This window comes from Petromyzon marinus, unplaced genomic scaffold (assembly GCF_048934315.1).
Source record: "Petromyzon marinus isolate PM22_M1 ecotype Great Lakes invasive population unplaced genomic scaffold, UKy_Petmar_22M1.pri1.0 PM_Scaffold_25, whole genome shotgun sequence".
Lineage (NCBI taxonomy): Eukaryota > Metazoa > Chordata > Hyperoartia > Petromyzontiformes > Petromyzontidae > Petromyzon > Petromyzon marinus.
Window position 1 is genome coordinate 591348 of NW_027423224.1, and position 144179 is coordinate 735526.

A 144179-nucleotide genomic window follows, 5' to 3' on the forward strand; every position below is an offset into this window, starting at 1 on the left:
CGCTCTGCTGATGAGAGTCGCGCTCTGCTGATGAGAGTTGCTCTCTGCTCATAGCAGCAACAGCGGCTGTTGCTGCTTCTGCCTCTGCCTCTCCGATGAGAGGATCAGCTCCGACGACCTACTACCGTTTCAATGCTGTAGTGTCCTATTTTATGCCAAAATCCCTCCTCTTGGCTCCTCCCCACAAGGCGGAGCTTCTTTTTATTTAGCTGTGTGTCATGGTCGGGAGTGTGTGTCCGTATGTGCGTCCGTATGTGTGTCCGTCCGTATGTGGGTCCGTGTATGTGTCATTAACGGCATGGTTCGGTTGCCCTCCTCTTTCCGTAAGCCATAACAACAGGTGTTACTAATTGTCTCAAGGGCCTCTCTATGTCTTACACAATCTGGAGGGCGATGTGCGTCATGTATGACCTTCCCCGACGCCCAAAAGTTGGTTAAGGTTTTTAAGTTACATTTTATCCCACCATAGTTCATTCCATCATAGTCTTACAGTTATGATTCTGTATGTGATTCGAGGTCTGTTGTGTTAGTTTTCCATCGTGGTGTTTGATTTCATTTCAAGGGAAGGTGCTGTCTTGCACGTATGCATATTCTTATCATGTGCTACAGGAAGACAAAGGCGGCCGGGAGACTCTTTTTCTTTGGCCCCCGGTTTAACATCGCTCAAACATCATTTCGTTTTACGTCCATCAAGTTCAGTTTGTTGTAACTCTGTCCGCCCGACGCACCTCTCGGGTTATACCGAGATTCGCGTTGTTATGATGGAGGTATTATTTATTTAAAAATAATAATTTTTATCTTGAGTTATGAGGCAAGTTCCTCAATTCTGTGACATATCCCTTGGTTCTGTAATGTTATATAACGGAATATAGTTTACGGTGAATAACGTTAACATTGATGTTATGTATGAATTATGTATTGTGATTTCTTCAACTTAAAACCTGTTCGCCTGGTTTTGCTGACACACGTTGCGCACTCCAAGGCAATTCTCCCCACGCCCCCTCCCCTTTGCTTGCACGTGTGGTGTGTGTGTTGTTCATTAGGCTTTAGCTCTCCCTTGAACCCCGATAGCCGGTGATAATTCCTTGCCTTCTGGTGTTATCTTTTCTCCCTCACGCTGCGGGGAGACAAAGGCGCCTCTCGCCTCTCCGTTGCCCTTCGCTTACCATAACTCAATTATTCTTTGTTTATGTTCAACAAGGTGGTGATTCACCCCGCTATCCTGGCCCTTCTCCAGCCGTTATTAATTTCTGTGTGACTACGTCGTGCAATATCTTAAACTTAATTTGTCCGCTGAGGTCCGCTGATGCCCTCGCTCACAAGGAATCTCCCCCCACCCCCTCTCTGCCCGCGCGGGCATGGCGTGCCATTCGTCCAGCGGTGGTGGGGGGGGGTGTTTACGGAGTTGTATATATTGGTGTTGTGAAAATTGATGCAAAATAATAAAAAAAAATGAAAATTGTAATTTACATAATTAATCCGAAATTATGTTAATGTGTGCAATTATGCACATAAATTATGCTAAATCGATAGATAATCATATTAATTTATGCGAGTGGGTGTGGTTATGTTAATGATGGTCTTTATGATAATTAGGTCCCGGTTCGTTGTTTAGGGTTGTGTCATCAACAGAATTAATACAATTATTCTTATGCAGTTATGCTAGTGTGATGCTAGTACGCCAGATTGGTCAATTCGGCTTCATAGTTTATCTTCGTATTGTCGATCAGTATAATACAATTGTTCTTGCTTTAACGTTTACTGAGTGTGTATTAGAGTGTTTATGTAATAGGTCACCAAGTTCATATCTCAATCGCAGAACCAGTCTTATGCAGCAATTTAGAAAGAAATCACACAACTACTTCTGCGTTAATCAATTTTATTTTCTAACTAAACATTAACTTTATAAGTTATTAAAACATGCAAATGCTATGCTAAACAAAAGCTTACACATTATAATATGAACGATTATTATGCTTGAAATCGTCAGCACAGTATCACAGGCGATTGATTAAGATGCAACGATATTCATATAAACACACGATAAAAACAGTGATTATTTCCAAAGGCATAAATGTAACAACAGATCCACCGGACAGATTATAGGATTACCGAAATGGCTTAGAGTGAAGGTGTGTGGCGGGACGTGCTGTCTCACGGGAGATTAATTAATTCGTGAACAAGATTGTATCATCAGAAAACCGGTTTAGCACGATTTCTCCCCGGGAGCATAGCTCCGTGGCGACAGTGCCAAGGATTAATTTGTAGTGATGGATCGGTTGGTAATTTATGCGATTAGAAGTACAGCCAAAAACAAAATATTAAAGAAGAAAATTACGAATATACTTATAAACGGAGTGTTCACCCTTGTCCGCTGTGGTGCCCTCACGGCAACTGATGATCTACGAACTTGAATATTGGCTTTTTGGTCAAGGACCCATGTATGCGTAAGTGATATGAATTGTCTTGGGGCGTCAGTGTTCGGAATTAATTCTTTATGTTAATGCAGACCCCTGACTTGTCGTGTAGTGGGGGGCAATGTGCGTCATACGTATTCGTTGATTCTTTCAAGGTAGTCGGTTCGGTTTGGCCCACACACAGGTTGACAGGTTGACGAGTTGACAAGTTGACACAGGTTGAAAAGTTGACACGTTGTTGTAGTTGCGACTGGCCTTCGGTAGATGGCGAACACAGCACGCCCGTGGCGGCGCCGTGGTGTGCTGTGGCTTTGATGGCTCGCTGCTCTCTGGTGGCTGACGGCGCTCTGTGGCTGACGGCGCTCTGTGGCTGAAGGCTCTCTGGGGCTGATGAGCAGTTGAGCTGGCCCGCTGATAAGTCGAGCTGCTCTTAGCCCTTGCTGATGATGAGGTCGTAGCAGAGCCGACCCGCAGATCGTAGCTGGTGATGAGCCGAGTTGCTCTTAGCCGGCTGATGAGCTCGGTTGATGAGCCGAGCCGAGCTGGTAAACTCAGCTGATGAGCTGAGCTCCGCTGATGGTAGCTCAGCTGAGTTCCGGACAAACTCAGCTGAGTTCCTGACGAACTGAGTTTTCAATGTTGTAGCGTTCTCTTTTATGCCAAAATCCTTCCTGTTGGCTCCTCCCCACAAGGTGGGGCTTCTTTTGATTTAGCGGTGTGTCATGGTCTGGAACGTGTGTTCGTATGTGTGTTCGTCCATATGTGTGTCCTTGTGTGCACAATTTACGGCATAGTTCTGCACAACCTTCTTCTTCTATAAACCATAACAACAGGTGCACCAAATCGTCTCACAGGTATCTCTGTCTGTCTTACACAATATCTCCTTTGGCCTTCCCTTTCCATAAACCAAAAAAAACCACAGGCGTTACAAATCGTCTCAAGGCATCTTTCTGTGGCTCCCTCCTCTCAGCTTGCCCATGGCGGCGTGTTATCCTGGCTGCGGTGGCGGAGCATTATCTACGTTTTCCCATCCTTGTGAATGCAGGTGACTGGAATAATTGCTTGGCGCCTGTCCGCTCTCTCACACTACGATTTAGACAAAGGCCCTCTGCTTCTCTCCCCACGCCCTTGAGTCAACACTGTCCTAATATTCGCCTACGTCCTAAGGCTACAGAATTCATTTTGACTTTAGTAAAACTCTGTGTTTGTCATGCTCTTCGGTCAGGTTGTACAGAAACTTATTAAAGATTAATTAACATTCAGTATTGGATTAACAAATGGGCAATGGTTCATTTATGTAGCTCGTAACTTGGTCTCCAATTAGAGCGAGTGTGAGGATCGATAACTTTAGCCTACTCGTTGTTGAATTCCAACTTTTAACGTTACTGTAGTAGCATTGCAGGTCTATGGTTTTTAGCTGCTTCTATGTCTATCTGCTCTCTGCCTCTCTCCTCTCTGCCTGCACTTGGTTAAATTATTACTTGTTTTATGTTCAAGGTAGTTTACGGAGTCCTGGCTTTCTCGTGAGCGTAGGTGGCCGTCATTATTCTGTTTGGCTCTGGTTTCTATCATTTATTTATATATTTCAATTCAACGGCCCTTTCTCCATTTTACGTGTGGTGTGCGCGTCATTCATTATGCCCTATTTCTCCCCTGGATAAGGTTGCGAGTCCGTCATCCTGGCCCTCCTTCCGTTTTATTAATTCTCAACACCTGGTGTTTTGCGGGTACAGTTAGCTGCGTGTTTCCTTTATTAAAAAGACATATCTACCAGCAAATTTTATTAATTTTAATTTTGGTCACTATTATTAAAAATATATATGCAAATTAGATTATTGATATGAATTATGGAAAAAGGTACATATCCAACAGAGTCCTAGCCTTCCCTTGAACACAGATAGCCGGTGATAATTCCTTGCCTTCTGGTGTTATCTTTTCTCTCTCACGCTGCGGTAATCTCTCTTTCCCTCTGTTGCCCTTGAGCGCAGGTGGTTGCGATAATTGCTTGGCGTGGTTTCTGTCCTTGAGTCCACACTGCATCATTATTTGCTTAAGTCCTCTCTTCTGTCTGCTGTGAGTCTGGCGTACGTGTTTTCATTATTATTTCTTGTTAAAAATTATCGGCAAATATTATTAATTTTCATTTTGGAAAAAGGGGCATATACAACAAGGTCCTTTGCCAATGTCAATACTCTCTCGAGGACCAGTGAGTCGACTCCATTGTGGTCCATCTTCGGGAAGGCAGCCTTTGCTAGCGCCAATAGTGTGCTATGGAAGGTGAGGGGCATCTAGGCCTCCCCTCTCCTCCGCGCAGCAAACTTATGGCGAGCGTTTGATGGCGGTTCGTAGATTGCCACCATTTGAGCACAGGCTTGTTGTAGCGTGGCCCTCGCCGATGGCGGGATGGTGAGAAACGCCACTAGGGCATCGTTGTCAAGCACCGCGGGCAGCACTCTCAGCACCTCTGCCTCCATCCACCCCGCCAAGTCACAGTTTGTCTAGAACCGGCGCCTGGGGGATGAAATCTCAACAGGCGAACTCGATGCAGTCTCAGATTTTGCGGGCTCTCCGCCCCGCTCCACGAACAAAATGGCGGCCGAATACACGGGCTGCACCACGGAGCTTTCCCGCTGGCGGGAAATGGCAATGGGATGCTCGACCCCGCGGAGTCATGCGTCGGCGCGCTGTATCCCTTTAATTACGCACGAGACGGGGTTTCACTCCGCGGGCAGGCTCACCGCAGCACGTCCGCCCCTGAGCCCGCGTAGCGCGTCAAAAGCGTAAAGCGGTCAGTTCCACTAAGTGAATCATGAATATGCGGGGGGCAGCAGCAAAGTCGGGGGTACAGGGGAGCGAGGAATTGGGGGGCCGTAGCCCGCACCTGACAGAGCAGTCGGGAGCAGTAACTCGGTCACGATTGAGGAGTCGGGAGACAACGGCCCCGACAAGTGTGTGTGATGAGTGTGTTAATGTGTTTGAGTGGGTCAGAGGATGTGTCTGTGTGTGTGGGTGGGTTGCTGAGAAGATGGAGTCTGCCTCAATGGCCCGCGATCACAAATCCCTATTTAGCTCCATCAAAAAAGTAACCTGCAGTGCCACAATTATTACCATCATTAGGAGAAAGAACGATGATCCAATCTGCGACCCCCAGGAACAGGTTTGCAGATTTGCTGAGCATTTATGTGAGGTCCTGGGGGAGGGGAAATCCCTCAGCCTGGAAAACATCATGGGACAAAGTTGGTATGACCCTGCTGAGGCTGCGGTGCCTCAAATATTGGAAAAGGAAATCACCCCCTGTGAGTGGCTGGCTGAGGTGCTATCTGTTGAGGAAGAACTAAGGCCGATCCAGAGTCTGAGATCAGGAAAGGCACCGTACAGAGATGATCTCCGAAGAGAAATGCTGAGGGATGGTGGCGGTTGTGCACAGACTGCCCGACATGACATCATAACAAGAGTCTGGGCCACTGGACGGGTTCGGCAGGATTGGAAGGATGCCCTGGTAGTCCCCCTATTTAAGAAGGGGGACCGCACAGACTTTAACAACTACAGGGGCATATCACTCCTCAGTGTGCCTGGAAAGGTTCTGGCAAGGATTATTCAACATTGCCTTGCTAGGCACGCTGAGGAGAGGCTTGCGGAGCCCCAATGCGATTTCTGGAAAGGGCGGTCCTGCACAGATGCCATCTTTTCTGTCCGTCTGCTACAGCAGAGGTGTAGAAAATTCCAACAAGACCTACATCTCTGCTTCATTGACCTGGTCAAGGCCTATGATACCATCAGCAGGCCTGGGCTCTGGGTTGTTCTTCGTGCTTTCAGAGTCCCTGACCTTCTGCTCATGCTCATTAAGGACCTTCATGATGGTGAGCGGGCCCGGGTAAAACTACGTGGCCGGGAGTCAGAGCCATTCCCTGTACATCTTGGGGTGCGACAGGGATGTCCTCTGGCTCAAACATTATTTAACATCTATTTCGACCACGTAGCTCGTGAAACCTTCAGTAGCTGAACCGGAGGAATTTCCATCTGGTACAGATACAATGGGAGTCTGATCAATGCCCGGGTGTGGTAAAGGGATGGCTCCCTATTGGTCAATTACTTTATGTATGCCGACGACATGGTAATTGCGGCTATCTCAGAGGAGGACTTGGAGGCACTGCTGCTGAAACTGGAGTGTTCCACTAAGAGGTGGGGCCTTACCATGAGCCCTACCAAAAGGAAGCACCTGCCTGGGTATTTTGTACCATGGGCACTCCACCCCCACAACTCCCAATCGGTGATGGGGCAGTTGTGGAGAGAGTGGAGCGTTTCCTATACCTGCGCAGTGTGCTCATGACCAGCTCCGGTTTAACTGCAGAGGTCTCAATCCGAATCTGTCGAGTGGCATTATCTTTTAATTGTTTGCGTAATGCTGTGTGGAAGATACCTGGTCTGTCGCTCCGCACGAAGCCTCAGGTCTTCTCGGCCACGATCATTCCTTCCCGTCTCTACGCTTGCGAAACGTGGACCCCCCTAATGGAACATCTTCGCTGGTTGGAAACATTCAGGCTGGCCTGCCTACTATCCATCCTCGGTTTAAACAGGCTGGATTGTGTGAGGAGCTCACAAATCCTAGAAAGATCTGGACAAAGTCCCATCGGTGAGCACCTCCGGCAGGCAAGGCTGCGTTGGCTAGGTCATGTAACCCGCATGCCCAATCACAACATGCCTAAACAACTTTCGTTCGGCCGGATAGAGGGGGATAAACGGGCGTGACACGGGCTAGAGAAGAGATGAAGTGATGTGGTACAGGAGGACGTGAAGCTGAGTGGACTTGCCAATGACTGGTAACATAAGTGTCAAGATCGGCCTCTGTTGAGGAGGCTCGTGAAGGACACTTCTGGGCAGTTGGAGGGAGTCGCCCTCCAACAACAACAGAGGGCGGAGAAGCAACTCTCACAATGAGCGGAGCGCCGGCTTGCTAAAGCACAGCAATTTGGCACAGTAGGGGGCACAGGTGATGCATCAGCCAGTCATCTCAGTAAGTCGACCCGTGGCACCTGGGTCTGGGGAGCGGTAGTGTAGCGTTTAGCGCACTTTTCTATGAACCTCACGACTCGGGTTCGATTCCCGCTCACGGCCAACACCAGTAACGATTATTTGAATTGGTCTTGGGCCTCCCCTAGGTCGACTCAGCCTTAAATAAGTACCTGGTGCGGTGTGTAAACATCGCCACTTGGGAGACAAAGGCGGTCGGGCGTGGTGCTTGCTACCTACCTCCTCGTGTACCGTTCCGGCCTTCATAGGTGCTCGCTAACAGCACTTTCCCCTACAGTCTGTTAAGGCTATACGGGGGGGTCTTTGATCTTTGTGAGGGAGTTTGTGTTACTGTGTGTGATTGTGTTACTGTGTGAGTGTGTGTGTGAGTGGGTCAGTGGGTGTGTGGGTGAGGGAATGTATTGTGAGCGTGTGTGTGTGTTACTGTGTGTAAGTGGGTCAGTGGCTGTGTGTGAGTGTCAGTGTGTCAGTGTGTGTGTGTGGGTGAGGGAGTGTCTGTAAGTGCGTGAGTGTGTTACTGTGTGTGAGTGGGTCAGGGGCTGTGTGGGTGAGTGTGTGTCTTTGAGTGTGTGTGATGAGTGTTAATGTATATGTGAGTAGGTCAGTGGATGTGTGGATAAGTGTGGGGGTGAGGGATTGTGTATGAGTGTGTGAGTGTGTGTGTGAGTGGGTGAGTGAGTGTGCGTCAGTGTAAGTGCGTGATTGGGGAGAGGTAGTGAAGTGACAGGGTGCCATCTTTCGATTTAAAGCTTTCGTGACTGCAAGGATTCATCTTCTTTGGTTCTTTCTGTAAAGTCACGTAGAATGAGAATAAAATAATAAAATAAGACAATAAAATTTTCACGACGTTTCGGCCACAACACAAGTAGCCTTCTACAGGTGAAAGAACAGAACTGTCGGGACGACTGAGCTTCAAATAACGCTGCTAAGATTCGCAGCGTCTTTTAAGCTCGGTGAGAGGCGTGAAGAGCCTTGACAAAGGAGTTTACATATTAAAGCAGGAGAATTTAGCATTTAAAAAGCTGAGGGATTAGCTCAGGGGTGGTCAAATTTTTAGACTCGCGGGCCACAATGGGTTCTAAAATTTGACAGAGGGGCCGGGCCAGGAACAGATGGATGGAGTGTTTGTGTGAACTAATTAAAATGACATGTAAAAATCATTACATGAAAGGATTTGGCTTTTAACAGGTAGCAAAGCATTTATTTGCACGACAAATGGGGGCATTACAGGAGAAAGGTTAAATTTAATTTAATAATAATATTTGGACAAGTTCGGCGGGCCTGATAAAAAGCCCAACGGGCCATATACGTCCCGGGGGCCGTACTTTGCCCATGTCTGGATTAGCTTGTGACAGAAATAGCTGTGTTACAGTCAAAGTTTACAAATCCACAGAGGCATTTAGTATATGGACGATAAAGGCCTCCAACTACCAACTATCATAAAGTAAACAATAGCGTCTTTTAAGGTCGGTGAGAGGCGTGAAGAGCCTTGACAAAGGAGTTTACATATCAGAGCAGGAGAATTTAGCATTAAAATAGCAGAGGGATTAGCTTGTGACAGAATTAGCTGTATTAAAGTCAAAGTTTACATATCAACAGAGGCATTTAGTATATGGACGATAAAGGCCTCCAACTAACCAACTATCATAAAGTAAACCGATGTGAAAAAACTAAGTCTATATCATATCAATATAATAAATGTACTTAATATATTCTTCAATAAGCTGAGCTATTAATCATACAGTAACTGGTTATACATTACACTATATAATGAATACCATATAGTAAACCAATAAAAAACTAAAATATAAGCTCCTCAATGTTATCAATAAACTCTATATACTCTTCAATCAGCTGAGCAACTAACAATAAGTCGTTATATATCACAATGTTATACGGTAAAAATTGCGTTTTTTCTTCCACTCAACACCAGCACCACGGACAGCTACATTCAGGCGGACGAGTCATTCCATGCTCGGAAGGGAGGAGGGGGGAGAGAGAAACAGTCACAATGCCAGCGAAAGAGCTGCGGTCTGACGGTCACCGTAAAATACAATTAATTTAGAACCGAAATGGTTTAAAACATCTTTCCAATGGTTACTAAACCAGAATCCATCTTCTCGCGTGAAATTGTCTCTGTGCTTGTATATGTGGATGGCCTCATGAACGAATCTCTCATGGTAACCGGTTGGCTGGCAAAGAACCTCCGTCTTGGAGAAGTCAATGTCATGTGAACCCACTGAATTATTACAGTGATCTGCCACGGCAGAAGAGTTCGTCCTACCATGTTTCAAGTCTACTTTATGTTCGCAGATGCGGTCTGAGATATGTCGTTTGGTTTCCCCAATGTAGTTGCTACCACAGAGGCACTTTAGTTTATAAACACCCGGGTACTGTATGTCTGGAACAGCATCTTTTAAAGATGGAACCATATCACGGATTTTATGTACTGTGTTGAATTGGACCTGGATCTTGCGTTTATTCAGGATTTTGGAGATCTTTTTAGTGACCCCTGCAATGTAGGGTAAAGTGATGGTTTTGAATGGCTCCTCAAGAGGATCCTTCTTCATGACTGGAGTGATGGCTTTGCGGATTGGGTAGTTGGAGTAACCATTAGTTCTGAGAGCCTGGTGTACGTGTTTGAATTCACTGGTAATGTGTTCCTGGTCGGAAATGCATTGGGCTCTATGGTATAGAGTCTTGATGAGGGAGTTCTTCTGGGATGGATGGGGGTGGGAATCCGGTTTCAAGTAAGCATCTGTATGGGTAGCTTTTCTATAGACAGAGTGGCTCATTGAACCATCAAGTTTCCTTTTAATTAAGACATCCAAAAAGGGTAGCTTGCCATCTTTTTCGACCTCCATGATAAATCTGATGGATGGGTGCATGGAATTGATGTGGTCAAGAAATTGGTCTAGAGCAGGCTGGCCATGTGGCCAGATGACAAAAGTGTCATCCACGTACCTCTTCCATAAGGTTGGGCGTAGAGTGGCAGTCTGGATGGCCTCAGTCTCAAATTTCTCCATGAAAATGTTGGCTACAAACGGAGACAAGGGGGAGCCCATTGGGGTGCCCTCAGTCTGTTTGTAGAAAGTTCCATTCCAGGTGAATTATGTGTTGGTTAAGCAATGTCTCACCAGAGGGGGTACATCAGTATGCAGTCCTTGATGAACCAAGTCTTCAATGATTGCGATGGTATCAGGTACCGGAACTTTGGTGAATAAGGACACCACATCAAAACTGACAAGCAGGTCGTCTGGAGACAGAGAAATGCCTTTGATTGCCGATACCAGGTGAGCAGAATTTAGTACCGCAGAGGTGGTTTTTCCAGTAAAAGGTCGCAGTACATCAGCCAGAACACGTGCCAGTTTATAAGTGGGGGAGTTGATAGTAGAGACGATGGGACGAAGAGGTGTTTCTTCTTTGTGTATCTTTGGGAGGCCATATAATATTGGTGGTCTGGCAGCAGAGGGTTTCAACGAGAACTGTTTGGTCTGATCAATTGATGCTGTTGAATCAGAGATGATTTTGTTCGTTTTGGTAACCAGGCTGTTGGTGGGATCTCTTTTTATTATTGTATAGCTGCCATCGTTGAGTAGTTCTTGAATATTGTTGTTATATTCTGTTTGTCCATGATGACAGTGGCATTGCCCTTGTCGGCTGAGAGGACGACAATATCATCTCTCTTCTTTAATTGAGATAATTCAAAGCGTTCATCTTTGCTGATGTTGCTAGGTGGCATCTTAGCGTTTTTGAGGGTTGCAGCGATTTCAGATCTTGCTACGTCTGCAGCAATGTGACTCAGGCCGTTGAGTGCAACGACAACATGGGCAATGATATCATTAACTGGTATGTGTCTCGGTGTCACAGCAAAGTTTAGCCCTTTAGCTAAAACGGATTTCAGGCCATCAGAAATGGAACTGTTACTGCGATTAATTACGACTTTGTTAACGTCTATCTTTTCGGTGTGTGGATCCGATTTTTTGTAGGAGAGGCGATTCAAATTAGAAATCAAATTGTCCCTACATTTGGTCGACATAGTGGCAGCCAAGGTAGTCATATTGTCTATATGTTCCCAATCCGATGTAGACATCGTTGCTGTCAATGTTAAGTGTGATTTATAGAGTATCTTGTCTAACTGATCTAGTTCGTTGCGTGTAAGTCTGATTTTTTCGGAGCTAAAAGTTAAGCTGGATCTAGCTAGAATTCGTTTTGCATTAAAAGAAGTTGCAGCAGCAGAGGTTAGTGTAAATGCGGTTGGTATTACCTTAGAGTCGCGGAATCTCTTCAGAAAGATGAGAGACTCGATTAGTTGAGCTTTCTTGTCCTGGAGTCTGTTGAATGATCTTAAGAATGTGTGGAAACCCTCCCCGTAGAGGCGATTAAATTTCGATTTAAAGCTTTCGTGACTGCAAGGATATCATCTTCTTTGGTTCTTTCGGTAAAGTCACGTAGAATGAGAATAAAATAAAATAAGACAAGATAATTCTCACGACGTTTCGGCCACAACCCAAGTAGCCTTCTTCAGGTGAAAGAACAGAACTGTCGGGACGACAGAGCTTCAATTAACGCTGCAGAGGTCACCAAAAAGATCTCCAAAATCCTGAACAAACACAAGATCCAGGTCCGATTCAACACAGTACATAAAATCCGTGATCTGGTTCCATCTGTAAAAGATGCTGTTCCAGACATACAGTACCAAGGCGTTTACAAACTAAAGTGCCTCTGTGGTAGCAACTACATTGGGGAAACCAAACGACATATCTCAGACCGCATCCGCGAACATAAAGCAGACTTGAAACACGGTAGTACGAACTCTTCTGCCGTGGCAGATCACTGTTATAATTCAGTGGGTTCACATGACATTGACTTCTCCAAGACGGAGGTTCTTTGCAAGCCAACCAGCTACCATGAGAGATTCGTTCATGAGGCCATCCACATATACAAGCACAGAGGCAATTTCAACCGTGAAGATGGATTCTGGCTTAGTAACCATTGGAAAGATATTTTAAACAATTTCGGTTCTTAATTAATTGTATTTTACGGTGACCGTCAGACCGCAGCTCTTTCGCTGGCATTGTGACTGTTTCTCTCTCCCCCCTCCTCCCTTCCGAGCATGGATTGACTCGTCCGCCTGAATGTCGCTGTCCGTGGTGCTGGTGTTGAGTGGAAGAAAAAACGCATTTTTCACCATATAACATTGTGATATATAACGACGTATTGTTAGTTGCTCAGCTGATTGGAGAGTATATAGAGTTTAATGATAACATTGAGGAGCTTATATTTTAGTTTTTTATTGGTTTACTATATGGTATTCATTATATAGTGTAATTTATACCCAGTTACTGTATGATTAATAGCTCAGCTTATTGAAAAATATATTAAGTACATTTATTATATTGATGTGATATAGACTTAATTTTTTCACATCGGTTTACTTTATGATAGGTGGTTAGTTGGAGGCCTTTATCGTCCATATACTAAATGCCTCTGTTGATATGTAAACTTTGACTTTAACACAGCTATTTCTGTCACAAGCTAATCCCTCTGCTATTTCAATGCTAAATTCTCCTGCTCTGATATGTAAACTCCTTTGTCAAGGCTCTTCACGCCTCTCACCGAGCTTAAAAGACGCTATTGTTTACTTTATGATAGTTGGTAGTTGGAGGCCTTTATCGTCCATATACTAAATGCCTCTGTGGATTTGTAAACTTTGACTGTAACACAGCTATTTCTGTCACAAGCTAATCCAGACATGGGCAAAGTACGGCCCCCGGGCCGTATATGGCCCGTTGGGCTTTTCATCAGGCCCGCCGAACTTGTCCAAATATTATTATTAAATAAAATTTTACCTTTCTCCAGTAATGCCCCCATTAGATGGCGCACTTTAACCGGGAGTTTCGACATGTTTTTTTAATTGTTCATGTTCGTGCAATTTGTTAAATTGCCGTGCAAATAAATGCTTTGCTACCTGTTAAAGGCCAAATCCTTTCATGTAATGATTTTTACATGTCATTTTAATTAGTTCACACAAACACTCCATCCATCTGTTCCTGGCCCGGCCCCTCTGTCAAATTTTAGAACCCATTGTGGCCCGCGAGTCTCAAAATTTGCCGACCCCTGAGCTAATTCCCTCTGCTTTTTAAATGCTAAATTCTCCTGCTTTAATATGTAAACTCCTTTGTCAAGGCTCTTCACGCCTCTCACCGAGCTTAAAAGACGCTGGGAATCTTAGCAGCGTTAATTGAAGCTCTGTCGTCCCGACAGTTCTGTTCTTTCACCTGAAGAAGGCTACTTGTGTTATGGCCGAAACGTCGTGAGAATTGTATTATCTTATTTTATTTTATTATTTTATTCTCATTCTACGTGACTTTACAGAAAGAACCAAAGAAGATGAATCCTTGCAGTCACGAAAGCTTTAAATCGAAAGATGGCACCCTGTCACTTAACTTCCTCTCCCCACTCACGCACTTACACTGACGCACACTCACTCTCCCACTCACACACACATTCACACACTCAAACACACTCGCTCACCCACACACTCACCCACACAGCCACTGACCCACTCACACAGTAACACACTCACACACTCATACACAATCCCTCAACCCCACACTTATCCACACATCCACTGACCTACTCACATATACATTAACACTCTCATCACACACACTCAAACACACACACTCACCCACACAGCCTCTGACCCACTCACACACAGTAACACACTCACGCACTTACAGACACTCCCTCACCCACACACACACACTGATGCACTCACACTCACACACAGCCACTGACCCACTTACACACAGTAACACACACACACGCTCACAATACATTCCCTCACCCACACACCCACTGACCCACTCACACACACACTCACACAGTAACACACTCACACACAGTAACACACACTCCCTCAGAAAGATCAAAGACCCCCCGTATAGCCTTAACATACTGTAGGGGAAAGTGCTGTTAGCGAGCACCTATGAAGGCCGGAACGGTATACGAGGAGGTAGGTAGCCAGCACCACGCCCGACCGCCTTTGTCTCCCAAGTGGCGATGTTTACACACCGCACCAGGTACTCATTTAAGGCTGAGTCGACCTAAGGGAGGCCCAAGACCAGTTCAAATAATCGTTACTGGTGTTGGCCGTGAGCGGGAATCGAACCCGAGTCGTGAGGTTCATAGAAAAGTGCGCTAAACGCTACACTACCGCTCCCCAGACCCAGGTGCCACGGGTCGACTTACTGAGATGACTGGCTGATGCATCACCTGTGCCCCCTACTGTGCCAAATTGCTGTGCTTTAGCAACCCGGCGCTCCACTCATTGTGAGCGTTGCTCCTCCGCCCTCTGTTGTTGTTGGAGGTCGACTGCCTCCAACTGCCCAGAAGTGTCCTTCACAAGCCTCCTCAGCAGAGGCCGATCTTGACACCTATGTTACCAGTCATCGGCAAGTCCACTCAGCTCCACGTCCTCCTGTACCACATCACTTCATCTCTTCTCTAGCCCGTGTCACGCCCGTTTATCCTCCTCTATCCGGCCGAACAAAAGCTGTTTAGGCATGTTGTGATTGGGCATGCGGGTTACATGACCTAGCCAACGCAGCCTTGCCTGCCGGAGGTGCTCACCGATGGGACTTTGTCCAGATCTTTCTAGGATTTGTGAGCTCCTCACACAATCCAGCCTGTTTAAACCCAGGATTGATAGTAGGCAGGCCAGCTTGAATGTTTCCAACCAGCGAAGATGTTCCATTAGGGGGGTCAACGTTTCGCAAGCGTAGAGACGGGAAGGAATGATCGTGGCCGAGAAGACCTGAGGCTTCGTGCGGAGCGACAAACCAGGTATCTTCCACACAGCATTACGCAAACAATGAAAAGATAATGCCATTCGACTGATTCGGAGTGAGACCTCTGCTGTTAAACCGGAGCCAGTCATGAGCACACTGCACAGGTATAGGAAACGCTCCACTCTCTCCACAACTGCCCCATCACCGATTGGGAGTTGTGGGGGTGGAGTGCCCGATGGTACAAAATACCCAGGCAGGTGCTTCCTTTTGGTAGGGCTCATGGTAAGGCCCCACCTCTTAGTGGAACACTCCAGTTTCAACAGCAGTGCCTCCAAGTCCTCCTCTGAGATAGCCGCAATTACCATGTCGTCGGCATACGTGAAGTAATTGACCAATAGGGAGCCATCCCTTTACCACACCCGGGCATCGATCAGACTCCCATGGTATATGTACCTGATGGAAATTCCTCCGGTACAGCTATTGAAGGCTTCACGAACTACGTGGTCAAAATAGATGTTAAATAATGTTTGAGCCAGAGGACATCCCTGTCGCACCCCAAGGTGTACAGGGAATGTCTCTGACTCCCGGCCACGTAGTTTTACCCGGGCCCGCTCACCATCATGAAGGTCCTTAATGAGCGTGAGCAGAGGGTCAGGGACTCTGAAAGCACGAAGAACAACCCAGAGCCCAGGCCTGCTGATGGTATCATAGGCCTTGACCAGGTCAATGAAGCAGAGATGTAGGTCTTGTTGGAATTTCCTACACCTCTGCTGTAGCAGACGGACAGAAAAGATGGCATCTGTGCAGGACCGCCCTTTCCAGAAATTGCATTGGGGCTCCGCAAGCCTCTCCTCAGCGTGCCTAGCAAGGCGATGTTGAATAATCCTTGCCAGGACCTTTCCCGGCACACTGAGGAGTGATATGTCCCTGTAGTTGTTAAAGTCTGTGCGGTCCCCCTTCTTAAATAGGGGGACTACCAGGGCATCCTTCCAATCCTGCCGAACCCGTCCAGTGGCCCAGACTCTTGTTATGATGTCATGTCGGGCAGTCTGTGCACAACCGCCATCATCTCTCAGCATTTCTCTTCGGAGATCATCTCTTTACGGTGCCTTTCCTGATCTCAGACTCTGGATCGGCCTTAGTTCTTCCTCAACAGATAGCACCTCAGCCAGCCACTCACAGGGGGTGACTTCCTTTTCCAATATTTGAGGCACCGCAGCCTCAGCAGGGTCATCCCAAATTTGTTCCATGATGTTTTCCAGGCTGAGGGATTTCCCCTCCCCCAGGACCTCACATAAATGCTCAGCAAATCTGCAAACCTGTTCCTGGGGGTCGCAGATTGGATCACCGTTCTTTCCCCTAATGATGGTAATAATTGTGGCACTGCAGGTTACTTTTTTGATGGAGCTAAATAGGGATTTGTGATCGCGGGCCATTGAGGCAGACTCCATCTTCTCAGCAACCCAAACACAGACACATCCTCTGACCCGCTCAAACACATTAACACACTCATCACACACACTTGTCGGGGCCGTTGTCCCCCGACTCCTCCATCGTGACCGAGTTACTGCTCCCGACTGCTCTGTCGGGTGCGGGCTACCGCCCCCCAATTCCTCGCTCCCCTGTACCCCCGACTTTGCTGCTGCCCCCCGCATATTCATGATTCACTTAGTGGAACTGACCGCTTTACGCTTTTGACGCGCTACGCGGGCTCAGGGGCGGACGTGCTACGGTGAGCGTGCCCGCGGAGTGAAACCCCGTCTCGTGCATAATTAAAGGGATACAGCACGCCGACGCATGACTCCGCGGGGTCGAGCATCCCATCGCCATTTCCCGCCAGCGGGAAAGCTCCGTGGTGCAGCCCGTGTATTCGGCCGCCATTTTGTTCGTGGAGTGGGGCGGCGAGCCCGCAAAATCTGAGACTGCATCGAGTTCGCCTGTTGAGATTTCATCCCCCAGGCGCCGGTTCTAGACAAACTGTGACTTGGCGGGGTGGATGGAGGCAGAGGTGCTGAGAGTGCTGCCCGCAGTGCTTGACAACGATGCCCTAGTGGCGTTTCTCACCATCCCGCCATCGGAGAGGGCCACGTTACAACAAGCCTGTGCTCAAATGGTGGCAATCTACGAACCGCCATCAAACGCTCGCCATAACTTTGCTGCGCGGAGGAGAGGGAAGGCCTAGATGCCCCTCACCTTCCATAGCACACTATTGGCGCTAGCAAAGCCTGCCTTCCCGAAGATGGACCACAATGGAGTCAACTCACTGGTCCTCGAGAGAGTATTGACATTGGCAAAAGACCTTGTTGGATATGCCCCTTTTTCCAAAATGAAAATTAATATTTGCCGATAATTTTTAACAAGAAATAATAATGAAAACACGTACGCCAGACTCACAGCAGACAGAAGAGAGGACTTAAGCAAATAATGATGCAGTGTGGACTCAAGGACAGAAACCACGCCAAGCAATTATCGCAACCACCTGCGCTCAAGGGCAACAGAGGGAAAGAGAGATTACCGCAGCGTGAGAGAGAAAAGATAACATCAGAAGGCAAGGAATTATCACCGGCTATCTGTGTTCAAGGGAAGGCTGGGACTCTGTTGGATATGTACCTTCTTCCATAATTTATATCAATAATCATATTTGCATATATATTTTTAATAATCGTGACCAAAATTAAAATTAATAAAATTTGCTGGTAGATATGTCTTTTTAATAAAGAAAACACGCAGCTAACTGCACTCGCAAAACACCAGGTGTTGAGAATTAATACATCGGAAGGAGGGCCAGGATGACGGACTCGCAACCTTGTCCAGGGGAGAGATAGGGCCTAATGAATGACGCGCACACCACACGTAAAACGGAGAAAGGGCCGTTGAATTGAAATATATAAATAAATGATAGAAACCAGAGACAAACAGAATAATGATGGCCACCTACGCTCACGAGAAAGCCAGGACTCCGTAAACTACCTTGAACATAAAACAATTAATAATTTAACCAAGTGCAGGCAGAGAGGAGAGAGGCAGAGAGCAGATAGACATAGAAGCAGCTAAAAACCATAGACCTGCATTGCTACTGCAGTAACGTTAAAAGTTCGAATTCAACAACGAGTAGGCTAAAGTTATCGATCCTCACATTCGCTCCAATTGGAGACCAAGTTACGAGCTACATCAATGAACCATTGCCCATTTGTTAATCCAATACTGAATGTTAATTAATCTTTAATAAGTTTCTGTACAACCTGACCAAAGAGCATGACAAACACAGAGTTTTACTAAAGTCAAAATGAATTCTGTAGCTTTAGGACATAGACGAATATTAGGACAGTGTTGACTCAAGGGCGTGGGGAGAGAAGCAGAGGGCCTTTGTCTAAATCGTAGTGTGAGAGAGCGTACAGACGCCAAGCAATTATTCCAGTCACCTGCATTCACAAGGATGGGAAAACGTAGATAACGCTCCCCCACCACAGCCAGGATAACACGCCGCCATGGGCAAGCTGAGAGGAGGGAGCCACAGAAAGACGCCTTGAGACGATTTGTAACGTCTGTGGTTTTTTTGGTTTATGGAAAGGGAAGGCCAAAGGAGAGATTGTGTAAGACAGACAGAGATGCCTGTGTAACGATTTGGAACACCTGTTGTTATGGTTTATGGAAGAAGAAGGTTGTACAGAACTATGCCGTAAATGGCGCACACAAGGACACACATATGGACGAACACACATACGAACACACGTTCCAGACCATGACACACCGCTAAATCAAAAGAAGCCCCACCTTGTGGGGAGGAGCCAACAGGAAGGATTTTGGCATAAAAGAGAACGCTACTACATTGAAAACTCAGTTCGTCAGGAACTCGGCTGAGTTTGTCCGGAACTCAGCTGAGCTACCATCAGCGGAGCTCAGCTCATCAGCTGAGTTCACCAGCTCGGCTCGGCTCATCAACCGAGCTCATCAGCCGGCTAAGAGCAGCTCGGCTCATCACCAGCTACGATCTGCGGGTCGGCTCTGCTACGACCTCATCATCAGCAAGGGCTAAGAGCAGCTCGACTTATCAGCGGGCCAGCTCAACTGCTCATCAGCCCCAGAGAGCCTTCAGCCACAGAGCGCCGTCGGCCACAGAGCGCCGTCAGCCACCAGAGAGCAGCGAGCCATCAAAGCCACAGCACACCACGGCGCCGCCACGGGCATGCTATATGTGAGCCATCTACCGAAGGCCAGTCGCAACTACAACAACGTGTCAACTTTTCAACCTGTGTCAACTTGTCAACTCGTCAACCTGTCAACCTGTGTGTGGGCCGAACCGAACCGACTACCTTGAAAGAATCAACGAATACGTATGACGCACATTGCCCCCCACTACACGACAAGTCAGGGATCTGCATTAACATAAAGAATTAATTCCGAACACTGACGCGCCAAGACAATTCATATCACTTACGCATACATGGGTCCTTGACCAAAAATACAATTTTCAAGTTCGTAGATCATCAGTTGCCGTGAGGGCACCACAGCGGACAAGGGTGAACACTCCGTTTATAAGTATATTCGTAATTTTCTTCTTTAATATTTTGTTTTTGGCTGTACTTCTAATCGCATAAATTACCAACCGATCCATCACTACAAATTAATCCTTGGCACTGTCGCCACGGAGCTATGCTCCCGGGGAGGAATCGTGCTAAACCGGTTTTCTGATCATACAATCTTGTTCACGAATTAATTAATCTCCCGTGAGATAGCACGTCCCGCCACACACCCTCACTCTAAGCCATTTCGGTAATCCTATAATCTTTCCGGTGGATCTGTTGTTGTTGCTATGAGCAGAGAGCAACTCTCATCAGCAGAGTGCGACTCTCATCAGCAGGGTGCGACTCTTATCAGCAGAGCGCGACTCTCATCAGCAGAGCGCGACTCTCATCAGCGGAGCGACTCTCAGCAGTAGAGTGCAGCAGTAGCAGCCGCTGTTGTTGCTGGCAGAGCAGCTCATCGGCAAGCGGACAAGACCAGCTTACCAGCTCAACTCATCCCTGCAGAAGATCCACCACCACCGACGCAGAAGAAGTCTCTACCGCCCGCCAGAATGGCGGGACTCACTGTTTAGTGACGGGGCTACATGGTGCGAGTCGCACCATCAAAAGTAGCATCGCAACGAACGCGTATCGCCAGCGCCCGATAGTGCAACCAGTGGTCATCACGCCAACGACACCACCGTGCCAGCAGCCAGCAATCTACCGACGACCATCGCAACTACAATAACGTGTCAACTCGTCAACCTACGTCAGCCGAACCGGAACCGACTGCCGTGAAAGAAGAAATAAACGATACGTATGATGTACTCTGCCCCCCACCACACGACCAGTCTGGCGTCTGCTTGACGCAAAGAATTCGTTCCGAACACTGGCCTACTGTACACCATCCATATCACTAAAAACACACGAGTCATTGACAAAGGCCTAATTCTCAAGACGGGAACCATCAGTGGCCGTGAAGGTATCGTGACAGACCGAGTGATAACCATCCGTCGTTTATAAGTATAAGTAATCATTTTTCCATCTTAACTATTTTGTTTTGGATTGTACTTCTAATCGCATAAATTACCAACAGATCCATCAATCCAAATTAATTCCTGACATCTTCGCCACGGAGCTTCGCTCACGGGGAGAAATCGTATTAAACCGGTTTCCTTATACAATTCCGTCCACGAATTAATTAATCTCTCATGAGACAGCACGCACCCCACCACACAACCTCAATCCAAGCCATTTCTGTAATCATCTGATCTTGCCGATGGATCTATTGATATATTTGTGCCTTTGGGAATAATCACTGTTTTGATCGCCTTTTCGTATGAATTTCGTCATGTAATCTTTAAACACCTTCGTTAATGATCGCCGCATGTACTCGCGTACTCTACAGAATACTCAACTGTTCCATGACCCAATGTGCTAACAACGTGATAAGGGTTTCTTATGGATCTCTGAATGAATGCCGTACTGTGTGTGCAAATTCCAGTATAATCTTTCATAATAGAGTATCAAGGTTTGTTTTGTTTAGATGTTTAACGACTCTCTCTCTCTCTCACCAACTGAGCTCGCGTTATGCAGCGGAATTAACCACAGGTGCTGTTGTCAAAGTGAAACAACGCAGTCGTAATGGTTACTGTGATGATACTGTGTTGAAATTCCAAGTTCGAGAGTTCGAATATTATATTAGAATTAAAGTTTAGTTAGAAAATGAAATTGATTAACGCATAAGTGATTGTTTGATTCTTTCCTGAAATCTATGCATAAGAACTGGTTCTGCGTTGAGATATGAACTTGGTGACCTTACATAAACACTCTAATCCATACTCAGTAAATGTTAAAGCAAGAATAATTGTATTATACTGATCGATAATAAGAAGTTAAACAACGAAGCTGAGTTGACTCTGGCATACTCGCATCACACTAGCACGGTGGTTCTTAACCTGGGTTCGATCGAACCCCAGGGGTTCGGTGAGTCGATCTCAGGGGTTCGGCAGAGCCCCCGCCACAGAGGTCCGGACACACTTGAATTATTGTGTAAATTTGTGATGACACACACGGCCCGCTTGGCCATCACTGGCTGCAGATGATCATGCTACACTGCTTGGCCAATCAGCGCTGCGGGGAATTTAGTGCGTACTCAGTAGTCAACGTGTGACTGTTGTTGTCGTACGTCGTGTGATTTCTTTAATATTTTATCCATACTAACTATGTCGGGCAAAAGAAGAAAGTGGTCGGACGAATATGTACAACATGGATTCTCATGTATCACGGAACGTGATGGGAGTGAGCGTCCTATCTGCATGATTTGCAACGCCAAGTTGAGCAACTCTAGTCTTGCACCGGCAAAACTAAAGGAACACTTCTTGAAGCTGCATGGAGACGGGGAATACAAGAACACAACACTTGCTGAATTCAGGGTGAAGAGAGCCAGATTCGATGAAAGGGCCACTCTGCCTGCTCTTGGATTTGTACCTGTTAACAAACCGATCCTGACAGCATCGTACGAAGTTGCTTACCTGATCGCAAAGCAGGGCAAGCCACACACCATTGGTGAAACACTTGTGAAACCAGCTGCATTAAAGATGGCGAATCTGATACTCGGAACAGCGGCCGAAGGTAAATTATCCCAAATTCCCCTTTCAAATGACACCGTCAGTGACAGAATAGAAGACATGAGTAAAGACATCTTGGCTCAAGTAGTCGCGGATCTGATTTCAAGCCCGGCAAAATTCAGCCTTCAACTCGACGAAACCACAGACGTTTCTGATCTAAGCCAGCTTGCTGTTTTTGTACGCTATGTGAAAGACGACATGATAAAAGAAGAGTTTTTATTTTGTAAGCCTCTTACAACAACAACGAAGGCAGCCGATGTGAAGAAGCTTGTGGATGACTTCTTCAGAGACAACAATCTTTCATGGGATATGGTTTCTGCAGTTTGTACGGACGGAGCTCCAGTCATGCTGGGAAGAAAGTCTGGTTTTGGTGCGCTAGTAAAGGCCGATGCACCACACATCATTGTGACGCATTGTATTCTGCACAGGCATGCGTTGGCAACAAAAACCTTACCTCCAAAAATGGCAGAAGTATTAAAAACTGTGGTGGAATGTGTGAACTATGTGCGAAAAAGTGCTCTGAGGCACCGCATCTTCAGTGAGCTCTGTAAAGAAATGGGCTCTGAATTTGAGGTACTTCTGCTCCATTCTAATATTCGGTGGTTATCCCGGGGACAGGTGCTGAATTGTGTTTTTGCCATGCGTGTGGAATTAGCCCTGTTTTTGCAAGAGCACCAACACTGCCATGCAGATTGCTTCAAAAATCCTGAGTTAATTCTCATTTTAGCGTACATGGCTGATATATTCGCAGCTCTCAATCATCTCAATCAGCAGATGCAGGGTGGTGGAGTCAATATCATGGAAGCGGAAGAACACCTGAAGGCTTTTCAAAAAAACCTACCGTTATGGAAACGACGAACAGAGAACAATAACTTCGCAAACTTCCCGCTTCTGGACGACTGTGCAAGTAAGATCGAAGATGTGTCTGGAATCGGAGATATTACTGTATCCACGGAACTGAAGCAAACAATTGCCACGCACTTAGATGAGCTTGCAAAGTCTCTCGACGGATATTTCCCTACAAGAGAGTCATATCCAGCATGGGTGAGACAGCCGTTCACGTTTGCTGTTGAAACAGCAGATGTCAATGATGAATTCCTCGACGAAATCATTGAAATTCAGCAGAGCCAGGTTCAACATCAACTCTTCAGAACAACAACGCTCTCAACGTTTTGGTGTCGACAAATGAACAAGTATCCAGTTATTGCTAAGAAAGCCCTGGATTTTTTTTATACCATTTGTTACAACATATCTTTGTGAGCAATCCTTTTCGAGGATGCTGGGCATAAAAACGAAGAAAAGGAACAGACTTTGCTGTGAAAATGACATGAGAGTGGCACTTGCCAAGGTGAAGCCACGCATATCTGAACTGATCTCTCAAAGGCAACAGCAGAAGTCACATTGATTTCCAGGTATGTAATTTGTTGTGAGTTATGCATTGTGTTGGTTTTATTCTTTGAACAAGGTAATGTTCATGCACGGCTCATTTTGTGTACCAATAAAAAAACATATCTATGTCTTGAATTTGAAAAAAATCACATTTTATTTTTCACTAAAGAGGGGTTCGGTGAATGCGCATATGAAACTGGTGGGGTTCGGTACCTCCAAAAAGGTTAAGAACCACTGCACTAGCATAACTGCATACGATTAATTATATTATCCCGATTGATAACCAACCCTCGTCAACGAGGCGGGGCCTGATTATCATAAAGGGTGTCATTAACATAACCACACCCACTCGCATAAATTAATACGATTTAAAGCTTTCGTGACTGCAATGATTCATCTTCTTTGGTTCTTTCGGTAAAGTCACGTAGAATGATAATAAAATAATAAATTGATAAAATAAAATAACACAATAATATTCTCACGACGTTTCGGCCACAACACAAGCGGCCTTCATCAGGTGAAGGGGGCGAGACTGTCTGGTAGGACAGCGCTGGAGTGAAAGAGCCACGTTCAGATACGGCCTTTAAGCTGTGTGAGAGGAACAAAGCGCCTTGACAAAGGAATTAGCATATAATTTAGCATTGAAATGGCTGAATGATTAGCTTGTGACTGGTCACAGAAATAGCTATGTTAAAAGTTAAAGCATACACACCCGCAGAGGCACCCATTGTTAAAGGGATTAGCATAGAATATAGCATTGAAATAGCTAAGTTAAGGCATACACATCTTGACAATGGAATTAGCATAAAATTTAGCATTGAGATAGCTGAGTGATTAGCTTGTACCTGCTGCAGAAATAGAGCTTGTACCTGCTGCAGAAATAGCTACGTTAAAGTCAGAGCATACACATTCACCGAGGCCCTTAGTACAAATCAAACAGAAGAATTTAGCATTGAAATAACTAGGCGAATCCAGCATTGAAACAACTGAGTGATTAGCTAGTGACTGGTCACAGAAATGACTACACATCTGAGCTATTCACAGTACTATATAGTGAACCAATAAAAACTAAAATATAAATTACCTTCATGTTATCAATAAACTCTATATTCTCCAATCAGCTAAGCTACCAACAATAAGTCGTTATATATCACAATGCTATATGGCGAAAAAATGGGTGGATTCTTACCCTCAAATTTCAGCACCACGGATAGCTACGGGCCCCGTTCAGACGGACGAGTTCGTCCATGGTCGGAACAGAGGAGGGGGAGAGAGACAGCTGCGAGGCCCTAGTATGCTCCATATTGTAAAACTATACCATTAACCGTGGTGTGAGAGGTATTAAGAGGCAATGCTGGCGAAAGAGCTGCGGTCTGAAGGTCATCGTAAAAATACAATTAATTAAGAACAGAAATGATTTAAAACATCTTTCCAGTGGTTACTAAGCCTGAATCCATCTTCTCGGTTGAAATTGTCTCTGTGCTTGTATATGTGAATGGCCTCATGAACGAATCTCTCATGGTAGCCGGTTGGTTTGCAAAGAACCTCCGTCTTGGAGAAGTCAATGTCATGTGAGCCCACTGAATTATAACAGTGATCTGCCACGGCAGAGGAGTTCGTCCTACCGTGTTTCAAGTCTGCTTTGTGTTCGCGGATGCGGTCCGAGATATGTCTTTTGGTTTCTCCAATGCAGCTACTACCACAGAGGCACTTTAGTTTGTAAACGCCCGGGTACTGTATGTCTGGAACAGCATCTTTTACAGATGGAACTAAATCACGGATTTTATGTACTGTGTTGAATCGGACCTGGATCTTGTGTTTGTTCAGGATTTTGGAGATCTTTTTAGTGACCCCTGCAATGTAGGGTAAGGTGATGGTTTTGAGTGGCTCCACAAGAGGATCCTTCTTCATGACTGGAGTGATGGCTTTGCGGATTGTGTAGTCGGAGTAGCCATTAGCCCTGAGAGCCTGGTGTACGTGCTTGAGTTCACTGGTAATGTGTTCCTGGTCGGAAATGCATTGGGCTCTATGGTATAGAGTCTTGATGAGGGAGTTCTTCTGGGATGGATGGTGGTGGGAATCCGGTTTCAAGTAAGCATCTGTATGGGTAGCTTTCCTGTAGACAGAGTGGCTCATTGAACCATCATGTCTTCTTTTAATTAAGACATCCAAAAAGGGTAGTTTGCCATCTTTTTCGACCTCCAAGGTAAATCTGATGGCTGGGTGTATGGAATTGATGTGGTCGCGGAATTGGTCTAGAGCAGGCTGGCCATGTGGCCAGATGACAAAGGTGTCATCAACGTACCTCTTCCATAAGGTCGGGCGTAGAGTGGCAGTCTGGATGGCGTTAGTTTCAAATGTGTCCATGAATACGTTGGCTACAACCGGAGATAAGGGGGAGCCCATTGGGGTGCCCTCAGTTTGTTTGTAGAAAGTTCCATTCTAGGTGAAGTAAGTGTTGGTTAAGCAATGTCTCACCAGGGGGGGTACATCAGTATGCAGTCCTTGATGAACCAGGTCTTCAATGATAGCGATGGTGTCAGGTACCGGGACTTTGGTGAACAAGGACACCACATCAAAACTGACAAGCAGGTCGTTTGGGGACAGGGAAATGCCTTTGATTGTCGATACCAGGTGAGTAGAATTTAGTACCGCAGAGGTGGTTTTTCCAGTGAAAGGTCGCAGTATATCAGCAAGAAAACGTGCCAGTTTGTAGGTGGGGGAGCTGATAGTAGAGACGATGGGACGAAGGGGTGTATCTTCTTTGTGTATCTTTGGAAGGCCATATAATCTTGGTGGTCTGGCAGCAGAGGGCTTCAACGAGAACTGTTTGATCTCATCAATTAATGCTGTTGAATCAGAGATTATTTTGTTCGTTTTGGTGACCAGGCTGTTGGTGGGATCTCTTTTTATTTTTGTGTAGCTGCCATCGTTGAGTAGTTCTTGAATTTTGTTGTTATATTCTGTTTTGTCCATGATGACAGTGGCATTGCCTTTGTCGGCTGAGAGGACGACAATATCATCCCTATTTTTTAATTGAGATAATTCAAAACGTTCGTCTTTGCTGATGTTGCTGGGTGGCAACTTAGCGTTTTTGAGGGTTGCAGCGATTTCAGATCTTGCTACGTCTGCAGAGATGTGACTCAAGCCCTTGAGTGCAACGTCGACATGGGCAATGATATCATTAACCGGTAAGTGTCTCGGTGTGACAGCAAAGTTTAGACCTTTAGCTAAAACGGATTTCAGACCATCAGAAATGGAACTGTTACTGCGATTAATTACGACTTTGTTGACGTCTATCTTTTCGGTGTGTGGATCCGATTTTTTGCTGGAGAGGTGATTGAATTTGGAAATCAAATTGTCCCTACATTTGTTCGACATAGTGGCAGCCGAAGAGGTAGTCATATTGTCTACATGTTCCCAATCCGATGTAGACATTGTTGCTGTCAATTTTAAGTGTGATTTGTAGAGTGTCTTGTCTAACTGATCGAGTTCGGTGCGTGTAAGTCTGATTTTTTCCGAGATAAGAGCGAAGCTAGTTCTAGCTAGAATTCGTTTTGCATTGAGAGAAGTTGCAACAGCAGAGGTTAGTGTAAATGCGGTTGGTATTACCTTAGAGTCGCGGCATCTCTTCAGAAAGGTGAGAGACTCGATTAGTTGAGCCTTCTTATCCCGAAGTCTGTTGAATGATCTTAAGGATGTGTGGAATCCCTCCCCGTAGAGTGGGTTAAATTTCGATTTAAAGCTTTCGTGACTGCAATGATTCATCTTCTTTGGTTCTTTCGGTAAAGTCACGTAGAATGATAATAAAATAATAAATTGATAAAATAAAATAACACAATAATATTCTCACGACGTTTCGGCCACAACACAAGCGGCCTTCATCAGGTGAAGGGGGCGAGACTGTCTGGTAGGACAGCGCTGGAGTGAAAGAGCCACGTTCAGATACGGCCTTTAAGCTGTGTGAGAGGAACAAAGCGCCTTGACAAAGGAATTAGCATATAATTTAGCATTGAAATGGCTGAATGATTAGCTTGTGACTGGTCACAGAAATAGCTATGTTAAAAGTTAAAGCATACACACCCGCAGAGGCACCCATTGTTAAAGGGATTAGCATAGAATATAGCATTGAAATAGCTAAGTTAAGGCATACACATCTTGACAATGGAATTAGCATAAAATTTAGCATTGAGATAGCTGAGTGATTAGCTTGTACCTGCTGCAGAAATAGAGCTTGTACCTGCTGCAGAAATAGCTACGTTAAAGTCAGAGCATACACATTCACCGAGGCCCTTAGTACAAATCAAACAGAAGAATTTAGCATTGAAATAACTAGGCGAATCCAGCATTGAAACAACTGAGTGATTAGCTAGTGACTGGTCACAGAAATGACTACACATCTGAGCTATTCACAGTACTATATAGTGAACCAATAAAAACTAAAATATAAATTACCTTCATGTTATCAATAAACTCTATATTCTCCAATCAGCTAAGCTACCAACAATAAGTCGTTATATATCACAATGCTATATGGCGAAAAAATGGGTGGATTCTTACCCTCAAATTTCAGCACCACGGATAGCTACGGGCCCCGTTCAGACGGACGAGTTCGTCCATGGTCGGAACAGAGGAGGGGGAGAGAGACAGCTGCGAGGCCCTAGTATGCTCCATATTGTAAAACTATACCATTAACCGTGGTGTGAGAGGTATTAAGAGGCAATGCTGGCGAAAGAGCTGCGGTCTGAAGGTCATCGTAAAAATACAATTTATTAAGAACAGAAATGATTTAAAACATCTTTCCAGTGGTTACTAAGCCTGAATCCATCTTCTCGGTTGAAATTGTCTCTGTGCTTGTATATGTGAATGGCCTCATGAACGAATCTCTCATGGTAGCCGGTTGGTTTGCAAAGAACCTCCGTCTTGGAGAAGTCAATGTCATGTGAGCCCACTGAATTATAACAGTGATCTGCCACGGCAGAGGAGTTCGTCCTACCGTGTTTCAAGTCTGCTTTGTGTTCGCGGATGCGGTCCGAGATATGTCTTTTGGTTTCTCCAATGCAGCTACTACCACAGAGGCACTTTAGTTTGTAAACGCCCGGGTACTGTATGTCTGGAACAGCATCTTTTACAGATGGAACTAAATCACGGATTTTATGTACTGTGTTGAATCGGACCTGGATCTTGTGTTTGTTCAGGATTTTGGAGATCTTTTTAGTGACCCCTGCAATGTAGGGTAAGGTGATGGTTTTGAGTGGCTCCACAAGAGGATCCTTCTTCATGACTGGAGTGATGGCTTTGCGGATTGTGTAGTCGGAGTAGCCATTAGCCCTGAGAGCCTGGTGTACGTGCTTGAGTTCACTGGTAATGTGTTCCTGGTCGGAAATGCATTGGGCTCTATGGTATAGAGTCTTGATGAGGGAGTTCTTCTGGGATGGATGGTGGTGGGAATCCGGTTTCAAGTAAGCATCTGTATGGGTAGCTTTCCTGTAGACAGAGTGGCTCATTGAACCATCATGTCTTCTTTTAATTAAGACATCCAAAAAGGGTAGTTTGCCATCTTTTTCGACCTCCAAGGTAAATCTGATGGCTGGGTGTATGGAATTGATGTGGTCGCGGAATTGGTCTAGAGCAGGCTGGCCATGTGGCCAGATGACAAAGGTGTCATCAACGTACCTCTTCCATAAGGTCGGGCGTAGAGTGGCAGTCTGGATGGCGTTAGTTTCAAATTTGTCCATGAATACGTTGGCTACAACCGGAGATAAGGGGGAGCCCATTGGGGTGCCCTCAGTTTGTTTGTAGAAAGTTCCATTCTAGGTGAAGTAAGTGTTGGTTAAGCAATGTCTCACCAGGGGGGGTACATCAGTATGCAGTCCTTGATGAACCAGGTCTTCAATGATAGCGATGGTGTCAGGTACCGGGACTTTGGTGAACAAGGACACCACATCAAAACTGACAAGCAGGTCGTTTGGGGACAGGGAAATGCCTTTGATTGTCGATACCAGGTGAGTAGAATTTAGTACCGCAGAGGTGGTTTTTCCAGTGAAAGGTCGCAGTATATCAGCAAGAAAACGTGCCAGTTTGTAGGTGGGGGAGCTGATAGTAGAGACGATGGGACGAAGGGGTGTATCTTCTTTGTGTATCTTTGGAAGGCCATATAATCTTGGTGGTCTGGCAGCAGAGGGCTTCAACGAGAACTGTTTGATCTCATCAATTAATGCTGTTGAATCAGAGATTATTTTGTTCGTTTTGGTGACCAGGCTGTTGGTGGGATCTCTTTTTATTTTTGTGTAGCTGCCATCGTTGAGTAGTTCTTGAATTTTGTTGTTATATTCTGTTTTGTCCATGATGACAGTGGCATTGCCTTTGTCGGCTGAGAGGACGACAATATCATCCCTATTTTTTAATTGAGATAATTCAAAACGTTCGTCTTTGCTGATGTTGCTGGGTGGCAACTTAGCGTTTTTGAGGGTTGCAGCGATTTCAGATCTTGCTACGTCTGCAGAGATGTGACTCAAGCCCTTGAGTGCAACGTCGACATGGGCAATGATATCATTAACCGGTAAGTGTCTCGGTGTGACAGCAAAGTTTAGACCTTTAGCTAAAACGGATTTCAGACCATCAGAAATGGAACTGTTACTGCGATTAATTACGACTTTGTTGACGTCTATCTTTTCGGTGTGTGGATCCGATTTTTTGCTGGAGAGGTGATTGAATTTGGAAATCAAATTGTCCCTACATTTGTTCGACATAGTGGCAGCCGAAGAGGTAGTCATATTGTCTACATGTTCCCAATCCGATGTAGACATTGTTGCTGTCAATTTTAAGTGTGATTTGTAGAGTGTCTTGTCTAACTGATCGAGTTCGGTGCGTGTAAGTCTGATTTTTTCCGAGATAAGAGCGAAGCTAGTTCTAGCTAGAATTCGTTTTGCATTGAGAGAAGTTGCAACAGCAGAGGTTAGTGTAAATGCGGTTGGTATTACCTTAGAGTCGCGGCATCTCTTCAGAAAGGTGAGAGACTCGATTAGTTGAGCCTTCTTATCCCGAAGTCTGTTGAATGATCTTAAGGATGTGTGGAATCCCTCCCCGTAGAGTGGGTTAAATTTCGATTTAAAGCTTTCGTGACTGCAATGATTCATCTTCTTTGGTTCTTTCGGTAAAGTCACGTAGAATGATAATAAAATAATAAATTGATAAAATAAAATAACACAATAATATTCTCACGACGTTTCGGCCACAACACAAGCGGCCTTCATCAGGTGAAGGGGGCGAGACTGTCTGGTAGGACAGCGCTGGAGTGAAAGAGCCACGTTCAGATACGGCCTTTAAGCTGTGTGAGAGGAACAAAGCGCCTTGACAAAGGAATTAGCATATAATTTAGCATTGAAATGGCTGAATGATTAGCTTGTGACTGGTCACAGAAATAGCTATGTTAAAAGTAAAAGCATACACACCCGCAGAGGCACCCATTGTTAAAGGGATTAGCATAGAATATAGCATTGAAATAGCTAAGTTAAGGCATACACATCTTGACAATGGAATTAGCATAAAATTTAGCATTGAGATAGCTGAGTGATTAGCTTGTACCTGCTGCAGAAATAGAGCTTGTACCTGCTGCAGAAATAGCTACGTTAAAGTCAGAGCATACACATTCACCGAGGCCCTTAGTACAAATCAAACAGAAGAATTTAGCATTGAAATAACTAGGCGAATCCAGCATTGAAACAACTGAGTGATTAGCTAGTGACTGGTCACAGAAATGACTTCACATCTGAGCTATTCACAGTACTATATAGTGAACCAATAAAAACTAAAATATAAATTACCTTCATGTTATCAATAAACTCTATATTCTCCAATCAGCTAAGCTACCAACAATAAGTCGTTATATATCACAATGCTATATGGCGAAAAAATGGGTGGATTCTTACCATCAAATTTCAGCACCACGGATAGCTACGGGCCCCGTTCAGACGGACGAGTTCGTCCATGGTCGGAACAGAGGAGGGGGAGAGAGACAGCTGCGAGGCCCTAGTATGCTCCATATTGTAAAACTATACCATTAACCGTGGTGTGAGAGGTATTAAGAGGCAATGCTGGCGAAAGAGCTGCGGTCTGAAGGTCATCGTAAAAATACAATTAATTAAGAACAGAAATGATTTAAAACATCTTTCCAGTGGTTACTAAGCCTGAATCCATCTTCTTGGTTGAAATTGTCTCTGTGCTTGTATATGTGAATGGCCTCATGAACGAATCTCTCATGGTAGCCGGTTGGTTTGCAAAGAACCTCCGTCTTGGAGAAGTCAATGTCATGTGAGCCCACTGAATTATAACAGTGATCTGCCACGGCAGAGGAGTTCGTCCTACCGTGTTTCAAGTCTGCTTTGTGTTCGCGGATGCGGTCCGAGATATGTCTTTTGGTTTCTCCAATGTAGCTACTACCACAGAGGCACTTTAGTTTGTAAACGCCCGGGTACTGTATGTCTGGAACAGCATCTTTTACAGATGGAACTAAATCACGGATTTTATGTACTGTGTTGAATCGGACCTGGATCTTGTGTTTGTTCAGGATTTTGGAGATCTTTTTAGTGACCCCTGCAATGTAGGGTAAGGTGATGGTTTTGAGTGGCTCCACAAGAGGATCCTTCTTCATGACTGGAGTGATGGCTTTGCGGATTGTGTAGTCGGAGTAGCCATTAGCCCTGAGAGCCTGGTGTACATGCTTGAGTTCACTGGTAATGTGTTCCTGGTCGGAAATGCATTGGGCTCTATGGTATAGAGTCTTGATGAGGGAGTTCTTCTGGGATGGATGGTGGTGGGAATCCGGTTTCAAGTAAGCATCTGTATGGGTAGCTTTCCTGTAGACAGAGTGGCTCATTGAACCATCATGTCTTCTTTTAATTAAGACATCCAAAAAGGGTAGTTTGCCATCTTTTTTGACCTGCATGGTAAATCTGATGGCTGGGTGTATGGAATTGATGTGGTCGCGGAATTGGTCTAGAGCAGGCTGGCCATGTGGCCAGATGACAAAGGTGTCATCAACGTACCTCTTCCATAAGGTCGGGCGTAGAGTGGCAGTCTGGATGGCGTCAGTTTCAAATTTTTCCATGAATACGTTGGCTACAACCGGAGATAAGGGGGAGCCCATTGGGGTGCCCTCAGTTTGTTTGTAGAAAGTTCCATTCCAGGTGAAGTAAGTGTTGGTTAAGCAATGTCTCACCAGGGGGGGTACATCAGTATGCAGTCCTTGATGAACCAGGTCTTCAATGATAGCGATGGTGTCAGGTACCGGGACTTTGGTGAACAAGGACACCACATCAAAACTGGCAAGCAGGTCGTTTGGGGACAGGGAAATGCCTTTGATTGTCGATACCAGGTGAGTAGAATTTAGTACAGCAGAGGTGGTTTTTCCAGTGAAAGGTCGCAGTATATCAGCAAGAAAACGTGCCAGTTTGTAGGTGGGGGAGCTGATAGTAGAGACGATGGGACGAAGGGGTGTATCTGGAGCTATCAGCTCCAGCGCTGTCCTACCAGACAGTCTCGCCCCCTTCACCTGATGAAGGCCGCTTGTGTTGTGGCCGAAACGTCGTGAGAATATTATTGTGTTATTTTATTTTATCAATTTATTATTTTATTATCATTCTACGTGACTTTACCGAAAGAACCAAAGAAGATGAATCATTGCAGTCACGAAAGCTTTAAATCGAAATTTAACCCACTCTACGGGGAGGGATTCCACACATCCTTAAGATCATTCAACAGACTTCGGGATAAGAAGGCTCAACTAATCGAGTCTCTCACCTTTCTGAAGAGATGCCGCGACTCTAAGGTAATACCAACCGCATTTACACTAACCTCTGCTGTTGCAACTTCTCTCAATGCAAAACGAATTCTAGCTAGAACTAGCTTCGCTCTTATCTCGGAAAAAAATCAGACTTACACGCACCGAACTCGATCAGTTAGACAAGACACTCTACAAATCACACTTAAAATTGACAGCAACAATGTCTACATCGGATTGGGAACATGTAGACAATATGACTACCTCTTCGGCTGCCACTATGTCGAACAAATGTAGGGACAATTTGATTTCCAAATTCAATCACCTCTCCAGCAAAAAATCGGATCCACACACCGAAAAGATAGACGTCAACAAAGTCGTAATTAATCGCAGTAACAGTTCCATTTCTGATGGTCTGAAATCCGTTTTAGTTAAAGGTCTAAACTTTGCTGTCACACCGAGACACTTACCGGTTAATGATATCATTGCCCATGTCGACGTTGCACTCAAGGGCTTGAGTCACATCTCTGCAGACGTAGCAAGATCTGAAATCGCTGCAACCCTCAAAAACGCTAAGTTGCCACCCAGCAACATCAGCAAAGACGAACGTTTTGAATTATCTCAATTAAAAAATAGGGATGATATTGTCGTCCTTTCAGCCGACAAAGGCAATGCCACTGTCATCATGGACAAAACAGAATATAACAACAAAATTCAAGAACTACTCAACGATGGCAGCTACACAAAAATAAAAAGAGATCCCACCAACAGCCTGGTCACCAAAACGAACAAAATAATCTCTGATTCAACAGCATTAATTGATGAGATCAAACAGTTCTCGTTGAAGCCCTCTGCTGCCAGACCACCAAGATTATATGGCCTTCCAAAGATACACAAAGAAGATACACCCCTTCGTCCCATCGTCTCTTCTATCAGCTCCCCCACCTACAAACTGGCACGTTTTCTTGCTGATATACTGCGACCTTTCACTGGAAAAAAACACCTCTGCGGTACTAAATTCTACTCACCTGGTATCGACAATCAAAGGCATTTCCCTGTCCCCAAACGACCTGCTTGTCAGTTTTGATGTGGTGTCCTTGTTCACCAAAGTCCCGGTACCTGACACCATCGCTATCATTGAAGACCTGGTCCATCAAGGACTGCATACTGATGTACCCCCCATGGTGAGACATTGCTTAACCAACACTTACTTCACCTGGAATGGAACTTTCTACAAACAAACTGAGGGCACCCCAATGGGCTCCCCCTTATCTCCGGTTGTAGCCAACGTATTCATGGAAAAATTTGAAACTGACGCCATCCAGACTGCCACTCTACGCCCGACCTTATGGAAGAGGTACGTTGATGACACCTTTGTCATCTGGCCACATGGCCAGCCTGCTCTAGACCAATTCCGCGACCACATCAATTCCATACACCCAGCCATCAGATTTACCATGGAGGTCGAAAAAGATGGCAAACTACCCTTTTTGGATGTCTTAATTAAAAGAAGACATGATGGTTCAATGAGCCACTCTGTCTACAGGAAAGCTACCCATACAGATGCTTACTTGAAACCGGATTCCCACCACCATCCATCCCAGAAGAACTCCCTCATCAAGACTCTATACCATAGAGCCCAATGCATTTCCGACCAGGAACACATTACCAGTGAACTCAAGCACGTACACCAGGCTCTCAGGGCTAATGGCTACTCCGACTACACAATCCGCAAAGCCATCACTCCAGTCATGAAGAAGGATCCTCTTGTGGAGCCACTCAAAACCATCACTTTACCCTACATTGCAGGGGTCACTAAAAAGATCTCCAAAATCCTGAACAAACACAAGATCCAGGTCCGATTCAACACAGTACATAAATCCGTGATTTAGTTCCATCTGTGAAAGATGCTGTTCCAGACATACAGTACCCGGGCGTTTACAAACTAAAGTGCCTCTGTGGTAGTAGCTGCATTGGAGAAACCAAAAGACATATCTCGGACCGCATCCGCGAACACAAAGCAGACTTGAAACACGGTAGGACGAACTCCTCTGCCGTGGCAGATCACTGTTATAATTCAGTGGGCTCACATGACATTGACTTCTCCAAGACGGAGGTTCTTTGCAAACCAACCGGCTACCATGAGAGATTCGTTCATGAGGCCATTCACATATACAAGCACAGAGACAATTTCAACCGAGAAGATGGATTCAGGCTTAGTAACCACTGGAAAGATGTTTTAAATCATTTCTGTTCTTAATTAATTGTATTTTTACGATGACCTTCAGACCGCAGCTCTTTCGCCAGCATTGCCTCTTAATACCTCTCACACCACGGTTAATGGTATAGTTTTACAATATGGAGCATACTAGGGCCTCGCAGCTGTCTCTCTCCCCCTCCTCTGTTCCGACCATGGACGAACTCGTCCGTCTGAACGGGGCCCGTAGCTATCCGTGGTGCTGAAATTTGAGGGTAAGAATCCACCCATTTTTTCGCCATATAGCATTGTGATATATAACGACTTATTGTTGGTAGCTTAGCTGATTGGAGAATATAGAGTTTATTGATAACATGAAGGTAATTTATATTTTAGTTTTTATTGGTTCACTATATAGTACTGTGAATAGCTCAGATGTGTAATCATTTCTGTGACCAGTCACTAGCTAATCACTCAGTTGTTTCAATGCTGGATTCGCCTAGTTATTTCAATGCTAAATTATCCTGTTTGATTTGTACTAAGGGCCTCGGTGAATGTGTATGCTCTGACTTTAACGTAGCTATTTCTGCAGCAGGTACAAGCTCTATTTCTGCAGCAGGTACAAGCTAATCACTCAGCTATCTCAATGCTAAATTCTATGCTAATTCCATTGTCAAGATGTGTATGCCTTAACTTAGCTATTTCAATGCTACATTCTATGCTAATCCCTTTAACAATGGGTGCCTCTGCGGGTGTGTATGCTTTAACTTTTAACATAGCTATTTCTGTGACCAGTCACAAGCTAATCATTCAGCCATTTCAATGCTAAATTATATGCTAATTCCTTTGTCAAGGCGCTTTGTTCCTCTCACACAGCTTAAAGGCCGTATCTGAACGTGGCTCTTTCACTCCAGCGCTGTCCTACCAGACAGTCTCGCCCCCTTCACCTGATGAAGGCCGCTTGTGTTGTGGCCGAAACGTCGTGAGAATATTATTGTGTTATTTTATTTTATCAATTTATTATTTTATTATCATTCTACGTGACTTTACCGAAAGAACCAAAGAAGATGAATCATTGCAGTCACGAAAGCTTTAAATCGAAATTTAACCGCCTCTACGGGGAGGGATTCCACACATCCTTAAGATCATTCAACAGACTTCGGGATAAGAAGGCTCAACTAATCGAGTCTCTCACCTTTCTGAAGAGATGCCGCGACTCTAAGGTAATACCAACCGCATTTACACTAACCTCTGTTGTTGCAACTTCTCTCAATGCAAAACGAATTCTAGCTAGAACTAGCTTCGCTCTTATCTCGGAAAAAATCAGACTTACACGCACCGAACTCGATCAGTTAGACAAGACACTCTACAAATCACACTTAAAATTGACAGCAACAATGTCTACATCGGATTGGGAACATGTAGACAATATGACTACCTCTTCGGCTGCCACTATGTCGAACAAATGTAGGGACAATTTGATTTCCAAATTCAATCACCTCTCCAGCAAAAAATCGGATCCACACACCGAAAAGATAGACGTCAACAAAGTCGTAATTAATCGCAGTAACAGTTCCATTTCTGATGGTCTGAAATCCGTTTTAGCTAAAGGTCTAAACTTTGCTGTCACACCGAGACACTTACCGGTTAATGATATCATTGCCCATGTCGACGTTGCACTCAAGGGCTTGAGTCACATCTCTGCAGACGTAGCAAAATCTGAAATCGCTGCAACCCTCAAAAACGCTAAGTTGCCACCCAGCAACATCAGCAAAGACGAACGTTTTGAATTATCTCAATTAAAAAATAGGGATGATATTGTCGTCCTCTCAGCCGACAAAGGCAATGCCACTGTCATCATGGACAAAACAGAATATAACAACAAAATTCAAGAACTACTCAACGATGGCAGCTACACAAAAATAAAAAGAGATCCCACCAACAGCCTGGTCACCAAAACGAACAAAATAATCTCTGATTCAACAGCATTAATTGATGAGATCAAACAGTTCTCGTTGAAGCCCTCTGCTGCTAGACCACCAAGATTATATGGCCTTCCAAAGATACACAAAGAAGATACACCCCTTCGTCCCATCGTCTCTACTATCAGCTCCCCCACCTACAAACTGGCACGTTTTCTTGCTGATATACTGCGACCTTTCACTGGAAAAACCACCTCTGCGGTACTAAATTCTACTCACCTGGTATCGACAATCAAAGGCATTTCCCTGTCCCCTAACGACCTGCTTGTCAGTTTTGATGTGGTGTCCTTGTTCACCAAAGTCCCGGTACCTGACACCATCGCTATCATTGAAGACCTGGTTCATCAAGGACTGCATACTGATGTACCCCCCCTGGTGAGACATTGCTTAACCAACACTTACTTCACCTGGAATGGAACTTTCTACAAACAAACTGAGGGCACCCCAATGGGCTCCCCCTTATCTCCGGTTGTAGCCAACGTATTCATGGAAAAATTTGATACTGACGCCATCCAGACTGCCACTCTACGCCCGACCTTATGGAAGAGGTACGTTGATGACACCTTTGTCATCTGGCCACATGGCCAGCCTGCTCTAGACCAATTCCGCGACCACATCAATTCCATACACCCAGCCATCAGATTTACCATGGAGGTCGAAAAAGATGGCAAACTACCCTTTTTGGATGTCTTAATTAAAAGAAGACATGATGGTTCAATGAGCCACTCTGTCTACAGGAAAGCTACCCATACAGATGCTTACTTGAAACCGGATTCCCACCACCATCCATCCCAGAAGAACTCCCTCATCAAGACTCTATACCATAGAGCCCAATGCATTTCCGACCAGGAACACATTACCAGTGAACTCAAGCACGTACACCAGGCTCTCAGGGCTAATGGCTACTCCGACTACACAATCCGCAAAGCCATCACTCCAGTCATGAAGAAGGATCCTCTTGTGGAGCCACTCAAAACCATCACCTTACCCTACATTGCAGGGGTCACTAAAAAGATCTCCAAAATCCTGAACAAACACAAGATCCAGGTCCGATTCAACACAGTACATAAAATCCGTGATTTAGTTCCATCTGTAAAAGATGCTGTTCCAGACATACAGTACCCGGGCGTTTACAAACTAAAGTGCCTCTGTGGTAGTAGCTACATTGGAGAAACCAAAAGACATATCTCGGACCGCATCCGCGAACACAAAGCAGACTTGAAACACGGTAGGACGAACTCCTCTGCCGTGGCAGATCACTGTTATAATTCAGTGGGCTCACATGACATTGACTTCTCCAAGACGGAGGTTCTTTGCAAACCAACCGGCTACCATGAGAGATTCGTTCATGAGGCCATTCACATATACAAGCACAGAGACAATTTCAACCGAGAAGATGGATTCAGGCTTAGTAACCACTGGAAAGATGTTTTAAATCATTTCTGTTCTTAATTAATTGTATTTTTACGATGACCTTCAGACCGCAGCTCTTTCGCCAGCATTGCCTCTTAAAACCTCTCACACCACGGTTAATGGTATAGTTTTACAATATGGAGCATACTAGGGCCTCGCAGCTGTCTCTCTCCCCCTCCTCTGTTCCGACCATGGACGAACTCGTCCGTCTGAACGGGGCCCGTAGCTATCCGTGGTGCTGAAATTTGAGGGTAAGAATCCACCCATTTTTTCGCCATATAGCATTGTGATATATAACGACTTATTGTTGGTAGCTTAGCTGATTGGAGAATATAGAGTTTATTGATAACATGAAGGTAATTTATATTTTAGTTTTTATTGGTTCACTATATAGTACTGTGAATAGCTCAGATGTGTAGTCATTTCTGTGACCAGTCACTAGCTAATCACTCAGTTGTTTCAATGCTGGATTCGCCTAGTTATTTCAATGCTAAATTCTCCTGTTTGATTTGTACTAAGGGCCTCGGTGAATGTGTATGCTCTGACTTTAACGTAGCTATTTCTGCAACAGGTACAAGCTCTATTTCTGCAGCAGGTACAAGCTAATCACTCAGCTATCTCAATGCTAAATTCTATGATAATTCCATTGTCAAGATGTGTATGCCTTAACTTAGCTATTTCAATGCTACATTCTATGCTAATCCCTTTAACAATGGGTGCCTCTGCGGGTGTGTATGCTTTAACTTTTAACATAGCTATTTCTGTGACCAGTCACAAGCTAATCATTCAGCCATTTCAATGCTAAATTATATGCTAATTCCTTTGTCAAGGCGCTTTGTTCCTCTCACACAGCTTAAAGGCCGTATCTGAACGTGGCTCTTTCACTCCAGCGCTGTCCTACCAGACAGTCTCGCCCCCTTCACCTGATGAAGGCCGCTTGTGTTGTGGCCGAAACGTCGTGAGAATATTATTGTGTTATTTTATTTTATCAATTTATTATTTTATTATCATTCTACGTGACTTTACCGAAAGAACCAAAGAAGAGAAATTAATACGACATTAGCATAATGTATACGCATGATTACCCAAATTAACATAATTGCAGATAAATTATGCACATTTCTAACTTCATTTAATGGTAATATTTTCATCAAATTTTCATAACCCACATATACAACAACCTCCACATCGTCCTGCCATCTGTCGACAAAGACGACTTGTCTTCTCTCAAAGTTGCAATATGCATCCAGGCGCACCTGCTCTTGCAACGACATGAGGGGTTGGCGGTGTATACTGCGCCTAGTGAGATGCATGATACACCCGAAGATGTGGAGCCCATCCAAGCCTGTGCTTCAACCCAAGGCGGAGGCTGGCGGGGGGGATGGCATGGTGTGACAGGATGAACAACTTCGACGGCAAGATACCTCTCCTCATCCTGAGAGCGGGCACCACAGTCATCCGCCTGACTGTCCACCACTCCACTGCACCCGAAGGCGAGTCGCCTTCGGCTCCCGAATCCACCTCACTCATCACGTTCGGTCGGTTTTCATTCCCGTCGTGTGTCGGTGAATGAGGGTTCAGATTTTGCTCAGGCTGACTGGCCGCTCCAACCGGGTCGGTGATCGGAGTTGGTCCATAGAGCGATTGCTGTGACCGCAGGTTCATCCGCTGTTATCGGATTGATAGAGGGGGTTGAAATCAGAATGTTCGTCGATACTGGTGCATCCGCGACTATCATTTCCAAGTTGATTTTTAACATTCTGCCCCCTAAATGTCGTACCCTATGTCCCGTCAGGGTTGCTCATTGGGCCTCACTGGGAAAATAACAGCGGAGGTGTGTATCGGAGATATCAAATTGACGGGGCCAGTTCTTGTATCAACGTCCCTTGCTGTTCCTTGCTTGCTCAGGACTGACTTCTTGAGGAAGATGCCCCTGAAAATGTTGATTGATCAAGGTTCCCTTGAGTTACCATTGGGCCATCGAATGGCCTTTTGACTTCTCCCACTCGATTGTTCTTTGCCAACGCTACTGTACAAGCGCTTGCGAGTAAGACCGTAAAGATTCCCCCCAGCACACAAATGTTGGTTCCTTTACGATTGCGCAAGCCGCTAGACCAGGAGGCGACTGAGGGGGGAATTCTTCTAGGATCCTCAAACAAAGACATTCGTGGTTTGCCGTTGGTGGGGGCCCAAACTATCATATCCAATCACCAGGAACCGCTCATTCAAGTCCTGAATGCAGGGTTGGACATGTTTGTCATTCAGGAGGGCACCGTGCTAGCTCATGTGTCGTCCATGCTTCACGAGGGAAACATCATTGGCGGTGTGGGGGTCACGTTGAATACGAAGCCGCAACAGGTTTCTTATGAAAAGTGGATGGATACGCTTTGTTCTGAAAATTCGGAATTGTATGAGTCCCAGAGTCACCACATCGATATGGGCGACGCCGCTCCCATCCAGCAGAACCCCTACCGGCTGAGCCCTAAGGAAAAAGAACACGTACAGCTGGCAGTTGATGAAACGTTGGCCGCCAATATTATCTCACAGTCCACCAGCCCGTGGGGAGCCCCGATTGCTCTTGTTAAAAAGCAGGATGGTAGTTTGCACTTCTGTGTTGACTTCCGTAAGCTTAATAAGATCTCTGTAGCTGACCCGTACCCTCTTCCTCGGATGGACGATTCCCTGGACGCTCTCGCAGGGGCATATTATTTTTTGACTATTGACCTATCTTGATTTTCGCAGTTGCCCTTGAATGAATCCTCTAAACCTAAGACAGCTTTTTGCACATCACAAGGCTTAATTGAATTAAATCAGCTTCCGATGGGTCTTCACTCCACTCGGCTACGTTCCAACGATTGACGGAACTAGTTCTGGCAGGCCTTCAGTGGGACTCATGCCTAATATATCTGGATGATGTTATCGTTTTTAGCCGTACGTTTAAAAAACATCTGGAATGGTTACATGCTGTCTTTCTTAACATGCCTGCGGCGAATCTCAAATTTAAACTGCAGAAGTGTCAACCTGCTCTAAAACTGGGTTCGGTATCTTGGCCACATAGTCAGTAAATCAGGGATAGCGATGGACCTGAACAAAACCACATGTGTCCGTACTTGGCTGACCCCCACGTCGGTGGGGAAGGAGGTGCAGAGTTTCATTGGATTTGCATCCTATTACCGCTGTTTTGTCACCGGGTTTGCCATGATCGCCAAACCTCTCCACGCCCTGACGGCAAAAGGTCAGAAGTTCCATTGAGGGGAGTAGGAGGAGGGCACATTTGTTGTGCTCTGGGATGGCTTGGTGAACGCCCCTCCCCTCCACTACCCCGACTTTTCCTTGCCGTTCATCCTTGATACGTATGCTAGCAACACCGGAATTGGCGCTGTTCTGTCTCAAGTCGTTATGGCATGGAAAGTGTTGTAGTATATGGCAGCAGAGTGATGTCTCCGGCGGAACTTTTGGCAACTGTTTTTTTTATGCAACAGTATCGCGCCTATCTTTATGGCAGACGCTTTGAGATGCTCTCTGGCAATGCAGCGCTACAGTACGCGCTGCATATTGAGCAACCATCTGACCAATTTTCATGTTGGTTGGAAGTCCTCCAGGACTATTCCTTTACTGTTTCCTTTTGTAAAGGTACCCAACACACGAACGCGGATGCCCTGTCGCGATTACCAACGAGCGACGGGTGAACGTGTTTCTCGGGCCGGGGCGCTGTAAGGCACCTGCTGAGGACTCGCCTCGTCCCCTTCCGGCATTGGCTGAGGTTGACATCTCTGAGGAAAGCCGACGGTCCTGTGGCGCATGACGCCGTTATTGGCATGAACCATGCAGACTTCGGACGCCTTCAGGTGGAAGACGCTTCCCTGTTCAAGTTACAACGCCATGTCAAGGAGGTGGACGGGGGTGGGAATCGATGGGGTGTAGCCTCTGTCATCCTCAGAGGCAGATTGCTCATGCATTGGAATAGAGGGTTGACACGTTACAACATTGTCGTGCCTACTGCCCTACGGAGTAAAGTCATCTGGGCTGTGCATGAGCGACTGTTGCACCTTGGGGTGCATAAGATGCTAGCCACACTTAAGCTCGACTTTTTCTGGCCTGGCATGGTGGAAGATGTCGCTATTGTATTCAAGGGGTGTGTGCAGTGTGCACGGCGGAAACCCCCGTCCAAACTCTGCTGTCCACCATTGCAATCCATTCAGGTTTCCCGCATAAATGAGCTGGTCGCTCTTGTTATCCTTGGTCCATTTCCTACCACCCCTCGTGGCAATAAGTATTTACTGGTGGGCGTCGAATATTTTGGCCAATGGCTTGGCCGCCGCCCAACCAATCGGATGTGGCCATCACCGAGGCATTCCTTGATTGCTATGTGATGGACAAGGAAAACCCTGAGCATCTTCTGACCGATCAGGGCAAGGAATTTTCTTCAAAATTGCTGCGGGAGGTGTACGACTTGTTGGGAACAAATAAAATACGAACGTCACCATACCACCCTCAGACGGATGGAATGGTGGAGCGGCTGCAGAGGACTCTGACCTCCATGTTGAGCCATCAGGTCAGCGAGTCCCAGCTTGACTGGGACTTGCATGTTACCGGGGTCCTGGCTGCCTATAGAATGGCCCCTCACCCATCCACCGGCTTCTCACCATTTTTTTAATGTATGGAAGAGAACACGACCCCCAGATTGATGTCCAATTATGTGCCGAGCTAAACAAGGCTAAATCTTAAATTTCGGAGTCCATGCGCTTTACTCTTCAGAGGCTTTCAGAAGCACGCGAGGCTTCCAGAGAAAATTCCAATTCGTACCAATTATCAAATGAGCAGCTGAGGGGTCTCCAACTTTCCAGACATGAGTGGGCTTCAGGCGACAGAGCCTGGCTGCACTGTCCCCACATACTGGTGGGTACATCACCGAAATTGTTTAAACCCTGGAGGGGGCCGTTTGGCGTGATTTGGGTCGTTTGGCTCCAGTGTGAAAAAAATTTGCTTGGGTCGGCGGAGTTGGTTTGTACATCCCTCTCGCCTCAAGCCTTTCATCACGCTGCGTGAATTCATCCCATCTACACTACACAGGGGCCAAGTGTCAGATGTGTCTGGCGAGCTGAGGTGTGTACCCACTGAGGTTGGTCCTCAGGGGAGTCATGTCATCCCATCCTCAAATGCCGCACGTTTAACATCCCCCAAGCCGCCACCTGCGCCGTCTTAACAAGCTTCGGGAGCGGAAGGCTCGTCTGCCCGGCGACTGCTTTTTGCTCGATGGGACATTTTGAAATTCCCCCTGCGACCCGCGAGGAGAGTACGCCCACCTCTCCTGGTAGCCTGGCCACAAGGACTCGATCAAAGACTCATCGGTTTTGTATATATTGTATATATTGTATAGATGGGTTGAAGTATTTATTTGTTGGTGCACACTAACGGGTTGTTTGTTTTGTTCTTTTATTGAAGGGGGAGTTGACAAAGGGGCCCCAAGTGAGGGCTAGGGGGGTCACGTGGTTGGGATCCAGATCCTGCTCGAGGATTCTGTAAGGTGGTCGTGACCAAGGGTGGAGCCAGCCACGCCGCAGAGAATATAAGCCGGGTCCCGAGAGGGACCAGGGTTGTTGTTGTTGTTGTTCATCCTGGAAGAAACATTCGTCGACGGTCTACGTTCTATGATCTACGTTCTCCATTCAACGAGTCTCCAACACGTGTACCTGGACCCGAGCTGTTGGTCCCGGTCTGTAGTAGCTAGTTACGTTGTAATTAGTGTAGTTAGCCTGCTGGTCACCACCATAGGTTGTTATTCTAAGGGGAAGTTACCCTGTGTGTTGGAGTTAAATAAATGTGTTGCCTCCAAGTCTACGTCTGCGACTCAGTTGAACTCACTACACATTTACAACTTAGAGCATTATTACTACAGCTATCAGTCAGCCCTGATGGTTTCCACCTTATCACTCCACAATTAGTTTGTCCCAATCTCGTCCACCTTGTTCTTTGTGCATCCCCGGGCAAGTGCGGAGATCGCGGGCCTTGCTCCCCTAATATACCCCCTTGGCCCCGCCCCTATCAGACAGTGCCCCCACTCCACTGTGGCAAGTGTATTGTTTATTGGATAATTTATTATCATCAATACAGTACCTTTCGGCCACCTGTTTCTAATTATCTCAAAGTGTACGCTCTAGAACTTTCTCTTTACAGTCCCCTACACAAATACAATGTCACTGCTTATAGTCAACACATCTTCTATCCTCTCACATATATTCCTTCTGCATTCTCCAATCCGTACTCACCAACAACGTGAATTATGATGAAAAAGCAACAATCGACAACTCACTTGGCATTGAAAAACCCTCTCCCAGCCTTGTTGTGATCAATTATTTTCCTGATCCTGTTCAGGTAATGCTATGAACAATTGTATATTTCTCTGTGCACTTGCACCATCCTGGATCCATGGTACCACCGTCAAATAATCATTGCAAATTCATCACCTTAATACAGCAGTAACATTTTTCCTACGGTGTTGAAGTAGACAGTGCCTCCAACTGATGAAGCAATTACATTTTGAGCATTCCCTATGTTGGCTCTACAGATATCCATAGATTTACAGACGTTCGGATTACGGAATTTCGCGTTCATGCAATTGACAAGTTATGGACATTTTTCTATTTACGAAATCGAATTTCCATGTTAACGAAATTTTACACGGCACACGCAATGAAAGCATCAAAGAAGAAGCACCCAGGAGGATGCGTCATCCATCCGCGACACTGTCACAGTATATCCCTACAGCTCACCAGTAACGCCTCACATCGCCTTTCTAGGCATTCCAACATGCAGATCGTTTGGTGAGTTCCCTTAAAAGTATGGATCCTTGCAGTCGCGAAAGCTTGAAATCTAGAATTAATTATTCGTCTTAAATTAGTTATTTTTCAATCTTCTTAACATTTATGTACTTTCTTATTATATCTGATTTGTCAATATGTGAACAATTTTTGGTTAGGAGTGGGGTGGAATGATTGCCTGAAACTCATCCCTAATTTTTTGTATTGAATATAATGGGAAAAGATTTTCTGATCACGAAATTTTGATTAAAAAATTGTGTTTGACTCAAGAACTCATCCATTTCTTAATTCGACGGATGCCAGTATTATGCATGGTGTTCTCAGGCTCATGTCTAATCTGACATTATCATGTTGGAGGACTTCTGACATCCGACTGACGACGTTCATGATGGTCATGGCCTTTCTTTTAGTGAACAGAAAAACACTTTGTATCAGTTCAATACTGTAAAATACAGTAATTGAGAAAAAAAGGCAATCGGAGGGGTAACTATCTCGTAAATATTAAAAATTAAATATCTTTGTTTAAAAGAGCCTGCGGCAGTGGCACCAGGTCAATGGCAATTATGAATGCCTATCATAGTTGGCACTTTCCAAGGAATAGCTCATGTTAATGTCCCACAAAGAGGTACTCATCAACTCCAGAGGGATGAAAGGATGATTCAGTACCTTATCGAGATATTATCTTATGATCTTTAATGCTAGCTTTCTGTCTTATTGGACCCCTCACCCTCCAAAAACTATTGACAATGGCCATCAAAATCATTTGGAACAATATGACATGGTTCAAACGAATAACTGCCCACTGGAAGCATTTCTGAAGACAACAGATGAATAATTTAGAGAATGCAGAAATCTCTTGTCAACCTTAATTCACTGTGTTCCACTAAATCTTCTCATCTCAACTAATTTTTTTCATCTGCTTCCTTTTTCCCTTCCATAATTTGGCCACCATTGCATTGTTAATGTTGACCTTACATCTGATGTGCTAGATAATCACCTGCTAACTCTAGTTGGCAGGTGATTATATAGTTAGTTTTGTATATTGGATTTTTTACGGAAAAAACTTTTTTTGCCGTTGGTCAGTTCCATTCTTTGTCCAATTTTAGCTCAAAAGAGAATGCGTCTTGCCTTGAATCTCGTTGAACATTTCACTCACAACGAGGCTGCTACAGAGAGCAATGCACATTATACTATCGGCAAGCCAATGTTTTATTCGTATATGTGACATTTAGTAAGATGAAGTGCAGATGCAAATGTAATTTCATTATTGTGCAGTCATTGATGACCTGGCTGAGGCCATGAAATATCTGCACTAGAAAAGTCGCTCAATAACAGGAAGCTGTCTTGATTCAGATGAAGGATATTGGCAGTACCAGCATCGCGCTCTGCCCTTGGAGCTGCCTGGCTACTGTTTTCATGCCTTCTTGACTGATAGCATGACTGAAATATTAATGGGGATGATATAACGCTCTAACGTTGTTCACGTCTCACAGCCGAAATACTGCCGACTGCTTCGCTCCTGACAAAGCGCTGATACACCGCTGGATCGAGTAGGATGGTCCTTGTGGCGAGGCTCTCAAAGTGGAAGATACCAAATCAGCTTCAACCCAATGGTGGTGTTTAGGAGAGCATTTATCTATGAGTATATATAGGCTGGCTGACAGATATGAAGTTATTCCTTCGGTGGTAATAAACAAGGACAATAATAATTGTTACCCTTTGTCATACCACTTATGGGTGAAGTCTTTCCATACTGGATAAGTCGTGGAGATTGTTTGACCATACTCCATCATGCTTGTCAACGTGGGTTGAATGACGAGAAGGCTCAAAGGCCAGTTTGCTTGATGGTAACTATGACTGAGAATCAAACTAAAGTGGTCTGATTCATATTGCAATGGCCAACCATTGTGCCACCGTTACACTCGTATGCATAAGTTAACAGGGAAAAAAAACTATACCATTTTTGTTACTGTGAATAAAATGACAAAATAACATTGCCACTTTGGTCAACTCGTCGTCTTGAAATTACGGAATGTACAAATCTAAAGTCTTAGGTATAATTGAGAGAAGGGTTTTGCTAGTTGGGCGATCTCAGAATGGGTAGCAGGTGGCAATCCTAATCAAATGCCATTTTTCATATTTCGTGTGTTTAGGTCTGTTGTAGACAAAAAACGGCCTGCGATGAAACATGTCCTCTATTCCGACATGTGTAAAGAAGCTCATTCGCAGGCTACATTTTCATGATGATTTATTTCACGATAACATATTTACAGGCGAGAGTACGACTCACACGTTTCACAAGGCTATAAATACCGCAGTCCTGGTGGTTTCTAATAGAGTAATATCGAAGTCTATATTGATGGTTTCCACCATGTAGATCTCCAACAGTCGGCCCCGATGTCGTCCACCTGCAGTTGTTCTTCAGTCCCCAAGGAATCAACCCATTTGCGGGCCTCGCTCCCCCTTATATACCCCTACGGCCACGCCCTGGTAACTCCCAGCACTTGCCCCCGGTAGATTCTATCAGCAAACTCTATCGTCATCTACTTCCCTTCTCTTCGATGGCAAAGCTTATAGTGGTGTCAGTGTTGATGGGTGGAGACAGGTACAGGGTACTTTACAGGGGAAGGTTCGTAAAAGTCGTATTCCTGCGTTGTAAATACTTTATCGTGAAATAAATCATCAAGAAATTGGAACCTGCAAAGGAGCTTCTTTACACATGTGATTGTAAGCCTGAGTACAATCTCACGTGTTGTTGCTGTAGAGTATTTTCATTTTACCAGTGGGTCAATGAGATAAGGGGATGGTGATTAAGGTACTGAGTGATAGGATGGGTGGGTCATTCTTGAGAGCATGAAAAAGTGCGTGAGTGAGGTTGACACAGTGAATGATCAGATGATTGTGTGAATGATCAGGTAAATATATGACTCATGAGGAGGGAGAGGGAGCATTTATGTAAGTCATAGAGTAAGGGAAGTGGGTGAGTTCATAATGGAGTGAGTGAGTACCAGTTTATTGAGTTGAACAAGGCGAGAACTAAAGCGACCAGGATGAGTCTCATTTGCAAGAGAGACCTGGATCACCCAAATGACCAAAGTTAAATAAAAACACAGAGTTACAGTAATGAAAGCAAATATAAATAATGCAAAACAACTGATACATCACATGGGAAATCGACGTAATGGAGTTAAGGGATGATAGAATATGTGAGTAAGGTGCGACACGGATGTCCTCTGGCCCTTTCACGACTTAACATTTTTTTTGACTACGTAGTTTGAGACGATTTCCATGGATGTACCAGTAGAATTTATATCTGGTATAGATATAATGGGAGGCTGATCGATGCCCCAGTCCGGTCATGGTATGGTTCTCTATTGTTAAACCATATTATGAATGCGGATGATCTGGTGATTACTTCCCACTCTAAGGAGAAGTTGGAGACACTACAGCTAAACATGGAGCATGCTCCTAAATTATGGGCCGTTACCATCAGCATCACAAAAACAAATCACCTCCCTGGGTATTTGACATCATCAAAATGCTCCCCTCCCTCAATTCCCCATGTATTTTGGGGCAGTTGTGGAGAGAGTGGAGATATTTCTGTACTTGGGCAGTGTGCTGATGACCAACTTTGTTTCAGTAGCCGAGGTCTCACTTCGAATCATTCGAGCGGCATTATATTTTCATCAGCTGCTGAACACTGTGTGGAAGCTACCTGGCATGTCACTCCATACAAACCTTCATGTCTTCTGGACCGCAGTTATGCCCTCCCGTATCTCTCTCGAAAGGAACATCTGCGCTGGTTTGAAACATTTTGGTTAGCCCACGATCTATCCAGGGTTTAACCAGACTGGAATCTGTGAGGAGCTCAGATTCCTGGAATATCTGGACAAATGCCCATCTGTGGGGCTCCTCCAGCAAGCGAGGCTGCGTTGGTTGTTTCATGCAGTCCGTATGCACAGCCACGGCATCCCCTACAGCTTCAATTTGGCTGGATAGATGGTGCTAAATGGGCGTGGTACGGGCTAGAGAAGAGATGGACTGATGTGGTACAGAAGGATGTGGAGCTGATTGGACTCATTGATGACTGGTATCAGCAGTGTCACGATCGGCTTCTGTGGAGGAGGTTCATGAAAAGCGCTGCTGGGGAGGTGGAGGCAGTTGCCCTCCAGCTACAGCATAGGGCAGAGGAGCGAGGCTCAAAACAACGAGCAGAGCGCCAAACAACTGACACAAATAAAGTTGGCACAGTGGGGAGCACGGCTGTTGCATCTGCCCATCATTTTCCTAAGTCAATCCATGGCACCTGCGTCTATTACATGACCTCCTGCCAGCCAGCCTTCGACACTTCACGTGGCCTCAAAATGCACCGAGCATGGCACAAGTGCTGTGGTGACACTCTTTAGTTCTATTGGATAAAGTCACGTAGGTAAAAAATAAAATAACAAAAATCACGACGTTTCGGCCACAACACAAGCGGCCTTCATCAGGTGAAGGAACGAGACTGTCTGGAGGACAGCGAAAGCTTTAAATCTGCTGTGGTGATGTCACCGCCACTTAGGGGTGAACGACGGTTGTTGCGTTGTTGTTGTGCGTGTGTGCACGGACGCATGTACGCCTGTGAGTCTCGTGTATGGAGAGAGAGAGGCAGCCGTGCGTTGTGCTGGCCCGTGTGCCATTCTGAGCTTCATAGGCGCTGCTCGCTAACAGCGCTTGCCCCAACATTCTGGTAAGGCTATACGGCGAATGATTGTCGCTGTTGTGTGTGTGTGTATGGACGTTCACCCCCCTCCCACCGCCCCCATGTGTGCAGTTTTAGGGACTCATTACGCCCCCTCCCGACAAGCAGACCAGCATCCGGACTAAAGGTAAGTGACAATAAAAACAGATTTTTTTTTTTCCATTTAAGTAACTTTATGTTTTGCTCACAATACAGTATTTATTACAGTGTTGCATGCAAATGTACGATATTTTGTCTTACATATGACTTTGACAATGTTTCCATCTTTTGCTGAACCGTGGTAACATCTTAAAAAACTTACAGTATGTGGATTTAAATACAGTACACTATTGTATTCAGACTTATGAACCATTCGACTTACGGACAGTTCTCAGGAATGGAACCGCTAAGTTGTACTATTCGCTAACAGCACCTTCCATTGGTATGGTTGACTACATACAATGCAAAGAAAGTTAAATATAGATACATATATATTGTACAGCACTTTCCCCAATAGTATGTTCATGTTCTATGGGGTATGTTTGTCTTGCTGAGTAATGTTTTAATTGGGGCAGTGTCATTTTCATAATTTCCCCAATGTTTTTACATGGCCGACTTGCGCGTCAGCAATTTTCGCACCCAATGGATAAATCTCTTCCTCTTCTTGGGCCTGGTGGCGGTGGTGGCAGAAGCGGCGGTGGAAGGGGCATCGGTGGCATCATGGTACATTTGAGACACGGCGCATTTCAATTCTTTCAGCTGGCTACTGAGATGAAGGTTCTCTTCATGCAGCCTCTTTTCCCCATGCCACATGTCCTCGTGACGCACCAGCTTCCCGCGTAGCCTAAACTGTTCCTGGCCTCTCTGCGGATCCAGGAAGTTCAACTCCGTCAGGTGGGCGTGCAGCGACCTCCGGAGATCTTTGTTTTCACAGCGCAGTGACATTTGCCGCTGTGCTGCATTGCAGTCTCGGAGAAAATTCGCATGGAGAGACTTGCTCTCCCTGCAAGGCACTCTCGTGGATTCCAGCTCCAACTGGCACTCTTTAAGCTGTTGAACCAGGCTCCTGTTCTCTCTCTGGAGAGTCTCTCGGTTCTCCATCAACTCCTCCTGCTGCTGCTGTAGCTCCAGACAGAGCATCTTGTTCTTCTGACAGAGCTCCACATTCTGTTGGCTCATCCTCTCCGTTTGCAGCGTCATGGTCTCGCGGTAAAAGTCTGAGATGGAAAGCGTAAAACGACGATAAATGAAGATCTCCATCCCAAGCATGGCCAAGACCAGAACGCCAACGATCAGCAGCACCATGCTCAGCTCGTGTTGACGGCACGCGGGACGGAAGGAAGTGTGAGAAACGTCACGAAGGGGCGTGATATTTATACCAACGTCAATACCGGATGTGACGTACGCTATGACGTACCAGCCATCCCTGCCCACTTATTGTCAATCATTGCTCACCACGTGACTCCACGGCCCCGCCCCTAACCGTGCAGCTCCTCCCCCATACACTTCTTCCGCCTTTCCCACGTGACGCGAAGCGAGCCAATCAGGCGAGAGGCGGCGCGCGGTCGGCCCCGCGACCGCTTTCCGCCATTCTTGCAATGGGCGGCGGGGCCGCGCAGGGTGGTAGGGGGCGGAGGGAGGCGGGGGGGAGGGGCCAGGATGGACGAGGGGGAGGGGCCAGGAGGGACGAGGGGGAGGGGCCAGGAGGGACGAGGGGGAGGAGCCAGGAGGGACGATGGGGAGGGGCCAGGAGCGGGAGGGGGGGAGCCGTGGCGCCGCTCTTGGGCCGCGAGGCCTCCCCCTGGGCCCGCGGCGCCACGCGGAGACCGCGACAGCAGCAGCAGCAGGAGGTGGTGGTGGTGGTGTTTGTGGTTGTAGGCACGGGAGAGGTGGTGGTGTTTGTGGTTGTAGGCACGGGAGAGGTGGTGGTGGTGTTTGTGGTTGTAGGCACGGGAGAGGTGGTGGTGGTGTTTGTGGTTGTAGGCACGGGAGAGGTGGTCACGGACAGGCGGTGAGTGCCGGGTGATGGAGGTGGGGTGAGGGAGTGGATTGCAGGGTGAGTGAGTTAATGAGGAGAATTAATAGGTGAGGAGGGTGAGTGAGTTGAAGGGTGAGGTGAGTGAGTGGGTGAGTGGTGAGTTCACGACAGGGAGATTGGGGCTGAGTGAGTGAACGCAGCGCACGGTAAAGATCCCCTGAGAGCATTCGCAAGAGTTGGACATTGAGTGCCGCTGTCAGGGTCCACACGCAAATTGCTCACTTGGCATGATATACAAATTAACCATTGTAAACGATAACTTTAAAAAGTCCGCTATTTGTCAGAACTAATGCGATGTGCGTTCAGGATATTTGTAGCACGTTATAACCAACGTCAACATCGTCATTTAGAGTAACCATTAGTCCATACGTGTCACTTGCTAATAGTGCCCGGGTCAATCACAACTTTGCCGTGCGTGCAGGCTTTGTCTCTGGCTGCTCGCTAGGGCTGCGATGCCTTTCCATGCCACAAGATGACCTTCATTGCTCCTTCCACACCGCGACAATATTTACTGCAGTGTTCTATAACGCGGTAGTTGCGTTGCTGAAGAACACCGCGTTGTGTAAACTCCCTCGTTACAATGACTAATACAGGGTAAAGCACAGTCCGTGATAACAGCGTGAGATGCGTGTGTCGGCTGAACAAAGACCGAGGCGCGTGGGGAGCATCAGGAAGCATCCAGCAGCATCCCAATGCCTCGTGTGACGCTGTGCCCAGGCAGCCGTACAACCGCACATTCCTACTCGCGCGACGTGGTTCTGTTGACTCAATCGCGTTATATCCACTTAGCATCCGTGTCATAAAACGTGTTCCCTAATACATCCATCGTGCTATATCCAATTGGCGTTATGAAAACACGCGTTGAGGCAGAACGAACTCTATAAACTATTTTTTATTTTACCAGGTGAGACCCACTGAGCTATGTGGCTGTTTTCCAGAAGCGACCTGTCCACAAATGATAGATCAGCTAAATGGCTAATCACGTTAGAAATGTGTAGCACCAGCCACAAATACTCTAGACATGGGATCCCCTTTGACAGGGTCAGTGTCTACTTAGATTCACTCACTCCGCCTATTGTCATGTGGTGTGTGCAGCTGCGTCGTGACACTTGGTAGAGTGCTGTCTTTGAGGCAGAGAGCTTTAAAACCGTGTGCAGTGGTTAATTTGCTTAACAGCTCTACACCGAACCCCTTGCTTGTGGTAAAACATGTTTGCGACTTTGCTGATCGATAACTATGCAGATTTAGGTTCATAGTAACATGTACTTGGTGTGAGATGAACTTCCAAATAATTTCCTTTGCTCAACATCTTGCAATTAATGTCTTTTTAAATGGTCAGCTTAAGTGATTCCGTGATGTTTATGTAACTTTACCATTAAGATAACCTATGGAGCACAATTATTTCAGTATTTTTTGTCACAAGTAAACTTTAAACTGAACCCATATGTGATATTATATTGCCTGATTGTTTTAATTTTTAATGTAGTCTACATGCTCTGCTCGGGATATTACCCCACATTTACCATTCATTGATGTTCCCTTTGACATTGGTAATTGGCATTGTCACACCATAGTAATTAATGGGCAATTATGTAATTCTCTGTGTCTATCTCTCTCTGCATCTACCTGTGTGGGTGTCTCTCACTGCCGGTGTGTTTTTCTCTATATGCGTCTCTCGTGTGTCTCTTCGTTTGTGCCTCTCTCTGTGTGTGGATGTCTCTCGGTGTCTGTATCTCTCTTTCCTTTTCCACGATGTGGTGTTGTATTTACATGCAAATTCTACCTCTAGCCCCACCCACTTACCCTTGGGCTGAGCTTATCTCAAGCCAATATAACTTCGTGTTTCAGCAGTTTTCTCGCTATATTTTTTCACCTGATGATGGTTGCTTGTGTTGCGATCGAAACGTCGTGATCTATTATTTTTTCTACCTACGTGACTTTACAGAAAGAACCAAAGAGTATTGTGATTGTAATTTTGATTGTGATCGTTGTGGTGGAGGTGGTGATATTGATGGTGGTGTTAACGATAGCGGTGATTTTGGTGGTTGTAATGGTGGTATTGATGGTGGTAATGGTGGTTGACTATTACCCCTCTCGTGTCCTTCCACCACCAGGTTTAAGAATCTGCTGGTGTCTGTGCTGGAGGTGGACGTCGGATATCTGTGCGGTCTGGAGCGGTGGACAATAGACTTCTGCAGCTCAACCAGGTGGACGCACTGGGCAGGGGGCAAGATGGTGGTGGCCTTAGAGACCTACTTACTCCCACAGAGAGCCATAGACTCACTCACAGAGTACACTCACACAGAGAGCCAAAGTCTCACTGACACAGAGCCATAGGCTCACTCACATGGAGACACATAGACTCACTCACACAGAGAACCATTGATTAACTCATTGGTTTTTTCGGTAAAGTCACGTATGTAGATATACCATAAAATTATATTAAAATAAATCAAGCACGACGTTTCGACCGCAACACAAGCGATCTTCATCAGGTGTAAAAACAAATAGCAAATAGGGTGACATCAACGCAAACACATAGAGAGCGTTAAACTGCACGGAGGTAAATACAACAAGAAGATGAGAGACGAGAATTCAAAAAACCTAAGAAAAATTTACGTGATGCAAAACCAGTCGGCCAACGACACAGTTAGACACTTGCCTGGCAGACCACGAATTTCAGAAGAGTGCTAAGTTTCGTGTTCATCCTCTGGGTTGAACATACCAGCATAGAGTGAACAAATACGAGGTATAAGATAGCAGAAATACATATACAGGGACACAAGAGGTAAGAAGAGGAAAGAGGGACAGAGAAGCAAGAAAAAAGGGGCCGGAGGGATGAACAGACAGAGGCTTAAAATAAGTAGCAGAGGTGGGGGGAGGGTCCGAAGAAAGCAAGGGGCACGGCAGCAGCAGAAGAGGGGGGAGGGGCAGGAAAATGTAAGGGGGCGCAATTAGTTTAGTACAGAATTGTAAAGGTAACTTCCCCGTAGAAGTGTGTTAATAAAGAATTAAAGCTTTCGTGACTGCATAAATTACTCATTGCTTTTTTTCAGTAAAGTCACGTATGTAGAAATACCATAAAATTATATTAAAATAAATCAATCACGACGTTTCTACCGCAACACAAGCGATCTTGTGTTGCAGGATCTTTACGTAGGTAAAACAAATTTAAATAAAATGAACAATTAAAACACGACGTTTCGGAGGCAACGCAAGCTTCCGTCTTCAGTTGGGACCAGTCACAGCCAAAATCGCTGCACCAAGTGGCGAGGCTCTGGGAACCTAGCGCTTAAATACAGGTTAAGGTAGGGGGGGGGGTGTGGGAGGGGCCATGTAGGGGGACTTTAGTGGGGTGCGGAGCTCAGTTAATCCGTCTTTTGTTGTGTAGAGGGTGCGGGGGATGGGTCACTGTGTGTGTGCAATATAAACAGAAAGAGGCTCTCCCAGGCTGTGCTGTAAGGCGAGGCAGTAGATAAAAGGAAAATCGAAAAGTTCGGAAATAATATGTTTAGTATACCACTGCTTGAAATTGCTGTTAGAAATTAGTTAGCGTTTGGTATGATTTAAAACGTTTCTTCAGTGGTTGCTTAATTTGAAACCATCCTCTCAGTTGAAGTAATGCCTGTGTTTGTATTTGTTGTGTAGAGGGTGCGAGGGATGGGTGACTGTGTGTGTGCAGGACTGAGTTAATCCGTCTTTTGTTGTGTAGAGGGAGCGGGGGATGGGTCGCTGTGTGTGTGCGGGGATGAGTTAATCCGTCTTTTGTTGTGTGGAGGGTGTGGGAGATGGGTCACTGTGTGTGTGCAATATAAACGGAAAGAGTATCGGCCAGGATGTGCTGTAAGGGAGCAGTAGAAAAAAGGAAAATAGAAAAGTTCGGAAAGAATATGTTTGGTATACCACTGCTTGAAATTGTTGTTAGAAATTAGTTAGCGTTTGGTATGATTCAAAACATCTTTCCAGTGGTTGTTTAATTTTAAACCATCCTCTCGGTTGAAATTATTCCTGTGTTTGTATATCTGCATGACTTCGTGGACAAATCTTTGGTGATAACCTGTAGGTTTACAAAGAACCTTGGTATCGGAAAAGACAATCTCATGATCACCCATAGCGTTGTAACAGTGATCAGCCACAGCAGATGAATTCGTTCTGCCGTGTTTCAAATCTGATTTATGCTCACGAATTCGGTCAGAGATATGTCGTTTCGTCAACAATAACAATCACCACAGGTACAGCTAAATTTGTAAACTCCGGGGTACTGTAAGTCAGGGTTGACATCCTCTCATCAAAACGTTACACCATAGGGCTCATTGCATTTCAGACCAACACCACTTGACCAGTGAATTAAAATTGGTACGGCTGGCCCTTAGGAGGAACGGATACTCTGACCGTACCATCCGCCAAGCTGTTTCTCCTACCATACAGAAACAACCACCTGATACTCCGATCAAAACCATCACACTACCTTACATAGCAGGCGTTACTAAAAAGATTTCCAAAATTCTAAACAAACATAAGATCCAAGTCCGATTCAATACAGTACACAAAATACGTGATCTGATCCCATCCGTAAAGGATGTCATCCCTGACTTACAGTACCCCGGAGTTTACAAATTGAGCTGTACCTGTGGTGATTGTTATATCGGGGAGACGAAACGACATATCTCTGACCGAATTCGCGAGCATAAATCAGATTTGAAACACGGCAGAAAGAATGCATCTGCTGTAGCTGATCACTGTTACAACGCTATGGGTGATCATGAGATTGTCTTTTCCGATACCAAGGTTCTTTGTAAACCTACAGGTTATCACCAAAGATTTGTCCACAAAGCCATTCAGATATACAAACACGGGCATAATTTCAACCAAGAGGATGGTTTAAAATGAAGCAACCACTGGAAAGACGTTTTGAATCATACCAAACACTAACTAATTTCTAACAGCAATTTCAAGCAGTGGTATACCAAACATTCTTTCCAAACTTTTCTATTTTCCTTTTTTCTACTGCTCCCTTACAGCACATCCTGGCCGATACTCTTTCCGTTTATATTGCACACACACAGTGACCCATCTCCCGCACCCTCCACACAACAAAAGACGGATTAACTCATCCCCGCACACACACAGCGACCCATCCCCCGCACCCTCTACACAACAAATACAAACACAGGCATTACTTCAACCGAGAGGATGGTTTCAAATTAAGCAACCACTGAAGAGACGTTTTAAATCATACCAAACGCTAACTTATTTCTAACAGCAATTTCAAGCAGTGGTATACTAACCATTATTTCCGAACTTTTCGATTTTCCTTTTTTCTACTGCCTCCCCTTACAGCACAGCCTGGCAGAGCCTCTTTCCGTTTATATTGCACACACACAGTGACCCATCCCCCGCACCCTCTACACAACAAAAGACGGATTTACTCAGCTCCGCACCCCACTAAAGTCCCCCTACATGGCCCCTCCCACACCCCCCCCCCCCCACCTTAACCTGTATTTAAGCGCTAGGTTCCCAGAGCCTCGCCACTTGGTGCAGCGATTTTGGCTGTGACTGATCCCACCTGAAGACGGAAGCTTGCGTTGCCTCCAAAACGTCGTGTTTTAATTGTTTATTTTATTTAATTTTAATTTGTTTTACCTACGTGACTTTTCCGAATAAAACCAAAGAGTATGAATCCTTGCAGTCACGAAAGCTTCAAATCTAGAATCATCGTTATCCCATTGACTCCCATGCTAAAAGCTGAGCTACGTTTCAGCCCCAACATGTTCCAATCTTTACCAACTTTATTACGGTGAAAGATACACTTACCACACATAAAGAACCACAGTGCTTGCAGGTGCCACAGCTCCCCACACCAACCTCTCTCCCACCCCTCCCCTTTCTGCTGCTGTTGGAGGAGACTTCTTGATGCCACTGCTGGCGTCAGGGCCTGAGGCTGAGGGAACAGCAGAGTAGGTGACACGGGGAGCCGGGCCGCGTCTGCACATGTCAGGGGCGAGAGACGCTGGCGGCTCGACACTTCACAACGTGGGTGAGTGTGGGGAATTTGTGGCGTGTGGGGGACGGTGGGTGGTGTGGTCTAGAATATAAACCGCCTGTGTAGGCTACATGGCAGATTTTTTTTAATTGGTGCTTAAATGTCTGTGTATGTGTAAGATGGTGTAGTGAGTGTGTGTGCGGTGGGGGTACGGAGGTCAATGTGTGTGTAACGCAAATGAGTATCTGGGGCGGTGTGTAAACATCACACATTGGGGAGACAAAGGCGGTCCGGCGTGGTTCTGACCACTTACCATTTCGTGTACTATGCCGGCCTTCATAGGAGCTCAATAACAGCACTTGCCCCACCAGTCTGTGGAGCTCCATGGGGGATGTTTGTGTCAGAGCTCGTGCTGTAGGCATAGACGACGCGCGACCGTGGATCCTCTGTAGGTAGCGCGCGTCTGCTGTGGGTCGCATGGAGCTGCACGAGCGGACACCACCGCAGCGATTCCCATACCGAGTCACAAGATAGGCGCTGGGAAACAATTGCGCTGAAGTGTGTTGCTGGGTGGATGAAGCGAGCACCACCATGGTGTGCTTGCCTTGTTTGGTCAGTCGTGTGACTGATTATTATAATATATTAATTCACACCTGTGCACCGTGTCATGGCAGTTTCCCTGTTTTTCCTTCATTGCATTTTTATTTCAGAAATATTTCACCTGCAAAATAGATTGAGTTTGAATATCTCATGCGAAAGGGTGCCCAGAGCATGTGGGGTCGTCCAATTGCACAGTGCTTAACGCACATCACTACACACCCATGGACTAAATCCAGAGGCGAGTGACAAATGAATCAGTTCTGCCCCCCTCGCTTCACCAATCCGCACTAGTCAGCGTGGTGAAATATGGTAAAAAATCAACACGACCGACAGGGCATAGGGTGCCCATTATCCAGAAGGGCTTTACTTTATTATCACATCCACATGTAATTGTGGATTTGGTTATTTTTCTTTAGTTATTTTTGTTGCATAAATACAACTTGACAAGATGTGTACTGCTTCATTCTGGTACATTTACTGTTTTTCAGTGCATTTCAGCACTGGGTGTGTTTGTTGGATTTATTGTTTGTCACGTGAGGTTAAACACTAAAAAACTATTTTATGAACCAGGCAAAGTCCACTAAGCTATTCGATTTTTCATTGAACTGACAGATGCTGTAACCTGGTCCCTTGGGTACCCAGGCCTTCCTATAGTATAACTCCAGGAATCGGCAGATTTTTTTATTTTATTGTACCAAGTAAGGTCCACTGATCTATATAGCTGTTTTTCAAAAGCAACCTGGCCACAAATCATAGCTCAACGAAGTGGCTTATCACGTGGAAATTTGTAGCAGCTAAATACTGTAAACGCATATTTCTAAATGTGGAGGGAAAAAAACTCGAGGATCCAGAGAAAAACCCACGCCACCACGGGGAGAATATGCAAACTCCAAATATCCAGGCGTCGGGGTTGGAATCGAACCCACGACCTCCTGCATTCCAGGCGAAGGGGATAACTTGTTGCCACCACTGAGCCCGTTGTTAATCTGATGTGGTATACTGGTACAGCCCCTGGTGGCCTCGGTCACTTTACTGACCTTTGCACCATTGTGTAGTCGGTTCAATTGAGTCGCAGACACTCTTTGGAGGCAACAAATTTATTTATACCAACACGAAGGGGTAACTTCCCTTTTACCAGATAACAACCTATGGTGGTGGACCACCAGGCTATCTGCGCTAACACTCTGGGATAGCTACAACGAGCAGGACTCCAGCTTGAGTCCTGCCCATGTGTTGGTGACTCTTCACGGACGTTGAATGTAGATCTTTCAGAAGACAACAGCAAAGCTGAACCCCGGTCCCTCTGGGGACCTGGTTTATATGCTTACCAGTCGTGGCCGGCTCCGCCCTTGGCCACGACTACCTTCTCGATTCCTATTGCAAGATCTCGCCCTGACACGTGACTACCCACTAGCCCCAACTTGGGGCCCCTGTGTAGACTTTACCCGTCATGTACCTTCCAGGGTCAACCAGAGTGCAATGGCCCACATTAACCTCATTCATGGCTGACACTTTCACACCCCTCCTATAGAGGACAGCACTGCACGCCACGCGTGGTGCCACTCAGCGCCATGACCCAGCGCTCACCAAGCCCCACTAGGGCTGGTACTACACCCACATATATGGGGTGTCGGTGATGTAATTACATCGCACGCCGTGCCTCTCAGGCCGGCACTACACAGTGGCATTCCCGATGTTACTACATTACCCCCCCCCATTCGTAGCATTCAGCCGTCCTGGCTGTCAACCCCCCCTTAAAACTAACCAAGTGAATAAGTTCTAGATTTGAAGCTTTCGTGACTGCAAGGATCCATACTCTTTGGTTCTATTCGGTAAAGTCACGTAGGTAAAAAATAAAACAACTAAAATCATGACGTTTCGGCCACAACACAAGTGGCCTTCATCAGGTGAAGGGGACCATACTGTCATGAGGACAGCGTTGGAGTGAAGACAGTCCAGCCCAGGTCGTGTCCTTTTAAGCTGTGTGGGAGGAAACAAAATGCTTTGACAAAGGAATTAGCATAAAATGACCGTAACGCACAAGAGGACCGGCACGGAGGGGGGGAGCGGGTGTGAAGTGGAACGTAGAGGACCGGCACGGGGCGGGGGGGGGAGTTTACAAATGTAGGTGTGAAGTGAAATAAGCTTCTATGAAAGTTTGGTATATCACTATTTGGATAAATACCATTGAAAATTAGTTTAATGTTTGGTATGATTTAGAACATCTTTCCAATGGTTGCTTAAGTGAATAAGGTGATAAAAAGCGAGTAAAAGTGACTAAACGCTATGTGTGCCTCAATAATTAACAATAACAAATAGCATATAAATACCCAAGCCCACCTATACAATATATACACTAGCTACAAATGTACAGAACAACACGAGAAAATATAAAACGCGAATTCACGGAATCCCCTCCATCACCAACAACTCCCATCCTCACCGTGTAACAATACCCATAAGCACAACAAAGGCTAGGTTCAGCCAATAACCGATATGGCCTACTGAGTGTGACAAGCAACTGATGGTGTGGGAGTGTGTGTGCATGGGTGTCACAAAATCCGAAGAGTTTTTGAGCGAGTCCTCGTGGCTGGGCCTCCAGTGGAGGTGGGCTCACTCTCCCTGGAGGTCCCAGGGGGAATATGCAACTGTCCAGTCGAATCCGGCTCCTCACGAAGAGCAGTAGGCCGGGTCGACGGGTTCTCCTCTCCCGAATCAAGTGAAGACAGCGCAGGCGGCGGCTCGGGGGACATCAGGCGCGCGGCACCTGAGGGAGGAAGCACACGACTCCACTGAGGACCAACCTCAATGGGCACACATGCCAGCTCGCCGGACACATCTGTCCCTCGGCGCCCACAGTGTGGAGATGGAACAAACTCACAGGGAGCAATAAAGGGCTTAGGGCAAGAGGAGTGTTTGTTTCTGTTGCCTGGTTTTTAATTGGTAAAGCTGTGATCGTGTTTGATCCCTCCACTGGTATCCGATTAATTTCTGCATCAAGCACAATATCCCCTTTGCTGTCTTCAAGTTCCACCATGGACACGCTCCTGCTTGCCTCTCCCATCATCTCATTCCCCTCCCAATGTTCTCCTATATCGTCCCTACCATCTCGCTTTACTCCCCTTCACTCATTCTCCGCCCAGCAACCAAGGCTTCCTGTTGGAACTTCTAATCAACCTTTACTCATTCGGAGGTCACTCATTCCCTTTTCTTTTGATGCAATTATTTGGGCCTGTCACTTACCATCCACAGATTTCTCCTGTGATCATCACTGTATGTTCTCTCTTTAGAAATGTAGGCTGAATGTACACCTCCTTGTTCCCAATGATGATTGTATCTCACTGATGTGCACATCACCTTGACAGAGGCTCTTTTTAAAGGCACTCTAATTGATTATTTCTCATTTCACAGCCTCCACTACACTACTCAGCAGATTATACCCCACTTTGTTCGTCAAGACTTGCTTGAGGCAAATATAAGTATGGTCCAACAACTTCTATGACTGACACGGCACGAGTAAGACTGCCTGCAGTCCAACCAAAAAGGCTGCATCATTGAAAGCTGGTTTCAAGCCTGCCCTCCACGTGTGTTAAAAGATCTTCCTCACCCATGTGATGATAGTTGAGCCTCTGGGTGTCAGCATTTCTGCTCTGATATTGCAAGTGTTGGATACTAGTGATTTCTTTCATTTTTCTTAGGGTACCTCTCACTTTATACTCAAATGGCTCAATGCAGAAGGTGTAGGGTCTTTGGTTACTGTGGCTTGCATGAGCTCTTCAAAGGGATATGACGAAGAGCGATTCTGCATTTGGGAGCATAATTACTTCTAGCATGCTAGTTTCTGCCTTCAACTGCTGAGGAGCTTGCCACTGGCATTTGTAATTGCGCAGGAAATATTGAAGTAGGCTCCCCTGAGCTGACTGAAGTTTGCAAAGTCATCCTTTATTTGACTGAGAGTTATTATTCAACTGCTGCAGCTTTTCCATCAGGCACCCTCTGTTCATGCCAGATCTGAGTTTTGCATTGCCTTCTTAGGCCCTTGTAGCAGTTTTTACGTTCTTTTTTCAATTAAACACCACGTTTAATCACTAATCCATTCATTTCCAATATTGCAACAGGTTGTTGGGCTGGTCTTGGCGGCGTTGTTTACATAATCTTGAAATTGTCCCAAACTGTTGGTTCCTCATTAGACAGGAGCGTGCATTACCACTGCCCACCTCCACATTACAACCATCCCCACCATAAGAATTATATCCAGTATGAGCTGGAGAAGCTTTTGTTGACCTTCGAGAGCACTGCTAAGAAATGGGGTTTATGTGCATCCCCACATAAAACAAAGCACCTGCCTGGGTATTCTGTGTCATCGTATTCTCCCATCCCTCCACTCCCCATGAGCAGTGGGGCAGTTTTGGACAGAGCAGAACAATTTTCCATACCTGGAAACGGTGCATGTGACTAGCTCCAGTTTGGCAGCAGAGGTCATGCTCCGAATCGGTTGAACATAATTATCTCAGCTGCGTAACACACTGTGAATGCTGCATTGCCTGTCGCTCCATGTAAAGCTTTGGTTCTTCTCAGCCAGATATCCCCTCCCTTCTCTACATTTGAGAAATTTGGATCCCTTTTAAAGAAACATCCACACTGGTTTTGCATATTCAAGTTGTCTACGATCCACCGTGGGCTTAACAAACTAGATTATGTGAGCAGCTTAGATCCTTGAATGATCTGGACAAATGCCCATCAGTGAGATACTAAGGCAGGTGAGGCAGCATTGGCTGGGTCATGTAGCCCAAATGCCCAGTCACTGTGTACCCAAACAGCTTCTGTTTGTCCAGATATAAGGGGCTTATCGCTATAGGCAAGAGTTTGACTGCTGTGTAACAGAAGGATGGTGGAGCTGTTTGGGCTTGCCAACAGCTCGACCAGTGGTTTCAAGATCAGCGTCTCTGGAGGAGTTTTGTGAAGGATGTCCGCCTCCAGCAATAACGGAGGGCGGAGGAGTGATGCTCACAACAACGAGCGGAGTGCAGAATGAGTAAAATGCAGCAAGGTGGAACAGTAGGGAGCACAGGTGGTAGATCTGCCAGTCATCCCTGTCACTCAACCCATGACACCTTTATCTATCCTGTAACCTACTGCCCATGAGCCTTCGACAGTCCACATGACCTCAATGTGCACTTAGCCTGGCAGAAACACTTTGTTGACGTCACCAATTTTGACTGGCGAATGGCTTTTATTGTTATTGTGTTTATGTACCCACCCCTTCATGTGCCGTACTGGCCTTCTTAGGTGCTCGCTAGCAGAACTAATCCCAATAATGTAAAAAACGATATGGGAGATTTTTCTCATTTGTATCTTGTATGTTTGTGTACATCGCCTATGTGTGTTTGTGGCGAGCCATGCTGCACAACAAACTCAGCCACAGTTATCAATAGCACGTGATATCTACACTGGTTTTGGGTCCTCTCGGTTGTGTCTGCATTAAATGAGTGCCTGGTACAATGGGTAATCAGTATAACCTATGAGACAAACGTGGCCAGGTGTGGTGCTGGCCATTTCTACCCCACTTTGCGTGCAGGTCTTCAAAGGGGCTCACTAACAGCACTTGACCCACCAGTCTGTGGAGCTACATGGGGGATGTTTGTGTTGAAGCTCGTGCTGTCGGCGTAGAAGACGCTCGACAGTTTATCCTCTGTAGGGAGCACGCATCTGCTGTGTGTAGCGTGGAGCTGTACGATAGTGAAACCAATAGAGTTGTTGCGCCTTGGGCGTAAACATCAATGTATGTCCATTTGCCAGGTGTTATTTTTTTCATTTCCTGTGGAGATGTGTTCTGTATGAGAGAAAAAGCGACTGAGCCCACGCCCTCACCCCCTTCTCCCTATTGCATTATCTCCTCCTACTATTTGACTACTCATAAAATCATACGTATATAGTGACACCCCAGGGATAAATTAATATTGCTTGTTATAGCACATTCTTGTAGAAAGAACGCTGGTTAAGTCAGACCGGCCTGTATATGTACAGTATAGATATTTAGTTTGCAGCAATGTAATACACACAGCTCAATGCACAAAGAGTTAAATGTATAAATATCTCATACTAAAGAATGGATTACTTGGGTTTACAAACATGATGTACAAAACTCGTTATAGTCTCATGCTCTGCATGCTGTTGTAAATGCACGTGGTGCATACTCACTGACCAGATGCTTCATTATTATTTATACTAATAAAAAATGTTAAATTAAGAATTTTTTTCATTAATTTCTCATGTTAAACAAATATAGGGCGTTCATCCAGCGGTAGAGAGACAATGGCTGCTGATGATGTAACGTGCCGCTCATTTTGAAGGATTCCTAAGAGACAGTGCAAGTGGAGATTCAAAGGCATAGGAAGGTGGTTGCACAGACACCTGGACCACTGCTGTCCTGTATAAGTGATTTATTTAACATAATGAACATTACAGTAACATTGACGCTGCCTCATGTGTGTACTTTAAGTTTTGGCTTCCCCACACAAACACACTACCTCCACAAAAGGTCATGTTTACTCATTTCTGTGAAGCGTATTCAAGTTTAATTTATTAGGTATAGCCCTGTGAGCCATGCCGCTCTTAAGTCGGGTGCAACCGCAACAAACAAAATATGAATCTACATTGCAGAAAACTATTAAACCACAACCAGACCAAAATAAAGCTACAAAAACAATGTAACAGCAGTAATCATAGGAACTGTGATTTTAAAATTAAGAATAAACATAACATGTACGACAAAACCTGCAGCCATAGCTGGCAACACGACACTCCCAGTGTATGATGTGTGAGTGAGTCAGCAGCAGCGTGAGTGAGTGTATGATGTGCGAGTCAACGTATGATGTGCGAGTCAGCGTATGATGATTGAGTCAGTATTAGGTTGAGTGAGTATATGATGTGTGAGTCAGCGCACGATGTGTTAGTCAGCGCATGATGAGTGAGTCAGTGTATGATGTGTGAGCGAGTCAGCGGCAGAGTGAGTGTATGATGTGCGAGTGAGCCAGCACACGATGAGTGAACCTGTGTATGATGAGTGAATGGGTCAGTGGTTGTGCGAGTGTATGATGTGTGAGTGAGTAAGCACATGATGAGCGAGTCAGTGCATGATGTGTGAGCGAGTCAGTGCATGATGTGTGAGTGAGTCAGTGCATGATGTGTGAGTGAGTCAGTGCATGGTGTGAGTGAGTCAGTGTATGATGTATGAGAAAGTCAGTGTCGGCTCCCTCTGCTCGCACTGTCGCCCCCTCCTCCCCCCGGCTCCGTCGCCCCCCCCACCCCCGGCTCCCCCGTCCCGTCGGCCCCCTGGCTCCATCGGCTCCCTCCGTCGGCTCCCCCGGCCCCCTCACAAACGGCCCCGCCAGCCGCTGCTGGGAGCGCGGTATGTGACGTCATAACACTGCTAGACAATCTCAGAGTACCCTCTACCCATACATTGAGAGCATGGGAGTGCCCACTACATAGGGACTACCCAAGATCAAACCTGGCTCCCACCCTCTAATCGTCACTCAACTAGAGGTGACGCTATCCCGATCTTTACACATTACAACGCAATTTGCCGTCTGCGTGGCATCACGATGGTCGAGGCAGTGAGCACGTGGTGTCACGCAGCTGCTTAATCTGCTAAAACTGTGTGGCGTTTTGAATTAGGTTCACATTTTACTTTTTTTATCGTTGTGTTGTGTTGATGTGAATATTCCAATAACAATTTTAAGCTTTCATTACAATTTAAATAAGTCAATGTATTCACAATCAAATACCTAAAGTCACAATTGTACCTAACCGAGACCTCTAAGATTTTAGTAGCAACATTTTCTTTTTTTAGAATTATTCTTCCCTGTACCTGGATAAAATTACACGACTATGCTTACAGGTGACACGTGGTTTGTTTTCATTTTCTTCAGGTGACTCGATGCATTTGTCGTGATGGCATCAAAAGATCCTGCATATGAGATCATTAAAACCAACGAAGTGAATCTGCAGAAATACCTCCAGGCGAAGTCTTCAGAAGTGCTTGACCATTCCTATCAAACAGGGATAGTCCTGGACAGTGAATACACGTCTCTTAACAGCGAGAATGACCCCGTTGTGCAAACACGGCGTCTGGTTAACCTGGTGCTCATAAAGGGAGAACAAGTCTGCATGATATTTCTTGAAGATGTGCTCGTGCGACTGAGATCCGAGATCCCTCTCTTGGATCAGTGGATCTCACAGCATGAGCAGCAGCTCAACGCGATCGGTGTCGATCTGAGCAGAACTGCGGGTAAAGCCATCCCTAGAGCAGCTTCTCGTGAGTGATGCTAAACTTCACATAGCCATTCACATGTCTCTGGCAAGTTTAGGTGAAGGAATTGCTTTGAACTGAGATTGTCATTTAATATTAGCAAACTGCACCACCCTTGCATGACAACATTCCTCTCAGAAGGAGGACATTTATATTCCATTCCATAGCAGGGAAACTACAATTTATCAGCAATTGGGAGGAAAGGATAGATGGATAATGAAAATGTGTGTAAATATCAAAAACTTACATCCACACTGGACCCCAACATTCATTAATTCGTCATATTCCACACCTCCCTTTCCTTGGAAAAGACGTAAACATGGTGATTTTCTACCTCCTCTTCAGACACAGACATGGTATTTAAGCTGTAATAATGTAATGACCTATGAAGCTCTCTTTCAAGTGTCAAGCCCAAGATGTTTGGCAATGGCAGCAAACCCATCTGCTGCCATGGTCTCCATGACTTGGTACAATCTGGATTTCACCAAGGCCATGTCATTGAAACTATTCCCCTATGCAGGGCAAATGACCATTTCTGTTAAACTATGGATGCTGCTTCTAGTTGTTGACCTTTGGGCTGCTTTTGACACCACTCCATCCTCTTGAATCTTCATGGCGATGCAGGTGTTGTCTGACAAACTTATGTCCTGGTTCTGCTTCATGCACAAAGCTGTCCCTGCCAGACTGCGCTGCCCTCTCCTGGATCTTGATGCATCGAGAAGAACCTATGGAGACACTCAACCTGTGGGGCTGCGGCATCGGCACCGAGGAAATGAAGAGACTCCAGCGTGGACTGCACAGATGTAAAGAGCTAGTGTAAGACTGACACACCTCGCATTCACTACTTCACAAATTGTGCACGCATATGTATGTGTGGGTGTGTGTGATATTAACTCGTCTTCAAATGAGTAGCAGGTGCGTTGTGTAAAACATTGCTACTCGGGAGACAACGGCGGCCGGGCACGATGCTGGTCACCGACGCCATCATATGCCATACTCATGTAAACACTCGGTCTTGCGTAGCCCATGCATGAATACAACTTGTGACGAAATTATTCCCCTTGCCACTGCCATCATTGTCCTCACTCCTCACTTCACTCCTCTCCCCGCACTCCACGCTCACCCATTTCCTTATACCTCCCATTAACCCCCCCAATTTGCTCCTGCCTTCACTTTTCCCATAACCCCACCCGTCCCTTGCCCATCTCTTCACTCTGCCCCCATACTCACGCCCACTCATCCATAGAGGGATAATGTTTGGTGAGTGAATGCGTGCCTGCTTGAGTTGGTGGGTGACTTGGGGGATGGATCGATGAGTGAGTATGTTGAGTTAGGTGATGATGTGAGTGAGTAGGTGGGTCAGTGCTGTGTGAGTGGTTTGGTAAATGAGATAATTAATGTGAGTGGGTGAGTAAATGTATACTGAGTAGGTGGGTCCACAGTGAATGCTGCACTCACTGTACATTAAAGTACAGAAGGAAGAAAAGTTATGCATATGGGTGGCTGCTGTAACGCTTTCCATCATCTTCAGCAACATTTAATTCGCAATAATTATAGCCCTCACACTAGGCGCAGGAAGTGAGGTGACCGTAGGCCACATTTAGAAAATGGAGCCCTGATAGCGACTCTGCGGTGGAGAGTGAGGGTAACGGTTTGATTCACGTGGCCGATTCAAGTCCCTTGTTTACAGTGGACCATGGTCAGTTATGGTTGCCCCCACTACAGAGACAGCTGATATGTAATGGGTGTCATTCTTAGTTGTAAAGCATTAAAGAGACAGATATCCCCCAAGTACCCCATACAAACTGTTGGGGAAAGTGAAGCCCGTGACAGAGAACAAGCACACACAACTACACTGCACTTTAGAGCACAAAGACAATCTCCCCGTGGAGCCTGCATACACTTTTGAGGCAAGTGCTGATCACACTTCCCTGACTAGCACCGTCCTTGGCTGTCTTTCTCTCCCCATTGCTGATGTTTACACACCATACCAGGTACTCATTTAAGGCTCAGGCACCATAGAGGACTTCCAGGACCAGATTTTTTTTTATCACTCACCACTGATGCTGTTACCAGATATTGAACCCAGGTCACTTAGTAATGGAATGGTGCCAAGGACTTCCCCACAATTTCCATAACCACATTCAAATACGCAATGAAAGACACTCGTATATACACACACAGACATGTACACAGTGTACATATAAACTCACACACTCCTACACATGTACAAGTAAAGCCTTTGGTCACTCCACTGCTGGATAAAGCACTCCCACACCATGCAGGTCTTGGGGGTTATTTGACCATACATCACCACTCAAGTCAGTGTGGGTTGGTGTAGAGCATAGAGATGAATGTTGTTCCATTACCATAACGCAGCTCCGCAGGCTACAATAACTGTTGTTATGCATGTTAGTCACGGGTAGAAGTAGAAGCACCATCCAGGCTCGATACTTTATAGATTTTCAGATTTATTAGATCTTACATGTACACTAATATACACACTTTCATATATGAATACACACACTCACATGTACATAAACACTAATATCCATATACACGTATATTTGCACATTGCTACACACTCACACACACACTTATACACACCCCTGTTTGAGTCTGCAGTTTTAATGTGACAGTATTTTTTTACGTTAAAATAAATGCAAGCAATCTTCATATAATAAGGATTAGCATTCATAAGGCTCAATTCGTCCAGTGATCTGATTGCGCCATTGACAAAATTAGTTAATATACGCATGTATGTGCAGGCAGTCCCAGGTTTATAGAAATCCGAATTTACGGAAATGCAACCATAAATAATGTAAAAAAACTCAACGTGTGGAAATGTTAGCGTTAGTTACATAAGTGCAACTAGTGCAGCGCGTTGAGGTTGGATATTAATACTGCGGAGCGAGGCTTAAGCCCCGCTGCAACCAAAATGTCGCCTTCACCGAGCCCGAGCTTCACGAGGATTAAGGTATTTTTTTAATATTGTATTATATAATTATTTTCCTTTTGTAGCATTACGTATTTGCTTGTTTTCTATGCTGAGAACTATATATTCCCATGTTTTTATTGCTGGTTTTCATTTTAAGTTCATTTCTTGAGTTATTTACTTTAATTACTGTGTGTGTATGTAGGTGTGTAGACGAGGTAAAACAACCCCCTACCTCCGCGTGGTGTCGGACGGGCAACGCTGTCATGGACAGTGCTGTGGGGGGGAGGGCCAATTCCGATTGGCCTTTCCTCTCTTGGTGTCAGTGACCACCACAGCGGCTAAATGGGGGGGCTGGACAGGTGTGAGGGGCTGGTAACCCCTCCACCTTCATTTAACCACTAAACTACGACCAAAATTTTTTACGAACAAGCTTGTGCCGGAGTCCCCGGGGGGACAGGCGTCTATGACGTCTCCTGGCCAAACCCCATTTGGCGGAGCCAGGAGATTGAATCTTTACCCTCGGGGCTCCTCCAGAAACAAAAAATGCCACTATGGATGGCCACATGGAATGTTCGAATGCTCACTGCTAAGGAGAGGCTGCCACTCCTTTGTCGGGAGCTGGACCAGTACTGCCTGGATCTCTGTGGTATTCAGGAGGTCCGGTGAACCGGCTCTGGTTTCTGTCACCATGAGGGGTGGGCAGTCCTATACTCGGGGCAGGAGACTGCCAACCAACAGGGAGTGGCTCTTCTTCCGGACAAAAGAATTAAGGGGGCGTGGGAGCGTGGTGGTGAGGGGTGGGATGCTGTAAGCCCCAGGCTATTTTGGGCTCGCCTTCCCATCAACCGGAGGCGAGGAGTGGTGGTCGTGGTTACTTATGCCCCCACTGAAGACGAACATCCGTGGAGGGATGCAGGCAAGGCTGATGAGTCAGATGCCTTCTATGACCTCCTGTCACAGGTGCTAGCTAAGTGACCCCTTGGGATGGAGTCATCTTGTTAGGTGACTTTAATGCCCGAGTTGGTCATGATGCTGGCACCTGGTCTGGAGCAATTGGAAGGCATGGGCCAGATCAGCTCAGTAACAACGGTAGGAGGCTGCTAGATTTTTGTAAAGCCCATGGGCTTGTAATTACCAACACGCTGTTCCGGTATCGGCACATCCATACAACATCATGGATGCATGCCGAGTCCAAGCAAGAACATCTGCTGGACTACGTAGTGACAGAACAGTGGATGCGGGCCCATGTCCTTGACACCAGGACCTACCGTGGAGCTGATCTACCCTCTGACCATCGACTAGTCATCTGTACGATGCGCCTTCCATTATTCCACTCCGGTGGTGGGTGTACACCCAGGACCCCATTCCAATCTAAGGTGGCCTGGTCTCAGCTAGCTGATGAAAGTTGCATCGCTTGTGGCAGGGGTTGGCATCATCCCCCATTCCTGCAGATGTCGAGGGTAAATAGGTGAGATTTAGGACTGTGACTCAGGCAGCTGCAATGGCTGCTTTGGATACATGGTCCAGACCTCCCCAGAGACCCTGGCTGACAGAGGAGGTGTTCAAGCTGGCTGAGAAAAAGCCACAGGCCCACTCTCATTGGCTACAGCATCCCACGTCGGAGAATGAGGAGGCTTACCGCAGCCTTCGCTCGGAGGTTCGGAGAGCTGTGAGGCGCTGCAAGGATGGGTGGTGGTCGCGGGTTGCTGAGGAGAAGTAATCTGCCTCAATGGCCCATGATCACAAATCCATATTTAATTCCATCAAAAAAGTAACCTGCAGCGCCACACTTATTACCAACATTAGGGGAAAAAACAGTGATCCAATCTCCGACCACCAGGAACAGGTTTTCAGATTTGCCGAGCATTTCTGTGAAGTCCTGGGGGAGGGGAAATCCCTCCACCAGGAAAACATCGTGGGACAAAGTGGGGATGACCCTGTTGAGGCTGCGGTGCCTCAAATATTGGAAGAGGAAGTCACCCCCTGTCAGTGGCTGTCTGAGGTGCCATCTGTTGAGGAAGTACTGAAGGCGATCCAGAGTCCGAGACAAGGAAAGGCACCGGGCAGAGATGATCTCCCCAGCAAAATGCTGAGGGAGGGCGGCGTTTGTGCACAGACTGCCCTACATGACATCATAACAACAGTCTGGACCACTGGACGGGTTCCCCAGGACTGGAAGGATGCCCTGGTGGTCCCCATCTTTAAGAAGGAAGACCGCACAGACTGTAACAACTACAGGGGCATCTCACTCCTCAGTGTACCAGGAAAGGTCCTGGCAAGGATTATTCAGGAACGGGCGGTCCTACACAGATGCCATATTTTCTGTCCGTCTGCTACAGCAAACAAGACCTACATCTCTGCTTTATTGACCTGGTCAAGGCCCATGATACCATCAGTAGGCCTGGGATCTGGGTTGTTCTTTGTGCTTTCGGAGTCCCTGACACGCTGCTCACGATCATTAAGGACCTTCATGATGGTGAGCGGGCCCGGGTATAACTACGTGGCCGGGAGTCGGAAACCATTCCCTGTTAACATTGGGGTGTGACAGGGATGTCCTCTGGCTCCAACATTATTTAACATCTATTTCGACCACGTAATTCGTGAAGCCTTCAGTAGTTGTACCGGAGGAATTTCCATCTGGTACAGATACAATGGGAGGCTGATCGATGCCCGGGTGCGGTCAAAGGATGGCTCCCTATTGGTCAACCACGTTGTGTATGCCGATGACCTGGTCATTTCGGCTCACTCAGAGGAGGAGTTGGAGGCGCTGCTGCTGAAACTGTGTGCCATTTAGAGGTCGGGCCTTACCATCAGCCCCACCAAAACGAAGCACCTGCCTGGGTATTTTGTACCATCGGGCACTCCACCCCCACAACTCCCAATCGGTTATGGGGCAGTTGTGGAGAGAGTCGAGAGATTCCCATACCTGGGCAGTGTGCTCATGACCGGCTCCGGTTTAACAGCAGAGGTCTCACTCTGAATCAGTCGAACGGCATTATCTTTTCATTGGTTGCGTAATGCTGTGTGGAAGCTACCTGGTCTGTCGCTCCGCAAGAAGCTTCAGGTCTTCTCGGCCACAGTCATTACCTCCCTTCTCTATGCTTGTGAAATGTGGACCCCCCTAATGAAACATTTTCGCCGGTTAGAAACATTTAGGCTGGCCTGCCTATGATCAATCTTGGGTTTAACCAGGCTGGATTGTGTGAGGAGCTCACAAATCCCTGAAAGATCTGGACAAAGTCCAATCGGTGAGCTCCTCCAGCAGGCAAGGCTGAGTTGGCTGGGCCATGTAGCCCGCATGTCCAATCACCGCATGCCCAAACAGCTTAGGTTTGGCCGGATCAAGGGGGCTAAATGGGGGTGGCACGGGCTAGAGAAGAGATGGAGTGATGTGGTACAGGAGGATGTGCAGCTGAGTGGACTTGCCGATGACTGGTACCAGTGGTGTCAAGATCGGCCTCTGTGGAGGAGGCTCGTGAAGGATGCTACTGGGCAGTTGGAGGCAGTCGCCCACCAACAACAACGGAGGGTGGAGGAGCGACGCTCACAACAACGAGCAGAGCGCCGGGTGGCTAAACCACAGCAAGTTGGCACTGTAGGGGGCACAGGTGGTGCATCAGCCAGTCATCTGAGTCAGTCGACCCGGTGCACCTGGGTCTGCCCCGTGACCTGCCAGCGGGCGTTCGACACTTCACGTGGCCTCAAGGTGCACATAGTCTGGAACAAGCGTCGTGGTGACGTCACCACCACTTAGTGGCGAATGGCGGTTGTTGTTGTAGACGACAAGCGGTAGTGTCGTGATTAGCGCTACGCTGCGCTATGAACCCGGTGTCCCGAGTTCGATTCCTGCTCACGGCCAACACCAGTGACGATTATCTGAACAGGACTTGGACTTCCCCTAGGTCGATTCAGCCTCAAATGAGCACCTGGTGCGATGTGTAAACATCACCACTGGGTAGACAAAGACGGTCGGGCGTGTTGCAGGCCACTCACCTCGTGTGCCGTTCCGGCCTTCATAGGTATTTACTAACAACACTTTCCACTACAGTCTGTTAAGGCTATAAGGGGGATCTTTGTATTTTTTTGGAGACGAGGTCTTGCAAAACAATACCCTTATAAACACAAACACGTTTCAGATTATAAAGGTACAGTGCAGTATAAATGAATGGATAATTGTGAGTAAACTGATATTTGTTAATGCCACAAATATCATATGCTTCTGTGTTATATATGAAACAATGAGCAGCTTTGCTCATGAACGTTTGTGCTGTGATCACGTGCACCGCCATTGTGAGTGTCCCTCACTCAACGCGTGTTTGACTCCGCGGTTCCCGTGGGCTCAGTGAGTCAGCGCTGTCCCTTCTCCCGTCCACCCGGGTTTAGGCTGAGTGAGAACGAGATCAGAGACAGCGGACTCCGACTTTTAGCCGACGGGATGTTGGAGAGAGAAGGGAGTTTGGAGACGTTAGAGTGAGTAATGTCCTGATGCACACACACTTATATAAGTACTGTACAACTATACAAATATATATACATACAGACACAAAACACAAAGATACTCAGTATAGCATAATAATGTTGTATTTTAACGTCGTTTATAACTACATTTTTATGCACTCATCAATTAAGTTATTAGCCACACTTTTTACAGCACTTTTAACCACTATTAAATAACACTACAAATAAATCTTGACTTAAAGCTTTCGTGACTGCAGGAATTCATACTCTTTAGGTCTTTTGGTCAAGGCACGTAGATAGAAAATAATATTTTATTATTTTTATATCTACGTGACTTTACCGAAAGACCCAAAGAATAACAATACAATTACCATTGTCACATTACCTACTATAACTAATGATATTATTTTAAACTATGTCATGTTAATACAGTAGATCGTCGATTATCCAGCGGCTTGGGAGGGAAGGGGTTACTGAATTTTGAAAAACAGATAATCGCATAATTATTTAAAATAGCTTGTTTTTGCACAATCTTGAATAAGATTATGTTTTTAGGTGGTCTGTATATATATTGACTGTTTTAAATAGTTTACAATATAAAAATCGCTTAACTAAATATACAAAGACATAATAAATATCTTGCTGTATACTGACTATTTACTGTACCGCACTCACCACTCCAATCTCGAAGACTCTGCATGGGGTGATGTGCGTACTACGCTCTTGTTCAACAACTTGTGTTAGACATCGACTTGTGTTTGACAACAACAACTTGTGTTTGACTACAACAACTTGTGTTTGACAACAACAACTTGTGTTTGACAACAACAACTTGTGTTTGACAAGAACTTGTGTTTGACAACAACAACTTGTGTTTGACAACAACAACTTGTGTTTGACAACAACAACTTGTGTTTGACAACAACAACTTGTGTTTGACAAGAACTTGTGTTTGACAACAACAACTTGTGTTTGACAACAACAACTTGTGTTTGACAACAACAACTTGTGTTTGACAACAACAACTTGTGTTTGACAAGAACTTGTGTTTGACAACAACAACTTGTGTTTGACAACAACAACAACTTGTGTTTGACGACAACTTGTGTTTGACAACAACAACTTGTGTTTGACAACAACAACTTGTGTTTGACAACTTGTGTTTGACAACTTGTGTTTGACAACAACTTGTGTTAGACAACAGCAACTTGTGTTTGACAACAACAACTTATGTTTGACAACAACAACTTGTGTTTGACAATCGTCGGACTGATGCAGCCTTCAGATCGGTGCTCTGGCAAACGCCGAATTGCACGGAATTTTTGCCGGATTGCACTGCATATTTACTATTTCTATGACTAGTTATTAGTCATGAAAAATGTATTTACGTGCAGTATTGTAATTGTTTAAGTTGTTGTATGTAGTGTATAATGTAATGTAAATATAATTTGACGAGGAAATTGGAGGATGTTCAGAGGAAATTAGGAATGAGAGGATATGGGAAGAGTTGTAGTGGAAATGCCGATATGCAGGCCAGGTGCTAAGTTACCTTGTGCTCAGACAGTTGTCACTGGGGGATTCCTTTCAATTACATTGTGATGAGATGTTCAATGAAATGCTTTCAGATGTGACCGCTTATAGGATGATGCAATATCGAAAATAAATCATGATTATTTGATCTATATATACATACACAGAGATTCTACAAATAGCCTTTAGCAGACTTTTGGTCATATACTGTTAGGGAACACCTAATGAAGACCAGAACGGCACATGAGGGGTTGGGAGGCCAGCACCACACTCAGACAACTAATGTTTACTTACTACACCAGGTACTAATTAAGGCTGAGTCGACCTAGGTGAGGCCCACGGCCGTTTTAGATATTTATCAATGAAGTTATCCGTGAGCAGCAATCGAACCAGGTTTGTGGCTCACTGTGCTAACCACTGCACCACTACTTACCTCGTGCATGCACACATACATGCATACACTAAGACACACATGTACAAAGATGCATAGAGATGGACAAATGTTAATGCACACGTAGTAGACATTCACACACATCACATTAAACCCAAAAACAAAAACCTAAGCAGCAGTTGCTATTTGCAAGCTCCTATTAAAGTTGCCACGAGGTTCATTTGTGCACAATCTCCACAAGCACGACCCTCAACCACTGTCCCATCAACCACCACCTCACCTCACCACCCCTCACCATCTCCCACTCTCTGCCCAGACCCTCCACCCATCCTCTCTGCCCCCACTAATCGTCTCTTCTCTCCCTGTAGGCTGTATCGGTGCTTACTGATGGACAAGTCGGGTTCCTCTCTCAGTGTCATCCTCAAGGCCAACAAAGGTTTGAAGAATCTTGGGTAAGCTCTGCTGTTCGTTTCTCACTTGTGCTCTGTACACGAACTGTGCTAATTGTTGGTGCAACGCTTCGTGAAGTAAACATTGAAATGTAAACCCAGCAATCTTGCTGTCTCTACATGGCAAGGCTGAGCAATATCTTTGTGTACGCCCAAATCACGCAGAATGCACCAAACTGAATCAGAATTGAGCCTGGATAGAGCCTGGATGGGAGGCCACCATGCATTAGTAGGTGCTATGGGTTACAGGAAAACTTTGTGGGCAGTAGAGGGCAGGGAAGAAAAATCTAGAGACATCTCACATTTCCTACACTTAATAACCATAACATTCTTATAATATATTTAAACATTTACGGGAGGCTGGTTTCACAAAAATGCCTGCTTAATCGAGTTCATTTTATAAATATTTTACTGTAACCTCAACACATTTGTTAAATTTAACACGTAGGCTAAACCAATATTCATATTCACAACATATTGTTAGCAGATACATTGATTGTAAACATCTCCCTGTGTTCCTCGATTAAAATGTACTACACTTGTGTGTGATCCTCTGTTGCAACTGTGTTTATATAAACGCAAACACTTTTCATATTATAAAGGTACAGTGCAGTATAATTGAATGGATGATTGTGAGTAAACTGATATTTGTGAATGTCACCTGTTATATATATAAAATGTATAACACAGAAGCATTAAACAATGAGCAGCTTTGCTCATGAACGTGTGCGCTCTGGTCATGTTCACCACCATTGTGAGTGTCCCTCACTCACCGCGTGTTTGACTCCGTGGTTCCCGTGGGCTCAGTGAGTCAGCGCTGTCCCTTCTCCCGTCCACTCGGGTTTAGGCTGACTCTCAACGAGATCGGAGACAGCGGCCTCCGACTTTTAGCGGACGGGATGTTGGAGAGAGAAGGGAGTTTGGAGACGTTAGAGTGAGTAATGTCCTGATGCACACACACTTATATAAGTACACCTAAACAAATATATACAAAAACAAAGATGGCATAATAATGTTGTATTTTAATGTCTGTTATAACTTAATTTTTATGCACTCATCAATTAAGTTATTAAACACACTTATTGCAGAACTTTTAACCACTATTAAATAACAATACAATTACAAATGTCACATTACCTACTCTAACCTATGATATTGTTTGAAACTATATTATGGTAATACAGTAGATAAATTAAATTATCCAGTGGCTTTGGAGGGAAGGGGTTACTGGGTTTTCAAAAACACCAGATAATCGCGTCATTATTTAAAATAGCTTATTTTTGCACATTCTTCAATAAGATCATGTTTATAGGTGCTCTGTATATATAATATTTTAAATAGTTAACGATATGATAATCGCTTAAATAAATATACAAATAAACTAAATAAATATCCTGTAAAACATGACAGTATTTTACTGTACCGCACTCACCATTCCAAAATCGAAGACTCTGCATGGGGTGATGTGTGTACTACGCTCTTGTTCAACAACTTGTGTTTGACAACAACTTGTGTTTGACAACAACAACTTGTGTTTGACAACAACAACTTGTGTTTGACAACAACTTGTGTTTGACAACAACAACTTGTGTTTGACAACAACTTGTGTTTGACAACAACTTGTGTTAGACAACAACAAATTGTGTTTGACAACAACAACTTGTGTTTGACAAGAACTTGTGTTTGACAACAACAACTTGTGTTTGACAACAACAACTTGTGTTTGACAACAACAACTTGTGTTTGACAACAACAACTTGTGTTTGACAAGAACTTGTGTTTGACAACAACAACTTGTGTTTGACAACAACAACAACTTGTGTTTGACAAAAGCTTGTGTTACACAACAACAACTTGTGTTTGACAACAACAACTTGTGTTTGACAACAACTTGTGTTTGACAAATTGTGTTTGACAACAACTTGTGTTTGACAACAACTTGTGTTTGGCGACAACATGTGTTTGACAACAACTTGTGTTTGGCAACAACTAATGCACTCATCAATTAAGTTATTAAACACACTTATTGCAGAACTTTTAACCACTATTAAATAACAATACAATTACAAATGTCACATTACCTACTCTAACCTATGATATTGTTTGAAACTATATTATGGTAATACAGTAGATAAATTAAATTATCCAGTGGCTTCGGAGGGAAGGGGTTACTGGGTTTTCAAAAACACCAGATAATCGCGTCATTATTTAAAATAGCTTATGTTTGCACATTCTTCAATAAGATCATGTTTATAGGTGCTCTTTATATATATAATATTTTAAATAGTTAACGATATGATAATCGCTTAAATAAATATACAAATAAACTAAATAAATATCCTGTAAAACATGACAGTATTTTACTGTACCGCACTCACCATTCCAAAATCGAAGACTCTGCATGGGGTGATGTGTGTACTACGCTCTTGTTCAACAACTTGTGTTTGACAACAACTTGTGTTTGACAACAACAACTTGTGTTTGACAACAACAACTTGTGTTTGACAACAACTTGTGTTAGACAACAACAACTTGTGTTAGACAACAACAACTTGTGTTAGACAACAAAAACTTGTGTTTGACAACAACAACTTGTGTTTGACAACAACTTGTGTTTGACAACAACTTGTGTTAGACAACAACAACTTGTGTTAGACAACAACAACTTGTGTTTGACAACAACAACTTGTGTTTGACAATAACAACTTATGTTTGACAACAATAACTTGTGTTTGACAACAACTTGTGTTTGACAACAACTTGTGTTTGTTTGACAACAACTTCTGTTTGACAAAAGCTTGTGTTACACAACAACAACTTGTGTTTGACAACAACAACTTGTGTTTGACAACAACTTGTGTTTGACAAATTGTGTTTGACAACAACTTGTGTTTGACAACAACTTGTGTTTGGCGACAACATGTGTTTGACAACAACTTGTGTTTGGCAACAACTAATGTTTAGGTTTGACACTCGTCAGACTGATGCAGGCGTCAGATCGGTGCTCTCGCGAACGCCGAATTGCAATGCAATTTTCGCCGGATCGCGCTGTATATTCACTTTTCTATTACTGCAGTTATTAGTTATGAAAAATGTATATAAGTGCAGTATTTTCATTGTTTAATTTGTTGTATGTACAGTAAAACCTTGGATTGCGAGTAACTTGGTCTGCGAGTGTTTTGCAAGACGAGCAAACATTTTAAATATGTATTAATTTGATAAACGAGCAAGGTCTTGCAATACGAGCAGTACGTACAGTATACGCTTTGTCTGCTGAGCGTCACGTGATCACAACTGAGCCAATGGTTCTTCTCGCTCTCTCGCTGCGGGATTGTGGGTAATCGTCTCCCACGCTCGGTCTCAGTCGGCGTGCCTCACTCGTACAGTCAACATCCGTGCGAGTGTATACAGTACTGTTTACTATAGTGTTGTGACCACGTGTGTGTGGGGGGGATGCTGCCCTCCATCTCCCCGCTCCCTGGGGATCCGAGGCTCTCCTCTTCGTTACTCGGGGGAGGGTTACTTCCCTCCGGCTCTCCTACCCTTACCTCTGCTGCTCGAGGCATGGTCCGCGGCTGGCGCTTAGCCACCGGGGTCAGTCCACACACACTCTTAAGTACCCAGGCACCAAGAAACCCGACACCGCTACCTGCCCGGCGCCGCACACCAATCGCATGCGCGGGACTCGGGGTCGGGGGTCAGAGGGCAGGGGCGTCCCCCGCGCGCGTGCGCGCACAGCTAATTGGAGGAGATACCCCGGAGCCGATTTAAAGGCCGTGTAAACAACCGCGCGTGCGCGCAAACACAGGGCACTCCACCAAACAGTTGGGTGTAAATACAGTGCACCCCAGCGATCCGACTCACGACACCCCACCCCACCCTCCTCTTCGCACTCATAGAGACCACACGACACGGTTTATCCTCTACTGACGATTTATTCCCTGCGAATAAACAAACTAAACTACGCGTGTCAATGTGGGTCAGCAGGGCAGGTATAGCCTATCCCCCGGTGGTCTGGGACTCAGTATCTCTTGCCTCTCGCTCCACTTACTCTCCCCTAGTTATCAAGCCCAAACTCACCTCTCTCTTACGTACTTGCGGCTCTACTCTGATGTGCAGGAAGCCATGGAAGGGCGATGCTGCACGTAACCTTCGTGGGGAACGGGGCCTGGCTGTGTTGGGACTTGTCTCACGGACGATCCAATGGCTGGCGCGATCACTCCTCTGATCTTGACCCCTTGAAGAACACGACTGCCCTCACTCCCTGGTTCACCCCCTTTTATTGTCCTCACATCAAAGGCAACGCGCTGCCCGATCACCTGGTCTCCCATCCAATCAGGGCCCCCGGATTTCCCGCTCTTTTGATAATCGGATTCGTGCTCTCTCTGACGTCCGCTTTTTGCCCCTTTGAACAAGCGCACACGTCCTACACGGAGAGGAGGGCCCCATATCTTCCCTGCCGTTCGTTACTCTGCCCCACCCTCGACCTGCCTGCTGACCCGTGTTGAGTGTGGATGTTTTCTATCTGCGGTGGCTCAGCAGCCCCTGTCGTGACCATGTAATTACAATCCAGGTCACGGCGCCGCGGTGCACCTTAGCCTCGGGGTAGGTCGCCCAATTCCCTGGTCGCAGGAAACCGTGAAGCTTGATCCCATGAGGGGCTTCTGGGTGAAAACCTGCCGGCCAGGTGACCTCTCCTCGGGGCTCTACGTGGGGGGTATGCGTGTGTTCAGGTGGGAGTTGGTGAGGGACGAGCAGTGTCGGCCCCGTCGCTCGGAGGTGGCGGCGTCGCGGCCACTGGGTCCGCAGAACGGCTTTGCTGCTGCGGCATCCCAGTGGCGGGCCCGGCCTCGGCGGAGCGGCTTCGCGGCCGTGGCACCACATGTGTGCGTAAAACATTTTTTTATTTTGTGTCCAAGTTTAGTGACTGTTCTTTAGTAACTGTACTGCAATAATGGCCCCAATGAAATCCTCAAAAGGAGGCAAAAGCAAGCGTCATTGGATAGGTTCCTTGTTAAAGTCGCACAATAAGAAAAATATTCTAGTGAGCCAACAAATAGCAGTGATTCCGTTAGTGACAGTGAAAGTCGTCCTACACAATAACCCTCCTCCTCCTCTCCTCTCTCTCGTCTCCCTCACACCAGCCACGATTAAATTTAATTAATAAATTTGATTACTTTATATTAAATTTAAAGAAAAATATGTAAAGGTACAGTATTTTGTATTAATCATGTTTATATGAATATTTTTGGGTTGTGGAACGAATTATCTGAGTTTCCATTATTTTTTGTGGGGAATTTCGCTATAAAATAGAGTGCTTTGGATTACAAGCACGTTTCCGGAACGAATTATGCTCACAATCCAAGGTTTTACTGTAGTGTATGATGTACTGTATATATTATTTGACGCGGAAATGCGAGGAAGTTCTGAGGAAATTACGAATGAGAGGATATGGGAAGAGTTGTAGTGGAAATGCCGATATGCAGGCCAGGTGCAAAGTTACCTTGTGCTCAGACAGTTGTCACTGGGGGTTTCCTTTCAATTACATTGTGTTGAAATGTTAAATGAAACGCTTTCAAATGTGACCGCTTATAGGATGATGCAATATCGAAGAGAAATCATGATTATTTGATCTATATATACATGCACAGAGATTCTACAGAGAGCTTTTAGCAGACTTTTGGCCGTATACTGTTCGGGAACACCTAATGAAGGCCAGAACGGCACATGAGGGGTTGGGAGGCCAGCACCACACTCAGCCAACTGATGTTTACTTACTACACCAGGTAGTAATTAAGGCCGAGTCGACCTAGGTGAGGTCCATGGCCGTTTTAGATATTCATCAATGAAGTTAGCCGTGAGCGGCAATCGAACCAGGTTTGTGGCGCAGTGTGCTAACCACTGCACCACTACTTCCCACGTGCATGCACACAAATATGCAGATGTAGGGGTGTTGCGGGAAGGGAACACACAGTCACATCATGGTGGCTACAACAACGTCCGCTATAGCCCCGCCCCTCAGTGGTGTATGGGTATAAAGGGCAGGGAGCTAGAGAGTTTGGGGCAGTGTGTTGGAGCCAAGAGTGAAGAACCAGTGAAGAAGGAAGGCCGGCTAGATAGACCCTGGGACTCCCCTGACCGCTGTCCTTTTGAGGGCCGGCAGGGTAAGCCAGTGGTGCGGCCCCAGAGCCTCAGAGCCGGAGCCCTTTTAAGGGTCGGTCTGGTTGGTGGGGTGCCGTGACCTGTGCCATGACCAGGGCCAGGTCAGATAGCCTCCTCTAGCACCTGTAGCGGAGGAACTGGGAGGACAGGAATTAGGCCAGATAGCCTAGGGGGTGTCCCAGCGTGTATACGGGTGAAGGGGCCATTACCCCTTCCAGTGTAACCCTTGCCAAGCTTGAATAAACAGTGCTGCCTCTACTCCACCATTTCCGTGTCCCGTGAACCCACTACACATACACTAAGATACACAAGCACAAACACGCATAGAGATGGACAAACGCAAATATACACAAAGTAAACATTCACACATCACATTCAACCCAAAAACCGAAACTGCAGTTGCTATTTGCAAGCTCCTATTAAAGTTGACATGAGGTTCATTTGTGCACCGTGTCCACAAACACGACCCTCAACCACTGTCCCATCAACCACCACCACCCCTCACCATCTCCCACTCTCTGCCCAGACCCTCCACCTATCCCCTCTACCCCCACGAACAGTCTCTTCTCTCCCTGCAGCCTGCGTCGCTGTCCACTGACAGACAAGTCGGGTTCCTCTCTCAGTGTCATCCTCAACACAGGTTTGAAGATTCTCAGGTAAGCTCTGCTGTTCGTTTCTCACTTGTGCTCTGTGCCCTAACTGTGCTAATTGTTGGTGCAACGCGTCGTGAAGAAAACATTTAAATGTCAATATACAATCTTGCTGTCTCTACATGGCAAGGCTGAGCAATATCTTTGTCTACGCCAAAATCATGCAGAATGCACCAAACTGAATCAGAATTCAGCCTGGATAGAGCCTGTATGAGAGTCCACCATGAACTGTAGGCAGTAGAGGGCAGGGAAGCAAAATATAGAGACATCTCAAATTTATCTTCTTTGGTTCTTTCGGTAAAGTCACGTAGAATTATAATAAAATAATAAATTGATAAAATAAAATAACACAATAATATTCTCACGACGTTTCGGCCACAACACAAGCGGCCTTCATCAGGTGAAGGGGGCGAGACTGTCTGGTAGGACAGCGCTGGAGTGAAAGAGCCACGTTCAGATACGGCCTTTAAGCTGTGTGAGAGGAACAAAGCGCCTTGACAAAGGAATTAGCATATAATTTAGCATTGAAATGGCTGAATGATTAGCTTGTGACTGGTCACAGAAATAGCTATGTTAAAAGTTAAAGCATACACACCCGCAGAGGCACCCATTGTTAAAGGGATTAGCATAGAATTTAGCATTGAAATAGCTAAGTTAAGGCATACACATCTTGACAATGGAATTAGCATAGAATTTAGCATTGTGATAGGTGAGTGATTAGCTTGTACCTGCTGCAGAAATAGAGCTTGTACCTGCTGCAGAAATAGCTACGTTAAAGTCAGAGCATACACATTCATCGAGGCCCTTAGTACAAATCAAACAGGAGAATTTAGCATTGAAATAACTAGGCGAATCCAGCATTGAAACAACTGAGTGATTAGCTAGTGACTGGTCACAGAAATGACTACACATCTGAGCTATTCACAGTACTATATAGTGAACCAATAAAAACTAAAATATAAATTATCTTCATGTTATCAATAAACTATATTCTCCAATCAGCTAAGCTACCAACAATAAGTCGTTATATATCACAATGCTATATGGCGAAAAAATGGGTGGATTCTTACCCTCAAATTTCAGCACCACGGATAGCTACGGGCCCCGTTCAGACGGACGAGTTCGTCCATGGTCGGAACAGAGGAGGGGGAGAGAGACAGCTGCGAGGCCCTAGTATGCTCCATATTGTAAAACTATACCATTAACCGTGGTGTGAGAGGTATTAAGAGGCAATGCTGGCGAAAGAGCTGCGGTCTGAAGGTCATCGTAAAAATACAATTAATTAAGAACAGAAATGATTTAAAACATCTTTCCAAATCAAAATTAAATCTTTCCAGTGGTTACTAAGCCTGAATCCATCTTCTCGGTTGAAATTGTCTCTGTGCTTGTATATGTGAATGGCCTCATGAACGAATCTCTCATGGTAGCCGGTTGGTTTGCAAAGAACCTCCGTCTTGGAGAAGTCAATGTCATGTGAGCCCACTGAATTATAACAGTGATCTGCCACGGCAGAGGAGTTCGTCCTACCGTGTTTCAAGTCTGCTTTGTGTTCGCGGATGCGGTCCGAGATATGTCTTTTGGTTTCTCCAATGTAGCTACTACCACAGAGGCACTTTAGTTTGTAAACGCCCGGGTACTCTATGTCTGGAACAGCATCTTTTACAGATGGAACTAAATCACGGATTTTATGTACTGTGTTGAATCGGACCTGGATCTTGTGTTTGTTCAGGATTTTGGAGATCTTTTTAGTGACCCCTGCAATGTAGGGTAAGGTGATGGTTTTGAGTGGCTCCACAAGAGGATCCTTCTTCATGACTGGAGTGATGGCTTTGCAGATTGTGTAGTCGGAGTAGCCATTAACCCTGAGAGCCTGGTGTGCGTGCTTGAGTTCACTGGTAATGTGTTCCTGGTCGGAAATGCATTGGGCTCTATGGTATAGAGTCTTGATGAGGGAGTTCTTCTGGGATGGATGGTGGTGGGAATCCGGTTTCAATTCCGCGACCACATCAATTCCATACACCCAGCCATCAGATTTACCATGGAGGTCGAAAAAGATGGCAAACTACCCTTTTTGGATGTCTTAATTAAAAGAAGACATGATGGTTCAACGAGCCACTCTGTCTACAGGAAAGCTACCCATACAGATGCTTACTTAATCCCTTTAACAATGGGTGCCTCTGCGGGTGTGTATGCTTTAACTTTTAACATAGCTATTTCTGTGACCAGTCACAAGCTAATCATTCAGCCATTTCAATGCTAAATTATATGCTAATTCCTTTGTCAAGGCGCTTTGTTCCTCTCACACAGCTTAAAGGCCGTATCTGAACGTGGCTCTTTCACTCCAGCGCTGTCCTACCAGACAGTCTCGCCCCCTTCACCTGATGAAGGCCGCTTGTGTTGTGGCCGAAACGTCGTGAGAATATTATTGTGTTATTTTATCAATTTATTATTTTATTATCATTCTACGTGACTTTACCGAAAGAACCAAAGAAGATGAATCATTGCAGTCACGAAAGCTTTAAATCGAAATCTCAAATTTAATTACCATAAATGATTATTTCATGTTAAACCATTTACAGGAGGCGGGCTTACCCAAATGTCCTGCTTAATCGAGTCCACTTTAAAAGTGTTTTACTGTAACCTTAAACACATTTCTTTAATTTAACACATAGGCTAAAGCAATATTCATTTTCACAACATATTGTATCAGATATATTAATTGTAAACATCTCCCTGTGTTCTGCGATGAAAATGTACTTCACTTGTGTGTGATCCTCTGTTGCAACTTTGTGTTTATATAAATGCAAACATTTTTCATATTATAAAGGTACAGTGTAGTATAATTGAATGGATGATTGTGAGTAAACTGATATTTGTGAATGTCACCTATTATATATAAAATGTCTAACACAGAAGCATTAAACAATGAGCATCTTTGCTGTGTGTGCTCTGGTCACGTGCACCGCCATTGTGAGTGTCCCTCACTCACCGCGTGTTTGACTCCGCGGTTCCCGTGGGCTCAGTGAGTCAGCGCTGTCCCTTCTCCCGTCCACCCGGGTTTAGGCTGAGTTACAACAAGATCGGAGACAGCGGACTCCAGCTTATAGCGGACGGGATGTTTAGGAGAGAAGGGAGTTTGGAGACGTTATTGTGAGTAATGTCCTGATGCACACATATTTATATAAGTACACCTAAACAAATATATATACACACACATATACGGACACAAAACACAGTATTACTACTATAATAGCCCAGAAATGTGCGTAACGCGCGTGACGTCACTCCGCGTGCCGCACCCCCCCCCCCCCCCCCGTCATTAATAATAAAATGATCATGAGCAGGTGGATTTTTACACTCACGCAGGTCGAGCGGAATTTTTTTTAACGCAGATTCGCTTTAAATTTGACGTTTCTTTATTGAAAGTTAACCAAATAAATAACTCTACGCAGACGTTTCTTTACAGAAAGTGACGGGGGGGGGGGAGCTCCATGTGGAGTGACGTCATCCGCTCATGATTATTGAGGGAGTAGGGGCGGGGTCCACATGAGTGACGTCATCCACTCATGATTATTGATGGTGGGGAGCTCCATGTAGAATGACGTCATCCGCTCTTGATTATTAACGAGGGAGTGGGGGGGCGTGGTCCACATGAGTGACATCATCACCTCATGATTATTGATGAGGGGGGAAGCTCCATGTGGAGTGACGTCATCCGCTCATGATTATTGATGAGGGAGTTGCGTCGTGCGCGTGACTTCACTCCACATGCCGCACCCCCCGTCATTTAGAAGGTCGAGCGGAAATATATATATTTTTCGCAAATTCACTTTAAATTAGACGTTTCTTTTTTTAAAGTGAATTTTATGATAAATTATACGCAGCTCAAAGTGGATTTGGGGTCTTTATTTTTTTCTTCAGCACTTTAAACAAAAGGTAAGTCTAATTTATGCTTCTACATTTTGGTTAAATAGACATTTCTCGGTGATTTTCCAGATATTGTACTGCAATCCAATTTATTGGAACCCCAGCAACCGAAAGCAAAAGAGAGCAGTGAATTAGAACCAATTTAAGGTCAGTTATATACAGTGCTACAGTGAAATGCAGTGAAGTGTTACTGGTAGGAACCTCTGGTTACACCAGCCAACAGGGGATTATTGTTTCCGTCTGTCCGTCGTGCATCCAAAAATGGGAGGGGTGGGGCTGGGTGGAGAGGGGAGGGTGGTGAGGGGCTGAGTGGGGAAGGGCTGGGTGGGGCTGGGCTGGGCGGGGAGGGTGGGGCTGGGCTGGGCGGGGAGGGTGGGGCTGGGCGGGGAGGGTGGGGCTGGGCGGGGAGGGTGGGGCTGGGCGGGGAGGGTGGGGCTGGGCGGGGAGGGTGGGGCTGGGCGGGGAGGGTGGGGCTGGGCGGGGAGGGTGGGGCTGGGCGGGGAGGGTGGGGCTGGGCGGGGAGGGTGGGGCTGGGCGGGGAGGGTGGGGCTGGGCCGGGAGGGTGGGGCTGGGCCGGGAGGGTGGGGCTGGGCCGGGAGGGTGGGGCTGGGCCGGGAGGGTGGGGCTGGGCCGGGAGGGTGGGGCTGGGCCGGGAGGGTGGGGCTGGGCCGGGAGGGTGGGGCTGGGCCGGGAGGGTGGGGCTGGGCCGGGAGGGTGGGGCTGGGCCGGGAGGGTGGGGCTGGGCCGGGAGGGTGGGGCTGGGCCGGGAGGGTGGGGCTGGGCCGGGAGGGTGGGGCTGGGCGGGGAGGGTGGGGCTGGGCGGGGAGGGTGGGGCTGGGCGGGGAGGGTGGGGCTGGGCGGGGAGGGTGGGGCTGGGCGGGGAGGGTGGGGCTGGGCGGGGAGGGTGGGGCTGGGCGGGGAGGGTGGGGCTGGGCGGGGAGGGTGGGGCTGGGCGGGGAGGGTGGGGCTGGGCGGGGAGGGTGGGGCTGGGCGGGGAGGGTGGGGTTTGGCGGGGAGGGTGGGGCTGGGCGGGGAGGGTGGGGCTGGGCGGGGAGGGTGGGGCTGGGCGGGGAGGGTGGGGCTGGGCGGGGAGGGTGGGGCTGGGCGGGGAGGGTGGGGCTGGGCGGGGAGGGTGGGGCTGGGCGGGGAGGGTGGGGCTGGGCGGGGAGGGTGGGGCTGGGCGGGGAGGGTGGGGCTGGGCGGGGAGGGTGGGGCTGGGCGGGGAGGGTGGGGCTCGGCGGGGAGGGTGGGGCTGGGCGGGGAGGGTGGGGCTGGGCGGGGAGGGTGGGGCGAGAGACGTGTTTCACCCGAAGCTCCTGGCCTTACCTCTAAAACTTTATTTTTCTCACCTTTTTTTGGGATGTAATTTCATCAACAGTAAGTGTCTCGCTTTATACACAATTTGTGATCAGATTGTTTGTTTGTTTAGACTTCCTTCGTCCTTCTTTCTTTGTTCTTTTCTGTTTTCACTGTTCAGGGCGCGGCTGCGCTCTCTGCAGTGTACAGGTGTCTTTGTTATCCGCACAATCCTCCTTTTATTTAATAGTTGATTTCATACTCACGCTTTTCTTTGTTTTTATTTCGATTTTGAGTTCCTTTGTTCCTCAAGCAATTTTAGAATTTTGTGGTTTTTCGTGTTTTTTTCCGTTCCTTTGTCTCGTGTGCTTCCACGTGTTACACACACCACGTGTTGGCACTGTACCACACCGGCCGGTGTGAGTGCAGTGCTAACATCCCCTTTAGACCCCTCTTGTTTTGTGCTACGAGCGTGTTTACATTTATTTTTATTGGTGTGCTTAAGTAATTTTACCCTCTCCAGGGGAGCTTTGGGTGGACAGCAGTAATAGTAATTAAGAGAAGGTGGTCATAACACAGGTTTGACCATCTTTATATACATTTTTATATACATTTTTTCGTTTCTTGTTGTTATTTTGTTAATTTTTTTCTTGGCTTTAGAAAATAGAGAGGTTTGCTTTAGTGGTTGTGTGTGACATCTCACACGAGTGAAGATGTCCACTCGACCCGCAACATCGTACGCGAAAGCTACCGCGCCTACGCAAGGCCGGTCTCTGGGGCCTGCAAAGCGCCCACAGCAGCCGCAGCTGAAGCCTCCACGCGAGGCTGGGATCCGCTGCCCGGCTTCCACCGATGTCCCGCTCGAAGTCTACGTGGAAGCGCTGAGCGCCATCGTGCCTGGAGGCTCGATAAAGTATGCCTCCAAGGTGAGCGGAAGGATGGTTTTCTTCATGGAGTCCGAAAAGGTGGCAAATGCCGCCATGGAGAAGGGGCTGACGGTTGACAATTGGCACCTCACCTTAGAGCCACTGTCATCGCCATCAGTACGTGTAATCGTATCCAACGCCCCCCCCCCTCCCCCTACATTCCCGATAAAGACATCCAAGATAACCTGGCTAAGTTGGGCACGCTGACTTCCAACCTACAGCGTGTGCCTTTGGGCCTCAAAAATCCTTCCTCGTGGCATGTCTTGTCTTTTAGAAGACAGGTCTACATGCTGGTGCCCAATGGGCAGCTTGAGGAGGGCTCCTTTGTGGTCATGCATGGAGGAAGGGCCCATAGGCTGTTTTACTGCAGGGACGTGCTAAAATGCAACCTATGCAAAGCAGAGGGGTATATTAAAAACACTGCCCAAAGACAGCAAATGCCCAATCCAACAGTGAGGCAACGGTGGAAAATGGTGCTAAAGAAGCACACCCAACAAGTGACTCAGGAGAGGGTCCCTCACCACGGAGATCACCCGAGATGGCGGTAGACCCCACTCCAACAGCAGCTACTTCCGTGGAGACTGAAGCTCAGCCAGCCACCCAGCCATCATTGACAGCCGGACCTCTGAAGAGGAAATTTATGGAGGATTCAGCTTCGTTGTCTCCAGAGCCAAGTGGGGATGAGGTCAGTCCCTTTAAAGATCTCCCAGGGTTGGAGTCTGACATCGCACCAACGCCTGGGGGAGATGCGGAGAGCACTGGTGGCAAGGACGGGGTCTTCACCATCCCAGATGCCCCTAGAGGTGGGACACGCACAGGGAAGAAGCCCCATGCAGGAACCAAGCTCAAGCGCAGGACGCCTGAAGAAAATCTGGAGCCTGAAATAGAAGCGGGGGAAAACGCAATCTGTGCAGTGACGGAGGAAACAAGTGAAGAGGGCCACACTTCAGACCTCGACGACGCGCCCAGTGAGGCGGCCGAGGGCTGCCAGGAAACGCGAGCGGCCAAGAGCACGGAGGAGCCCAAACAGGACCCAACTGCCCAAACTACGCGGGGTGACCAGGACGAGGATGATGGAGGGCCAATCAGTGGAGGGGCAAGTGGCATCACCCAATAAAGCATCGACGAAGGATACCACGACGACTGAAAATCCTCAAAGCCTGGGGGCTCAGGGGGGAAGCCAAGAAGAGGAATTTGAAGAAACCCTCAGCACAGGGAGTTCAGTGAACCTGACATCTGCTGAGCTGACTGAAGGGGCACCAATATTCTCACAGTCAGAGCTATGGACCTTTTTAGATGAAGTCCATGGCTCAGAAGAACGAGTGACTGCAGCTCTGTCAAGGTGGCGAAATGTGGAGGCAATTATAGCCTCCCTATTCCATGTTGAACAGGATTTCAAGAGACAGGGAAAGTCATCATCTGGGAAGGAAAGGAAGAGGATCAGGTATTTCCTGAGGCAAATAACTACGTGGACACTTAATGCTGCGGATAGCTGCAATTAATATAAATGGGTGTAGAGGTCCACTCAAGAGACACTTTGCGCGTTTTCTCGCAAAAGAACACAAGGCATCAGTGCTCTTTGTGCAGGAGACGCATCTTACAACCAGCGAGGATGATAAATGGGAAACAGAATGGAAAGGTGATTTGTTTTTCAGTCACCTTACTCATTATTCTTCAGGAGTTGCAACGTTATTTGCACCAGGGTTTACACCCACTATAGTTAACCAGGTTGAGGTGGTACCAGGAAGAGCCCTCGACGTAACGATCAAACTTGATGACATTTCTGTCCACCTCATAAACATCTATACCCCCATCAATGATGCGGAAAAACTTATTTTTTTCAATGAGTTACAGGACCATCTCAAAAACATCCCGAATGACGACTGTGATTTTGGGAGGAGATTTCAACTGTACACTCGATGTCCTCGACCGCACTGGCACCGAGCTGTGTAAAAGCGGTGTCCTGAATACCTTGCGGCATGTGTCCACATGTACAGTCTTGTAGATGTGTGGCGGACGCAACATCCAAAGCAGCGAGGTTTCACCTTTACGAGAACCCGAGCTGACAGAACACTGTCACATCTCAAAAGACCTTGAAAATAGTAAAGTGTCGTCCAGTATTCAGGCGGCACCACTGGCCGATCATCGCCTAATACTACTTGAAATGAAAATACGAGGGGTCCCAAGGGGATCGGCATACTGGCATTTCAATAATGCCCTTTTGCAAGACACCCACCTTCACTGGTCTTTTTGGGGTCTTCTGGGTACAGTGGCAGAGAAATAAAGATCGGTTTAATAGCTTAGCACAATGGTGGAACATAGGGAAAGTACACATCAAAAAACTGTGTCAGTTGTACGCCTGGGGAAACACAACAAATATTGACCGATAAATTTGTGAGCTGGAGAACAGGGTCCATATTTTAGAGCAAAGGCGGAAGATTGGGGACGATCCAGGCCTGCTGCAGGAATATGTGGAAACCCTAGAATGTCTAAAAGGGTTGCAGAAAGAAAAGGCAAAAGGGGCATTTGAACGCTCTCGTTTTAAAGATACCCTTGATATAGACTCCAGCTCGACACTTTTCTTCTCATTGGGGAAGCAGAATGGTAGACGCAAAGCCATGGAGCATTTATTTGATGACAAGGGGGTCCTTGTTTCAAACAATAATCAGATAGCTACAACAATAGCACAGTGCTATGAAAATCTCTTCTCTCCAGAGCATATATCCACAGTGGCCCAGAATGAAATCTGGAAGGACCTGCCTACTTTGAGTGAAGAAGACAGGGACCTTCTAGAAGAAGAGGTCGAACAACGCGACCTGGACATGGCAGTGAGTGCCCTGGCCAGGAACAAATCCCCAGGGATTGATGGGCTGACAGGGGAGTTTTATCACCATTTTTGGCACGCCATACGTAAAGACTACAAAGCTGTGCTGGATGAAGCAGTGGAGACCAACATGATGCCTCAGTCCTGGAGGAGAGCCGTGCTCACACTGATTCCGAAAAAGGGCGACCTCAGACACCTTAAAAATTGGCGTCCACTCTCAGTGCTGAGCACGGACTATAAGATTCTCGCGAAAGCTGCATCTGCAAGGCTTAAGAGGGTGTTGGCTAAGATTATTGCTGATGATCAGGCATACACTGTTCCAGGGAGGACCATCCATGATGGGATTTTCCTGGTCAGAGATTTGATCAGTCTGTCGGAGCATTTGAACTTTCCACTTGCCTTTCTCTCCCTTGATCAAGAGAAAGCCTTTGACAGGGTTGATCACCAGTATCTTCTTGGCACTCTGAAAGCGTTTGGTTTTGGGACCCGCTTCATAGGATTGATTAGTCTGCTGTACAACATGGCCCAGTGTCTGGTTAAAGTTAATGGCGGACTAATTGCTCCTATAGATTTCAGAAGAGGTATCATTCAAGGCTGTCCTATGTCAGGACAGCTCTACACCCTCGTCGTGGAGCCTTTTCTGCATTTACTCCGACGCCAACTCACCGGATTGACTCTAAAGGAGCCCAGTATGACAGTGACCCTCACAGCGTATGACGATGACGTTCTCTTCTTACTGAGTTTTGACGACATCGAACGGCTGCACGAGTGCCAAGAGGTTTCCTCCCCGTGTGCGGCCTCCTCCAGGATGAACTGTGAGAAGTGCAGTGGGCTGCTTGTTGGGAAGTGGGACGAAGCGCGGTTCCCTGAGTTGGCCAAAACAATAACGTGGAGCAAAGAGCGTCTGCACCATCTCGGCGTACTCCTGGGGCCAGGAGAAAAACCACTGCAGGAAAATTGGGATTTCCTGGAAGAGAAGGTGAGGAAACGACTGGAGCCATGGGGGCACCTGTGCAAGTCTCTCACGTTTAGAGGGGAAACCCTGATGGTGAACCAGTTGGTTGCATCCACCTTGTAGCACCGCTTCTTTTCCCTCACTCCATCCGCATACCTGATAGCAAAACTTCAAAGAATGATAGCTGCCTTCTTCTGGTCGCAGAGGAAGCACCGTGTGGCTGCTGGTATCTTGGCCTTGCCACTGCGGGAGGGCGGGCAAGGTCTGGTGTGTGTACGGAGCCAACTCTCTACCTTTCGTCTACAAGCCATACAGAGCTTTCTCTACACGGCCCCATCACCCATGTGGTGTTCCACAGCATCTTTTTTTCTGAATAACCTCGGCCTTCAGTGCAGCAAGCAGCTCTTCTTTATGGACATTGAAGGTATTCCACTCGCACAGATTCCCCACTTCTACAGGAGTATCCTACATACCTGGGGTTCCCTTGTCACCGCTCGACTGAATACACCCCAGTCAGCATCAGAATTCGCTCACGAGCCACTGTTACAGAACCCCAACATGGCACTACCCTCTCTTGTGGGCCCTGCCATGGAAAAACGCATGGTGGACGCACGTCTCACGAGGGTGGGCGATTTAGTGAAACCAGGCATGGAGGGGCAGTGGCTTCTCTTTACCGAGATAACTGCAATGAACAAGATGCACTCAGTGAGACTCGCTGCAAAACTTGTGAATGAGGTATGAAGGTCCTTCTCAACAGCAGTGGGAAGCGCGCCTGCGGTGAGTGTTGGCGACGAGTCAGCCGGCGGTGGTCCAGTGCCACCAAAACTGAATGTCGTCCCAGCACGGGAGCACACTCACCTCTCTTCCTCACAGCAGCACGGGGGGCACACATCGGGGAATGGCCAGGAGGGGTGCTTCTCAGGTGTAGACCGGAAAAAGCTGTAGGCCCAAATGGTCGATTTCCACCAACAAATAATGTCACGTAAAGGCTACGCTTGGAGGGACACGATGCCCTGCAGTGATCGCTTGAGGCCTCATTGGGAGCTGTTTTACTCAAATCCATCATACAAGCGCCACGGTGATCTTGGCTGGAGCATTGCCCATGGGACTGTGACCACGAAACACATTCCTGACACTTTTCACAGACACATCCTGAATGCGGATTCTGTGGTGAGCTCGAAAGAGTGGCGTATCAATACGTACGCTGCAAAAGCCTAGACTCACTCTATAAGCTGTTACGAAATATTCTACTGAAATTCAATCTTCATTTCTCACCCACAATTCTTATGTTTGGATATAGGGGGCACGAGGGTACCAAGGATATCGAGGGGTTGACGAACTTCATCATGAACAACGCCAAACTGGCCATCTATAGGGCCAGGAAATGCGCAATTGAAGGAAGCGGTTTCCCGAGCCACTGCCGCATCTTCAAGGCCCTTGTTTCTGCCAGAATTTGGCTGGAATTTCGGTACGCTCAGTTGACGGGGGGTGTCGCATCTTTCTCGATGCATTGGGCTACCGAGGGCGCTTTGCGTAATGTGACGAATGCAGGGGATCTGGTGATGGGGTTTTAAGGCTGAATTTTTGTTTTGCTGGTGTTTATGAACACAGTAGCATACAATGGGATTAATGTTACACGGTAAATCCCTGTTATATCTTTTATTTAAAAAAGGGGCACATAAGTAAACAAAAAAGACAAAAAAGACGACATGATGAACGAAGCAAAGTGCCGAAAGACCGAGCATCTTTCTGTTTCTTCTGATCGTTAAAGAAAACAAGAGGGAGGGAGGGTGGGGCTGGGGAGGGAGGGAGGGAGGGTGGGGCTGGGCGGGGAGGGGGTCACCCCGTGGTGCCCTTATAAAACTCAACGTTTAACCTACTCATGTCGGCTTGTGCCCGCCCTCACAGTCGGGCATATTTGCGGAATACACCACGACGCCGTTGACCCTGGCCATTGACCGAGCAAGCCAACGTTCCTACCAGCTCCCTCCGCAGGAATGTGTTTTATGGCATACTTTTGTGCACTATTCACTGCCATTCAATTAACACAATATACAATTATACTCTGCTCATTTTTGTTCATAAATATTACAGCTTCCGTCCTAGGATGGGCAAAGAAGCTAGTAGCATAATGTTGTGTTTTAACATCTATTATAACTTTCTTTTTTATGCACTCATCAATTAAGTTATTAACCACACTTATGACAACGCTTCTAACCACCTAAATAATAATACAATTACAATTGTCACTACCGACTCTAACCAATAATATTGTTTCAAACTATATTATGTTAATACAGTAGATCATCGATTATCAAGCAGCATCGGGAGGAAGGGGGTGCTGGATTTTCAATAACACCAGATAATTGCGTCATTATTTAAAACAACTTATTTTTGCAGGTTCTTGAATACGATTATGTTTATAGGTGCTCTGTATATATTTAATATTTTAAATAGCTTACGATATGAAAATCGCTTAAATAAATATACAAATAAACTAAATAAATATCCTGCTGTAAAAAGTTACCATTTACTGTACCGCACTCACCACTCCAATATCGATGACTCTGCATGCAGTGATGTGCGTACGACGCTCGTGTTCAACAACTTGTGTTTGACAACAACGACTTGTGTTTGACAACAACGACTTGTGTTTGACAACTACTTGTGTTTGACAAGGACTTGTGTTTGAGGACAACGACTTCTGTTTGACAACAACCTGTGTTTGACAACCACAACTTGTGTTTGACAACAACTTGTGTTTGACAACAATGACTTGTGTTTGACAACTTGTGTTTGACAACAACGACTTGTGTTTGACAACAACTTGTGTTTGACAAGGACTTGTGTTTGAGGACAACGACTTCTGTTTGACAACAACCTGTGTTTGACAACCACAACTTGTGTTTGACAACCACAACTTGTGTTTGACAACAACATCTTGTGTTTGACAATCGTCAGACTGATGCAGCCTTCAGATCAGTGCTCTGGCAAACGCCGAATTGCACGCAATTTTCGCCAAATCGCACTGTATATTTACTGTTTCTATGACTAGTTATTAGTCATGAAAAAAGTATATGCGTGCAGTATTTTCATTGTTTAAGTTGTATGTAGCGTGTGATGTACTGTATATATTATTTGACACTGAAATAAAGGATAGCTACTTGTTTTGTCACGCACATGGCGCCGATCGCCGGACTGGTACAGCCTTTTGAGTGGTTTTACCGGTTTCACTGGATGTTGGAAGCCAGATAGGCACTCTTTGCATATAATCGATGGTCGTCTGTGTTTAACGTCATGGATTACAATTAAGAATGTAATATCATGAATGGCTGCAATCTTGGCATTAATTGCCCACCCAAACTTTACATTAGATAACACCACAACCTGACCGTTATTAAAGACATAAAGTCACCAATGGCTCTTATACGCCAGCCCTATACATTTGAACATTATTTTAACCTTGCCCAATATACAGTTTAAACCAGCCTTTGCCTTGTGATGGCTAGCGTGGACATCTGTGAAAAGAGCTTTATAGATTTTCGGATTTTCTATTAATAAATATTCAGATTTAGATTCTGGCTCCTCTGCCTGTATCTAGTGGCCTTTCATAGACCAGCGTGATGCTTAATACAATATATTGCAGAGGCAGACCTCGCCAAATGCGGTGGGTTACGTTCCTGTAAAATGCCGTTTTGGACAGCCGCATTAAACAATTAATAGACAAATAGGGTTGCGTTCCTTGGTACGAAATGATTACTCCCTCCCTCTGTTTAGCTGATTATACGAGATTTCCACCCTTATTGTACTAAAAGATGTTGAGTTGCTCTCCATTTCTTGTGGGTGTGTACACGCTTTATTTTCCAGTTTCACCCCACTCAGTTCCTCTTCTTTCCCTGTAGTCTGATAGGCTGCTCACTGAAGGACAAATCGATCCCAGCTCTCCATGACATCATAATCACCAACAAAGCATTGAGGGAGCTCAGGTAAGTTATGCTGCTCGTGTCTCATACGCGCTCTGATTGTTGCTACAGACAAAACAACTTTGATTCGTCATTAACACTGTTGCCTTAGCAGAATAAAACATTGAAAAGGCAACGTTTTGGGCAATAGACCTTGATAGCATGTTTGTGTGCTATGAGAGCCATTGCCAGAAGTGTGGGGTGGGTAGTGGAGTGTATTCCAGTCCATTTAATATTCTCTTTGGTTCTTTCGGTAAAGTCACGTAGAAAATAAAATCAAATAATAATATAATAAACGTTTCGATTGCAACACAAGCAACCGTCATCAGATAAACCACCGCACATAACCACAGGCGTTATAGGCAGCAGAGCTAAGTTGCGGGCAACAGACTGCAGTGTGCAGCACAATCCACCCTTGAACTATTCTACGATCCTAGATCTGCAGTCTCTGCCATCACAGACCTGCACTGACCCGCGTGGTAAAGTATGGTGAAGCAGCTCTAATAGCATGAGGAGACCTTAATCCAGAGTGGTTGTTGTGGGCTGCATGGGTCTCGAACGGTGCGGAGCTGCCCGAGTCTCCGTGTGAACCCGTGTCAGCGTGAGCCTCTCTCTGTGCTGCAGGGTGGAGTGCAATGACTTCAGTGAGGAGGGGAAGCAGGAGCTGAGGAGCAAATGGACTCCCAGAGAAGGCCTGCGTTTGTAGATTTAAGCGGAGAGGCGACGCTGGCGCTGCAACAGATGGAGCTGCCCCACGCACGACTCGCACAGCAGCCCGGTGCATTTCACCTCAAGAGCTCCTGTCACCGGCACCGACTCTGAGCCTGACTGAGACGACAATGAGCGGGGAGCTTTCTCTCTGTGAACCCCACACGAAGCCAAGGGTGAACGCGGCTCCGAGATTCTGATGAGCGTGGTGATTCCGATGATGTGTAACTGTATTTATGAATGTTGTGTAGGGAATCGATGTTGGGGCTCGTGGGGGAGGGGTGGCAGGGGGAATGCGGAGGGTTGCGGGGCAGGGGGTGATTTTCAATGGTCTGGCAGCTCACCTGTTACATCACGTAGCTAAAAACATTTTCATAAATGTTGCATTTGTCACAATGCCATACACACCATACAAATCGTACACCTAATATGTTTTCCTCATAACTTGCCCATTGCTTTCATATTCATTCTTGTGTCAACTCACGTTAAAATATCTTCTTTGTTATTGTGTGAACTCACGTTCAAATACACAATTTTTTTAAAATATCACCTTCCTATTATTACATTACTTATTTTCACTTACAGCGTTTGTGACTGCAGGATTTCATATTATTTGCCGCCTGGGTAAAACTGCATGGCCGGGAGTCGGAGCCATTCCCTCTACACCTTCGGGTGCGACAGGCATGTCCTCTGGCTCCCACATTAATTTACATCTATTTTTACCACGTACTTCCTGAAGCCTTCTATCTGCTACAGCTACAATTGGAGGCAGATCAATGCCCAGGTGTGGTCAAGGGATTTCTCCCTATTGCTCAACCATGTTACGTTTGCCGATCTGGTAATTGCTGCTTGCTCAGAGGAGGAGTTGGAGGTGTTGCTGCTGAACCTTGAGCTTTCCTGCTAAGAGGTGGAGCCTTATCATCAGCCCCACCAAAACTAAGCTCCTGCCTGGGTATTTTGTACCATCGAACACTCCCAATTGGTGATGGGGAAGTTGTGGGGAGTTTCCCATACCTGGGCAGTGTATTCATGATTGGCTTCGGTTAACCAGCAGAGGTCTCGCTCCGAATCAGTTGTATGGCATTATCTTTTCATCGGTTGCATAATGCTGTGTGGAAGCTACTTGGTCTGTCGCTCTGAACGAATTTTGAGGTCTTCTCGGCCACAGTCATTCCCTCACTTCTCTATGCTTGTGAAACGTGGAGAAGAGATGGTACAGGAGGATGAGGAGCTGAGTGGACTTGCCGATGACTGGTACCAGCGGTGTCATTATCAGCCTCTGTGGAGGAGGCTCTTGAAGGACTCTACTGGGCAGTTGGAGGCAGTCGCCCTCCAACAACAACGGAGAGGGGGAGGAGCGACGCTCACAACAATGAGCAGAACGCCGGGTGGCTAAAGCACAGCAAGTTGGCACAGTAGGGGGCACAGATGGTGCATCGGCCACTCATCTCAGTCATTCGACCCGTGGCACCTGGGTCTGCCCCGTGACCTCCTGCCAGCAGGCTTTCAACACTTCACGTGACCTCAACGTGCACATAGCCTCGCACAAGCGTCGTGGTGACATCACCGCCACTTAGTGGCGAATGGCGGTTGTTGTTTGGTGAATGAGTGTGTGAATGAATGTGTGACTAAGTCACTTTGTGTGAGTTAATGTGTGTGTGTGTTAATCTGTGGGTGAGTGTGTGAGTGTGTGGGTGAGTGTGTGAGTGGGTGAATGTGTGAGTAATTGAGTGAGATGAGTGTGTGAGTGTGATTGAGTATGTGAATGTATGTCTCTGACCAAGTGAGTGAGTATGTGAGTGTGTGGGCGAGTGAGCGTGTGAGTGAGTGTTTGAGTGTGTGAGTGAGTATGTGAGTGTGTGAGCGAGTGAGCGTGTGTATAACATGTGGGGAGCCTTTGTGTCTGTGTATTAATAGATACACACTTAGAGTTAGACTCACGTAGACTCTGCAAAGACAAATATCTCCCTATAGCCTGTAACAGACTGTAGGGGCAAGTGCTGCTAGCGAGCAGTGCCTATGAGGGCCGCCACTGTGGCACACGAGGGGGTGGGTGCCCAGCACCAACACGCCCGACCGCCTTTGTCTCCCCAGTGGCGATGTTCACTACACCCTGCACCAGGTTCTCATTTGAGGCTGAGTCGACCTAGGGGAGGCCCTGGACTGGTTCAGATAATCGTCACACACACTCTCACTCTCACACACTCAGTTTCACTCACACACACTCACACTCTCAAACACACACTCAGACAAACACTCTCACACACTCACTCACACACTCAGACAAACACCGACTCACAAAAAATATACCCCGTATAGTCTTAGACTGTTGGGGCAAGTGCTCTTAGCGAGTAGCAGCACCAATGAAGGCCGGCACTGTGGCACACGAGGGAGTGGGTGGGCAGCACCACGCCCGGCCGCCTTTGTCTCCCCATCGGCGATGTTTTTACACACCGCACAAGGTACTCGTTTGAGGCTGAGTCGACCTAGGGGAGGCACAGGATCGGTTCACATCGTCACTGGTGGTGTTAGCCGTGAGCGAGGATTGAACTCGGGTTACCGGGTTTGTAGCACAGCGCAATGCTAACGGCCACACTGCTGCAGGGAGCGACGTGTAGAGGGCTCCTTGTTTATTCCTCACACTTGACAGGCACAATCACTGAGCGACGTATACACACTGGGCTACGCATGGCTGACCCACTCATACGGCCCCATCGCTGGCGTCTAAACTACACAGCTGGCTGACTGATACAGCGACGATGACGATGGGAGACGTACAGCAGATCGGCCATGCGGCCGGGCGATGAAGAAGAGATGGCGGCGAAGACAGTGACGGCAGCCAGGACTCAGACCCCCACCACAGCCCCGAACCTCCGGTCACGTCCCGCTTATATGAACCTTATGGCGGTACCCCGGGGTACCATAGTACCTCGGCTCTCGAATAATGTCCGTGATGCAGTCATTTTTAGTCTTCAAATTTTTTTTAATCTTTCGGTAAAGTCACGTAGATAGGAAACAACAACAACATAAAAACCCCCAAAACTCACTTTAAAAATCATTTTTAGTCTGTTGATGGTCGGCGATGCGGGAATCGACTTATCTCGACGAGCTGTACACGAAGCACTACAGTGCGTACGAGCGTTCAGGGTTTCGGCGCAATCGTCCTCGCTGCGTTTCAACATCATGGAGGAGCACTGATTTCAGATTGATGGATAGTTAAGTTACACCCCTGGAAAAAATAGTGTCCCAGAAATAAAATATTTATTTGTCTCGGCCATTTGGTATTATTTGGTACCCCGGGATCATATACTCCTCGTCATGGCCAAGCCCCGCCTCCAGCCACGCCCCCTTCTAGAACCTTCGAGCAGGTTTCTTATGAGCTTCCCGACTGATCCCCGCCTCTGACCTTTAGTGCAGTTACGCCCCCCGTTATGGTTGGATGTTACATAACGCACCCATACCCGTAATTATCTCTCCTGGTCAACAGATGGCACCCTCTTCTTTGGTTCTTTCGGTAAAGTCATGTAGAATGAGAATAAAATAATGAAATAAAATAAGACAATAAAATTCTAACGACGTTTCGGCCGCAACACAAGTAGCCTTCAGGTGAAAGAACAGAACTGTCGGAACGACAGAGCTTCAATTAACGCTGCTAAGATTCGCAGTGTCTTTTAAGCTCGGTGAGAGGCGTGAAGAGCCTTGACAAAGGAGTTTACATATCAAAGCAGGAGAATTTAGCATTGAAAAAGCTGAGGGATTAGCTTGTGACAGAAATAGCTGTGTTAAAGTCAAAGTTTACATATCCACAGAGGCATTTAGTATATGGGCGCTAAAGGCCTCCAACTATGAACTATCATAAAGTAAATAATAGCGTCTTTTAAGCTCGGTGAGAGGCGTGAAGAGCCTTGACAAAGGAGTTTACATATCAGAGCAGGAGAATTTAGCATTGAAATAGCAGAGGAATTAGCTTGTGACAGAAATAGCTGTGTTAAAGTCAAAGTTTACATATCAACAGAGGCATTTAGTATATGGACGATAAAGGCCTCCAACTAACCAACTATCATAAAGTAAACCGATGTGAAAAAACTAAGTCCATTTCACATCAATATAATAAATGTACTTAATATATTCTTCAATAAGCTGAGCTATTAATCATACAGTAACTGGTTATACATTACACTAAATAATGAATACCATATAGTAAACCAATAAAAAACTAAAATATAAGCTCCTCAATGTTATCAATAAACTCTATATACTCTCCAATCAGCTGAGCAACTAACAATACGTCGTTATATATCAATGTTATATGGTGAAAAGTGGCGGTTTTTTCTTCCCCTCAACACCAGCACCACGGACAGCTACATTCAGGCAGACGAGTCATTCCATGCTCGGAAGGGAGGAGGGGGTGAGAGAAACAGTCACAATGCCAGCGAAAGAGCTGCGGTCTGACGGTCACCGTAAAATACAATTAATTTAGAACCGAAATGGTTTAAAACATCTTTCCAATGGTTGCTAAACCAGAATCCATCTTCTCGCATGAAATTGTCTCTGTGCTTGTATATGTGGATGGCCTCATGAACGAATCTCTCATGGTAGCCGGTTGGCTGGCAAAGAACCTCCGTCTTGGAGAAGTCAATGTCATGTGAACCCACTGAATTATTACACTGATCTTGTTCACGAATTAATTAATCTCCCGTAAGTTAGCACGTCCCACCACACACCTTCACTCTAAGCCATTTCGGTAATCCTATAATCTGTCCGGTGGATCTGTTGTTACATTTATGCCTTTGGAAATAATCACTGTTTTTATCGTGTTTTTATATGAATATCGTTGCATGTTAATCAATCGCCTGTGATACTGTGCTGACGATTTCAAGCATAATAATCGTTCATATTATAATGTGTAATCTTTTGTTTAGCATAGCATTTGCATGGTTTAATAAATTATAAAGTTAATGTTTAGTTAGAAAATAAAATTGATTAACGCAGAAGTAGTTGTGTGATTTCTTTCCAAATTGCTGCATAAGACTGGTTCTGCGATTGAGATATGAACTTGGTGACCTATTACATAAACACTCTAATACACACTCAGTAAACATTAAAGCGAGAATAAATGTATTATACTGATCGACAATACGAAGATAAACAATGAAGCCGAATTGACCAATCTAGCGTACTAGCATCACACTAGCGTAACTGCATAAGAATAATTGTATTAATTCCGTTGATGACACAACCCTAAACAACGAACCGGGACCTAATTATCATAAAGGCCATCATTAACATAACCACACCCACTTGCATAAATTAAGATGATTATCTACCGATTTAGCATAAATTATGTGCATAATTGCACACATTAACATAATTTCGGATTAATTATGTAAATTACAATTGCCATTTTTTTTATTATTTTGCATCAATTTTCACAACACCAATATAAATTTTTCGATTTAAAGCTTTCGTGACTGCAATGATTCATCTTCTTTGGTTCTTTCGGTAAAGTCACGTAGAATGATAATAAAATAATAAATTGATAAAATAAAATAACACAATAATATTCTCACGACGTTTTGGCCACAACACAAGCGGCCTTCATCAGGTGAAGGGGGGCGAGACTGTCTGGTAGGACAGCGCTGGAGTGAAAGAGCCACGTTCAGATACGGCCTTTAAGCTGTGTGAGAGGAACAAAGCGCCTTGACAAAGGAATTAGCATATAATTTAGCATTGAAATGGCTGAATGATTAGCTTGTGACTGGTCACAGAAATAGCTATGTTAAAAGTTAAAGCATACACACCCGCAGAGGCACCCATTGTTAAAGGGATTAGCATAGAATTTAGCATTGAAATAGCTAAGTTAAGGCCTACACATCTTGACAATGGAATTAGCATAGAATTTAGCATTGAGAAAGCTGAGTGATTAGCTTGTACCTGCTGCAGAAATAGAGCTTGTACCTGCTGCAGAAATAGCTACGTTAAAGTCAGAGCATACACATACAGCAGCCGCTGTTGTTGCTGGCAGAGCAGCTCATCGGCAAGCGGACAAGACCAGCTTACCAGCTCAACTCATCCCTACAGAAGATCCACCACCACCGACGCAGAAGAAGTCTCTACCGCCGCCAGAATGGCGGGACTCACTGTTTAGTGACGGGGCTACACGGTGCGAGTCGCACCATCAATAGTAGCATCGCAACGAACGCGTATCGCCAGCGCCCGATAGTGCAACCAGTGGTCATCACGCCAACGACACCACCGTGCCAGCAGCCAGCAATCTACCGACGACCATCGCAACTACAATAACGTGTCAACTCGTCAACCTACGTCAGCCGAACCCGAACCGACTGCCGTGAAAGAAGAAATAAACGATACGTATGATGTACTCTGCCCCCCACCACACGACCAGTCTGGCGTCTGCTTGACGCAAAGAATTCGTTCCGAACACTGGCCTACTGTACACCATCCATATCACTAAAAACACACGAGTCATTGACAAAGGCCTAATTCTCAAGACGGGAACCATCAGTGGGCGTGAAGGTATCGTGACAGACCGAGTGATAACCATCCGTCGTTTATAAGTATAGTAATAATTTTTCCATCTTAACTATTTTGTCTTGGATTGTACTTCTAATCGCATAAATTACCAACAGATCCATCAATCCGAATTAATTCCTGACACCTTCGCCATGGAGCTTCGCTCACGGGGAGAAATCGTATTAAACCGGTTTCCTTATACAATTCCGTCCACGAATTAAATAATCTCCCGTGAGACAGCATGCATCCCACCACACAACCTCAATCCAAGCCATTTCTGTAATCATCTGATCTTGCCGATGGATCTATTGATATATTTGTGCCTTTGGGAATAATCACTGTTTTGATCGCCTTTTCGTATGAATTTCGTCATATAATCTTTAAGCACCTTTGTTAATGATCGCCGCGTACTCTACAGAATACTCAACTGTTCCATGACCCAATGTGCTAACAACGTGATAAGGGTTTCTTATGATCTCTGAATGAACGCCGTACTGTGTGTGCAAATTCCAGTATAATCTTTCATAATAGAGTATCAAGGTTTGTTTTGTTTAGATGTTTAACGACTCTCTCTCTCTCACCAACTGAGCTCGCGTTATGCAGCGGAATTAACCACAGGTGCTGTTGTCAAAGTGAAACAACGCAGTCGTGATGGTTACTGTGATGATACTGTGTTGAAATTCTAAGATCGAGAGTTCGCATATTATATTAGAATTAAAGTTTAATTAGAAAAAAAAATTGATTAACGCAAAAGTGATTGTGTGATTCTTTCCTGAAATCTATGCATTAGAACTGGTTCTGCGTTGAGATATGAACTTGGTGACCTTACATACACACTCTAACCCATACTCAGTAAATGTTAAAGCAAGAATAATTGTATTATACTGATCGATAATACGAAGTTAACAATGAAGCCGAGTTGACTCTGGCATACTCGCATCATACTAGCATAACTGCATACGATTAATTGTATTATCCCGATTGATAACTGACCCTCGTCAACGAGGCAGGGCCTGATTATCATAAAGGCTGTCATTACCATAACCACACCCACTCGCATAAATTAATACGAATTAGCATAATTTATATGCATGATTACCCAAATTAACATAATTGCGGATAAATTATGCAAATTTCAAACTTCATTTAATATTATTATTTTCATCAAATTTTCATAACCCACGTATACAACAACCTCGACATCGTCCTGCCATCCGTCGACAAAGACGACTTGTCTTCTCTCAAAGTTGCAAGATGCATCCAGGCGCACCTGCTCTTGCAACGATATGAGGGGTTGGCGGCGTATACTGTGCCTAGTGAGATGCGAGATACACCCGAAGATGTGGAGCCCATCCAAGCCTGTGCTTCAACCCAAGGCGGAGGCTGGCGGGGGGGAGATGGCATGGTGTGACAGGATGAACAACTTCGATGGCAAGATACCTCTCCTCATTCTGAGAGCGGGCACCACAGTCATCCACCTGACTGTCCACCACTCCACTGCACCCGAAGGCGAGTTGCCTTCGGCCCCTGAATCCACCTCACTCATCACGTTCGGTCGGTTTTCATTCCCGTCGTGTGTCGGTGCATGAGGGTTCAGATATTGCTCAGGCTGACTGGCTGCTCCGACCGGGTCGTGATTGGAGTTGGTCCATAGAGCGATTGCTGTGACCGCAGGTTCATCCGCTGTTATTGGATTGATAGAGGGGGTTGAAATCAGAATGTTCGTCGATACTGGTGCATCCGCGACTATCATTTCCAAGTTGATTTTTATCATTCTGTCCCCTTTTATGCAAATGGCTGCTCATTGGGCCTCACTGGGAAAATAACAGCGGAGGTGTGTATTGGAGATATTAAATTGATGAGGCCAGTTCTTGTATCAACGTCCCTTGCTGTTCCTTGCTTGCTCAGGACTGACTTCTTGAGGCAGATGCCCCTGAAAATTTTGATCGATCAAGGTTCCCTTGAGTTACCATTGGGCCATCGAATGGCCTTTTGCCTTCTCCCACTCGATTGTTCTTTGCCAACGCTACTGTACAAGCGCTTGCAAGTAAGACCGTAAAGATTCCCCCCAGCACGCAAATGTTGGTTCCTTTACGATTGCCCAAGCCGCTAGACCAGGAGGCGACTGAGGGGGGAATTCTTCTAGGATCCTCAAACAAAGACATTTGTGGTTTGCCGTTGGTGGGGGCCCAAACTATCATAGCCAATTACCAGGAACCGCTCATTCAAGTCCTGAATGCAGGGTTAGACATGTTTGTCATTCAGGAGGGCACCGTGCTAGCTTACGTGTCGTCCATGCTTCACGAGGGAAACATCATTGGCGGTGTAGGGGGTCACGTTGAATACGAAGCCGCAACAGGTTTTTGATGAAAAGTGGATGGATACGCTTTGTTCCGAAAATTCGGAATTGTTCGAGTCCCAGAGTCACCACATCGATATGGGCGACGCCGCTCCCATCCAGCAGAACCCCTACCGGCTGAGCCCTATGGAAAAAGAACACGTACAGCTGGTAGTTGATGAAACGTTGGCCGCCGATATTATCTCACCATCCACCAGCCCGTGGGGAGCCCCGATTGCTCTTGTTAAAAAGGCAGGATGGTAGTTTGCACTTCTGTGTTGACTTCTGTAAGCTTAATAAGATCTCTGTAGCTGACCCGTACCCTCTTCCTCGGATGGACGATTCCTTGGACGCTCTCGCAGGGGCATATTATTTTTCGACTCTTGACCTATCTTGATTTTCGCAGTTGCCCTTGGATGAATCCTCTAAACCGAAGACAGCTTTTCGCACATCACAAGGCTTATTTGAATTAAATCAGCTTACAATGGGTCTTCACTCCACTCGGCTACGTTCCAGCGATTGACGCAACTAGTTCTGGCAGGCCTTCAGTGGGACTCATGCCTAATATATCTGGACGATGTTATCGTTTTTAGCCGTACGTTTAAAAAACATCTGGAATGGTTACGTGCTGTCTTTCTTAACATGCCTGCGGCGAATCTCAAATTTAAACTGCAGAAGTGTCAACCTGCTCTAAAAATGGGTTCGGTATCTTGGCCACATAGTCAGTAAATCAGGGATAGCGATGGACCTGAACAAAACCACATGTGTCCATACTTGGCTGACCCCCACGTCGGTGGGGAAGGAGGTGCGGAGTTTCATTGGATTTGCATCCTATTACCACCGTTTTGTCACCGGGTTTGCCACGATCGCCAAACCTCTCCACACCCTGACGGCAAAAGGTCAGAAGTTCCATTGGGGGCAGTAGGAGGAGGCCACATTTGTTGTGCTCTGGGATGGCTTGGTGAACGCCCCTCCCCTCCACTACCCCGACTTTTCCTTGCCGTTCATCCTTGATACGTATGCTAGCAACACCGGAATTGGCGCTGTTCTGTCTCAAGTCGTTATGGCATGGAAAGTGTTGTAGCATATGGCAGCAGAGTGATGTCTCCGGCGGAACTTTTGGCAACTGTTTTTTTTTGTGCAACAGTATCGCGCCTATCTTTATGGCAGACGCTTTGAGATGCTCTCTGACCATGCAGCGCTACAGTATGCTCTGCATATTGAGCAACCATCTGACCAATTTTCATGTTGGTTGGAAGTCCACCAGGACTATTCCATTACTGTTTCCTTTTGTAAAGGTACCCAACACACGAACGCGGATGCCCTTTCGCGATTACCAACGAGCGACGGGTGAACGTGTTTCTCGGGCCGGGGCGCTGTAAGGCACCTGCTGAAGACTCGCCTCGTCCCCTTCTGGCATTGGCTGAGGTTGACATCTCTGAGGAAAGCCGACGGTCCTGTGGCGCATGACGCCGTTATTGGCATGAACCATGCAGACTTCGGACGCCTTCAGGTGGAAGACGCTTCCCTGTTCAAGTTACAACGCCGTGTCAAGGAGGTGGACGGGGGTGGGAATCGACGGGGTGTAGCCTCTGTCATCCTCAGAGGCAGATTGCTCATGCATTGGAATGGAGGATTGACACGTTACAACATTGTCGTGCCTACTGCCCTACGGAGTAAAGTCATCTGGGCTGTGCATGAGCGACTGTTGCACCTTGGGGTGCATAAGATGCTAGCCACACTTAAGCTCGACTTCTTCTGGCCTGGCATGGTGGAAGATGTCGCTATTGTATTCAAGGGGTGTGTGCAGTGTGCACGGCGGAAACCCCCGTCCAAACTCTGCTGTCCACCATTGCAATCCATTCAGGTTTCCCGCATAAATGAGCTGGTCGCTCTTGTTATCCTTGGTCCATTTCCTACCACCCCTCGTGGCAATAAGTATTTACTGGTGGGCGTCGAATATTTTAGCCGATGGCTTGGCCGCCGCCCAACCAATCGGATTTGGCCATCACTGAGGCATTCCTTGATTGCTATGTGATGGACAAGGGGGGCCCTGAGCATCTTCTGACCGATCAGGGCAAGGAATTTTCTTCAAAATTGCTGCGGGAGGTGTACGACTTGTTGGGAACAAAGAAAATACGCACGTCACCATACCACCCCCAGACGGATGGAATGGTGGAGCGGCTGCAGAGGACTCTGACCTCCATGTTGAGCCATCAGGTCAGTGAGTCCCAGCTTGACTGGGACTTGCATGTTACCGGGGTCCTGGCTGCCTATAGAATGGCCCCTCACCCATCCACCGGCTTCTCACCATTTTTTAAATGTATGGAAGAGAACACGACCCCAAGATTGATGTCCAATTATGAGCCGAGCCAAACAAGGCTAAATCTAAAATTTCGGAGTCCATGCGCTTTACCCATCAGAGGCTTTCAGAAGCACGCGAGGCTTACAGAGAGAATTCCAATTCGTGCCAATTGTCAAATGAGGGGTCTCCATCTTTCCGGACATGAGTGGCCTTCAGGCGACAGAGCCTGGCTGCACTGTCCCCACATACTGGTGGGTACTTCACTGAAATTGTTTAAACCCTGGAGGGGGCCGTTTGGCGTGATTTGGGTCGTTTGGCTCCAGTGTGAAAAAAATTTGCTTGGGTCGGCGGAGTTGGTTTGTACATCCCTCTCGCCTCAAGCCTTTCAACACGCTGCGTGAATTCATCCCATCTACACTACACAGGGGCCAAGTGTCAGATGTGTCTGGCGAGCTGAGGTGTGTACTCACTGAGGTTGGTTCTCAGGGGAGTCATGTGATCCCATCCTCAGATGCCGCACGTTTTAACATCCCCCAAGCCGCCACCTGCGCCGTCTTCACAAGCTTCGGGAGCGGAAGGCTCGTCTGCCCGGCCGACTGCTCTTTGCTCGATGGGACATTTTGAAATTCCCCCTGGGACCCCCGAGGAGAGTACGCCCACCTCTCCTGGGAGCCTGGCCACAAGGACTCGATCAAAGACTCTTCGGTTTTTGTATATATTGTATATATTGTATAGATGGGTTGAAGTATTTATTTGTTGATGCACACTAACGGGTTGTTCGTTTTGTTCTTTTATTGAAGGGGGAGTTGACAAAGGGGCACTAAGTGAGGGCTAGGGGGGGTCACGTGGTTGGGATCTTGATCCTGCTCTAGGATTCTGTAAGGTGGTCGTGACCAAGGGTGGAGCCAGCCATGCCGCAGAGAATATAAGCCGGGTCCCGAGAGGGACCAGGGTTGTTGTTGTTGTTGTTTTTCATCCTGGAAGAAACATTCGTCGACGGTCTACGTTCTATGATCTACGTTCTCCGTTCAACGAGTCTCCAACACGTGTACCTGGACCCGAGCTGTTGGTCTCGGTCTGCAGTAGCTAGTTACGTTGTAATTAGTGTAGTTAGCCTGGTGGTCACCACCATAGGTTGTTATTCTAAGGGGAAGTTACCCTGTGTGTTGGAGTTAAATAAATATGTTGCCTCCAAGTCTACGTCTGCGACTCAGTTGAACTCACTACACATTTACAACTTAGAGCGTTATTACTACGGCTATCAGTCAGCCCTGATGGTTTCCACCTTATCGCTCCACAATTAGTCTGTCCCAATCTCGTCCACCTTGTTCTTTGTGCATCCCCGGGCAAGTGCGGAGATCGCGGGCCTCGCTCCCCTAATATACCCCCTTGGCCCCGCCCCTATCAGACAGTGCCCCCACTCCACTGTGGCAAGTGTATTGTTTATTGGATAATTTATTATCATCAATACAGTACCTTCCGGCCACCTGTTTCTAATTATCTCAACGTGTACGCTCTAGCCCTTTCTCTTTACAGTCCCCTACACAAATACAATGTCACTGCTTATAGTCAACACATCTTCTATCCTCTCACATATATTCCTTCTGCATTCTCCAATCCATACTCACCAGCAACGTGAATTATGATGAAAAAGCAACATTCGACCACTCACTTGGCATTGAAAAACCCTCTCCCAGCCTTGTTGTGATAAATTATTTTCCTGATCCTGTTCAGGTAATGCCATTAACAATTGTATATTTCTCTGTGCACTTGCACCAACCTGGATCCATGGTACCACCGTCAAATAATCATTGCAAATTCATCACCTTAATACAGCAGTGACATTTTTCCTACGGTGTTGAAGTAGATAGTGCCTCCAACTGATGAAACAATTAAATTCTGAGTATTCCAGATGTTGGCTCTACAGATATCCATAGATTTACAGACGTTCGGATTTCGGAATTTCGCGTTCATGCAATTGACAAATGATGGACATTTTTCTATTTACGAAATCGAATTTCCATGTTAACGAAATTTTACACGGCACACGCCATGAAAGCATCAAAGAAGAAGCACCCAGGAGGATGCGTCATCCATCCGCGACACTGTCACAGTATATCCCTACAGCTCACCAGTAACGCCTCACATCGCCTTTCTAGGCATTCCAACATGCAGATCGTTTGGTGAGTTCCCTTAAAAGTATGGATCCTTGCAGTCGCGAAAGCTTGAAATCTAGAATTAATTATTCGTCTTAAATTAGTTGTTATTCAATCTTCTTAACATTTATGTACTTTTGATTTAAAGCTTTCGTGACTGCAGTAATCCATATTCTTAGTTTTTTCGGTAAAGTCACGTTGAAGAGAAAAAACTAAGAATATTTATGTACTTTCTTATTATTTCTGATTTGTCAATATGTGAACAATTTTTGGTTAGGAGTGGGGTGGAATGATTGTCTGAAACTCATCCCTAATTTTTTTGTGTTGAATATAATGGGAAAATATTTTCTGATCACGAAATTTTGTTTGACTCGTGTTTTTTCCAGAACTCATCCATTTCTAAAGTAGAGGGAAGCCAGTACTATGCATGATGTTATCAGGCTCATGTCTAATCTGACATTATCATGTTGGAGGACTTGTGACATCCGACTGATGACGTTCATGATGATCATGGCCTTTCTTTTAGTGAACAGAAAAACACATTGTATCAGTTCAATACTGTAAAATACAGTAATTGAGAAAAAAAGGCAATCGGAGGGGTAACCATCTCGTAAATATTAAAAATGAAATGTCTTTGTTTAAAAGAGCCTGCGGCAGTGGCACCAGGTCAATGGCAATTATGAATGCCTATCATTGTTGGCACTTTCCAAGGAATAGCTCATGTTAATGTCCCACAAAGAGGTACTCATCAACTCCAGAGGGATGAAAGGATGATTCAGTACCTTATCGAGATATTAAGTTATGATCTTTAATGCTAGCTCTCTGTCTTATTGGACCCCTCACCCTCCAAAAACTATTGACAATGGCCATCAAAATCATTTGGAACAATATGACATGGTTCAAACGAATAACTGCCCACTGGAAACATTTCTGAAGACAACAGATGAATAATTTAGAGAATGCATAAATCTCTTGTCAACCTTCATTCACTGTGTTCCACTAAATCTTCTCATCTCAACTAATTTTTTTCATCTGCTTCCTTTTTCCCTTCCATAATTTGGCCACCATTGCATTGTTAATGTTGACCTTACATCTGATGTGCTAGATAATCACCTGCCAACTCTAGTTGGCAGGTGATTATCTAGCTAGTTTTATATATAGGATTTTTACGGAAATTTTTTTTTTTGCCGTTGGTCAGTTCCATTCTTTGTCCAATTTTAGCTCAAAAGAGAATGCGTCCTGCCTTGAATCTCGTTGAAAATTTCACGCTCAACGAGGCTGCTACAGAGAGCAATGCACATTATACCATCGGCAAGCCAATGTTTTATTCGTATATGTGACATTTAGTAAGATCAAGTGCAGATTCAAATGTAATTTCATTATTTGTGCAGTCATTGATGACCTGGCTGAGGTCATGAAATATCTGCACTAGAAAAGTCGCTCAATAACAGGAAGCTGATGAAGGACATTGGCAGTACCAGCTTCGCGCTCTGCCCTTGGAGCTGCCTGGCTACTGTTTTCATGCCTTCTTGACTGATAGCATGACTGAACTATTAATGGGGATGATATAACGCTCTAACGTTGTTCACGTCTCACAGCCGGAATGCTGCCGACTGCTTCGCTCCTGACAAAGCGCTGATACACCGCTGGATCGAGTAGGATGGTCCTTGTGGCGAGGCTCTCAAAGTGGAAGATACCAAATCAGCTTCAACCCAATGGTGGTGTTTAGGAGAGCATTTATCTATGAGTATATATAGGCTGGCTGACAGATATGAAGTTATTCCTTCGGTGGTAATAAACAACAACAATAATAATAATTGTTACCCTTTGTCATACCACTTATGGGTGAAGTCTTTCCATACTGGATAAGTCGTGGAGATTGCTTGACCATACTCCATCATGCTTGTCAACGTGGGTTGATGACGAGAAGGCTCAAGGCCAGTTTGCTTGATGGTAACTATGACTGAGAATCAAACTAAAGTGGTCTGATTCATATTGCAATGGCCAACCATTGTGCCACTGTTACACTCGTATGCATAAGTTAACAGGGAAAAAAACTATACCATTTTTGTTACTGTGAATAAAATGACAAAATAACATTGCCACTTTGGTCAACTCGTCGTCTTGAAATTACGGAATGTACAAATCTAAAGTCTTAGGTATAATGGAAAGAAGGGTTTTGCTAATTGGGCGATCTCAGAATGGGTAGCAGGTGGCAATCCTAATCAAATGCCATTTTTCATATTTCGTGTGTTTAGGTCTGTTGTAGACAAAAAACGGCCTGCGATGAAACATGTCCTCTATTCCGACATGTGTAAAGAAGCTCATTCACAGGGTACATTTTCATGATGATTTATTTCGCGATAACATATTTACAGGCGAGAGTACGACTCACACGTTTCACAAGGCTATAACTACCGCAGTCCTGGTGGTTTCTAATAGAGTAATATCGAACAGTCTTTGTTGATGGTTTCTCCCATGTAGATCTCCAACAGTCGGCCCCGATGTCGTCCACCTGCAGTTGTTCTTCAGTCCCCAAGGAATCAACCCATTCGCGGGCCTTGCTCCCCCTTATATACCCCTACGGCCACGCCCTGGTAACTTCCAGCACTTGCCCCCGGTAGATTCTATCAGCAAACTCTATCGTCATCTACTTCCCTTCTCTTCGATGGCAAAGGTTATAGTGGTGTCAGTGTTGATGGGTGGAGACAGGTACAGGGTACTTTATGGGGGAAGGTTCGTAAAAGTCGTACTCCTGCGTTGAAAATACTTTATTGTGAAATAAATCATCAAGAAATTGGAACCTGCAAAGGAGCTTCTTTACACATGTGAGTGTAAGCCTGAGTACAATCTCACGTGTTGTTGCTGTAGAGTATTTTCATTTTACCAGTGGGTCAATGAGATAAGGGGATGGTGATTAAGGTAGTGAGTGATAGGATGGGTGGGTCATTCTTGAGAGCATGAAAAAGTGCGTGAGTGAGGTTGACACAGTGAATGATCAGGTGATTGTGTGAATGATCAGGTAAATATATGACTCATGAGGAGGGAGAGGGAGCATTTATGTAAGTCATAGAGTAAGGGAAGTGGGTGAGTTCATAATGGAGTGAGTGAGTACCAGTTTATTTAGTTGAACAAGGCGAGAACTAAAGCGACCAGGATGAGTCTCATTTGCAAGAGAGACCTGGATCACCCAAATGACCAAAGCTAAATAAACACACAGAGTTACAGTAATGAAAGCAAATATAAATAATACAAAACAACTGATGCGTCACATGGGAAATCGACGTAATGGAGTTAAGGGATGATAGAATATGTGAGTAAGGTGCGACACGGGTGTCCTCTGGCCCTTTCACGACTTAACATTTTTTTTGACTACGTAGTTTGAGACGATTTCCATGGATGTACCAGTAGAATCTATATCTCGTATAGATATAATGGGAGGCTGATCGATGCCCCAGTTCGGTCATGGTATGGCTCTCTATTGTTAAACCATATTATGAATGCGGATGATCTGGTGATTACTTCCCACTCTAAGGAGAAGTTGGAGACACTACAGCTAAACATGGAGCATTATCCTAAATTATGGGCCGTTACCATCAGCCTCGCAAAAACAAATCACCTCCCTGGGTATTTTACATCATCAAAATGCTCCCCTCCCTCAATTCCCCATGTATTTTGGGGCAGTTGTGGAGAGAGTGGAGATATTTCCGTACTTGGGCAGTGTGCTGATGACCAACTCTGTTTCAGTAGCCGAGGTCTCACTTCGAATCATTCGAGCGGCATTCTATTTTCATCAGCTGCTGAATACTGTGTGGAAGCTACCTGGCATGTCACTCCATACAAACCTTCATGTCTTCTGGACCGCAGTTATGCCCTCCCGTATCTCTCTCGAAAGGAACATCTGCACTGGTGTGAAACATTTTGGTTAGCCCACGATCTATCCAGGGTTTAACCAGACTGGACTTTGTGAGGAGCTCAGATTCCTGGAATATCTGGACAAATGCCCATCTGTGGGCTCCTCCAGCAAGCGAGGCTGCGTTGGTTGTGTCATGCAGTCCGTATGCACAGTCACGGCATCCCCAAGCAGCTTCAATTTGGCTGGATAGATGGTGCTAAATGGGCGTGGTACGGGCTAGAGAAGAGATGGACTGATGTGGTACAGAAGGATGTGGAGCTGATTGGACTTATTGATGACTGGTATCAGCAGTGTCCCGATCGGCTTCTGTGGAGGAGGTTCATGAAAAGCGCTGCTGGGGAGGTGGAGGCAGTCGCCCTCCAGCAACAGCATAGGGCAGAGGAGCAAGGCTCAAAACAACGAGCAGAGCGCCAAACAACTGACACAAATAAAGTTGGCACAGTGGGGAGCACGGCTGTTGCATCTGCCGATCATTTTCCTTAGTCAATCCATGGCACCTGCGTCTATTTACATGACCTCCTGCCAGCCAGCCTTCGACACTTCACGTGGCCTCAAAATGCACCGAGCATGGCACAAGTGCTGTGGTGATACTCTTTGGTTATATTGGATAAAGTCACGTAGGTAAAAAATAAAATAACAAAAAGTCACGACGTTTCGGCCACAACACAAGCAGCCTTCATCAGGTGAAGGGACGAGACTGTCTGGAGGACAGCGAAAGCTTTAAATCTGCTGTGGTGATGTCACCGCCACTTAGGGGTGAACGACGGTTGTTCCGTTGTTGTGCGTGTGTGCACGGACGTATGTACGCCTGTGAGTCTCGTGTATGGAGAGATAAAGAGAGGCAGCCGTGCGTTGTGCTGGCCCATGTGCCATTCTGAGCTTCATAGGCGCTGCTCACTAACAGCGCTTGCCCCAACATTCTGGTAAGGCTATACGGCGAATGATTGTCGCTGTTGTGTGTGTGTATGGACGTTCACCCCCCTCCCACCGCCCCCGTGTGTGCAGTTTTAGGGACTCATTACGCCCCCTCCCGACAAGCAGGCCAGCATCCGAACTAAAGGTAAGTGACAATAAAAACAGATTTTTTTTCCCTTTAAGTAACTTTATGTTTTGCTCACAATACAGTATTTATTACATTGTTGCATGCAAATGTACGATATTTTGTCTTACATATGACTTTGACAATGTTTCCATGTTTTGCTGAACCGTGATAACATCTTAAAAAACTTACAGTATGTGGATTTAAATACAGTACACTATTGTATTCAGACTTATGAACCGTTCGACTTACGGACAGTTCTCAGGAATGGAACCGATAAGTTGTATTATTCGCTAACAGTACCTTCCATTGGTATGGTTGACTACATACGATGCAAAGAAAGTTAAATATAGATACATATATATTGTACAGCACTTTCCCCAATAGTATGTTGATGTTCTATGGGGTATGTTTGTCTTTCTGAGTAATGTTTTAATTGGGGCGGTGTCATTTTCACAATTTCCCCAATGTTTTTACATTGGCCGACTTGCGCGTCAGCAATTTTCGCACCCAATGGATAAATCTCTTCTTCTTCTTCTTGGGCTTGGTGGTGACAGAAGTGGTGGTGGAAGCTGTGGCAGCGGCGGTGGAAGGGGCATCGGTGGCATCATGGTACATTTGAGACACGGCGCATTTCAATTCTTTCAGCTGGCTACTGAGATGAAGGTTCTCTTCATGCAGCCTCTCTTCCCCATGCCACATGTCCTCGTGACGCACCAGCTTCCCGTGTAGCCTAAACTGTTCCTGGCCTCTCTGCGGATCCAGGAAGTTCAACTCCGTCAGGTGGGCGTGCAGCGACCTCCGGAGATCTTTGTTTTCACAGCGCAGCGACATTTGCCGCTGTGCTGCATTGCAGTCTCGGAGAAAATCCGCATGGAGAGACTTGCTCTCCCTGCAAGGCACTCTCGTGGACTCCAGCTCCAACTGGCACTCTTTAAGCTGTTGAACCAGGCTCCTGTTCTCTCTCTGGAGAGTCTCTCGGTTCTCCATCAACTCCTCCTGCTGCTGCTGTAGCTCCAGACGGAGCATCTTGTTCTTCTGACAGAGCTCCACATTCTGCAGGCTCATCCTCTCCGTAGACAGCGTCGTGACCTCATGGTCAAAGTCTGAAATGGACAGCGTAAAAAGAAGATAAATGAAGATCCCCATTCCAAGCATGGCCAAGACCAGAACGTCAACGATCAGCAGCACCATGCTCAGCTCGTGTTGACGGCACGCGGGACGGAAGGAAGTGTGAGACGCGTCACGAAGGGGCGTGTTATTTATACAAACGTCATTACCGGATGTGACGTAGCTAAGACGTAACAGCCATCCCTGCCCATTTATTGGCAATCATTGCCCACCACGTGACTCTACGGCCCCGCCCCTAACCGCGCAGCTCCTCCCCCATACTCTTCTTCCGCCTTCCCCACGTGACGCGAATCGAGCCAATCACGCGAGAGGCGGCGCGCGGTAGGCCCCGCGACCGCTTCCCGCCATTCTTGCAATGGGCGGCGGGGCCGCGCAGGGTGGGGGGGGGGCGGTGGGGGTGGAGGGACGAGGGGGAGGGGCCAGGAGGGACGAGGGGGAGGGGCCAGGAGGGACGAGGGGGAGGAGCCAGGAGGGACGAGGGGGAGGGGCCAGGAGCGGGAGGGGGGGAGCCGTGGCGCCGCTCTTGGGCCGCGAGGCCTCCCCCTGGGCCCGCGGCGCCACGCGGAGACCGCGACAGCAGCAGCAGGAGGTGGTGGTGGTGGTGTTTGTGGTTGTAGGCACGGGAGAGGTGGTGGTGGTGTTTGTGGTTGTAGGCACGGGAGAGGTGGTGGTGGTGTTTGTGGTTGTAGGCACGGGAGAGGTGGTGGTGGTGTTTGTGGTTGTAGGCACGGGAGAGGTGGTCACGGACAGGCGGTGAGTGCCGGGTGATGGAGGGGGGGTGAGGGAGTGGATTGCAGGGTGAGTGAGTTAATGAGGAGAATTAATAGGTGAGGAGGGTGAGTGAGTTGAAGGGTGAGGTGAGTGAGTGGGTGAGTGGTGAGTTCACGACAGGGAGATTGGGGCTGAGTGAGTGAACGCAGCGCACGGTAAAGATCACCTGAGAGCATTCGCAAGAGTTGGACATTGAGTGCCGCTGTCAGGGTCCACACGCAAATTACTCACTTGGCATGATATACAAATTAACCATTGTAAACGATAACTTTTAAAAAGTCCGCTATTAGTCAGAGCTAATGCGATGTGCGTTTAGCATATTTGTAGCACGTTATAACCAACGTCAACATCGTCATTTAGAGTAACCATTAGTCCATACGTGTCACTTGCTAATAGTCCCCGGGTCAATCACAACTTTGCCGTGCGTGCAGGCTTTGTCTCTGGCTGCTCGCTAGGGCTGCGATGCCTTTCCATGCCACAAGATGACGTTCATTGCTCCTTCCACACCGCGACAATATTTACTGCAGTGTTCTATAACGCGGTAGTTGCGTTGCTGAATAACACCGCGTTGTGTAAACTCCCTCGTTATAATGACTAATACAGGGTAAAGCACAGTCCGTGATAACAGCGTGAGATGCGTGTGTCGGCTGAACAAAGACCGAGGCACGTGGGGAGCATCAGGAAGCATCCAGCAGCATCCCAATGCCTCGTGTGACGCTGTGCCCAGGCAGCCGTACAACCGCACATTCCTACTCGCGCGACGTGGTTCTGTTGACTCAATCGCGTTATATCCACTTAGCATCCGTGTCATAAAACGTGTTCCCTAATACATTCATCGTGCTATATCCAATTGGCGTTATGAAAACACGCGTTGAGGCAGAACGAACTCTATAAACTATTTTTATTTTACCAGGTGAGACCCACTGAGCTATGTGGCTGTTTTCCAGAAGCGACCTGTCCACAAATGATAGATCAGCTAAATGACTAATCACGTTAGAAATGTGTAGCACCAGCCACAAATACTCTAGACATGGGATCCCCTTTGACAGGGTCAGTGTCTACTTAGATTCACTCACTCCGCCTATTGTCATGCGGCGTGTGCAGCTGCGTCGTGACACTTGGTAGAGTGCTGTCTTTGAGGCAGAGAGCTTTACAACCGGGTGCAGTGGTTAATTTGCTTAACAGCTTTACACCGAACTCCTTGTGGTAAAACATGTTTGCGACTTTGCTGATTGAGAACTATGCAGATTTAGATTCATAGTAACATGTACTTAGTGTGAGATGAACTTCCAAACAATTTCCTTTGCTCAACATCTCGGAATTAATGTATTTTTAAATGGTCAGCTTAAGTGATTCCGTGATGTTTATGTAACTTGACCATTAAGATTATCTATGGAGCACAATTATTTCAGTATTATTTGTCATAAGTAAACTTTAAACTGAACCCATATGTGATATTATATTGCCTGATTATTTTATTTTTTAATGTAGTCTACATATTACCCCACATTTACCATTCATTGATGTTCCCTTTGACATTGGTAATTGGCGTTGTCACACCATAGTAATTCATGGGCAATTATGTAATTCTATCTGTGTCTATCTCTCTCTGCATCTACCTGTGTGGGTGTCTCTGCCGGTGTGTTTTTCTCTATATGCATCTCTCGTGTGTCTCTTTGTGTGTGCCTCTCTCTGTGTGTGGATGTCTCTCGGTGTCTGTGTCTCTCTTTCCTTTTCCACGATGTGGTGTTGTATTTACATGCAAATTCTACCTCTAGCCCCACCCACTTATCCTTGGGCTGAGCTTATCTCAAGCCAATATAACTTCGTGTTTCAGCAGCTTTCTCGCTATATTTTTTCACCTGATGATGGTTGCTTGTGTTTCGATTGAAACGTCGTGATCTATTATTTTTTTCTACCTACGTGACTTTACCGAAAGAACCAAAGAGTATTGTGATTTTGATAGTGATCGTTGTGGTGGAGGTGGTGATATTGATGGTGGTGTTAACGATAGCGGTGATTTTGGTGGTTGTAATGGTGGTATTGATGGTGGTAATGGTGGTTGACTATTAGCCCTCTCGTGTCCTTACTTCCACCACCAGGTTTAAGAATCTGCCGGTGTCTGTGCTGGAGGTGGACGTCTGGATATCTGTGCGGTCTGGAGCGGTGGACAATAGACTCCTGCAGCTCAACCAGGTGGACTCACTGGGCAGGGAGCAAGATGGTGGTGGCCTTAGAGACCCACTTACTCCCACAGAGAGCCATAGACTCACTCAGAGAGAGCACTCACACAGAGAGCCAAAGTCTCACTGACACAGAGCCATAGACTCACTCACATGGAGACACATAGACTCACTCAAACAGAGAACCATTGATTAACCCACACAGAGAACCATAGAGTCACTCGCACAGACTCACACAGAGAGACATAGACTCACTCACGCAGAGGACTATATGCAGTACATCCTCGTCTTTTATGTAATGTGTTTCGCTTAGCGCACACCACACCCACTATAACTGGAGTAGCACATGACGGACTGCTCTTATGAGTGGTGTGGGTGTTGGCGGCGTTGTTCTGTATTGCTGGGAGCTGATGCTGTACCGGTGCGCGCTGTGTTACGTGGCGTTTCATCCTTTTCCTCAGCCTTTGTTCCAGCATCTGTGTATAGTGTCATCTCACTCACTCCCTTATAGTTTTCACTCATCATATCTCCCTTTTACGTCCTTTGTATGTATATTGATGAATGTAACACAATTTTTATTATTATTTGGCTGCTATAAATTTCCACGTCATAAGCTACTTCATTCATCTATCATTTGTGGCCAGTTCGCTTCTGAAATAGAAGCTAATAGCTTAGAGGGCTTTACTAGGTAAGATAAAAATTGTTTATTTTTATTTTTTTGTGATTTGCTTACCTTTCCTATACTTTTCACTTCGATTGTGTTTTTGCATCGTTTGTTCTTGTAACTTTCTGTACCACCCCAACTGGAAATCTGTGAAAAAGGGCTTTTTAGATTCCTCCAGTATAAATAAAGATTATAATATAGATCTTCTATATATACACAACACATTTAAAATAAACATAGAAAACAGTGTACTGTACTCTCAATTAAAAATAATAATAAAAGTTACATTGTGCTAAAACGGAATCCCCCCCTTTACCGTTTTTCCTTGTGGAAAAGTTTTCTGCTTGACGTAAAATAGCTTTAAGCAGCAATTTTCGACAACGCAACCCCCGCGTTAAGCAAGGATATGTTGTACTCACTTACACAGAGAGACATAGACTCAAACTTGATTTGGCACTTTCGTGACTGCAGGAATTACTCTTTGGTTATTTCGGTAAAGTCACGTAGACATAGACTCGCACAGAAAGCCATAAACTCACTCGAACAGAGAGACTTGGAGTCAATCACACAGAGCCATCGACTCATTCAAACACAGATGATGATAACAGATACCCATGAACTCACAGCGAGACCCATGGACTCACACTGAGACCAGTAAACTTACCAGACCCGTAGACTCACAGAGACCCATAGACTTACAGAGAGGTAAAGACTTACACAGAGACCCATAGACTGGTGAGCGAGATTTGAACTCGGATCACCAGATTTGTAGCACAGCACATTCGCCGATAGACTACCGTTCACCTTACACACTCACACACGCACTCACATGCTCACTCATTCACGCACTCACATGCTCACTCATTCACGCAACCAGATGCTCACACATTCAATCAATCACTCAATCACTCACACACTTGCGTTTTATTGCATGTAGCAATATCTTCAGGAGCTAAATGTCAATTATTGAGGTCTGTTAAGGTAAGCGAGTGTGTGGGTGTGTGGATGACATAGCAATAGTGGGTGAGTAGGTGAGTGAAGAGGTGAGCTCAGTAGCATGTTGCAGGTCTCCCCCAGGACAAGGCGGGTCATATTTAGGGTGTGTAACATGTTGATTGACTGGGTTGAGTGTTGTGTGTTTGTGAGCGAGTAGGTGAGCTCACTCGAATGTCGCAGGTCTCGCCGAGCGTTTTCCAATCAAAGATTAAACATATGAATGAGTGGTGGGATTTTTGTTATTTTTTTTCAGGTGAGCAGCACCACCTTAACACAAATATCTGTATTACACCTTCATCCATGTAATAGCTGTGTCTGTCTTACACCTCCATTTTCTTAGAATCCTCTGGATTTGACATAGGGCATCTTTTTCTGTGTGTGTGTCTGTGTGACCCAGTCCTGGGCCTTCCCTCAGTCGACTCACCCTCTAATGAGTACCTGGTGCAGTGTCTATAATAAACATCAGCACTTGGGAGAGATAAAGGTGGCCTTGTGCATGGTGTTGGCCACATCACATCCCCACAGCGGATTTTGGCGAACCATCGAACAAAGACGGTCGCTGCATCGCGCTTTCAACAGCGCTTCTGTGGCTGTCTCGAACGCTCTTCCTTCTGATATTAGAAGCCACTGGAGCTGTGCACTTTAACATCGAGATTGAAAACTAATTTCTTTAGAACTAATTTTTGTGCTTAGTTTGTTGTCCTTCCCCTGCACCTCCGATTAGCACGGTTGGCTACGTACCGTGCAAAAGAAGTTCAGCATACAAAATACATTCCACCCCCTCGTGTGTTCCACAGCACAAGGATCCACAACTTGCCCTAAAGTGTCTATTGAGGCTACTTTGGTGACCTGTGTGGGTGCATAATTAATTCTCATTATTTTATGAAATGGCCTTCATCAACAAAGGACACGAGTCCATTGAGGGACGGGGACAGCGTGGGGCCCTTCGTGGAGCTGATTCTCGCAATGGCGGAGGAAGAGTTGGAGAGATGCAGCAGAGGAGGGGGTGGCACCGCACAATGTTCATGCTGAGAGTGAACGTGGCACTAGGGGAGGCTCCGGAGTTGGGCCTCCTCAGGGCGACTGGCGATAGAGTGGAGAAGTCGAGGTGAGAGTGACTCGGGGAATGGGGGTGAGGTGAGTGGAGGGGTGACTCGGGGAGTGAGATTAGTGGAGGGGTGACTAGGGGAGTGGGCGTGCACCTGATTATGCACGAATGTGAGTGGACTACCCATGCATTCATCATCATTATCGGCATCATCACCAGTAGTAAATCCACCTTCTGCGGCCAGACCACCAAGATTATATGGCCTTCCAAAGATACATAAAGAAGATACACCCTTCGTCCCATCGTCTCCCCTATCAACTCCCCCACCTACAAACTGGCTCGTTTTCTGTCTGATATCCTGCGACCTTTTACTGGAAAAACCACCTCTGCAGTACTAAACTCTACTCACCTGGTATCGACAATCAAGGGTATTTCCCTATCCCCAGACGAGCTGCTTGCCAGTTTGGATGTGGTTTCCTTATTAACCAAAGTTCCTGTACTTGACACCATCACAATCATTGAAGACTTGGTTCATCAAGGACTGTATACTGATGTACCACCCCTGGTGAGACACTGCTTAACCAACACATACTTCACCTGGAATGGAACTTTCTACAAACAAACTGAGGGCACCCCAATGGGCTCCCCCCTATCTCCGGTTGTAGCCAACGTGTTCATGGAAAAATTTGAAACTGACGCCATCCAGACTGTCACTCTACGCCCGACCTTATGGAAGAGGTACGTGGATGACACTTTTGTCATCTGCCCACATGGCCTGCCTGCTCTAGACCAATTCCTCGACCACATCAATTCCATACACCCAGCCATCAGATTTACTATGGAAGTCGAAAAAGATGGCAAGCTACCCTTTTTGTATGTCCTAATTAAAAGGAGACCTGATGGTTCAATGAGCCACTCTGTCTACAGGAAAGCTACCCATGCAGATGCTACCTTAAAACCGGATTCCCACCACCATCCATCCCAGAAGAACTCCCTCATCAAGACTGTATACCATAGAGCCCAATGCATTTCCGACCAGGAACACATTGCCAGTGAACTCAAGCACGTACACCAAGCTCTCAAGGCTAATGGTTACTCCGACTACACAATCCGCAAAGTCATCACTCCAGTCATGGAGAAGGATCCGCTTGAGGAGCCATTCAAAACCATCACCTTACCTTACATTGCGGGGGTCACAAAAAAGATCTCCAAAACCGTGAATAAACACAAGATCCAGGTCCGATTCAACACAGTACATAAAATCCGTGATCTGGTTCCTTCTGTAAAAGATGTGATTCCAGACATACAGTACCCGGGTGTTTACAAACTAAGTTGCCTCTCAGTTTAACACGTAGGCTTTCGCGACCAATATTATTCATAATAAAGGTTTTTTTATTAGATCGCGTTATTTATAAATGTGTCGTAACCCTCCACCACCCGACATGGCCAATCAGCAAAAAAAGTGTCACGTTGACAAAAGACAAATAATTCACTACTTTAGCCCACCGGTGTGTTGAAGAGTGAATCCACAACATTTACAGTTTGGGTACGACGTTTCTCTGGTAATTACGGTTTTTAAAATTTTATTCAGTATCTCAGCGGAGACAACAAAAACAAAACAAAGCAAAAACCGAGGCGCCGCCCCCTCGCTCGCGCCATAAAGGCCCCGCTCAGTCACCGACCCATCCTCTGGACCAGAGTCACCCCTGCCCCCCCCCCCCCCCCCGACCGCCCTAGCCCACCCTGGGTAGCGGCCACTTCCATCGTTCCCTTGCGGCATCGCGCCCCATTTTCACCCGGTCCACTACCACCCTTTCCAACAATCTCCTCGCAACATGTCTCCAACGGGGACATCAGGGACCCCTCCAGCTCCTTCTTTCGCGCTTTCCACAGCGCCTCCTTCGTCGCTCCTATTACAGCCCACACCTGGTCCCTGTCCTCCCTCCCCACCCCCCGCAGCTCTCCCCACATGACGTCCCGTGCCGTCACCCTCGACAGCGCGAAATGGGCCAGCAACGGCTTACTCCTCCAGACCTCCTGGGCAAAAGGGCATGCCACCATCACATGCGCTGCAGTTTCGTCCGTGTTGCAGCCCCTCAGGCACTTGGGGGTATGCGCCATTTGGCGGCTGTACAAGAAACCCCGCGTCTCCAACCTGTCCCGGACAGCCAGCCATGACAGGTCCCTCTGCTCCTTCGTGAGCGCTGCCGACAACACATTACTCCAAATCTTCCCATGCATCACCCTCCTCGCACCGACCACCTCGTCACAGGCCTCCTCCTTCTCCGCCGCAGCCCGCACCTCCCTGGAAGCCCACCAGCCCCCCCACCGGTTCAGGCCGTGCTGCCCGACGTAGCTCCCCACCACGTCGCTGACCCAGCGCCTCCGCCAGTCCAATTCAGTCGATACCTCATATAACACGCTGCCTTGCCCCGCGGCTCCGCAGAGAAGAACAGCCGCAGCGCATTGCAGACAAAAGTCGATTGCAGGGTATACCCCACATTTGGGGCACCCCTCCCCCCATTCCGGACCTGCAGACACACCACGGCCCTCCTCACCCTCTCCATCCCTCCCCCCCAGATAAACCTGAAAATCGCCGAGGTCAAGGCCTTAGCCTCCCTCCCACCTGGCGGGAAAACCTGCGCCAAGTAGTTTAGGGATGGTAATATTTCTGTCTTTACCACCATAATCCTACCGGCCATCGTGAGCCGCCTCCCAGCCCACTTACCGAGACAGCCCTTTGCCTTACTCACCCCCTTCTCCCAGCTATTTTCTCCCATCCTATCCCCACAGAAGAACACCCCCAGTATCTTTATCCCCTCTGTTTGTAGACTCAGTTCCGACGGCCGACCCTCGAAAAGCCTCGAGTCTCCAAACACCATCAGCTCACTTTTCCCCACACTAACCTTCAATCCGGAGGCCGCGCAGAACCTCCCCATCCCCTCCATTGCCCTCCATACCGATGCTATGTCCCTGCATAGCACGGCCACATCGTCCATGTACAGGGTCACCTTTCCCTGCTGCTTGCTCCCCGGTATTACCACCCCCCTAATCCTCTGGTCATTCCTTATCATCTGCGCCAGAGGCTCCATGCACATGACAAATAGTACTGGGGATATCGGGCATCCCTGCTGCACCCCGGATCCCACTGGAATGATCCCGGAGCGTTCCCCATTTATCAGGAGCCTGGCCCTGAGCCCCTCATAGAGTCGCTTCACCCACTCCACCAGGGGCCCACACACCCGCATCCTCTCCATCACCGCCAGCATGAATTCATGAGACAGGCGGTCGAAGGCCTTGTCCAAGTCCAGACTTAGGATCCCCAACGGGCACCCCCTCTCTCTCTCGCCCTCAATCACCTCGTGGGCACTAAGAAAATTCGAACGCCACCGTACCACCTACAGTGTGATGGACAAGTAGATAAGCTTAACCGCATGCTGTCCGCAATGTTGTACCATGTTGTAAATGGTGATCAGATGGACTGGGACTTGCACATCCCAGGGGTCCTAGGGGCATATTGTAGAGTGCCACATGCATCGGGCGGGCTCTTCCCCTTCTTTTTGATGTATGGGAGAGACCCTGAGCCACCTATTGAGGACCAACTGGTGGCTTTCCCTGCTAAAGTTGTGTCGTCGCCAGCCTCCCTCAGACTGCCACTAAAAAGCTCTGTGAAGCTCGTGAAGCCGCGATAGCGGAGTCAGCCAGATCGCAAATAGCAAACAAACGGTTGCGGAAAAGAACGGAGACGCCTGTACCATTTGAACAGGGTGATCGGGCCTGGTTACACTGTCCTGAGGTCTGGGTTAGCACATCTGCCAAACTACACCATCTTTGACAAAGCCCAGTGGAATTGTTAAAATCCTCTGCCCGCAAAGTGTTCGCATCCAAATGGGACGCCAGAGATGGGTGGTTAATCCGAGTCGCCCTAAACCATATAGAGAACTGACGTCACAAGGGATCGTTCAGGCTCAAAAAGGCCGTGTCCAGGGGCGTCGTGACGAATGCCAGGGAGGGGAGCATCCTCCTCACAGAAATACTGCCCCCGCACTCTCCTCTCAGGATCGACCGGAATGAAGATGGCCACGATGAGGGAGGCCGACGGACTAATTTCGAGAGGTGCCGAGAAGGAGTGTCACCGGGTCGAATGTGCTGCTCGACCACACCTACAGTACATATTGATGGCTTGTTGTAAATATAGGGCTAATGATGTTGCGTATTGTTTGCCTAAGAATGTACACCTTCAATAGGGCAGCCCACGTAAGAGTTTGGTGATGATACTGAATGGTCAAGTTGGGTTGTAATGCCTTCCCCCACTTGATTCAAGCGCTTATGTTATGCATTAACCCAGAGGTTAAATGTTTTGTACTCCATGCCCACATCATTGAATCCCGTGTGCGATCCCATTGATTCCCACATAGAGTTCCCTATTATAAATTAGAGTTGTAGCCGGGACAGATATTTTTATGGGCAGAAGAGGGTGATGTAAGGTACTGTACATGGCAAAAGTTATAGTGGTGTCAGTGGAGATGGGTGGAAACAGGTGCATGGTATCGTACGAGGGGAGGTTCAAGGTAGAAGACGGAAAAGTCTGCTGGAATAATCTTAAATTAAAGCTTTCGTGAATGCATGGATTCATACTCTTTGGTGGAGACGATAGCACAGAGTGGTGTACCTTCTTTATGACTCTGATATTTCCATCCTACCTGCCTATGTCAGCTGTTATTTACGACTCTTTCTGTCTCTCTCTATGCCTCTCTCTTAGATCTCTCATGCTCACATGTCCTTTGGATTGCACTCTCACGCCTTTGGATTCCACCACTCTTCGATATTACTTTAACATGCTAATCTCTCACATTAACATAGCCCCTTTCATGCCCTCTATGAGGAGGCCGCTCTCCGTTCTTACATTTACATGCTAATTTCTCACATTAACATCACTAGCCCCGCCCACTTATTTATGGCCCTTGGGCTACACCCATTTCAAACTCTTTTAAACATTCTGCCTCAACAGCAGATCATGCTTTGCCATCTGATGACGGACGCTTGTGTTGCACCCGAAACGTCGTGATTTATTTTATTTTATACCTACGTGACTTTACCGAAAGAACCAAAGAGTATGGAAGATACCAAGTCAGCTTCATCCCAATGGTGCTGTTTAGGCGAAAGTTTATCTATGAGTATATATAGGCTGGCTGACAGGTATGAAGTTACTCCTTTGGTGTTAATATACAACAAAAACAATGATAAATGTATAACCATTGTCATGGGTGAAGTCTTCCCATACTGGATCAGTCATGGAGATTGTTTCACCATACGCCATCATGCTTTTCAACGTGGGTTGATAACGAAAAGGCTCATGGTCAGTTTGTTTGATGTTAACTATAACCGAGAATCAAACTCAAGTGGCCTGATTCATAGTGCAATGCACAAACCATTGTGCCACCGTTTCACTCGTATGTACAAGTTAACAGGGAAATTAAAAACTATGCCATGTTTTTTGTTTACTGTCAATAAAATGAGAAAATAACATTGCCACGTTGGTCAACCCGTCGTCTGAAAATTACGAGATGTACAAGTCAAAAGTCTTAGGTATAATGCAGACAAGGGTTTTGGTAGTTGGACGATTTCATAATGGGTTGCAGGTGACAATCCTAATCAAATGCCATTTTCAAGATCGTGTGCATAAGTCTGTTGTAGACAAAAACAACGGCCTGCTGATAAAGCATGTCCTGCATTCTTACATGTGTAAAGAAGCTCCTTCGCAGGTTTCATTTTCTAGATGATTTATTCCCGACGATAACATATTTACAAGGTGAGAGTGCAACTCACACGTTGCACAAGGCTATGACTATCTGCAGTCCCGGTGGTTTCTAATAGAGTAGATTAATCTCGAACAGTCTTTCTTGATGGTTTCCACCATGTTGATTTCCAACAGTCGGCCCCGATGTCATCCACCTGCAGTTGTTCTTCAGTCCCCAAGGCATCACCCCATTTGCGGGCCATGCTCCCCCTTATATACCCGCACGGCCACGCCCTGGTAACTTTCAGCAGTTTTCCCCGGTAGATTCTCTCAGCAGACTCTATTGTCTTCTACTTCACTTCTCTTGGATGGCAAAGTTTATAGTGGGGGCAGTGGAGATGGGTTGAAACAGGTACAGGTTACTGTACGGGGGAAGGTTCGTGTGAGTCGTACTCTTGCGTTGTAAATACGTTATCGTGAAATAAATCATCTATCAAATGGAACCTGCAAAGGAGCTTCTTTACACATGTGAGTGTAAGCCTGAGTACAATCTCACGTGTTGTTGCTGTCGAGTATTTTAATTTTACCAGTGGGTCAATGAGGGAAGGGGATGGTGATTAATGTAGTGATAGAATGGGTGGGTCATTCTTGAGAGCATGAAAAAGTGCGTGAGTGAGGTTGACACAGTGAATGATCGGGTGATTGTGTGATCAGGTAAATATATGACTCATGAGGAGAGAGAGGGAGTATTTACGTGAGTCATAGATTTAAGGAAGTGGGTAGGTTCATAATGGAGTGAGTACCAGTTTATTGAGTTGAACAAGGCGAGAACTAAAGCGACCATGATGAGTCTCATTTGCAAGAGAGACCTGGATCACCCAAATTACCAAAGCTAAATAAAACACAGAGTTACAGTAATTAAAGCAAATATACTATTTTCTTCTTTCGATAAAGCATATATAAACAATATAAAGACAACTGCTGTGTCTCATGGGAAATCGACGTAATGGAGCTAAGGGATGATAGAATGTGTGAGTAATGTGCGACATGGATGTCCTCTGGCCCCTACACGACTGAACATTTTCTTTGACTACGTAGTTTGAGACTATTTCCATGGATGTACCAGTAGAATTTATATCTGGTATAGATATAATGGGAGGCTGATCGATGCCCGAGCCGGTCATGGTATGAATCTATATTGTTAAATAATATTATGAATGCGGATGACCTGGTGATTACTGCCCACTCTAAGGAGAAGTTGGAGACACTACAGCCAAACATGAAGCATGCTACTAAAATATGGGCCGTTACCATCAGCCCCACGAAAACAAATCACCTCCCTGGGTATTTTACATCATAAAAATGCTCCCTTCCTCAATTCCTCATGTATTTGGGGCACCTGAGGAGAGAGTGGAGTGGGCAGTGTGCTGATGATCATCTCCGTTTGGGAGCTGAGGTCTCATTTCAAATTATTCGAGCAGCATTATATTTTCATCAGCTGCTCAACACAGTGTGGAAGCTACCTGGCATGCCACTCCATACAAATCTTCATGTCTTCTCGGCCAAAGATATACCCTCCCTTTTCTCTCTCGAAAGGAACATTTAGGTTAGCTTGCCCACGATCTATCCAGGGTTTAACCAGACTGGACTTTATGAGCTCACAGATTCCTAGAATATCTGGACAAATGCCCATCTGTGGGCTCCTCCAGTAAGCGAGGCTGCGTTGATTGTGTCATGCAGTCCGTTTGTACAGCCACGGCATCCCCAAGCAGCTTCAATTTGGCTGGATAGATGGCGCTAAGTGGGCGTGGTACGGGCTAGAGAAGAGATGGACTGATGTGGTACAGAAGGATGTGGAGCTGATTGGACGTATTGATGACTGGTATCAGCAGTGTCATGATCGGCTTCTGTGGAGGAGGTTCATGAACGGCGCTACTGGGGAGGTGGAGGCAGTCGCCCTCCAGCAACAGCCTAGGGCAGAGAAGAGAGGCTCAAAACAACGAGCATAGCGCCAAACAACTGAAACAAAGAAAGTTGGCACAGTGGGGAGCACGGCTGTTGCATCTGTCCATCATCTTCCTAAGTCAATCCAGGGCACCTGCGTCTATTACATGACCTCCTGCCAGCCAGCCTTCGACACTTCACGTGGCCTCAAAATACATCGAGCATGGCACAAGTGCTGTGGTGATGTCACCGCCACTTAGGGGTGAACAATGGTTGTTGTGTTGTGCGTGTGTGCACGGACGCATGTACGCCTGTGAGTCTCTTGTATGGAGAGAGAAAGATAGGCAGCTGGGCGTGGTGCTGGCCCGTGTGCTATTCTAAGCTGCATAGGCGCTGCTCGCTAACAGCACTTGCCCCAACATTCTGGTAAGGCTATACGGCGAATGATTGTCGCTGTTGTGTGTGTGTATGGACGTTCACCCCCCTCCCACCGCCCCCGTGTGTGCAGTTTTAGGGACTCATTACGCCCCCTCCCGACAAGCAGGCCAGCATCCGGACTAAAGGTAAGTGACAATAAAAACAGATTTTTTTTTCCATTTAAGTAACTTTATGTTTTGCTCACAATACAGTAGTTATTACAGTGTTGCATGCAAATGTACGATATTTTGTCTTACATATGACTTTGACAATGTTTACATGTTTTGCTGAACCGTGATAACATCTTAAAAAACTTACAGCATGTGGATTTCAATACAGTACACTATTGTATTCAGACTTATGAACTATTCGACTTACGGACAGTTCTCAGGAATGGAACCCATAAGTTGTACTATTCGCTAACAGCACCTTCCATTGGTATGGTTGACTACATACGATGCAAAGAAAGTTAAATATAGATACATATATATTGTACAGCACTTTCCCCAATAGTATGTTGATGTTCTATGGGGTATGTTTGTCTTGCTGAGTAATGTTTTAATTGGGGCGGTGTCATTTTCATAATTTCCCCAATGATTTTACATGGCCGACTTGCGCGTCAGCAATTTTCGCACCCAATGGATAAATCTCTTCTTCTTCTTGGGCCTGGTGGTGGTGGTGGCAGAAGCGGCGGTGGAAGTGGCATCGGTGGCATCATGGTACATTTGAGACACGGCGCATTTCAATTCTTTCAGCTGGCTACTGAGATGAAGGTTCTCTTCATGCAGCCTCTTTTCCCCATGCCACATGTCCTCGTGACGCACCAGCTTCCCGCGTAGCCTAAACTGTTCCTGGCCTCTCTGCGGATCCAGGAAGTTCAACTCCGTCAGGTGGGCGTGCAGCGACCTCCGGAGATCTTTGTTTTCACAGCGCAGCGACATTTGCCGCTGTGCTGCATTGCAGTCTCGGAAAAAATCCGCATGGAGAGACTTGCTCTCCCTGCAAGGCACTCTCGTGGACTCCAGCTCCAACTGGCACTCTTTAAGCTGTTGAACCAGGCTCCTGTTCTCTCTCTGGAGAGTCTCTCGGTTCTCCATCAACTCCTGCTGCTGCTGCTGTAGCTCCAGACGGAGCATCTTGTTCTTCTGACAGAGCTCCACATTCTGCTGGCTCATCCTCTCCGTTTGCAGCGTCATGGTCTCGCGGTAAAAGTCTGAGATGGAAAGCGTAAAACGACGATAAATGAAGATCTCCATCCCAAGCATTGCCAAGACCAGAACGCCAACGATCAGCAGCGCCATGCTCAGATCGTGTTGACGGCACCCGGGACAGAAGAAAGTGTGAGACACGTCACGAAGGGGCGTGTTATTTATACTAACGTCATTACCGGATGTGACGTACGCTTTGACGTACGGCCATCCCTGCCCACTTATTGTCGATCATTGCCAACCACGTGACTACACGGCCCCGCCCCTAACCGCGCAGCTCCTCCCCCATACTCTTCTTCCGCCTTCCCCACGTGACGCGAATCGAGCCAATCACGCGAGAGGCGGCGCGCGGTAGGCCCCGCGTCCGCTTCCCGCCATTCTTGCAATGGGCGGCGGGGCCGCGCAGGGTGGGGGGGGCGGAGGGGGGGGACGCGGGGGGCGGGGGGGGCGGGGCTGAGTTCACTCTCACGTCGCGAGCGGGAGGAGGAGGGACGAGGGGGAGGGGCCAGGAGGGACGAGGGGGAGGAGCCAGGAGGGACGAGGGGGAGGGGCCAGGAGCGGGAGGGGGGGCGCCGTGGTGCCGCTCTTGGGCCGCGAGGCCTCCCCCTGGGCCCGCGGCGCCACGCGGAGACCGCGACAGCAGCAGCAGGAGGAGGTGGTGGTGGTGTTTGTGGTTGTAGGCACGGGAGAGGTGGTGGTGGTGTTTGTGGTTGTAGGCACGGGAGAGGTGGTGGTGGTGTTTGTGGTTGTAGGCACGGGAGAGGTGGTGGTGGTGGTGGTGTTTGTGGTTGTAGGCACGGGAGAGGTGGTGGTGGTGTTTGTGGTTGTAGGCACGGGAGAGGTGGTGGTGGTGGTGTTTGTGGTTGTAGGCACGGGAGAGGTGGTGGTGGTGTTTGTGGTTGTAGGCACGGGAGAGGTGGTGGTGGTGTTTGTGGTTGTAGGCACGGGAGAGGTGGTGGTGGTGTTTGTGGTTGTAGGCACGGGAGAGGTGGTCACGGACAGGCGGTGAGTGCCGGGTGATGAAGGGGGGGGGGAGTGGATTGCAGGGTGAGTGAGTTAATGAGGAGAATTAATAGGTGAGGAGGGTGAGTGAGTTGAAGGGTGAGGTGAGTGAGTGGGTGAGTGGTGAGTTCACGACAGGGAGATTGGGGCTGAGTGAGTGAACGCAGCGCACGGTAAAGATCCCCTGAGAGCATTCGCAAGAGTTGGACATTGAGTGCCGCTGTCAGGGTCCACACGCAAATTACTCACTTGGCATGATATACAAATTAACCATTGTAAACGATAACTTTAAAAAGTCCGCTATTTGTCAGAGCTAATGCGATGTTGCGTTCAGCATATTTGTAGCACGTTAACCAACGTCAACATCGTCATTTAGAGTAACCATTAGTCCATACGTGTCACTTGCTAATAGTCCCCGGGTCAATCACAACTTTGCCGTGCGTGCAGGCTTTGTCTCTGGCTGCTCGCTAGGGCTGCGATGCCTTTCCATGCCACAAGATGACGTTCATTGCTCCTTCCACACCGCGACAATATTTACTGCAGTGTTCTATAACGCGGTAGTTGCGTTGCTGAATAACACCGCGTTGTGTAAACTCCCTCGTTACAATGACTAATACAGAGTAAAGCACAGTCCGTGATAACAGCGTGAGATGCGTGTGTCGGCTGAACAAAGACCGAGGCGCGTGGGGAGCATCAGGAAGCATCCAGCAGCATCCCAATGCCTCGTGTGACGCTGTGCCCAGGCAGCCGTACAACCGCACATTCCTACTCGCGCGACGTGGTTCTGTTGACTCAATCGCGTTATATCCACTTAGCATCCGTGTCATAAAACGTGTTCCCTAATACATCCATCGTGCTATATCCAATTGGCGTTATGAAAACACGCGTTGAGGCAGAACGAACTCTATAAACTATTTTTATTTTACCAGGTGAGACCCACTGAGCTATGTGGCTGTTTTCCAGAAGCGACCTGTCCACAAATGATAGATCAGCTAAATGGCTAATCGCGTTAGAAATGTGTAGCACCAGCCACAAATACTCTAGACATGGGATCCCCTTTGACAGGGTCAGTGTCTACTTAGATTCATTCACTCCGCCTATTGTCATGTGGCGTGTGCAGCTGCGTCGTGACACTTGGTAGAGTGCTGTCTTTGAGGCAGAGAGCTTTACAACCGTGTGCGGTGGTTAATTTGCTTAACAGCTTTACACCGAACTCCTTGCTTGTGTTAAAACATGTTTGCGACTTTGCTGATCAAGAACTATGCAGATTTAGATTAATAGTAACATGTATTTGGTGTGAGATTAACTTCCAAACAATTTCCTTTGCTCAACATCTTGGAATTAATGTCTTTTTAAATGGTCAGCTTAAGTGATTCCGTGATGTTTATGTAACTTGACCATTAAGAATATCTATGGAGCACAATTATTTCAATATTATTTGTCATAAGTAAACTTTAAACTGAACCCATATGTGATATTATATTGCCTGATTATTTTATTTTTTAATGTAGTCTACATGCTCTTCTGGGGATATTACCCCACATTTACCATTCATTGATGTTCCCTTTGACATTGGTAATTGGCATTGTCACACCATAGTAATTCATGGGCAATTATGTAATTCTCTCTGTGTCTATCTTTCTCTGCATCTACCTGTGTGGTTGTCTCTCTCTGCCGGTGTGTTTTTCTCTATATGCGTCTCTCGTGTGTCTCTGTGTGTGCCTCTCTCTGTGTGTGGATGTCTCTCGGTGTCTGTGTCTCTCTTTCCTTTTCCACGATGTGGTGTTGTATTTACATGCAAATTCTACCTCTAGCCCCGCCCACTTACCCTTGGGCTGAGCTTATCTCAAGCCAATATAACTTCGTGTTTCAGCAGCTTTCTCGCTATATTTTTTCACCTGATGATGGTTGCTTGTGTTCCGATCGAAACGTCGTGATCTATTATCTTTTCTACCTACGTGACTTTACCGAAAGAACCAAAGAGTATTGTGATTGTAATTTTGATTGTGATCGTTGTGGTGGAGGTGGTGATATTGATGGTGGTGTTAACAATAGTGGTGATTTTGGTGGTTGTAATGGTGGTATTGATGGTGGTAATGGTGGTTGACTATTACCCCTCTCGTGTCCTTACTTCCACTACCAGGTTTAAGAATCTCCTGGTGTCTGTGCTGGAGGTGGACGTCGGATATCTGTGCGGTCTGGAGCGGTGGACAATAGACTTCTGCAGCTCAACCAGGTGGACGCACTGGGCAGGGGGCAAGATGGTGGTGGCCTTAGAGACCCACTTACTCCCACAGAGAGCCATAGACTCACTCACAGAGTACATTCACACAGAGAGCCAAAGTCTCACTGACACAGAGCCATAGGCTCACTCACATGGAGACACATAGACTCACTTAAACAGAGAACCATTGATTAACCCACACAGAGAACCATAGAGTCACTCGCACAGACTCACACAGAGAGACATAGACTCACTGACGTAGAGGACTATATGCAGTACATCCTCGTCTTTTATGTAATGTGTTTCGCTTAGTGCACACCACACCCACTATAACTCGATTAGCACATGACGGACTGCTCTTATGAGTGGTGTGGGTTTTGGCAGCGTTGTTTTGTATTGCTGGGAGCTGATGCTGTACCGGTGCGCACTGTGTTACGTGGCGTGTCATCCTCTTCCTCAGCCTTTGTTCCAGCATCTGTGTGTAGTGTCATCTCACTCACTCCCTTATAGTTTTCACTCATCATATCTCCCTTTCATGTCCTTTGTATGTATTTTGATGAATGCAACACAATTTTTTATTATTATTTGGCTGCTATAAATTTCCACGTCATAAGCTACTTCATTCATCTATCATTTGTGGCCAGTTCGCTTCTGAAATAGAAGCTAATAGCTTAGAGGGCTTTACTAGGTAAGATAAAAATAGTTTATTTTTATTTTTTTGTGATTTGCTTACCTTTCCTATACTTTTCACTTCGATTGTGTTTTTGCATCGTTTGTTCTTGTAACTTTCTGTACCACCCCAACTGGAAATCTGTGAAAAAGGGCTTTTTAGATTCCTCCAGTATAAATAAAGATTATAAGATAGATCTTCTACATATACACAACACATTTAAAATAAACATAGAAAACAGTGTACTGTACTCTCAATTAAAAATAATAATGAAAGTTCTCTTGTGCTAAAACGGAGCCTCCCCATTTACCGTTTTTCCTTGTAGAAAAGTTTTCTGCTTGACGTAAAATAGCTTTAAGCAGCAATTTTCGACAACGCGACCCCCGCGTTAAGCAAGGATATGTTGTACTCACTTACACAGAGAGACATAGACTCAAACTTGATTTGGCACTTTCGTGACTGCAGGAATTACTCTTTGGTTATTTCGGTAAAGTCACGTAGACATAGACTCGCACAGAAAGCCATAAACTCACTCGAACAGAGAGACTTGGAGTCAATCACACAGAGCCATCGACTCATTCAAACACAGATGATGATAACAGATACCCATGAACTCACATTGAGACCCATGGACTCACACAGAGACCAGTAAACTTACCAGACCTGTAGACTCACAGAGACCCATAGACTTACAGAGAGGTAAAGACTTACACAGAGACCCATAGACTGGTGAACGAGATTTGAACTCGGATCACCAGATTTGTAGCACAGCACATTCGCCGATACACTACCGTTCACCTTACACACTCACACACGCACTCACATGCTCACTCATTCACGCAACCAGACGCTCACTTACACACTCAATCAATCACTCAATCACTCACACACTCGCGTTTTATTGCATGTAGCAATATCTTCAAGAGCTAAATGTCAATTATTGAGGTCTTTTAAGATAAGCGAGTGTGTGGGTGTGTGGATGACATAGCAATAGTGGGTGAGTAGGTGAGTGAAGAGGTGAGCTCAGTAGCATGTTGCAGGTCTTCCCCAGGACAAGGCGGGTCATATTTAGGGTGTGTAACATGTTGATTGACTGGGTTGAGTGTTGTGTTTGTGAGCGAGTAGGTGAGCTCACTCGATTGTCGCAGGTCTCGCCCAGCGTTTTCCAATCAAAGATTAAACAGATGAATGAGTGTTGGGATTTTTGTTATTGTTTTCAGGTGAGCAGCACCACCTTAACACAAATATCTGTATTACACCTTCATCCATGTAATAGCTGTGTCCGTCTTACACCTCCATTTTCTTAGAAGCCTCTGGATTTGACATAGGGCATCTTTTTCTGTGTGTGTGTCTGTGTGACCCAGTCCTGAACCTTCCCTCGGTCGACTCACCCTCTAAAGAGTACCTGGTGCAGTGTCTATAATAAACATCAGCAATTGGGAGAGACAAAGGTGGCCGCGTGCATGGTGTTGGCCACATCACATTCCCACAGCGGATTTTGGCGAACCATCGAACAAAGGCGGTCGCTGCATCACACTTTCAGAAGCGCTTCTGCGGCCGTCTCGAACGCTCTTCCTTCTGATATTAGAAGCCACTGGAGCTGTTCACTTTTACATCTAAATTGAAAACTCATTTCTTTAGAACTACTTTTTGTGCTTACTTTGTTGCCCTTCCCCTGCACCTCCGATTAGCACGGTTGGCTACGTACCGTGCAAAAGAAGTTCAACATACAAAATACATACCACCCCCTCGTGTGTTCCACAGCACAAGGCTCCACAACTTGCCCTAACATGTCTATTGAGGCTACTTTGGTGACCTGTGTGTGTGTGCATAATTAATTATCATTATTTTATTAAATGGCCTTCATCAACAAAGGACACGAGTCCATTGAGGGACGGGGACAGCGTGGGACCCTTCGTGGAGCTGATTCTCGCAATGGCGGAGGAAGAGTTGGAGGGATGCAGCAGAGGAGGGGGTGGCACCGCACGATGTTCGTGCTGAGAGTGAACGTGGCACTGGGGGAGGCTCCGGAGTTGGGCCTCTTCAGGGCGACTGGCGATAGAGTGGAGAAGTCGAGGTGAGAGTGACTCGAGGAATGGGGGTGAGGTGGGTGGAGGGGTGACTAGGGGAGTGGACGTGCACCTGATTATGCACGAATGTGAGTGGACTGCCCATGCATTCATCATCATTATGGGCATCATCACCAGTGGTAAATCCACTGTTTGATGAAGGCCTCCCCAAACCAACGTCACTTCTCGTGACGCCTGCGCTGTGACAATCGGCCCCAGCACCTCCTGTGCATGAGCTTCCCACCTCCTCCCCTCCAAGTTACTCTTGATCATCAGCCATCGTCACTTCCAGAAACGTTTTCATCTGCGTGTTGCTCTTTCCTTCTCATCATGGTCAACATGAGGAGGGATCTTTCCTCTGTGTATGTTCTCTCATCTGCGCGTTCCTCTGTCTTGGTGTGATTTCGAACACGCGTCTCTGCATGCTTCTCTGCGCAGGGTTTGTTCTGTATGTGTTTTTTGAGCTGGTGGCCGCGTCTGAACCGTGTCGTACCCGTCAGGATGCCACTCAATACAAAACAAATGGAAGGAGTGAAATTATCTTGGGACCACAGCCTTGTCTCAATTCTTCACCCCTGGTGTACAAGTCAGCAGCTGGGACCATCACTGCTATCCATTAACATGTACGGACTGCTAAGGATTCTCTTCATCTCTGGGTCCCTACCTCTAAATTATGACTCTGAGTATTGACCGCAGTGCATTTCTCAGCTCTATCGAGTACCCGGTAAGATCGAGAAACTCTCAGCTCACATGGTGGCTTCGGGTGATCATCCAGTGAATACATCAGGATGTGCACCCTCATGAATAACAAACGTGCATTGCGGAAGGTGCCGACTGACTGCCATACTGCATACTGCTGTATAAATAACCCACCCACACATGCACAAGCCTGTGTGGGTATGCGTATTATCCGGTAATTGTATAGTGTTTCGCGTATTGCGCTATGAACTTGGCAACACCAGTACCGATGAACTAAAGTGGTTTTGGGCTAACCCGAGGTCGACTCAGCCTCCAATGAGTACCTGGTGCGGTGTGTAAACATCACTACTCGGGAGATAAAGGCGGCCAGGCATGGTGCTGGCCACCCTCCCCATTGTGTACCATGCTGGCTTTCATAGTTGCTCGCTAAAAGCACTTGCCTCAAGAGTCCGTTGAGGTTATACAGACAACCTTTGTGTTTGTGTTTAATGTTTTAATTGGTGGCGGTGTAATTTTAAATGTAAATTTTTTTCATGGCCGACTTGCACTTTGGCCACTTCCAGACCCAACAAATAAATCTGTTCCTTTTCTTGGTGGCGGTGGTGGCTTTGGTGTATATTTATAGAGTGCCTTCTCTCTTGACATAACAAGCACAAGGCGGTGACAGAATGGAATGATTTAGATGGCAGGGGTGTACAAAGTTTGAGGAATAAGTGACAGCGATAGACAGCAATGGGATCGGAGAAGAGTAGGGACGAGAAGGAGTTGAGGCTTAAGGGGAGAGAAGAGGTAGAGAATGGGCAATGGAGAAGAGGTGGGGCTTTATGGGAGGAATGGAAGAAGGTTAAGTAGATGGACCATAAATGAGGTTTGGCACAAAGAGGAGGGACAGAGACAGAAGATTGGGAACAAAGAGGATGAGAGAGGACATGGAAGGAGATGAAAGAGGCAAAATTATGTAGGGCAAGTCCATGGAGAGGTTTAAAGACCAGCGACAGGTATTTTAAAAGACAGTGGTAGTGAACGAGAAGCCATTGGAGTTGAAGGAGGAGAGGCAAAGTGTGAGAATTAAAGGGGAGATTGAAAATAACTCGTGCAGAATATTTTTTTTATTTGGTGGAGGGGAATGAGGGCAGATGCGGGGAAATCAAGAAGAAAATTACATTTGTAATTAGAGGTAGCTCTGTTATATCAACTTCTGTGGGTGACTGTCTAATACATATGTGGTTCATAAAGCAGTGCGCCAACCACAAATAACTCTGTCCGCGTGTGAATTTTTTCTCACAATTTAAAGGATTTCAACTGCACGGCAGTGCGTACAGCTATAGACCCCTAAGTCGTATGCGCTGTGCAACTTTTAGGCCTTGTAAATATTCCCACACACATCTTCTTAATGCGATGTTTTTTTCAATTGTAGAGGATTATCATCGTTAAAATGTTTACTCAGGCACGTGTATATGCATAAACACGATTTGATCAAGACTTGTCACACTAGACTTTCGCGACTACAAAGTAGAGCAGTAATGCATGGTGCTGTTTTTGTTTTATTTTAATTACTTAGATTCGCTCGGGGAGGGTACATGCGGAGTGTTTTTGTATCTGAACGTGTAAACGTGACTTTACCGTAAAAAAAACAAGTATACTATTTTAACTGATACCATTGTGAAATCTATTGTTTCCAGCCTGCATAATTTATATTTGTTGTGATTGGTTTTCTCATCATTTACAGATTTGATTACTGTTACCTTTAGACAACTGTGTATGGGGTCACCATAGTGTAAAGGTCATCTCCATATATGGGGCTGCCAGAGGCATATGGCAAGAGAAAGTATTGATTACCGTCCTGCACTAATGAGTCCTAATTAGACGAAACCGGTCCACAGTTGTCTTTGTCTCACTGCTGCCTGTTGCTGGGACGGCCACGTGTTCTCAACGCTTTGAGTCTGTGGTCTAAACCAGGGGTCGCCAACCCCCGGGCCGCGGACCGGTACCGGTCCGTGGCCTGTTAGGAACCGGGCCGCACAGCAGGAGGCGAGCGGTGGGTGAGCGAGTGAAGCTTCATCTGTATTTACAGCCGCTCCCCATCGCTTGCATTACCGTCTGAGATCCGCCTCCTGTCAGATCAGCGGCGGCATTAGATTCTCATAGGAGCGCGAACCCTACTGTCAACTGCGCATGCCAGGGATCTAGGTTGCGCGCTCCTTATGAGAAGTCGGAATCCGTAACTTATTATAGTCTGCGCGTGGCCTGCCCATTATTGTATTTACCACTTCCGTTCGCGCCTCCCTCCCGCACTGCGCACTTGTCTCAGTCACAGTTTTGGTATAAAGCCCACAAGCTAACCCTCGCCAAAATGAGCAAAAAACAAACGTCGCTGGAGAGTTTCTTTGAAAAGGGGGAAAGGCCCAATGATGACCCCCCCTCCAGTCCGTGAAAAAATGTCTTCCACGAAACCGGTCCCTGGTGCCAAAAAGGTTGGGGACCGCCGGTCTAAACGACAACTTGGTCACAAATTCAGTTTTTCTGAGCTGTTGGTCTAGATAAGTTGGAGAGGGTGGGTGCATGCATGCTGCACACCTATGTATGATTTTTCATCTAATATTACTCCCCGTCCCTTCAAATTCCGTGAATCCTACACGTGGAGGGTGATGGTGGTAACGATGGTGTGGGTGGTGACGTTGGTGACGGTGGTAACCATGGTGAAAGTGGTGACGGTGGTAACGATGGTGTGGGTGGTGATGATAGTGACGGTGGTGACGATAGTCACGGTGGTGACGATGGTGACGGTGGTGACAGCGCTGACACTGGGACGCCTGCACGGCGCGACTGCCTCTCAAAGGCAAAGCTGGGCCACGTGGTTTGCGAGGAATGCAATCCCCTTTGCACTTCTAAAGGGCACCCCCAGTGGCAACTTTTTTTTTTGCACAATAAGAAGGCGACTCAGCATTTCACCTGCAAGCGGCTTTGCTCTGCACGTAGGGGTGCTGATTGCTCGATGTAAAATACAATTGAGTAATGTCCGATTATCACGGTTGGCTAAGCACGGTGCAACAGAAGGTCGACATACAAGGATCTTATTGCAGCCTCGTAATTTAATAACACACCGATCCACATTCTCGCATTTAGCCACAAACACGTGCAGTTGAGCACACCCACAGCTAGACGATAACGCGTGCTTCTCTCGAGTTATCTGCTGTCACCTGGCTCTCGTGATCGCCGGCCTTGCCTCGCCACAGCTGCTGTGGAGTCGCCTTTGTGCAGAATATAAATTACAACGTAGAAACGCATACAGCCCCTGTCTACTGATCTATTTTATCATCTGTAAAACAAGTAATCCTGATTTGTTTACAGATGTTTTACTAACTAAAAGTCTATCCTCCCAAGAGCGGGTGAGTGAGCGGATGGGTGTGGGTGGGTGAGCGGATGAATGTGTGGATGGGTGAGCGGGTGAATGTGTGGATGGATGGGTGGGTGAGCAGGTGGATGTGGGTGGGTGGTGAGTGGGTGGGTGGTGAGTGGGTGGATGAATGGGTGGGTGGTGAGTGGTTGGGTGGATGTGTGAGTGAGTGGATGAGCGAATGGGTGAGTGGGTGGGTGGTTGAGCAGGTGGCAGGTGTGTGAGTGGGTGGGTGAGTGAGCAGGTGGGTGGTTGAGCACTTGGGTTGGTGAGCGGGTATGGTTGGTGAGTGGGTGGGCGGGTGGGCAGGAGGGTGGTGAGTGAGTGGGTAAACGATTGGGTGAGTGGATGGGTGGGTAAGCAAGATGGTGGGTGTGTGAGTAGGTGAATGAGCGAGTGAGCGGGTGGGTGGACGAGCGGGTGGGTGGGTGGGTAAGCAGATGGCAGGTGTGTGAGTGGGTGAGTGAGCGGGTAAGTGAGCGGGTGGGTGAGTGGGTGGGTAGGTGAGCGGGTGGGTTGGTGAGTGGATGGGCGGGTGAGTAGGTGGTTGGTGAGTGTGTGAATGAAGGAATGGGTGGATGGTGAGTGAGTGGTTGAGAGCGTGGGTGACCGAGTGAGTGGGTGAACGAGTTGGTGGACGAGTGAGTGGTGAGCAAATCGGCGAGCGAGTTGGTGAGCCGGTGGTGAGTGGGTGAGCGAGCAAGCGGGTAGGTGTATGAGTGGTGGGTGGGTTAGGAGGTGAGTGGCTGGGTGAGCGAGTGGGTGAGCAGGCGGTTGAGTGGTTGGGTGGTGAAGGGGTAGGTGAATTGCTGGATGGTGAATGGGTAACTGGCTGGTGGGTGAGTGGGAGGGTGAGTGAGTGGATGAGCGGGTGGGCGAGTTGTGAGCGAGTGGCAGCGCTGCTCGTGAAGCTGTGAGTCTGTGTGTCTCTGTTT

At 46.4% G+C, this 144179-nt stretch overlaps 1 protein-coding gene across 5 annotated transcripts; it reads left to right on the forward strand.

Moving 5' to 3' along the window:
* The first annotated feature begins 52442 nt into the window (after nt 1-52442).
* On the forward strand, nt 52443-99339 carry LOC142923045 (ribonuclease inhibitor-like). 5 transcript variants are annotated; one of them, XM_076063982.1, is made up of 13 exons: nt 52443-52532; nt 54835-54927; nt 58626-58757; nt 66698-66714; nt 67238-67623; nt 68301-68433; nt 74939-75025; nt 77303-77386; nt 78231-78317; nt 84124-84201; nt 87259-87345; nt 98026-98109; nt 98710-99339. In XM_076063982.1, exons 5-13 carry the CDS (start codon nt 67260-67262, stop codon nt 98789-98791), a joined length of 1086 nt encoding a protein of 361 aa, XP_075920097.1. In that variant the 5' UTR covers nt 52443-52532; nt 54835-54927; nt 58626-58757; nt 66698-66714; nt 67238-67259; the 3' UTR covers nt 98792-99339. The 5 variants fall into 5 exon arrangements, with proteins under 5 accessions (XP_075920097.1, XP_075920096.1, XP_075920099.1 ...); XM_076063981.1 differs by lacking the exon at nt 66698-66714; XM_076063984.1 differs by lacking the exons at nt 66698-66714; nt 67238-67623 and having other exon boundaries at nt 58623-58757.
* Nucleotides 99340-144179: the final 44840 nt, after the last annotated feature.

What these genes read in the sequence shown, in the direction of transcription:
- LOC142923045 (XM_076063982.1), top strand. Translation starts at nt 67,260, where the DNA reads ATGGCATCAAAAGATCCTGCATATGAGATCATTAAAACCAACGAAGTG. An exon ending in GGGAGTTTGGAGACGTTAGA is followed by an intron (nt 75,026 to 77,302) that starts GTGAGTAATGTC and finishes CTCTCCCTGTAG; the next exon opens with GCTGTATCGGTGCTTACTGA. An exon ending in ACAGGTTTGAAGATTCTCAG is followed by an intron (nt 84,202 to 87,258) that starts GTAAGCTCTGCT and finishes ACCCGGGTTTAG; the next exon opens with GCTGAGTTACAACAAGATCG.